The following is a 144,179-nucleotide window of genomic DNA, read 5'->3' on the forward strand; positions in this document are numbered from 1 at the left end:
TGCTCTTATATTCTTGACCACTTGAAATGAATACTAACATTGCATTTGTCTTCGTAACCACCAACTCATCCTGCAAGCTGAACTTCAGGGTGTCCTGCAGAAGGTCTCCAAAGTTCCATAGCATCTTAGATTTTTTTTTTAGATTTCTCTCCATTTAGAACATAGGCTGCACATTTATTTCTTCTACTAAAGTGCATGACCATGGTTTTTGCTACGTTTTATTTCATTTGCCACTTACTTGCCCCTTCTCCTAATTAGCCTTGGTCTTTTTTTTTCCCCTGTTTCCTCTTAAGTTTTTGAGGATATTGGGGATGCAGGGGTTAAACACCTTCAAGGACTTTGTACACTATTAGCATAAGTTGCATCCTTTGTTTCTACTTCGCCCAGCTGTGAGGTTCTGAAATAGCTAAACTACATTGTTTCAATCAAGGGCAGAACTGTGTAAAGTAACAGATGTGTGCATGTCTCATAACACTGCAAGGCTAATTACTCCCTTTCCTTTAAATTTTCTGTACTAGACTGCACGTACTTTGTAACTAAAAGAAAACAACTCCTTATATGGAATGGACTGTGGCTCTTTATGTGTATTAAAGTGAACTATTGTAACCTTACTGCAGAGGTCCGATGTAAGCCCCCAGGGAGAGAAGGAAAACTGTCCCTCTAGGTTAGTGGTCTCCTACCTTTTTAAGCCCAAGATTCCCTACCTCGGCCTTAGTGAAAGGCAAGATCGCACCTTTAATTTTATCGTTAGATAACTTTCACAAATTCAATAACCATTTATAAATTATAGCTATTAGTCCTTTTTGAAATGGTTTAACCTTAAAAGAGTATCTATCATATTAGGTGGATAAGCAAGGAGAAAATTTGGAAGTAAACTACGTAGAAAAAAAAATCTTTCTTTGTAAATATCTAAAAAAGTGTGCATTAGATAAGTCATATTTGTCCACTAACTGAGTGAAAGACATTAAGCAATCCCCCATAAGCAAATCTAAAAAAATGTTATTATTCCTTTGGTTTTCCAAATTAAAAAGGTCTGTCAGAAATTGATGGTTTAAAAAATAATTATGATGGATTTTACTAGAAAGAACAAAGTTATTAAGCGCAAAATATCTATGAAACTGAAACCAAATTCTTAATGCTTGTTTAATAATGGGATTGAAGTCTCGACTACCAATCTTAGAAAGCAAAAAAGGAAGAGGAGCTCCCGGTAAAGAGGCCAAAGAATACCCCTTCACTAAGTTTTTCTCCAAATCCACCCATAAAGGACAGTCATGTATATCTGAATAATGAATCCAAAACAAAATATATTGAATATTAATTGCTTAAGCAATACATTCTAAAATTTGGCAAAGCCATACCACCATGCTTTTTTTAAATTTCTACAGTCAAGGTTTACTCAATCTAGGATTTTTAGTATTCCAAGTATAAGATAAAATTTTAGAGTCTATTCTATCAAAAAGCAGTTTAGGAACAAATGAAGGGATTGCTTGAAATACATATAAGAACTTTGGTAGCACTATCATTTTAATAACATTAATCTGACAAATTAATGATCATATCATAGGAGACCATTTCAAAAGTATTTGTTGCGTATATTCAATTAATGGAAGAAAGTTATATTTATACAGGTCCTTAAAATTTTTGGTAATTTTAATACCAAAATAAGTAAAGTTATTTTTTGCAATGCTAAAATGAATGTGATCATATTGATCCAAGTAGTTATTGATAGGAAATAACTCACTTTTGTACAAAGTTAATTTATATCAAGAAAAACTACTAAATTCAGAAGATATAGATAAGAAAGAAGGAATAAATTTCTTCGGATCTGAAATATAAACTAACAAGTCATCTGCATAAAACAAAACCTTCTGCACTTTATCTCCTCTGTTAATACCTTGAACGTTGTTGGAGTCTCGAAGAGTAATAGCAAGAGCTTCTAAAGCCAGGTTAATTAACAGCAGACTAACAGAACAACCCTGCCAGGTATCTGTATATCCTAAAATAATAAGATTTTTGATTGTTAATTATAAGTACCGCCATAGGAGCTTGATAGATTAGTTTAATCCAGGAAATAAAACCTGTACCAAAATTAAATCTTTCTAAAGCCTCGAATAAATAAGACCACTGTACCCTCTCAAAGGCTTTCTCTGCATCAAGGGAAACAACACATTCGGATTCTTTAGATGGAGAGGAATGTATAACGTTCAATAGTCTCTGAAGATTGAAATATGAATATGTATTCTTAATAAATCCACTTTGATCCTTAGAAATAACCTTAGGTAAAATATCCTTGAGCCTGTTGGCCAAAATCTTAGAAAGAATTTAGAATCCACATTTAATAAGGGCATTTGTCTGTAAGAAGCACAATCAGATAAATCTTTTTTTTTCTTTTTTGGGAATTAATGATATTGATGCCTCATAAAAAGTTTTCGGAAGAGTCCCAGAGGATATAGAATCAGCAAAAATTTGGCATATATGAAGTGTAAGTATTGTAAGTAAAAGTCTTAAATCCATCCGGTCCCGAAACTTTATCTGATTGAAAAGAGGATATAGACCTTGCTATTTCCTCTCTTTTAACAGGCACATCTAATGTATTCATATCTTGAATAGAAATTTTCGGTATTTTAATTCTTTGCAAGAAACTATTCATGAAGGTAGTATTGTCTGGAAAATCAGATTTATAAAGGATAGAGTAGAAATCCAGAAATACCTCATTAATTTCCTGACAATCTGATGTTTCAGTTCTATCCGTTCTTCGTATTTTCAAAATCTGCCTTCTAGTCAGAGTTGCTCTAAGTTGACTGGCCAACAATTTACCTGACTTATCCCCGTGTATATAAAATTGACTTTCAGGTTTCAAAAGTTGCTGCTCAATGGGAAAAGTCAAAAGCAGATCATGCTGTGTTTGAAGTTCCAGCCTTTCCTTATATAGATCTTCACTTGTGGTTGCTGAATACCATTTTAACTATTTCTTTAATCCTGTTAGTAATCACTCAAAGTTCCACTTTAGTTTTCCTCCTTAAAGCTACTTAATGTGAAATATCTGTCCCCTAAGAAAAGATTTCATCACATCCCAAGTAACCAAATTTGACATACCGTCAGTTGTATTTGATTCAAAAAAATAGAGAAATTTGCTCTTTAATAAAACTTATAAATGCTGAATCATGCAGCAGTGTAGCATTAAATCCCCACTCGGATGCATTCCTTATATTATCAGGGAACTGCAGTATTAGTTTCATGGGCGCATGATCCGACAGCGCAATAGGGTCATACGCACAGTCGGCAAGAAAAGGTACCAATCCCGTATCCAGCAAAAAAAAAATCAATTCTTGAATATTTATAATTCACATGTGAAAAAAAAAAGAAAAATCCTTATCTCTAGAATATAGAAATCTCCAAATATCAACCAAACCGTTTACCAGTATAAAAGAACTAATACAGGTCGTAGCCTTATTAGGAAGCCACGGATTGGTTGATGACCTATCGATCGAAAGATTGAGACAACAGTTAAAGTCACCACCCATAATCAACTGACACTCATTTAAATTTGGTAATGCAGAAAATAACTTTTTTTAAAAATTCAATGCTATCTATATTAAGTGCATACACACACAACAAAGCCACCTTTTGACCACATAACAAACCAGTAACAATTAAAAATCTTACAACTGAATCAGTGACAGTATTAAAATGTATAAAAGGGATATTAAGATCAATAAAAATAGATACCCCTTAATTTTAGTTACTAATGAAGAGTGAAGCTGAGAGCCCCTCCAAAATTATAAAAAAAAGAACAGTTTTCATCCTCCTCCCTACAAATATGCGTCTCTTGCACAAAAATAATATCAGCTTGGAGTTTTCTTAATTTCTGGAAGATCTTTCTACGCTTAATAGATTGGTTCAAGCCATTCAGGTTCCAAGAGATTATATTAATTTTATTAACATTCATAATAACACTTTAATTTAAGATTTTATAAAATAAGTTAATGTGCCAGCACAGACCAAACCCGCAGGACAGAACAAATTAGATTCGATCAGAGAGAAAAAAAAACATGATTGACAGGATAACCTCTCAGGACTGCCCAGTCAAAAAGCCTAAACTAATAGCCCCACCCCCTGTCTCCAAAGCCCAAGAACCATCCAATAGATGGACAGCATGCTAAACTAAGATCCCTTAACCCGTCTCCACTAGGCAGACTCTTCTTAGAAAGTTATATGTTAACTGACTAAAGACACAACAACACATTCATGAAGAAATAAACAGATTCCAAATATTTTAATATTATGTCTAACAAAGGTTAAAACATAGTTAATAGTGGTCATCTTAAATTCATTTGATAAAAAATAATTATTTTTTCAAAAAAGATAGATCCAACCAAGTAATATGTTATGACTAGTGTTATTCTCTTACAAATCAAGGGAAAAATAAGTACATATACATATAATAAATCCAAGACTATTGAGAATTAAAGCAAACAATATTTCTAAATATTTTTATTAAGAAAAAGGAAAAAGAAAAATGAAAAACAATAAGCTAAAGAAAAACAAGAAACAAATTAAGATATAAAAAAAGAAAAGTGAAACCTGAAGGAAAAACTAAAACAGCCAAAATGATATCTGGGCAGACATAAAACATAGATTAAACTTTCTACAATCCAGCTACAAACGACTCCCAGCTAAGGATTAAGTGTTTAAGTTGCTTGCAAAACAGGCTTAAACTCCTTTATCAATTTCCAAGCCTCTTCTGTGGAGTCAATCCCTTTTGTGCGAGCATTAGGCAGAGAAATTCTCAAATGAGCTGGATTACACAGGGAGGGACGACAGTTCCTATAAAGTTCAGCCATCACTTCCCGATATTTAATTCTTTCTGCATAAACCTCTGGGGCAAAATCTTCAACTATACGAATTTCTACTCCGTTATAAATTAGCTTCCCCCTCTTCCGAGAATCTCGAAGGATTGCTTCTTTAGCAGTAAGGTAATGCAAACATAAAATCACAGGGTGAAGTTTCATCTCAACAGAGGGGTTTGGGCAGAGGATTCGGTGAGCTGTATCTATCATCGGAGGAGCTTTGAGTATCTCACTAAAAAGTGAGTATAACATGTTCATAAAAAACTTCAGTGGCTCACCCACTTCCATGTTTTCAGACAAACCCAGTATGCTTAAATTCATCTGACGACTTCTGTTTTCCAGATCAATCATTTCCTTCTCAATTCTAAATAGTTCCGAAGAAACCTCAACAGTTTTTTTTTCCATAGAAAGTATCTTTAATTCTTGTTCTTTAATAACTTGATTCACTGTCTCCTGTTCTCTTCCAATTCATTAGTGCCCTTTTTAAGCGTCTCATATTGAAATTCCAGATTCCCCAAAGATTGCTGGACAGCAGAGACGTTTTTTTTCAAGCTTTTCATTAGCATTCGTCAGTTTATCAATCTTGGTGTCCACTATTCTGATCTTGCATCAAAGAAAACATTCTTTCTGAAGTAGAGATTTCCTCTGACTCCTATGTTTGTTCAGCTTCGGAAACAATTTTGCCACCTCTTAATTCAATTCCAGTTCGGGTTACAGCCATCGTAATTAAATCGTAAATCCTTCACTAAAAGTAATAAATCTGCAAAGTTTAAACAAAACCAGGAATGGAAAACAGTGGAAAGTAAGTTGTAAAAGGAAGGAGTAGTGCTAACACGCATCTTGCTCCATGGGCTGCTGAAAGGAGACTCACAAGGTACTCTTTTAATATTGACCGAACCCAAGGATTTGTACCGCATCTCTGGACAATTTCAGGACATGAAGTTGGCCGCACCAACTGCTCCCTATCTGGATTACCGTGAAAGAAGGACAGACTCTCCCATCCCTTCCGCAATACCCTCTCAAGCCTGAAGCAACGTTTTATGACGATGGAAGTTCTTTTGTGGATCCAGCGAGGGGAACTATGTTCTGGTTATGTGATAATGAGGAACAGTGAAGTAATGGAGCAGGCTTCTTTTGAAACAGCAGTCTCCGCCTAGAAGGCTGAGCTGCTTGCTCTGACTTGTGCCTGTATCCTAGCAACAGACTAAAGTGTGAACTTTTACACAGATTCCCGTTATGCATTTGGATTTACGGGATTCCTGACTTCCTCTGGCCACCCCATTAGTAACGCTATCTTTGTAAACAACTTGCTCACCGCTCTACAGCTACCACAAGTTTTGGCTATTATTAAATGTGCAGCATCTACTGGGGAATCTGATGAGATATCTAAATGGTAATGCTGGGGTCGGTGCAGCACCAAACAGACAGCCTTGAATCCCACTCTTTTAGTTTCCTTGGGAGCCCAGCCAGCTCCTATCAGACAAAGTCTAAGGACGGGTATGCCAGACATAGGGGAAATAGTTAGGTTTCAGGGGGACGCCCCTGACAGCGAACGCAAATGATGGACACAAATAGGCTATAAGGATAGTCCAGTGGCGGGAGCTGGTTCACACTCGCGTTCCCTCTGTGTTCTTACCTATTTTGATAGATTATGTACATAATTGTACACAACTGTGCAACAAAGGAATGGCTAATACATTATTACAATCTTGGTGGCACCCTGACTTGATTTGTGAAAAAAAAACGAATGCTGGAAAAAGAATGCCTTGTGGTTCCAGAGCTATCCTCTTGCCTGGTGGACCTTTTTCTTGTTTGCAACTTGATTTTATAGAATTACCTAGAGTACGGTGTTATAAGTATCACTTAGTGACAGTAGATATATTTTTTGCAGATGGATTGAAGCTGTGCCTACAACTAATAATACTGCTATTGCAAACTTAAAATTGCCAGGTGAATAACCACATCACACAGTTCTTTACGTTATCCTTTTACCAGTTTATTTGTTTGAGCTCAGCCGGCAAGAGGGTCCAGAGCTTAAACACCAAGAGGGATAGATTTCTCTTCTCTCCCTGGGGGCTCGTACCAGATCTCTGCAGTAAGGTTACAATAGTTTACTTTTATACACATAAATATCCACAGTCCATTCCACAAAAGGAGTTGTTTTCTTTTAGTTACAAAGTATTTGCAGACCAGTATAGACAGTTTTAAGGGAATGGAGTAATTAGCCTTGCAGTGTTATCAGACATGCACACATCTGTTAATTTACACGGACAGTTCTGCCCTTGATTGAAACAAAAACGTAGTTTAGCTATTTCACAACCACACAGCTGTGCGAAGGAGAAACAAAGGATAAAACTTAGGCTAACAGAGTACAAAGCCCTTGAAGGTCATTAATCCCTGCATCCCCAATATCCTCAAAAACATCATCATTCCCTCCTTTTTATCATTACATGACAAACTTTCACAACAGGTGGTCACTTCTACAACAAGATACAAAACATGGCCAAAGGCATCTTAAAATGCAGACAATGATGAAAATTGATACAATCAGACTTCCGGAATGCAAAAACAACCCCTATCAACCAACACACATAAAAGTTGCTGGTGAACGCAGCAGGCCAGGCAACATCTCTAGGAAGAGGTGCAGTCGATGTTTCAGGCCGAGACCCTTCGTCAGGACTAACTGAAGGAAGAGTGAGTAAGGAATTTGAAAGTTGGAGGGGGAGGGGGAGATCCAAAATGATAGGAAAAGACAGGAGGGGCACGGATGGAGCCAAGAGCTGGACAGGTGTTAGGCAAAAGGGATACGAGAGGATCGTGGGACAGGAGATCCGGGAAGAAAGAGAAAGGAGGGGTGGGAACCCAGAGGATGGGCAAGGGGTATATTTAGAGGGACAGGGGGAGAGAAAGGAGAGTGAGAGAAGGAATGTGTGTATAAAAATAAGTAATGGATGGGGTACGAAGGGGAAATGGGGCACTAGTGGAAGTTAGAGAAGTCGATGTTCATGCCATCAGGTTGGAGGCTACCCAGACGGAATATAAGGTGTTGTTCCTCCAACCTGAGTGTGGCTTCATCATTACAGTAGAGGAGGCCGTGGATAGACATGTCAGAATGGGAATGGGATGTGGAATTAAAATGTGTGGCCACTGGGAGATCCTGCTTTCTCTGGCGGACAGAGCGTAGATGTTCAGCAAAGCGGTCTCCCAGTCTGCGTCGGGTCTCGCCAATAGATGAAAGGCCACATCAGGAGCACCGGACGCAGTATATCACCCCAGCTGACTCACAGGTGAAATGTTGCCTCACCTGGAAGGACTGTTTGGGGCCCTGAATGGTGGTAAGGCAGAAAGTGTAAGGGCATGTGTAGCACTTGTTCCGCTTACACGGATAAGTGCCAGGAGGGAGATCAGTGGGGAGGAATGGGGGGGGAACGAATGGACAAGGGAGTTGCATAGGGAGCGATCCCTGCAGAATGCGGGGAGGGGGAGGGAAAGATGTGCTTAGTGGTGGGATCCCGTTGGAGGTGGCGCGGAAGTTATGGAGAATAATATGTTGGATCTTGAGGCTGGTGGGGTGGTAGGTGAGGACCAGGGGAACCCTATTCCTAGTGGGGTGGCGGGAGGATGGAGTAAGAGCAGATGTACGTGAAATGGGGGAGATCCATTTAAGAGCAGAGTTGATAGTGGAGGAAGGGAAGCCCCTTTCCTTAAAAAAGGAAGACATCTCCCTCGTCCTAGAATGAAAAGCCTCATCCTGACAGCAGATGCGGCAGAGACGGAGGAATTGCGAGAAGGGGATGACGTTTTTGCAAGAGACAGGGTGAGAAGAGGAATAGTGCAGATAGCTGTGAGAGTCAGTTGGCTTATAGTAGACATCAGTGGATAAGCTGTCTCCAGAGACAGAGACAGAAAGATCTAGAAAGGGGAGGGAAATGTCGGAAATGGACTAGGTAAACTTGAGGGCAGGGTGAAAGTTGGAGGCAAAGTTAATAAAGTCAACGAGCTCTGCATGCGTGCAGGAAGCAGCACCAATGTAGTTGTCGGTCTAGTGAAGGAAAAGTGGGGGACAGATACCAGAATAGGCACGGAACATAGATTGTTCCACAAAACCAACAAAAAGGCAAGGCGTAGCTAGGACCCATACGGGTGCCCATAGCTACACCTTTAGTTTGGAGGAAGTGGGAGGAGCCAAAGGAGAAATTATTAAGAGTAAGGATAAATTCCGCTAGACGGAGCAGAGTGGTGGTAGAGGGGAATTGATTAGGTCTGGATTCCAAAAAGAAGCGTAGAGCTTTGAAACCTTCCTGATGGGTATATAAAAATAAGTAACAGATGGGGTACGAGGGGGAGGTGGGGACCCACCTCCCCCTCGTACCCCATCTGTTACTTAATTTTATAAACACATTCTTTCTCTCACTCTCCTTTTTCTCCCTCTGTCCCTCTGAACCCCACCTCCCCCTAGTACCCTATCTGTTACTTATTTTTATACGCACATTCTTTCTCTCACTCTCCTTTTTCTCCCTCTGTCCCTCTGAACCGCGCCCCCCCACCCCCCCCACCGTCTTTCTTCCCGGACCTCCTGTCCCATGATCCTCTCGTATCCCTTTTGCCTATCACCTGTCCAGCTCTTGGCCCCATCCCTCCCCCTCCTGTCTTCTCCTATCATTTTGGATCTCCCCCTCCCCCTCCCCCTCCAACTTTCAAATCCCTTACTCACTCTTCCTTCAGTTAGTCCTGACGAAGGGTCTCGGCCTGAAACGTCGACTGCACCTCTTCCTAGAGATGCTGCCTGGCCTGCTGCGTTCACCAGCAACTTTTATGTGGGTTGCTTGAATTTCCAGCATCTGCCGAATTCCTGTTGTTTTCCCTATGAACCAATATATTTTCCTTTAGTCCATGAGAGTCCTCCTACTCTGTTCCTTCAAGAACACATTTGCAGTCTGTTCGATTGCCCCTCCACAAATGCACTGTGTGGCTTAGGGTACACAGGGGTCAGTGTTCCAATATGGCAGATTAATTCTTCAAGGAGTATTGGCTCAATTAAATGAGTTTCTTTGAAGTCAGAAGTTCTTTTTTTGGCAAAACAACTTCTTTTGCTGCCACTGGATCTGTACAATGTGGATGCCAGTATATATATATATATATATATATATATATATATATATATATATACACACACACACCCCCCACACACACACACACACACACACACACACACACACACACACACACATACATAGCCACGGTCTTTCAAGTCAGTGTTGTTGGAATCATGTGTCGCCAAGCTTAGAAATTGCTGCACCAGCTCTTGTGTCTCAGTTGTGTTTTTTTTAAAAGAAAAGTTTCATAATAGCAGTCAAAACTTGTAGTTGAAACCGTGTGCTCTCATCATGGAATCCTTCCAGGAAGCTCTCTAATAGCTAATCAGCATTGTCAATACTCTGCATACTCTCCAACTATCCATATCATTACTGCTCTTGTTTCTGGTTCATCCAGTGAGTCCAGATTTACAGAATGTGTTGCAATAACCTTTTCATACTTGTTTGGGTATTTACGGAAAATGTCCTTTATTACTACATAGCTTCTTGGACGAAGTAGTTTACTTTTATCTGAAAAAGATCAAGTAGTGTACTCACGCAGCGTTCCACTGATTGCTGAACTTTAGTTGCACATCGCCGAATTGCACGCACAGCTTTTTGTAAAAACTCAGTATCTACTTCAGCGGCATGTTCCTACAATTCTGCCGAAACCTGTGCAACGTTGGCTTGAGAAGCCAGTCGCATCATAATATCCTGTTTTTTGAATTTCATTTATATTGGATCATTGTTACACGTTAAAGATGGCGCCGGTAACTGACGACTTTGCGCGTGCTCTCCAGAGCAAACTGCCCTCTCCACTATCCTATACCCAAGAAACTCTTGTAAACCTTCAATTTAGCATGATAAAGATCAGCAACACCCTGGCAAAGCTGCTGACCGAACTGGGGACCATCGCGGCAGAACTGCTTCTTAAACTCCGGACCGCACCTGGGCCCGACCAATGAGGTGCACCATGTTCCCGGACACCCGTGGTCTGCTACCGTGCCGGAGCGCTTGGAGTCACGGCCCATTCCGACCAGCAGCTCTCCGGAGCAGACAACCACACAGAAGTGACGGCGGAGACCTCAAGATGCCCCAGACACTTCCCGGAGTGACCACCGTAAAGCCCCGTTGGTGGACATCTACAGTTGCCGGAAGTGAGGCCTCCGCTGCCGACCTCGGAACTCGAGCCCGAGGCTCGGCTGGAACGGAGGCCTCCGTAACCGTGAATTGGTTTAAGGACTTGTTTCAGAAAGGAGCCTGGCCATCCGGGATAAAGTGTCGGCTTCGGGGCCCGATCCAATCGAAAGCCCAGGCCCTCGGCAACTGGTAATGGCAGCGGAGCCTCTCCTGTTACTCGGCCCGACAGGAGCGCACGACGACATGACCCACCAACATCGAAGAGCTGACAACAACACACTGCATCGATGGAGACCGGGAAAGATGCACTACCTACTGAACAAGCGTGGGAAAAGAGCTGGGCTGCTGGTCAGATTGAAGCTGAGAGGTTCAGGGTCCCTATGCCCACCATCCTACTAGCTAATGTGCAAGCCATAGAGAACAAGATGGATCATTTTAAAAGGAGACTCACGTACTGCAGGGAGATGCAGAACTGCTGTGTATTCTGATTCACCGAGACCTAGCTCTCCCCTGCCACCCCCGATTGTGCCATCCGACCGGAGGGATTTTCGATCCATCCGATGGACCGCACGGCGTCTTCGGGCAAGATGAGGGGAGGTGGTGTCTGCCTACTGATCAACACTGGGTGGTGCTGGGACACAGTGGCACTGACAAGCTCCTGCAGCCCGGACCTAATACACCTGTCGGTGAAGTATCGTCCCTACTATCTGCCACGGGAATTCACCTCAGTCATACTGACAGTGGTCTACATTCCCCCCCCCCCCCCCTACCAGGCGGACGTGGAATGTGCTCTGAACATACTGTATGCCAACATCACTGAACTTGAGACCAGGCATCCGGAGCCTTTGCTCATTACAGCCGGGGACTTTAACCAGGCCAACCTCAGAAAGGCTCTGCCAAAGTTATACCAACATGTTCGTGCCCCACTAGAGGCCCAAATTTACTTGACCACTGCTGCACAGCAGTCAATGATGCCTACTGTTCCTTCCAACGACCTCACTTCGGAAAATTGGACCATCAGGCCGTACTCCTCCTCCCGGCTTACAAACAGAATCTGAAGCAGGAGGTCACATGTCAAAAGTAGTGTCGCGTTGGGTGGACCTCCATGACTGCCTTGAATCGGTGGACTGGTTAGTATTCAAGGACTCGGCAGCTAACCGTGATGAGTATGCCTCAGCTGTCACGGACTTTATTTGGAAATGCATGGAGGACTGTGTGTCTTGCAAGATGATCGGGGTATTCCCTAACCGGAACCCTTGGATGAATTATGAGGTCAAGTCCCTTTTGAAGGCTAGAACTGCGGCTTTTAGGTCTGGGGATACAGGTCGCTACACAGAATCCAGGTGTGAACTCTGGAAATCCATTAAGGGCACCAAGGCGAAATATCGGGCCAAGTTGGAAGCCCAGGCTAACCAAAGCGATGCTAGTAGACTATGGCAGGGTCTAAATGAGATCACTGGGCGCAAAGAAAAGGCTGGGAATATGAATAACTGGCGCTTCTCTTCCTGACGAACTTAAAGTATTCTACGCAAGATTCAAACAGAAGAGGAGCGTCCCGCTCCCTCCGGATGAACCGGAGCTGGTGGTTCGAGATTCATCGTCACTGAGGAGGATGTTAGAAGGGCCTTCCTGAAGATAAATCGAAGGAAGGCGAAGGGCCCAGATGGCGCCCCAGGATGGGTTCTGCAGGCCTGAGCAAGCTATCTGGCTGGAGTGTTTGCTGACATCTTCAACTGCTCCTTGCTGCAGTCTAAGATCCCCTCGTGTTTTAAGAAGGCAACGATAATCCTAGTGCTGAAATAGAGCAAGGTGGCTCGCCTGAATGACTATCGAACTGTGGCTCTGACATCAATTGCTATGAAGTGCTTTGAGAGACTGGTTTTGGCATACATCAACCACAGCTACAACCTCGACGCTTTGCAATTCGCCTACTGGAGCAACAGGTCAACGGCAGATGCCATCTCTCTGGCCCTACATACCTGCTTAAAACACCTGGAGAGTAAAGATGCTTACGTAAAACTCTTTTTCACTGACTACAGCTCTGCCTTTAATACCATTGTACAAATAAACTGAATCCTGATCCGGAAGCTGGGCCTTAGCACTCAGATCTGCAGCTGGATCTTCAACTTCTTCACAGACAGGGCCCAGGCTGTTAAAATAGGGGACAAGCTCTAATCTACAATCACTCTGAGCACCGGTGCCCCACAAGGCTGTGTACTCGGCCCCCTGCTGTACTCACTGTACACCCATGATTGTGTAGCCAAGTTTCCATCAAACTCAATGTATGAGTTTGCTGATGACACAACAATTGTAGGCCGTATCTCGGGTAATGATCAGTTTGAGTACAGAGAGGAAATTAAGAAGCTGGTGGCATGGTGCAAAGACAAAAACCTATCCCTCAACGTCAGCAAGACGAAGGGATTGGTTGTTGACTTCAGAAGGAGTAGTGGACCACAGGACCCAATTGACATCGGTGGTGCGCAAGTGGAACAGGTCAAAAGCTTTAAGTTCGTCGGGGTCGATATCACAAATGACCTTACTTGGTCCAACCATGCAGAGTTCAGGGCCAAGAAGGCCCACCAGCGCCTTTACTTCCTGAGAAAACTAGAGAAATTTGACCTGTCCCCTGAAACCTTCACTATTTTTTATAGTTGCACCGTAGAGAGCATTCTTCTAGGGTGCATCACAAACTGGTATGGAAGTTGTCCTGTCCAAGACCGAAAGAAGCTGCAGACGATCGTGAACACGGCGCAGCACGTCACACAATCCAATCTTCTGTCCTTTGAAATCATGTCCATGAATATCATTGGAACCTTTACAGCCGACGGGACAACAACTGAGTTGGCGTGAGATAAATGTGTTGTCATATGCTCACAGATGCTTTGAGCTTCTTGGTCATCCTTTGGGCTATAAATGGCCAAACAGTCAAGGATAAATATCTGGCCCCATTCAGTACATTCATTTAAGGCTGTTAAAAACTTGTTTGATTGTCTGAAAATTGAGGTCCAACAAGTTGCTGTTTGGATGATATTCTGCAATCTCTGACAGAGCAGCCACAGCATTTGCAATGACCATTCGATTAGAGTCAGTTATCAGATCCTTTAGAGTGTCCAGAAATCCCTGATCTTCTACCATCTGTGCATTGATGTCATGTAGCTTGGCTGCACAGATAGCAGCAAGTTTTTGAACAGAAGGGTCTTCATCCTTTAGACATTTTCGCAGAGGCCCACACAAATACTTAGTAATTTTATGCACACGGGTGCAGCCTATTGTTCTTACGGCCAGCGCTCGGATAAGTGGATTGAGATCTTCACAGTCCTTAACAAAGGTGTTAACAGCCATAATTACCGTATCTGGTTGGCTCTTTACATAGTTCATTAGACAGAGGTACACCAGTTTCTCCAAATTGTCTGTCTGCATACACTTTACGACGTCAGGAAAGAGGGCACTGACATCTTTGCCAATGGTCGTTGACACAATTGCTTTCTTCACTGCTTCTTTCTTTTTCTCCTTGTCATTGTTGAGTTCTGCTTTGAGTTCAAAGATTTCTCCTTTTTGTTTGTTGTGAAATATTTAGAATCAGTCATGGTGAGTGTGGTCCACTCCACCGAGGTCCGAGTTTCCCTCGATCCCAGTTTTTGATCAGGACAAAATATCCAGGCTCAATCGTGGGGCAGTCAACGTTAGGCTGGGTTTCATCCTCTTGATAGGCCTGGCGTACCTGTGAATGCAAGCTTTGGAGAGTTTTAATTAATTTGTATAAGTATACTCCCATCTCATCCCTCAAGGTATGCATATCTAATTTTGCAGGTAAACTCTCAGGGAGGAGCAGCAAACAAGGTCGGGGTCCCCATGAGGTTCTCAAAGACTTCCCGTTGATAATTTCTGCAAGTGATAATCCGGTCTTACTTAATAGCGTGATTCTCATATGGAATAGGGCTAAGGGTAAAACTTTCATCCAGGTCAATCCAGTTTCCTGTGTAAGTTTGGCCAACTTATTTTACCAGGTGCCATTGGCTCATTCCACTAGGCTGGCTGCTTTCGGATGATGGATGGAGTGAAACTGCTGTTTTACAGCAAGTTCTTTGCAGACTTCCTCATTTATTTTGGCAACAAAATGTGACCCATTGTCTGAGCTTATCATTTCTATAAGTCCACAGTGAAGAATTATTTCTTTTAGGAATATTTTCACAACAGCCATAGCAGTATAATCAGTTATAGAACAGCTTCAATTCATCTGCTAAAGACGTCTACTATCACTAAGCAATCCTTATAACAATGTACTCTAGGTAATTCTATGAAATCAAGTTGGAAACAAGAAAAAGGTCCACCAGGCAAGGGGGTAGTTCTGGAATCACAAAGCATCCCCTTTCCAGCATTCGTTTTTTTTTACAAATTAAAATCAGCGTGCGATGTCACGTTTATCTCACACCAGCTCAGCTGTTGTCCTGTTGGCTGTAAAGGTTCTGATGAAATTCACGGAGCTGATTTCAAAGGACTTGGAATACTATGGCACTTTGTTGAAGTAACTGGCTCCCACACTGCTAATGCTGTTGCCTGCAGAAGCACAATCCCAATATGTTGCCCTCTGGAATATCAGCCACATTATACAGAAAAGGTCTGAGAATCTTAAGCATGAAACAAAGGTTTTTTTTTGTAAAATACAATGATCCAATATGAGCGAAACTGGAAAAACTGGATATTATGATTGGCTTCTCAAGTCAACATTGGACAGGTTTTGGCAGAATTGAAGAAATATATCACCAAAGTAGAGGTTGACTTTGTACAAAAAGCTGTGCGTGTAATTAAAGTTGAGCAATCAGCAGAACGCTGCATGAGTACGCTACTGGACCTCATTCAGAAAAAAAGTAAACTATGTCATCTAAGAAGCTATTGTAGTAACAAAGAATATTTTCCGTAAATACCCAAACAAGTATGAAAGGGTTATTGCAACACTTTGTGAAAATCTGCACTTATTGGATGTACCAGAAGTAAGAGAAACAATAATATGGATAGGTGGAGAGTATGCAGAAAGAATTGACAAAGCTGATGAGGTATTAGAGAGCTTCCTGGAAGGATTCCATAATGAGAGCACACGTTTTCAACTACAACTTTTCACTGCTATTGTGAAACCTTTCTTAACATAAAACCCGACTGAGACACAAGAGCTGGTGCAGCAAGTTCTAAGCTTGATGCCACAGGCTTCTGACAACCCTGACTTGAAAGACCGTGGCTATATATCCTAGGGTCTACTTCCTACAGAGCCCTGGCAGCAAAGGAAGTTGTATTGGCAAAAAAAAAAAAAACTCTGATTTCAGAAGAAACTGATCTTTTTGAGCCAATGCTCCTTGATGTATTAATCTGCCATATTACAGTACTGGCCCCTGTGTACCATAAGCTACCTGCTGCATTTGTGGAGGGGCAATCGAACATGCTGAAAACGTGTTATTGAAGGAACTAATTTGGAGGACTCTCTTGGTCTAAAGGAAAATGTATTGGTTGATAGGGGTTGTTTTTGCATTTCGGAAGTCTGATTGTATTAATTTTGATTGGTATCTGCATTTTATGATGCCTTTGGCCATGTTTTGTATCTTTTAGAAGTAACCACCAATTGTGAAAGTTTATCATATAATGATAAAAAGGAGGGAATGATGAAGTTTTTGAGGATATTGGGGATTCAGGGGTTAATGACCTTCAAGGACATTGTACTCTGTAGAGCGTAAGTTGCATCCCTTGTTTCTACTTTGCGCAGCTGTGAGGTTATGAAATAGGTAAACTACTTCTTTGTTTTAATCAAGGGCAGAACTGTCTCTGTAAAGTAACAGATGTGTGCATGTCTGATAACACTGCAAGGCTAATTACTTCCTTCCCTTAAAACTGTGTACTATTGTACGCGTACTTTGTAACTAAAAGAAAACAGCTCTTTATATGGCTCTTTATGAAGTAAACTATTGTAACCTTACAGCAGAGGTCCAATATGAGCCCCCAGGGAGAGAGGGAAAACTGTCCCAACCTTTTTAAGCCCAAGATCCCCTGCCTCGGCCTTAATGAAAGGCAAGATCGATCTACTAAATCTTCTAGTCACACGCATGCACACCGGGCATAAAAGACCAGAAGTAAAACTCCACAACCCGGAAACAACCTCTCTTTACAAACAGCTTTCCATAGTGGATGTATTGCTTTGTTACTATTATCATAATTAGTATTAGTTATTTTTATAATGCTCACATTACAACACCTTTAATTCTATGCTTAATTATTTAATTTTATTTCAATACGAAAAATAAATGAATAAAAATTGACTGTTGCACTCAGTGTGATGACTGGGGCTAAATACTTTCTGCTAGTTCCTTGAAATTTGGCTCATAACTACAGACACCCAGTTTAAAACAGTCTGTGAGGTGTCTGTCAGTAAGACAGCTCCTGTACTTAGATTTCCTAATTTTCATCTGTGGCAGCACAGCACCCTTGCAAACCTGCTGCAAGCTGAATATTTGAATGGACGGCTTCCTTTGTTAGACTGAATGTTGAATCTGCCACGTTTTTTCATGTGTTTTGTATTCCTAGACTGTTACTGAGACACTAGTATAAGTTTCAGAGGTACGCAAGATAATGACAGCACTGTTTTTTGTTTCCCGGTTATTTACACTTGGAGAATATTGGAATTTAAAGGAGGAGAAGTGTTGTAATGTGAGCATTATAAAGACAAATTAATACGAATTAGGATAATGGTAAAATAGCAATACCCCCACTGCAGAAAGCAGTTTGTAAAGAAAGGTTGCTTCTGGGTTGCAGGCTTTTACTTCTGGTCTTTTCTACTGCGGTGCATAGTGGGGGAGTTACAGACATGCACATTGGGCAGAAAGAAAGGAACTAAAATTCTCTTAACAAACAGCTTTCAGTAGTGGCAGTATTTCTATATTACCATTATCCTAATTAGTATTACTTATTTTCATAATGCTCACGTTACAACAGTATTTGTGCATTTCTTTTTCTTTCTTTTTTTGGGATCTACTGGGATAATTCCTAAAGATGAGCCAGTCGATCACGATTGACCAGTTGGCGACCACTACTCTAGGTGTTTTGGCTCCGGAGCCTCTCGCCGGCTGAGCTCGAACAAATAAACTGGTGAAAGGATGATGTAAAGAACTGTGTGATGTGGTTATTGATCCGGCGAATTTAAGTTTACAGCTCAACACTACTGCTCCTCCTCCAATCTTAGTATCATCTACAAATGTGGCAATAAAGTTTATCTTCCAGCATCTAAGTCACTGAAATACAGCATAAAAAGAAGTGGCCCCAAAATGAACCCCTGTAGAACTTCACTAGTCACTGACAGCCAACCAGGAAAGGATCTTCTTATTCCGACTTGTTGCCTCCTATCAAGCAGCCAATCCTCTAACCAAGCTAGTTACCTTCTTGGAATATCATGGGCTCTTACCTTGATAAGCATCCTCATATATGGTCAAAAGCCTTCTGAAAATCCAAATATACAACATCCACTGCATCTCCTTTATTCATCCTACTTCTAGGCTCCTGAAGGAATTTCAATATATTCGTCAGGCACGATGTTCCTTCAGGAAACCATGCTGTCTTTATCCTACTTAACATCTTAACTTACATCTTACCAACCACTGAGATCAGGCGAACTGATCTTTAAAAATACCCTTTCTGCTGCCTCTTTCCTTTCTTTAAGAGTGGAGTAACATTTGCAGTTTTCCAGTCCTCCGGAACCATGCCAGAATCCAAATATTCTTGAAAGATTATTACCAATGCCTCTTTAATCTCAACCGCTAACTTTTTTAGAACCCTCGTGTGCACGTCATGTGGTTCGGGTGCCTTAGATACCTTTAGGGCTTTCAGCTTTTCAAGCACTGTTTCCCTTGTAATAGTAACTGCACTCATTTCCCTTCCCTCACACACTTCAACACCTGGCACTGCTAGTGTCTTGAACAGTGAAGACTGATGCAAAATACTCATTTAGTTAATCTGCCATCTCCATGTCTTCCGTTATTATCTCTCCAGCCTCATTTCTAGCAGAATTTTATCTACTCGCATCTCTTGTATTTTTAATACTTTGGGGAAAAAAACACCTTTTTCTCTCCACCTTGATGTTGTTTGGTAGCTTGCTTTCATATTTCGTCTTTTCCCTCCAAGTAGTTCTTTCAGGTGCTTTCTGTAGGTTTCCAAAATCTTCCAGATCTTCTTCCTTCCCACTAATTTTTGCTTTGTTGTATGCCCTCTGTTTTGCTTTTACATTGGCTTTGACTTCCTTTGTCAGCCATGGTTGTACTATTTTGCCATTGTGTATTTCTTTGTTTGTGGATAACATCTTACCTGCACCTTCCTCATTTTTCCCAGAATCTCAAGCCATTGCTGCTCTGTTATCATCCCTGCCAGAACCTCCTTCCAATTTACTTTGGCCAAATCTTCTCTCATAACACTCTAATTTCCTTTATTCCACTGAAAGCTGTTATGTTAGACTTCGCTTTCTGCCTATCGACTTTCAAGCTAACCTCAATGATATTGTGATCACTGCCTCCTGAGAGTTCCTTTAACTTAAGTTCCCTAATCACCTCCAGATCATTACATCACACCAATTCCAGTGAGCTGATTCCCTAGTTGGCTAAATGAAAAAAGGTTCTACATGATGTCCTCCTGTAAGGAATGGGGTTTCCCTTCCTCTACTATCGATGCTGCTCTCACCAGCATCTCTTTCATATTCTGCACGTTGCTGTCCCCCATTTCTCTGCTACAATAGTAGTTATAGAGTTGGAAGATCGCTCCATCGTTGTTGTCGATGGATGTTGACACCATTAGTCACTTTGAGACTAGATGCGGTGTGTCCGAAGACGACTGATCAGGCCAATTCGGGCATGAAATGTCCTGGCACATGTTGGGCAGACATGCATAGGCACTGGTGGCTCTGGACTTGCGCAGCTTGCACTTATGGTGTGCTTCAGCAATGTGCTTTATTTCGTAAGTTTGACAGCCCTTGTGGATGAGGCCGAGCCAGGTGGGGTGGTTTTGTGCCAGCGTTTCCCAGGTGGTCGTGTCTATGTCAAGCGACTTCAGGGAGGCCTTTAGTGTGTCTTTGTAACGTTTCTTCTGCCCTCCATGCGAGAGCCTTCCAGCAGAGAGTTCCCCAAAAAGGAGCTGCTTGGGTATGCTCTCGTCCAGCATGAATAATCAAAGCGAAAAGTCTCAACTAGCAGGGCACTGTCTATGCCACCCCAGCAACCTGCCAGCCTAGTCATCATATGGGAGCCCAGGCATGGGAGGATGAACCCTGGGCATCCTCCCAAGACTATGGTCAACAGGCTCCCAGAATACAGTGGCATGGCTAATGCAGGTGAACTGAACACACTGATGAGGGTGAGGAAGAAGTGGAGCGTACGTCATCGTGCCCAACGCCGGCCCCCTTGGCCTGAGTCGACCTGGTAGTAGTAGTAGTAGTAGTAGTAGTAGTAGTAGTAGTAGTAGTAGTGGCATGCAGATGAAGTATAGAATTACCTTTGTCCTTTCCTCCCACCCCACTGTACTCTACATCTTGCACAAAAATCTTGTAATTTCCACCATCTGCAATAGGATTCTACCACCGAACACATGCTTCCCTCCCTTCCACCCCCGCCCCTCACTTTACGCAGGGATAGGTCTCTACGTGACTCCCTTTTCCACTCTTCCCTCCCCACTGCTCTGCCTCACATCCCTCTCATGCCCTTTCTCCTTGCCTTTCACTCATGGTCATGTTACTGCTCTGATCAAATACCTTCTTCTGAAACCCTTTAGCTCTTCCACCTATCTCCTCACACCTCTCACTCAGCCTGCTCCCCACCCACTCATCTTCACCACCTCCTTGTTTCATGCAAGTATCCTGGTGTGGCAAACAGACAGGTTACCCCTCCCAGATACTCGTGGGTGTGTTGTTTGTTAACACAAGCAACATATTTCACTGTATGCGCTGACGTACACGTGGTAAATAAACTTGAGTCTTGAATCTTCACCTATTATTTACCAGCTTGTACTCCTCCCCACGCCCCCTGCCACCACTACCTTCTTATTCTGGCTTCTTCTCTTCCCCTTTGCAGCCCTCATGAAGGGTTTTGGATTGAATTGCTAACTGTTTTCTCGTATCCTCATCTGAAAATCTTATTTTTTATTCTGTTTCTGTGGTGATGTAGAGAGGAGTAAGCCAAGTGAGTGAATAGTTGTAGCCTGTGTATGCCTGGTGAACATATATCTGAAGAGTGGAGGACTCAGTGAATATAAAAAGTACATGATGTGCTGCATATCTCTATCCTGGACGACCAAGGAATGTTCAGGCGAAGAATATCGCTGGAAGAGGTGAGTGTATGAATAGAACTGGCTCTGTTGCTGTGCATCAATGTATAGACAGTGGTATTTGCATCAGTGCAGATATGCAGGGGAACATGGTATGTTGTGCTTCTTTAGTGATTGCACTTCCTCCAAAAGCTGCACAGAAGAGGAATGAAATTAAAGTTCTTGATTCCCTCAGATAAATTCATGGAGGAGATGTTGTTACCAATCAGAACTGACTGGGGTCGACAAGAGAGGAAATCCAGGACACAAATGCTCAAGGTGGTATTGAGGCAGGTCTTGGAGCTTATTGATTAGTTTTGAGGGGATGATGGTATTAAATGCTGAGCTGTAATCGATAAAGAGCATCCTGATATATGCATCTTTGCGGCTGTCAAGATGTTCCACTCTGAGTGAGGAGACAATGAGATGACATCTTTTGTGGACCTGTTGCTCCGGTAGGCAAAGTGGAGAAGAACCAAGTCACCTCTCAGGCAGAAGTTGATATGTTTTTTCACCAGCCTCACAAAACACTTCATCACTTTGGATGTAATTGCTACTGGGCGATGGTCATTGAGGCAGGTCACCATGCCCTTGTTGAGCATGATTATTATTGAAGCCACTTGAAGCAGGTGGGTCACACACTGCTGAAGCAAGAGGATAACGATCTCTGTGAACACAGCAACCACTGAGTACATGGCCAGTTGCCACATCCGGTATGGATGGTTTCCACGGATTCACCATCCTGAAAGCAGCCCACACGTCAGCTTCAGGTACTGAGATCGAGGGATCACTGGGAGATGTGGAGTTATGTGATGGTTCGTCCATGTTCTTATGGTCAGAGCATTGAGCTTATCTGGAAGCGAAGCCCTTCTCTCTCTCACACGTTGTTTGATTTAATTTTGTGGGAGGTGATATCATTCAAGCCCTGCCACAGCTGCCGAACATCCCTCATTGACTCAAGTTTGTTTAGAATCTCCACTTCGCCCGTGAGATGGCATTCTGGAGATCATACCTGCAACTTTTGTCACTTCCTTGGTCTGTAGATTTGAATGGCTTTGATCTGCCCCTTAGCAAATTCTGGATCTCATGTTTTATTCAGGGATTCTGATTGGGGAGCACACTGAGTGAGTTTGTGGTGACTTCCTTTGTAGAGGAGTCTAGGACAAGAGGGCACGACTGCAGGATTGAAGGACGTCCTATTTAGAACAGAGATGCGGAGAAATTTCTTTAGTCAGAAGGTGGTAAATCTCTGGAATTTGTTGCAATGAGCGGCTGTGGAGGTCAAGTCATTGGATGCATTTCAGGCGGAGATAGATAGGCCAGGGCATCAAAGGGTATGGGGAGAAAGATGGTGAGTGGGGATGACTGTAAGAATTAAATCAGTCATGATTGAATGGTGGAGCAGATTCGATATAAAAGTTGAAATAAATCATTCTCTCTACTATTATTCTGTGACATTTTACATTCCCAAGATAAAGTAGTGATCCTAACTGACCTAAGACAGGGAATGTTTTCAAGGATTAAATGTCAGAAATTGTGAAAAAAATAAGTTTAAATGTCTTGGGCTAAGTTGTATGTAAACTTCCGACTTCATCTGTATCTATCTTTGCCTTAAATACACCCAATAACCTGGCATTCATAGCCGATCGTTGCAACAAATTCTGCAATTTCAGCACCCTCTAACTAAAGTAATTTGTCCGCTTCTAAGTTCTAAACAGACGTCCTCCATTCTGAAGTCGTGCCCTCTTGTCCGAGAATCCCCTACCATGGGAATTAACTTTGCCATATCTGATCTGCTCAGGCCTTTTAAAATTCGGAATATTTCTATGAGATTCCCCCTCATTTCCTGACCTCCAGGGAATACAGCCCAGAAGCTGCCAGGCGTTCCTCGTACGATATCCGTTTCATTCCTGGAATCATTCTGGTGAATCTTCGCTGAACCTTCTCTAATGTCACTAAAGCCTTTCTAAAATAAGGACCCCAAAACTGCACACAATACGTAAAGTTTCATCTCGCGAGTGCCTTATAGAATCTCGACATCATATCCTTGCTCTTATAGTCTATACCTCTAGAAACGTATGCCAACATTGCATTCGCCTTCTTCATAACCGACTCAACCAGCAGGTTAACCTATAGTGTATCTTGCACAAGGACTCTCAAGTCTCTTTCCCTCTCAATATTTTAAATTCTCTCTCCATCTAAATAATCAGTTGCCCTTTTATTTCTTCCACCAAAGTGCATGACCATACACTTCCGAACATTGTTTTTCATTTGCCCTTTCTAGTTGTCTATTTCATTCTACCTCTATTGCGATAATCCGCAATGCTCTTTGTGCTCATGGTGTACTCCAAACCCACACGAGAGGAACAGACCTCACATAGCACTTGATCCCACTTTATTTTCGCCTCTTCTAGCTAGTTCGTGCCAGATATATACACAAAACCCTCTTTCAAATAAACCATCTACCATTACCCAGACACCCTTCTCATTGCATACCCATCTCCCTGTTCAAATTGCACACTGTTGTTTTTTAATCAACTGAAGAGCTTCAATATGAATTCCTTTCCCATGATAAATAAGGGATAAATCAAGTATTATATTTTATCAAGAACCATGAAAGTTGATCTACGTATAAGAAATACTCGTTCTTTATTTCTTACTTTCTTTCTTTTCGGTTGTCCATCGAAATCCGATGACGACGTCCACTCCTTTAACGGTGCGACCTTTGATGACTATAAAGTCCTATCCTGGACCCACAAGCTCTGTTGCAGGTGGGATATGTATATGTAGTAGTGCTAGTGCTAGTGATGGCAACCATGGCTGCATTTCTCCTGGCTTTCTTCTGCTGTCTTATGGTTGTTCTTTCCATATCCAGAATACGAACCCCGTCCGCACATAGCTGTCGCCAAGTGGTACGGTCAGCAGCAACCATCTCCAGGTCCTCGGGTCTGATCATACACTTCCTTAAAGCGTTCTTCATTTGATCCTTAAAGCGCTTCTTCGGCCTTCCAGCTCAGAGTCGACCATGATGTATCTGGCCGTATAACTCTCTGTAGGGTAGCCAACATGAGGTTATCCTTATCATGTGGCCCAGCCACTGCAGCTGACGCTGGGTGATCATAGCTTCAATACTTCTGCAGTTGGTCTTTACAAGTATTTCAGTGTGAGGCACCCGTTAACGCCAGGTAGTTCCCAGGATGCGCTGGAGGCAGCTTATGTGGATTCGCTCCAAGGACCTGATATGACGGCTGTAGGTTACCCAACGTCATCTTAATAAAATGAAATAATCCGTAAGCCAATAGCACTGTTATATATTCTATTAGTCAGTGTTCTTATGCATAACAGTGTTCTACTCTACCAGTAAACTGCTGAAGAGATATTTGCATTTGCTGATGATCAGAACATGAATATTAAATCACACTTAGAGCCTACGGCACATATTCTCCATTCCTCGCCGACACTTTATTATGTTAAATTGATCCTAGTGAATTTCAACCTCACCAGTTTTCAGACACATCATGTTGAGTCCAGAAACATATGATCCTCTGTGTGATAAAATCATGGCCTTGTGCATATTAAACATATATATATATATATATATATATATATACAGATTCTAAATTTAGAGTTATGTCCTCCAGTGTTTGTCATTTGTCCTTGACCATCTACCCCATCGTGGATGTGCAAATGGAGCAAGTGCAGGGATTTAGATATGTGCATCGTTGTGACCTCTTGTGGTGCATATGTGCACTGTACAAAAGGGGCAGATTGCCCTTGAATCCGGGGGGCACCAACGTCCTTGCCGGTCGATTTGTTAGAGCTGTTGTCACTGTTTCACACTAATATGGCAAGGCGATGAGAAACAGTAGATATAGTTGAGGATGAGCCAGCATGTTTAAAAATAGATGACGTAATACCTAATATGAATGTAAGGCGGAACAAGCCTTCTGTGTTGAAATTTCCCTGAATAAGATTGATAGATTGATCGGAGTTAACAGTGTGGCTCTATCATAAATCTATTATATATGCAATATAAGGGGTTAAGAATTTATTCCGTGGAATGTAAGAGAATGAGGGCAGATTTAATAGAGGTATACAAAATAATGAAGGGTATCGATAGGGTAAATGCAAACAGGCTTTTTTTCCGTCATATATTGTACACACAATTCATACCAATTGCACTACGCTGTTACATGGCAGCACGTATAAAGCACCTACCACCATCTACGTAATAAAATCATCACCATCTGAAACTACTAAAAACTTATCGATGTCTGTCAGAAATTTGATCAGATCACTCCACAGCATTAAAACTTCATTGAACTTTTCACTGGGAGTATAACTGTCCAATTCAGGAAAAACCTAGTGAACCGCTTCGTTCAGGTCTTTCTGTCTCCATATTCTTCCTCTAATATGGGAACCATAAGTGCAGACATGTCAACAAATGTGGATACTTAATGTTTTATTAAGGTGCACCGTGACATCCCAACAATTATACTCTGTGCCCACTGTTATCCAGGCGAACATGCTCTATTTGTTGTTTAACATCTTCCTCACAATTGTGGCGGGGCCACTTTATTTCCAGGTAACAAAGCACTTAAAACAAAAAAAAAAACAATGAAAGAAATTACTGGTATTTAAATGCAGTGTTGAATTGATCATACTTTAATTATTAAAGCTAGTTGTGGGAATGCTGGAGAGGTTTTGGGGATCTCAAGAATAAATTAGACAAAAGTTTTAGAAAAAGGGAAATAACATCCGATTACATCTGAATAGGCTAATGAAAACATGATTTATGCTGCCATATATGAATGAACGCAGTAAATGGAAAATCGTGAACAATCTTGACCCACAGCGGAAACAATTAGCTATCACCAAGTCGTGAATGAAAGAAAATCATAGCTAGGATTTTAGCACCATATCAAAATGCCAGGCAGTTACGTAAGGGATGGGATAAGGGACGGCAATTTCTGCCCAGTTGCACTCACCCCCATCATTGCAAAGTGCTTTGAGAGACTGGTTCTATCACATCTGAAATCCTGTCTGCCCACTCCCCTGGACCCCCAACAATTTGCGTATCGCATCAACAGGTCAACAGAGAACGCCATCTCCACGGCACTTGTCCCTGCCTTGACTCACCTGGGGAGCCCCAACTCTTACGTCAGAATAACACTCACAACACACTGTAGGAACTCAGCAGGCTGGGCAGCATCTGTGGAAAAGAACAGACAACGTTTTGGGCCGGAGCCCTTCGTCAATACTGAAGAGGGAAGGGTCAGGGGCCCTATCAGAAGCTGGTGGGTGGGGAGGAAGATGAGAAGGAGAAGGCTGGTAGGTGCATGGTGAAAAAACAGTAAGGGGAAAGATAAACGGGTGGGGGAGGGGAAGCAGGTACAGGATAGGCAGGAAAGGTGAAGAAGGAATAGGGGGAAGTACAATGGGTAGTGGATGGAGGCAGAACCATGAGGGAGGTAATAGGCAGTTGGGGGAGGGGGCAGAGTGAAACTGGGATGGGGGAAGTGAGTGGGAGGGAATTACCGGAAGTTGGAGAATTCAATGTACATACCAAGGGGCTGGAGACTACCCAGACAGTATACGAGTTGTTGCTCCTGCAACCTGAGTTTGGCCTCATCATGGCAGCAGAGGAGGCCATGTATGGATATATCCGAATAGGAATGTGAAGCAGAGTTGAAGTGGGTGTCTGTTGTGGCGGACGGAGCGGAGGTGCTCGACGAAGCGGTCCCCCAATCTTGTCAGGTTTCACCGATGTAGAGGAGGATGCACCGGGAATACCGGATGCAATACATGACCCCAGTGGACTCACAAGTAAAGTGTTGCCTCACCTGGAAGGGCTGTTTGGGGCTCTGAATGGCGGTGAGAGAGGATGTGTAGGGACAGTTGTAGCACTTACGCTTACAGGGACCAGTACCATGTGGGAGATCTGTGGGGAGGGACGTGTTGACCAGAGAGTTGCGGAGGGGACGATCCCTGTGGAAAGCAGAGAGGGGTGGAGAGGGAAAGATGTGCTTAGGCAGAATCCTGTTCATTGACTTTAGTTTGGCATTCAATACTGTGATCCCCTCCACTATGGTCGCCAAACCGCCAGCTTGGTATCAGCTCATCCCACCTGAATTGGGCCTTGGACTTTCTGACTAACAGACCCCAATCAGTTTAGACAACCTCTCCTCCTCCACTCTCACCCTGAAAACCGGTGTGCCTCAAGGCTGTGTGCTGAGTTCTCCTCTGTACTCATTTTTCTCCTATGTTCCTTTAGTGGATGGGAGACATTGTCTAATATGGCATGCAACTTGGACAGTATCCTCTTTTCACACACCACAGTCAGAGAGTCCAGTTCCATCCCCACAACATCAATGGCCTTACAAATGAGTTTGTTGATTCTGTTGGTGTCTGCTACCCTCAGCCTGATACCCCAGCACACAACATCAAACATGATAGCACTGGTCACTGCAGACTCGTGGAAAATCCTCAGCATCGTCCGACAGATGTTAAAGGACCTCAGTCTCCTCAGGAAATAGAGACGGCTCTGACCCTTCTTGTAGACAGCCTCAGTGTTCTTTGGCCAGTCCAGTATATATGGAATGTATCAAAACGTAATAATAACAAAATGTTTCTCATAGTGCATTTCAAAGATGGAAGAAAACATGCAATTCGAATGGGCTAAATACAGTGTAAGCAGGCAGTCTTAGTTCCAGCCATGTGCTTGGAGGCTGCAGTTTGTGGGACCACTTCTGAGATGAAGTTGCTTTATTTTCTGTGTTTTTAAGTAAATCAATGTTGCTTCATATAATTTTCTAGATGAGAGATAATATCGAAACTGAAGTTATTTGTGAGATGTTGCTGATAGAATACAACATGCAGGTTTGTAAATGATGGAGTCTGAACCTGCCTGGAGTGATTCGAACTGATTACTGCACAACAAACAGTAATTTCGAAGGGCCAATCAGAGGCAGGGACAGGACACGGCTTTGAAGTTTCTCGCAGGTTGGCGAAGCCTGTTAAAAAGTACAGAACGACTGTACAAAGTGTCTGATGTATGTTGCTCATGCCGGATGTTGTAGGCCTGGGAGTCACAGAAGTCTTGAGGAATTACATCTGCAAAGAAAGCATCCGGATGCAGCTCCCTGACTACCGTGTTTGGGATCTTGAGCAGTACAGTAAAGTTCTCGACTTGTCCGGGAGAGTGAGGTGATCATCGATCAGAGCTACAGAGAAGTATTCACCCCAAAGTTGCAGGAGGCAAGATGACTGACTGTCAGGAGAAATGTCAATGTGAATAGGAAGTAAGCGCAGAAAACCCCTGTGGCCATTCACTTCAATAATAAGTATACCGTTTTGGATACTGTTGAGGGGTAGTCCTCCCAAGGGGATGACACGCCGAATGGGACACTGGCTTGGAACATAGTTCCGTGGTGCTGAAGAGGAAGAGGGAGAAGAAACGAGTGGTAGTGATAGGCGTCTCAATAGTCACGGAAACAGACAGGAGATCTGTGGACTTTAATGGGACATCTAAATAGTATGTTCCACCCCTCAGCCCAATCCCCCATTGCCAGGGTGAGGGATATTTCCGATCTGGATCACAAGCATTTTGTAGAGGGAGCTATAACCCCCAGATGTTGGGACATATTGGTAACAATGAGATAAGAAAGAACAAAAAAGAGAAAGGTTCTAAAGGTAGAATTTAGAGAGCTGGGTAGAAAGCTGAAAAGCCGGACTGCCAAGATAATAATATTTCGATTGCTGATTTTGCCGTGAGCCACAGTGGGTAGAAACATGATGATCTGGCAGCTTAATGCGTGGCTGAGAAGTTGGTTCATTGAGCAGGGTTTTATGATCATGGATCATTCGGATCTCTTCTCAGGGACATATGATCTGTTCAAAATGATTGCACCGGACCCGAGAGGTAACAATATTCTCATGGGTAGGCCTCTTAGAGATTTTTCGGACAGTTTAAACTAATTTGGTAGGGGACTGGGAACCGGAGTGAATAGACTAAGGACAGTGCGGATAGTTAGAAAAAAAAAAACAAGCAAGCCAAAATAGCGTGCATCCAGATTGTCAAAATGGGCAGGCAAATGACTGGACATGATTGCAGCCAGTAAGTTGAGCGTCAGTACATTTGGGAAGTAGAACCAAAAATGCTAGCAATTGAGTACTTATGTCGTATTCCGGAGTGATAGGAAGTAGGCCGAGCGAGGGTGAGATCTGCTGGTAAACAATGGCGTCAGATTTGTAGAAAGTTGTGACATAGAACCAGAATTTGTTTAATCCTTATGGATTGAGTGAAGAAATTTCAAGTGTAAAAGGGTCCTGCTTGCAGCTATATTCTGGGAAAGAAAGGATTATCATTAGAAGAACGTTTGATAGCTTTGAGTCTGCAGTCTTTGTAATGCAGAAGGATGAGGGCAATTACATTAAAATCTTTCTAATGTTGATAGGCTGACACAGACTAGATGAAGATAGTATATTTCTTATGGTGGAGGAGTCTAGAACAGCAGGGCACAACCTCAGTATAGAGGGGTATCCATATTAAACAGAGATGTGGAGAGATTATTATCAGATCCACTATTCCGATCTTAGTATTAATAGCTTGCATCAAAGAAAGCATTCTTTCTGAAATAGAGACTTCCTCTAACTTTTTGTTTGTTCAGTTTCGGAAACAATCTTGCCACCTCTTAAATCGATTCTAGTTAGGGTTCCTGCCATCGTGATTAAATCGTAAATCCTTCAATAAAAGTAATAAATCTGCAAAGATTCAACAAAACGAGGATGGAAAACAGTGGAAATAAGTTGTAAAAGGAAGGAGTAGCGCCAACATGCGTCTTACTCCATGGGCTGCTGAAAGGAGACTCACAAGACACTCTTAATATTGACCGAACCCAAGGATTTGTACCCCATCTCTGGGCAATTTCAGGCCATGAAGTCGGCCGCACCAACTGCCCCCTGTCCGGATTACCATGAAAGAGAGACAGACTCTCCCATCCCTTCTGGAATACCCCTTCAAGCCTGAGGCATAGTTTTATGAGGATGGAAGATTTTTTGTGGATCCAGCTAGAGAAACTATGTTCTCGTTATGTGATAATGAGGAACAGTGAAGTAATGGAGCAGGCTTCTTTTGAAACAGTGGTCTCCACCAAGGAGGCTGAGCTGCTTGCTCTGACTTGTGCCTGTATCCTAGCAATAGACTAAAGTGCAAACTTTTACACAGACTTCCATTAGGCATTTGGATTTATGGGATTCCTACCTTCCTCTGGCCACCCCATTAGTAACGCTATCTTTGTAAACAACTTACTCATCACTCGACAGCTACCTCAAGTTTTGGCTATTATTAAATGTGCAGCCTCTACTGGGGAATCTGATGAGATATCTAATGATAATGCTGGGGCTGATGCAGCAGCCCAACTGACAGCCTTGAACCCCACTCTTTTAGTCTCCTTGGGAACCCAGCAAGCTCCTATCAGACAAAGTCTAAGGACGGATACGCCAGACGTAGGGGAAATAGTTAGGTTTCAGGGGGACGCCCCTGACAGGGAATGCAAATTATGGACACAAATGGGCTGAAAGGTTGGTCCAGTGACGGGCGCTGGTTCACCCCCGCATTCCCTCTGTGTTTTTACCTATTTTAATAGATTATGTACATAATTGTACACACCTGTGCAAGGAGGGAAGGAGGGAATATTAAATACATTATTACAATCTTGGTGGCACCCTGACTTAATTTGTAAAAAAAGCGATTGCTGGAAAAGGGATGGCTTGTGGTTCGAGAACTACCCTCTTTACTGGTGGACCTTTTTTTTTGTTCGTAACTTGATTTTATAGAATTACCTAGAGTACAGTGTTATAAGTATCGCTTAGTGACAGTAGATATATTTAGCAGATGGATTGAAGCTGTCCCTACAACTAATAATACTGCTATTGTAAACGTAAAATCGCTGGATGAATAAGCACATCACACAGTTCTTTACATCATCCTTTCACCAGTTTATTTGTTCGAGCTCAGCCGGCGAGAGGGTCCGGAGCCAAAACACCGAGAGGGATAGATTCCATTCTCTCCCTGGGGGCTCGTGTCAGACCTCTGCAGTAGGGTTACGATACTTTACTTTTATACACGTAAATATCCATAGTCCATTCCATATAAGGAGTTGTTTTCTTTTAGTTACAAAGTTCGTGCATACTGGTACAGACAGTTTTAAGGGAAGGGTATTAACCTTGCACTGTTATCAGACATACACACATCTGTTAATTTACACAGACAGTTCTGCCCTTGATTGAAACAAAGACATAGTTTAGCTATTTCACAATCACACAGCTGTGCGAAGTAAAAACAAAGGATGCAATTTAGGCTAACAGAGTACAAAGCCCTTGAAGGTCATTAATCCCTGCATCCCCAATATCCTCAAAAGCATCATCAACCCCTCCTTTTTATCATTACATGATAAACTTTCACAACAGGTGGTCACTTCTACAAGATGCAAAACATGGCCAAAGGCATCTTAAAATGCAGAAAATGATCAAAATTAATACAATCAGACTTCCGAAATACAAAAACAACCCCTATCAACCAGTACATTTTCCTTTAGTCCAAGAGAGTCCTCCTACTCAGTTCCTTCAATAACACATTTGCAGTCTGTTCGATTGCACCTCCACAAATGCACTGTGTGGCTTAAGGTACACAGGGCCCAGTGTTCCAATATGGCAGATTAATTCTTCAGGGAGTATTGGCTCAATTAAATCAGTTTCTTCTGAAGTCAGAAGTTTTTTTTTTGCCAAAACAACTTATTTTGCTGCCACTGGATCTGTAGAATGTGGATGCCAGTGTATATATATATAGCCACGGTCTTTCAAGTCAGGGTTGCAGCATCCTGGGTCGCCAAGCTTAGAACTTGCTGCACCAGCTCCTGTGTCTCAGTCGTTTTTTAAAAGAAAAGTTTCACAATAGCAGTCGAAACTTGTAGTTGAAACTGTGTGCTGTCATCATGGAATCCTTCTGAGGAGCTCTGTAATAGCTCATCAGCATTGTCAATACTCTGCATACTCTCCAACTATCCATATCATCACTGCTCTTGTTTCTGGTTCATCCAGTGAGTCCAGATTTTAACAAAGTGTTGCAATAACCTTATCATACTTGTTTGGGTATTTACAGAAAATGTCCTTTCTCACTACAATAGCTTCTTGGACGACGTAGTTTACTTTTATTTGAATAAGGTCAAGTAGCGTACTCACGCAGCGTTCTGCTGATTGCTCAACTTTAATTGCACATCGTCCAATTGCACGCACAGCTTTTTGTAAAAAAAAATCAATATATACTTTAGTGGCATACTCCTTCAATTCTGCCGAAACCTGTGCAACGTTGGCTTGAGAAGCCAGTCGCATCATAATATCCTGTTTTCCCAGTTTCACTTATATTGGATCATTGTTATACATTAAAGATGGTGCCGGTTACTGGCGACTTTGCACGTGCTGTCCAGAGCAAACTGCCCTCTCCAGTATCCTATACCCGAGAAACCCTTGTAAACCTTCAGTTTAGCAAGATAAAGATCAACAACACCCTGGAGAAGCTACTGACCGAGCTGGAGACTATCGTGCCAGAACTGCTTCTTAAACTCTGGACCATACCTGGGCCCGACCAACGAGGCGCACCACGTTCCCGGACACCTGCGGTCTGCTACCGTGCCAGAGCGCTTGGAGTCACGGCCCATTCCGACCAGCAGCTCTCCGGAGCAGATGACCACACAGAAGTGACGGCGGAGACCTCAAGATGCCCTAGACACTTCCCTGGAGCGACCACCGTAAAGCCCCGTTGGTGGACATCCACAGTTGCCGGAAGTGAGGCCTCCGCCGCCGACCTCGGAAATCGAGCTCGAGGCTCGGCTGGAACGGAGGCCTCCGTAACCGTGAATTGGTTTAAGGACTTGTTTCAGAAAGGAGCCTGGCCATCTGGGATTAAGTGTCGGCTTCGGGGCCCGATCCAATCGATGGCCCAGGCCCTCGGCAGCTGGAAGTGGCAGCAGAGCCTCTCTTGTTACTCGGCCCGACCAGGAGCGCACGACGACATGACCCACCAACATCGAAGAGCTGACAACAACACACTGCATCGATGGAGACCGGGAAAGATGGACTACTTACCGAAGAAGCGTGGGAAAAGAGCTGGGCTGCTGGTCAGATTGAAGCTGAGGGGTTCAGGGTCCTTATGCCCACTATCCTACTAGCTAATGTGCAAGCCATAGAGAACAAGGTGGATCATCTTGAAAGGAGACTCATGTACTGCAGGGAGATGCAGAACTGCTGTGTATTCTGTTTCACCGTGACCTGGCTCTCCCCTCCCAACCCCAACTGTGTCATCTAACCAGAGGGATTTTCGATCCATTGGATGGACCGCACGGCGTCTTCAGGCAAGATGAGGGTAGGTGGTGTCTGCTTACTGATCAACACTGGGTGGTGCTCGCACTCAGTGGCACTGACAAGTCCTGAAACACCTGTCGGTGAAGTATCGTCCCTACTATCTGCCTCGGGAATTCACCTCAGTCATATTGACAGCGGTCTACGTTGCCCCCCACCCAGGCGGACGTGGAATGTGCTCTGCACATACTGTATGCCAACAGCAGTGAACTTGAGACAAGGCATCTGGAGCCTTTGATCATTACAGCCGGGGACTTTAACCAGACCAACCTCAGAAAGGCGCTGCCAAAGTTATACCAACATGGCTCGTGCCCCACCAGAGACCCGAATATACTTGACCACTGCTACACAGCAGTCAAGGATGCGTACCGTTCCGTCCAACGACCTCACTTCGGAAAATCGGACCATCAGGCCGTACTCCTCCTCGCGGCTTACAAACAGAAACTGAAGCAGGAGGTCACATGTCAATGGTAGTGTCGCATTGGGTGGGTCTCCATGACTGCCGTGAATCAGTGGACTAGTTAGTATTCAAGGACTCGGCAGCTAACCTTGATGAGTATGTCTCAGCTTTTGTGTACTTTATTTGGAAATGCATGGAGGACTGTGTGCCTTGCAAGATGATCCGGGTATTCCCTAACTGGAAACCTTGGATGAATTACGAGATCAAGTCCCTTTTAAAGGCTAGAGCTGTGGCTTTTAGGTCCGGGGATTCAAGTCGCTACACGGAATCCAGGCGTGAACTCTGGAAAGCCATTAAGGGCACCAAGAGGAAATATCGAGCCAAGTTGGAAGCCCAGGCTAACCAAAGCGATGCCAGTAGACTATGGCAGGGTCTAAATGAGATCACTGGGTGTAAAGAAAAGGCTGGGACTATGAATAACTGGCACTTCTCTTCCTGAAGAACTTAACGTATTCTATGCAAGATTCGAACAGAAGAGGAGCATCCTGCTCCCTCTGGATGAACCGGACCTGGTGACATCGAGATTCATCGCCACCAAGGAGGATGTTAGAAGGGCCTTCCTGAAGATAAATCGAAGGAAGGCGACGGGCCCAGATGGCGTCCCAGGACAGGTTCTCCGGGCCTGAGCAAGCGAGCTGGCTGGAGTGTTTGCTGACACCTTTAACTGCTCCTTGCTGCAGTCTAAGATCCCCTCGTGTTTTAAGAAGGCAACGATAACCCCAGTGCCGAAGAAGAGCAAGGTGGCTCGCCTGAATGACTCTCGAACTGTGGCTCTGACATCAGTTGCTATGAAGTGCTTTGAGAGATTGGTTTTGGCACACATAAACCATAGCTTCAACCTCGATGCTTTGCAATTCGCCTACCAGAGCAACAGGTCAACAGCAGATGCCATCTCTTTGGCCCTACATTCCTGCTTAGAACACCTGGAGAATAAAGACGCATACATAAGGCTCCTTTTCATTGACTACAGCTCTGCCTTTAATACCATTGTTCCAAATAAACTGATTCCTGAGCTCCGGAACCCGGGCCTTAGCACTCAGATCTGCAGCTGGATCTTCAACTTCCTCACAGACTGGTACCAGGCTGTAAGAATAGGGGACAAGCTCTCCTCTATGATCACTCTGAGCACTGGTGCCCCACAAGGCTGTGTACTCGGCCCCCTGCTATACTCACTGTACACCCATGATTGTGTAGCCAAGTTTCATCAAACTCAATATATAAGTTTGCTGATGACACAACAATTGTAGGCTGCATCTCGGGTAATTATGAGTTTGAGTACAGAGAGGAAATTAAGAAGCTGGTGGCATGGTGCAAAGATAATAACCAATCCCTCAACGTCTGCAAGACGAAGGAATTGGTTTTTGGCTTCAGAAGGGGTAGCGGACCGCATGACCCAATTTACATCGGTGGTGTGCAAGTGGAACAGGTCAAAAGTTTTAAGTTCCTCGGGGTCAATATCACAAATTACCTGACTTGGTCCAACCAAGCAGAGTTCACTGCCAAGAAGGCCCACCAGCGCCTTTACTTCCTGAGAAAACTAAAGAAATTTGGCCTGTCCCCTGAAACCCTCAGTAATTTTTATAGACGCACCGTAGAAAGCATTCTTCTGGGGTGCATCGCAACTTGGTATGGAAGTTGTCCTGTCCAAGACTGAAAGAAGCTGCAGAAGGCAAACAACAGGAATTCTGCAGATGCTGGAAATTCAAGCAATACACATCAAAGTTGCTGGTGAACGCAGCAGTCCAGGCAGCATCTCTAGGAAGAGGTACAGTCGACGTTTCAGGCCGAGACCCTTCGTCAGGACTAAGCTGCAGAAGATCGTGAACATGGCGCAGCACATCAAACAAGCCAATCTTCCATCCTTTGAAAGCATTTGCATGAATTTCATCAGAACCTTTATAGCCGACAGGACAACAACTGAGTTGGCGTGAGATAAATGTGTTGTCACACGCTCACAGATGCTTTGAGCTTCTTGGTCATCTTTTGGGCTATAACTGGCCGAACAATCAAGGATAAATATCTGGCCCTATACAGTGCATTCATTTAGGTCATCCTTTGGGCTATAATTGACCAAACAATCAAGGATAAATATCTGGCCCTATTCAGTGCATTCATTTAAGGGTGTTAAAAGCTTATTGATTGTCTGAAAATTGAGGTCCCACAAGTTGCTGTTTGGATGAGATTCTGCAATCTTTGACAGAGCAGCCACAGCATTTGCAATGACCATTGGATTAGAGTCAGATATCTGATCCTTTATAGTTTCCAGAAATCCCTGATCTTCTACCAGCTGTGCATTGATATCATGTAGCTTGGCTGCACAGACAGCAGCAGATTTTCGTACAGAAGGGTCTTCATGCTTTCGACATTTTCACAGCTGCGCACACAAATACTTAGTAATTTTATCCACACATGTGCAGCCTATTGTTCTTACGGCCAGCGCTTGGATAAGTGGATTGAGATCTTCACAGTCCTTAACAAAGGTATTGACAGCCATAATTACCGTATCTGGTTGGCTCTTTACAGAGTTCATTAGACAGAAGTACATCAGATTCTCCAAATTGTCTGTCTGCATACACTTTACGACATCAGGAAAGAGGGCACTGACATTTTTTGCCAACAGTCGTTGACACAATTGCTTTTTTCACTGCTTCTTTCTTTTTTCTCCTTGTCACTGTTGAGTTCTGCTTAATTTCAAAGATTTCTCCTTGTTTGTTTGTTGTGAAATATTTAGAATCAGTCATGGTGATTGTGGTCATCGCCACCGAGGTCTGAGTTCCCTCTATCCCAGTTCTTGATCAGGACAAAATATCCAGGCTCAATCGTGGGGCAGTCAACTTTAGGCTGGGTTTCATCCTCTTGATAAGCCTGGCGTACCTGTGAATTCAAGCTTTGGAGAGTTTTAATTAATTTGTATAAGTATTTTCCCATCTCCTCCCCCAAGGTATGCATATCTAATTTTGCAGTTAAGCTCTCAGGGAGGAGCGGCAAACAAGGCCGGGGTCCCCTTGGGGTTCTCAAAGAGTACCCATTGATAATTTCTGCAAGTGATAATCCCGTCTTACTTAATGGCGTGATTCTCATATGGAATAGGGCTAAGGGTAAAACCTTCATCCAGGTCAATCCAGTTTCCTGTGTAAGCTTGGCCAACTTATTTCACAAGGTACCATTGGCTCGTTCCACTAGGCTGGCTGCTTTCGGATGATGGGTGCAGTGAAACTGCTGTTTTACAGCAAGTTCTTTTCAGACTTCCTCATTTATTTTGGCAACAAAATGTGGCCCATTGACTGAGCTTATCATTTCTATAAATCCACAGCGAGGAATTATTTCTTTTAGCAATATTTTCACAACAATCATAGCAGTATAATTAGTTATAGAACAGCTTCAATTCATCTGCTAAATACATCTGCTATCACTAAGCAATCCTTATAACAATGTACTCTAGGTAATTCTATGAAATCAAATTGGAAACAAGAAATAGGTCCACCAGGCAAGAGGGTAGTTCTGGGATCACAAGGGATTCCCTTTCCAGTATTCGTTTTTTCTTTTTTTTTTTGCAAATTAAAATCAGGGTGCCACCAAGATCGTATTAATGTATTAACCGTTCTTGACTGTTGTGAAAATATTTATATAGGAAAAAAACTGCTGCTGTCCGTGTAGCCAAGCTATATAACATCAATGCACAGCTGGTAGGAGATCAGGGATTTCTGGACAGTAAAGGATCTGATATCTGACTAATCCAATGGTCATTGCAAATGCTGTGGCTACTCTGTCAGAGAATGCAGAATCTCATCCAAACAGCAACTTGCTGAACCTGAATTTTCTGACAATCAAACAAGCTTTTAACAGCCTTAATTGAATGTACTGAATAGGACCTGATATTTATCCTTGATTGTTTGGCCAGTTATTGCCAAAAGGATGACCGAGAAGCTCAAAGCATCTGTGAGCCTGTGACATCACGTTTATATCATGCCAACTCAGCTGTTGTCCTATCGGCTGTGAAGGTTCTGATGAAATTCATGGAACTGGTTTCAAAGGACTTGGAATACTATGGCACTTTGTTGAAGTAACTGGCTCCCCCACTGCGAACGCTGTTGCCTGCAGAAGCACAATTCCAATATGTTGCCCTCCGGAATATCAACCTCATTATACAGAAAAGGTCTGAGAATCTTAAGCATGAGACAAAGTTTTTTTTTGTAAAATACAATGATCCAATATGAGTGAAACTGGAAAAACTGGATATTATGATTGGCTTCTCAAATCAACATTGGACAGGTTTTGGCAGAACTGAATAAGTATGCCACCAAAGTAGATGTTGACTTTGTACAAAAAGCTGTGCGTGTAATTAAAGTTGAGCAATCAGTAGAACGCTGCATGAGTACGCTATTGGACCTCATTCAGAAAAAAAATAAACTATGTCATCTAAGAAGCTATTGTAGTAACAAAGAACATTTTCCGTAAATACCCAAACAAGTATGAAAGGGTTATTGCAACACTTTGTGAAAATCCGCCCTTACTGGATGAACCAGAAGTAAGAGAAACAATAATATGGATAGGTGGAGAGTATGCAGAAAGAATTGATAAAGCTGATGAGGTATTAGAGAGCTTCCTGGAAGGATTCCATGATGAGAGCACACGTTTTCAACTACAACTTTTCACTGCTATTGTGAAACCTTTCTTAACATAAAACCCGACTGAGACACAAGAGCTGGTGCAGCAAGTTCTAAGCTTGGCGCCACAGGCTTCTACAACCCTGACTTGAAAGACCGTGGCTATATATCCTAGTGTCTACTTTCTACAGATCCCTGGCAGCAAAGGAAGTTGTATTGGCAAAAAAAAAAACTCTGATTTCAGAAGAAACTGATCTTATTGAGCCAATGCTCCTTGATGTATTAATCTGCCATATTAGAGCACTGGCCCCTGTGTACCATAAGCTATCCGCCTCTTTTGTGGAGGGGCAATCAAACATGCTGAAAACGTGTTATTGAAGGAACTGAGTAGGAGGACTCTCTTGGTCTAAAGGAAAATGTATTGGTTGATAGGGGTTCTTTTTGCATTTCGGAAGTCTGATTGTATTAATTTTGATTGGTGTCTGCATTTTATGATGCCTTTGGCCATGTTTTGTATCTTTCAGAAGTGACCACCAATTGTGAAAGTTTATCATATAATGATAAAAAAAAGAGGGAATGATGAAGTTTTTGAGGATATTGAGGATTCAGGGGTTAATGACCTTCAAGGACTTTGTACTCTGTAGAGCATAAGTTGCATCCTTTGTTTCTACTTTGCGCAGCTGTGAGGTTATGAAATAGTTAAACCACTACTTTGTTTTAATCAAGGGCAGAACTGTCTCTGTAAAGTAACAGATGTGTGCATGTCCGATAACACTGCAAGGCTAATTACTTCCCTTAAAACTGTGCACTATTGTGCGCGTACTTTCTAACTAAAAGAAAACAACTCCTTATATGGAATGGACTGTGGCTCTTTATGAAGTAAACTATTGTAACCTTACAGCAGAGGTCCGATACGAGCCTCCAGGGAGAGAGGGAAAGCTGTCCCAACCTTTTTAAGCCCAAGATCCTCTACCTCGGCCTTAGTGAAAGGCAAGATCGATCTACTAAATCTGTTAGTCACACGCATGCACACCGGGCATAAAAGACCAGAAGTAAAACTCCACAACCCAGAAACAACCTCTTTTTACAAATGGCTTTCCATAGTGGATGTATTGCTTTGTTACCATTATCATAATTAGTATTAGTTATTTTTATTATGCCCACATCACAACACCTTTAATTCTATGCTTCATTATTTAATTTTATTTCAACACGGAAAATAAATGAATAAAATTGACTGTTGCATTCAGTGTGATGACTGGGGCTAAATACTTTCTGCTAGTTCCTTGAAATTTGGCTCATAACTACAGACACCCAGTTTAAGACAGTCTGTGAGGTGTCTGTCAGTAAGACAGCTCCTGTACTTAGATTTCGTAATTTTCATCTGTGGCAGCACAGCACCCTCACAAACTTCCTGACAAACTGAGTATTTGAATGGACAGTTTCCTTTGTTAGACTGAATGTTGAATCTGCCACGTTTTTCATGTGTTTTGTATTCCTAAACTGTCACTGAGACACTAGTATACGTTTCAGAGGTACGCAAGATAATGACAGCACTGTTTTTTGTTTCCCGGTTATTTACATTTGGAGAATGTTGGAATTTAAAGGGGGAGAAGTGTTGTAATGTGAGCATCATAAAAACACGTTAATACAAATTAGGATAATGGTAAAATAGCAATACCCTGCTACGGAAATCTGTTTGTAAATAAAGGTTGCTTCCGGATTGCAGGGTTTTACTTCCGGTCTTTTCTACCGCGGTGCATAGTGGGGGAGCTACAGACATGCATATTGGGCAGAAAGAAAGGAACTAAAATTCTCTTAACAAACAGCTTTCAGTAGTGGCAGTATTTCGATATTACCATTATCCTAATTAGTATTACTTCTTTTTATAATGCTCACATTACAGCAGTATTTGTGCATTTATTTTTCTTTTTTTTTTGGGATCTACTGGGAAAATTCCCAAAGATGAGCCGGTTGATCACTATTAACCAGTTGGCAACCAATACTCTAGGTGTTTTGGCTCTGGAGCCTCTTGCCTGCTGAACTCGAACAAATAAACTGGTGAAAGGATAAAGTAAAGAACTGTGTGATGTGGTTATTGCTCTGGCGAATTTAAGTTTACACCTCAACATTACTGCTCCTCCTCCAATCTTAGTATCATCTACAAACGTAGCAATAAAGTATATCTTCCACCATCTAAGTCACTGAAATACAGCATAAAATGAAGTGGCCCCAAAATGAACCCCTGTGGAACTTCACTAGTCACTGACAGCCAACCAGAAAAGGATCTTCTTATTCCTACTTGTTGTCTCCTACCAACCAGCCAATCCTCATCCATGCTAGTAACCTTCCTGGAATATCATGGGCTCTTAGCTTGATAAGCATCCTCATATGTGGTCAAAAGCCTTCTGAAAATCCAACTATACAACATCCACTGCATCTCCTTTATTCATCCTACTTGTAGGTTCATCAAAGAATTATAATATATTCTTCAGGCATGATGTTCCTTCAGAAAACCATGCTGTCTTTGTCCTACTTACCAACTTAACTTATATCTTCCCAACCACTGAGGTCAGGCCAAGGAAATAGGCAGCAGAAAGGGTCATCTTTAAAAAAATACCCTTTCTGCTGCCTCTTTCGTTTCTTTACGAGTGGAGTAACATTTGCAATGTTCCAGTCCTCCGGAAGCATGCCAGAATCCAAATATTCTTGCAAGATTATTACTAATACCTCTTCAATCTCAACCATTATCTTTTTTACAACCCTAGTGTGCATGTCATGTGGTTCGGGTGCCTTAGATACCTTTCGGGCTTTCAGCTTTTCGAGCACTTTTTCCCCTTGTAATAGTAACTGCAGTCATTTCTCTTCCCTCACACACTTCAACACCTGGCATTGCTAGTGTCTTGAACAGTGAAAACTGATGCAAAATACTTATTCAGTTAATCTGCCATCTCCATGTCCCCCGTTATTCTTTCTCCAGCCTCATTTCCAGCAGACTTTTATCTACTGTCATCTCTTGTATTTTTAATACTTGGGGGAAAAAAACACATTTTTCTCTCCACCTTGATGTTGTTTGCTAGCTTGCTTTCATATTTTCTCTTTTCCCTCGAAACAGTTCTTTCAGGTGCTTTCTGCAGGTTTCCAAAATCTTCCAGATCTTCTTTCTTCCCACGATTTTTTGCTTTGTAGTATGCCCTCTGTTTTGCTTTTACATTAGCTTAGATTTCCTTTGTCAGCCATGGTTGTACTATTTTGCCATTGTGTATTTCTTTGTTTGTGGATAACATTTAACCTGCACCTTCCTCATTTTTCCCAGAATCTCAAGCTAATGCCGCTCTGCTATCATCCCTGCCGGTATCTCCTTTCAATTTACTTTGGCCAAATCCTCTCTCATAACACTCTAATTTCCTTTATTCCACTGAAATACTGTTATGTTAGACTTTGCTTTATTCCTATCGACTTTCAAGCTGACCTCAATGATATTGTGATCACTGCTTCCTGAGAATTCCTTTAACTTTAGTTCCCTAATCACCTCCAGATCATTACATCACACCAATTCCAGTGAGCTGATTCCCTAGTTGGCTAAATGAAAACTGGTTCTAAAGGGCTTCCACCTGTAAGGAATGGGGTTTCCCTTCCTCTACTATCGATGCTGCTCTCACCAGCATCTCTTTCATATTCTGCACGTTGCTGTCCCCCATTTCTCTGCTACAATAGTAGTTATAGAATTGGAAGTGCACTCCATCGTTGTTGTCGATGGATGTTGACACCATTCGTCACTTTGAGACTGGATGTGGTGTGTCCGAAGACGACTGATCAGGCCAATTTGGGCATGAAATGTCCTGGCACATGTTGGGCAGACATGCATAGGCACTGCAGTTGTTGCGCTGGTGGCTCTAGACTTGCGCAGCTTGCACTTATGGTGTGCTTCAGCAATGTGCCTTGCTTCGTATGTTTGACAGCCCTTATGGCTGAGACCGAGCCAGGTAGGGTAGTTTTGTGCCAGCGTTTCCGAGGTAGCCGTGTCTATATCAAGCGACTTCAGGGAGCCCTTTAGTGTGTCTTTGTAACGTTTCTTCTGCCCTCCATGCGAGAGTCTTCCAGCAGAGAGTTCCCCAAAAAGGAGCTGCTTGGGTATGCTCTCGTCTGGCATGCAAAATCGAAGCGAAAAGACTGCAACTAGCGGGACACTGTCTACGCCACCCCAGCTACCTGCCAGCCTTGTCATCATATGGGAGCCCAGGCATGGGAGGATGAACCCTGGGGGTCCTCCCAAGACTATGGTCAACATGCGCCTAGAAGTCAGTGGTGTGGCTAATGCAGATGAACTGAACACACTGATGAGGGTGAGGGAGAAGTAGATAGTCCGTCATTGTGCCCAAAGCCGGCCCCCTAGGCCTGAGTCGACGTACTAGTAGTAGTAGTAGTGGCATGCAGCTGAGTTTTAGAATTACCTTTGTCATTTCCTACCACCCCACTGTAGTCTACATCTTGCACAAAACTCTTGTAATTTCCACCATCTGCAACAAGATTCTACAACCGAACACATCTTTCCCTCCCTTCCACCCCCCCCGCTCCTCACTTTACGCAGGGATAGGCCTCTACGTGACTCCCTTTTCCACTCTTCCCTCCCCTCTGCTCTGCCTCACATCCCTCCGGTGCCCTTCCTCCTTGCCCTTCACTCATAGTCATGTCTCTGCTCTGATCAGATACCTTATTCTGAAACCCTTTAGCTCTTCCACCTATCTCCTCACATCTCTCACTTCAGCCTGCTCCCCACCCACTCATCTTCACCACCTCCTCGTTTCATGCAAGTATCCTGGTGTGGCAAACATACAGGTTGCTCCCAGATACTCGTGGGTGTGTTGTTTGTTAACACAAGCAACATATTTCACTGTATGCGCTGATGTACACGTGATAAATAAACTTCAGTCTTGAATCGTCACCTATTACTTACCAGCTTGTAATCCTCCCCACGCCTCCCGCCACCACTACCTTCTTATGCTGGCTTCTTCTCTTCCCCTTTGCAGCCCTCATGAAGGGCTTTGGATTGAATTGCTAACTGTTTACTCGTATCCTCATCTGAAAATCTTACTTTTTATTGTGTTTCTGTGGTGAGGTAGAGAGGATTAAGCCAAGTGAGTGAATAGTTGTAGCCTGAGTATGCCTGGTGAACTATATCTGAAGAGTGGAGGACTCAGTGAATATAAAAAGTACATGATGTGCTGCATATCTCTATCCTGGACGACCAAGGGATGTTCAGGCGAAGAATATCACTGAAAGAGGTGAGTGTACGAATAGAACTGGCTCTGTTGCTGTGCATCAATGTATAGACAGTGGTATTTGCATCAGTGCAGATATGCAGGGGAACATGGTATGTTGTGCCTCTTTAGTGATTGCGCTTCCTCCAAAAGCTGCACAGAAGAGGAATGAAATTAAAGTTCTTGATTCCCTCAGATAAATTCATGGAGGAGCTGTTGTTACCAATCAGAACTGACTGGGGTCGATAAGAGAGGAAATCCAGGACACAAATGCTCAAGGTGGTATTGAGGCAGGACTTGGAGCTTATTGATCATTTCTAAGGGGATAATGGTATTAAATGCTGAGCTGTAATTCATACAGAGCTTCCTGATGTATGTATATTTGCAGCTGTCAAGATGTTCCAGCTCTGAGTGAAGAGCCAAGGAGATGACATCTTTTGTGGACCTGTTGCTCCGGTAGGCAAAGTGGAGTAGAACCAAGTCACCTGTCAGGCAGAAGTTGATATGTTTTTTCACCAGCCTCACAAAGCACTTCATCACTTTGGAAGTTATCGCTACTGGGCGATGGTCATTGAGGCAGGTCACCATGCCCTTGTTGAGCATGATGATTATTGAAGCCACTTGAAGTAGGTGGGTCACACACTCCTGAAGCAAGAGGATAACGATCTCGGTGAACTCATGAACACAGCAACCAGTGGGTCAGCACGGGTACTGAGTACATGGCCAGCTGCCATGTCCGGTATGGATGGTTTCCATGGATTCACCATCCTGAAAGCAGCCCACATGTCAGCTACAGATACTGAGATTGAGGGACCATTGGGAGATGTGGAGTTATGTGATGGTTCTTCCGTGTTCTTATGGTCAAAGCATTGAGCTATCTGGAAGCAAAGCCCTCCTCTTTCCCATATTGTTTGATTTAGTTTTGTAGGAGGTGATATCATTCAACCCTGCCACACCTGCAGAACATCCCTCATTGACTCAAGTTTGTTTAGAATCTCCACTTCGCCCGTGAGATGGCTACCTGCAACTCATGTCAATTCCTTGCTCTATAGTATTAAATGACATTGATCTGCCCCTTAGCAAATTCTAGATCTCATGTTTTATTCAGGGCATCTGATTGGGGAGCACACTGAGTGAGTTTTTGGTGATTTCCTTTGTAGAGGAGTCTAGGACAAGAGGGCACGACTGCAGGATTGAAAGACGTCGTATTTAGAACAGAGATGCGGAGAATTTTCTTTAGTCAGAGAATGGTAAATCTGTGGAATTTGTTGCAATGAGCGGCTGTAGAGGCCAAGTCATTGGATGCATTTCATGCGGGGATAGATAGGCCAGGGCATCAAAGGGTATGGGGAGAAGGCAGGGGAGTGGGGATGACTGGAAGAATTAAATCATTCATGATTGAATGGTGGAGCAGATTCGATATAAAAGTTGAAATAAATCATTCTCCCTACTATTATTCTGACATTTTACATTCCTAAAATAAAGTAGTGATCCTAACTGACCTAAGACAGGGAATGTTTTCAAGGATTAAATGTCAGAAATTGTAAAAAACTGAGTTTAAATGTATTGGGCTAAGTTGTATGTAAACTTCCGACCTCATTATGCATCTATCTCTGCCTGAAATACACCCAATAACTTTGCATTCATAGCCGATTGTGGCAATTAATTCCGCAATTTCACCACCCTCTAACTAAGTTCTAAAAAGACGTCCTCAATCCTGAAGTCGCGCCCTCTTGTCCTAGAATCCCCTACCATGGGAAATAACGTTGCCATATCTGACCTGCTCAGGCCTTTTAAAATTCGGAATAATTCTATGAGATTCCCCCTCATTTCCTGAACTCCAGGGAATACAGCCCAAGAGCTGCCAGGTGTTTCTCATACGATAACCTTTTCATTCCTGGAATCATTCTGGTGAATCTTCGCTGAACCTTCTCTAATGTCACTAAAGCCTTTCTAAAATAAGGACCCCAAAACTGCACACAATACTTAAAGTATGGTCTCAGGAGTGCCTTATAGAATCTCGACATCATATCCCTGCACTTATGGTCTGTACCTCTAGAAACGTATGCCAACATTGCATTTGCCTTCTTCATAAACGACTCAACCAACAGGTTAACCTTTAGTGTATCTTGCACAAGGACTCTCAAGTCTCCTTGCCTCTCAATATTTTAAATTCTCTCTCCACCTAAATAATTACTTGCCCTTTTATTTCTTTCACCAAAGTGCATGACCACACACCTTCGAACATTGTATTTCATTTGCCCTTTCCAGTTGTCTATTTCATTCTACCTCTCTTGCGATAATCAGCAATGCTCTTTGTGCTCATGGACTGCATCACTGCAGTCTAATAATAAGTTGTCAACAAAGCAAGGGCGAAAGTCCATCAATGGATGAAACACACTGGAATAGATAAAACACGCTGCTGTTTAACATTTATTCCTGTTGGAATAATGGCCATAGTCTCAGTTGAAGGTTGCATATAGAAAGAATGAATTTCAGAAGATCTGAGGTGGAATTTCATAAAAGGCACAAGTCTTATGTCTGTTGATATGCGGGTGAATAACGGTAATATTGGGAAATATGGGAGTACTAAGACGTGTGGGCATCATTTCTTATAGTGAATGTAGTGGTACTGTTCATGGGAACACAAATAAGAAATAACATCATATATATATATAAAATCAATAAAACCGCTGAGGGCTTTCTTAGATATGTATTTACTGATCTTCAAACTATATTTAATTTCACAGCAGAATGGGGACAGAGTTGTTTATCATAAATAAGCTATTATTAAACAATGGGATGAGTTATCCGAGATCATCAAATACTGTACCTTAGGGATTTAGCTAATATTGCTTTCCAGCATCCGCTTTTGTGAGTGAAGTTTGGGTTTGGAACTGTGATTTAAACGTTAATATGCAGTATGTGTATTGGTTCATATTGTTATTACTTTTCTCTTGTTTCTAATGGATATCAGAAGTATTTTCTCCCCCTGAGTGTTTGCATGTCACATGCCTTTCGAATTTTCTTTTTCAGTGTGATTTTCTTTGATCTCCCTCTCTGATGTTGTGTTTATATATTATTGATTGCCATTAAATCCATTGATATACGGTATGAAATTGAGCACATTTCTTCATACTTCTGTTCTGATAATACAATTATATCTTGATCTTTATTATTTGTCGTAGTAGTGATTGCTGGTTTTCTTTTTGAGCTGTATTCATCTTGGCTCACGGTCAATATAGTTACGTTGTTGATTGTGCAGAGTCAATGACGTGAGAGCTTCGATTAATTAGGAGTTTCGTAGTGAGTTTCCAAACCACGTTCCGGTGCCGGACAGTCAACAGATAGATGCACTATTTCCAAATATTGAGGTGCACTGTGCAGAAATGCAGAAAACATGCAGCAGCACTGGCTTAGAGATATATGTTATCATCTACCACGAGTGAAAGTGGGGCCGAAGGGAGGGGGGAAGCCATAGGTGTGCTTCCATTTTCAAAGGATAACAAAGAAACAAAATATGAGAGTTATCAGAAAAACGACCATTAATCATGCATGAGTTCAAAGGACAATTACAAGATTGTTGCCGGGATTTAGGGAATCTGGAATAGAGAGAAACTTGAGAAGATTAGAACATTATATTAAAACAGAAGAATTTCAGGGACAATCAAAAAGACGTCTATAATGGTACGAGAAACATATGTAAGGCAATTATTTCATATCATTTTTCCCACAAATAAGGAATCAAGAAGAAGAAGGCAAAGGGTTAAGGAATGGAACTACAAATAGATGAACGTTTAAGGTGAAAATGGGTGGAGGTTACTTGACAAAGTTTCGCGAGAGTGTGGAACGAGCTGCTGGTACAAGATGTGCATGCAAGCTCGATTTCAATGTTTAAGAAACTTGGATGGTTAGATTGGTGATAGTGTTATATTGCACTATGGTCCAGAAGCAACTAGATGGGAGAAGCCTGTTTTAATGATTTGGCATGACTAGATGGTCCTTTGTAGAAACTAGCCTTGTTTCTGTGCTTGCGGTTTTCTATGACTCTATAACTGTATGATATATACTTGGATTAGAAGGGATTTGAGGGATATGACGTAAACGTGAGTTTGTGGGACTGTCTTAACGATAATATTGCCCAAAAGATTTGTTATGAAGGAAAGGTCCGATATAGATGAAACTGTTATTCATGGGTGGGGAGGGAGGGGGTGCACGTGGCGAAGTGGTTAAGGCATTGGACTAGCGACCTCAAGGTCGTGAGTTCGAGCCCCAGCCGAGGCAACATGTTGAGTCCTTGAACAAGGCATTTAATCACACATTGCTCTGCGACGACACTGAAGAGGGGAGACTTGCAGCATGGGCAAATGCTGGTCTTCTATACAACCTTGCCCAGGCCTGCACCCTGGAGGGTGAAGACTTTCCAGGCGCAGATCCATGGTCTCGCAAGACTAACGAATGCCTTACTTATTCGTGGGGGCATTGAGGGCGGACCCAAGTGCAAGACACAGACACTGACATACCAGGAACAGGACAAGATTTATCAAAAAAGCAAGGGGAGTCAGGAAGAAACGACGCTGGACATGGACACAGCCCTGGACGAGACAAGGACACAGGGCCTGGGCTATGACTTGGACTAGGAAAACGGAACCCGGACGTAGAACTAGGAACATGGGACCTGGACGTAGAACTTATGTCCCGTAGAACAAGGAACTCCAGAACCAGAGCCTGGAAAAGGACCCGGAACCTGGGTCTTGTTTGCGACTCAGAACCTGGGTCTTGACTCGGAACCGGAACCCAGGTGTAGGCTGGGACTCGGGTCAAGGATCTTGGCAAGGACATACGTGGCTACAGGACAGGACGAGGAAATCCAACACAGGATGAGGTTCCCCAGCACAGGACGAAGAACCCCAACTCGGTGCTTGGCGAGGAACCCCTGGGCTGGGCGATGCACCAGAACCGAATGAGGACACGAAGCTCAGACTTGGACGGGGCTGGAACACGGCACCTGGCCTTGGTCTTGGAGCACAGGAACACAGAGCCCTGGACTTGAGCACAGGAAATCAGAGCCCCGGACTTGAGCATAGGAACACAGAGCCCTGGACTTGAGCACAGGAACACAGAGCAATGGACAAGAGCACAGGAACACAAAGACACAGAGCCGGGAGCCCTCCTTGGGAACGGGAGGTAGAGTCGGGACTCGTGCACAGAACACAGAGTCAATATCCCTCTGTGGAACAGGACTTAGGTCGGGGGCTCTACAAATATGGTCTCCTCTACTGCCATGATGAGGCTAAACTCAGGTTGGAGGAACAACACCTCATATACCGTCTACGTAGTCTCCAGCCCCTTGGTATGAACATAGAATGCTCCAACTTCCAGTGATCCCCTCCCCCTCCCTTCCTCTATCCCTATTTCGCATCACCTCCCTCATAGTTCCGCCTCCTTCTACTATTGTTCTCCCGCCAATCACCTCCCTGCCTCCCCTCCCCCACCCCTTTGTCTTAAAAATTACTGTATTTTTTTCAACTACCAGCATTCTTGAAACCCTCCCCAGAGTTCTTCCTTCAGTCCTGACGAAGGGTTTCGGCCCGAAACGTCGACTAATCTTTTCAACTGATGCTGACTGTCCTGCCGAGTTCCTCCAGCGCATTGTGAGTGTTCCTTTGACAACAGCATCTGCAGATTATTTTGTGTTTACGCTCTACAAAGAGTCAGGACCCCTCTTTGGGAACAGGACATAGGGCTGGGACTCTTCTTTGGCATGGCACTAAACACGGGGACACAAAGAGACATTTCCATTCTCAACGATAGATAATTCCTTATCATGGCGTGCTAAGGCTCCGGTCTCACTCCGGCGGTTGAACTGGACGGCGATACAGGCGAGGATGCAGGCAAGTTTGCAGGCAAGGTAGCAGGCAAAGGTAACAGACTAAGATTACAGACGAGTTTAGTGCCAAAGTAAGTGTTGCGATAAATTGCTGAAGTAACTGCCGGGGATTCAGAAGGGATGAGAGAGCGAGAACAGTCCAGCACCCAGGCCTGGTTTGCTGAGGTATTTCTGTCCAGCCCTGAACGAGAATCAGGTGTCTCAACTGAACCGGGGAAAATAACAAAACTTGGAATAAGGATCGATGGATCGGGCCGTGGACCGGAATCTGGGTTTCATGAACCGGACCATGACAGAAACCAAAACTGGGTCTGTCGTGAACCGTTGTTTAGTCTCTACAAAATCAGACTCCGCTAGGTATTCCATACAATAGACCCCGTAGATCTTTTATCAGATCAGCCACTGAGATGAAGTTCCTGATGAGTTATACTTCAATGTCGACAATCCCTAGGAATCCTTGGATTTGTTTCCTATTGGGCGACTGCGGCTAATCTCTGACTCTTTGTGTCTTAGTAGGGTTTATTTTCACATCGCCAGTGGAAAGGATAAAATAACACAAAAAAAAAAAAAAAAACTCAAGCGGTAGGAATTTGGCTTGCGGATATCCCCAGCTTCATAAAATGTCTACGATCTACAAGCCTCTTTAGCGCCAGACCAATCGATTTGCAGAGAGGCAGATATAGAGCTTTGCATAGGTCGGGAAGCAGAGTTGAAAGGAAGAGATCGTTTCGCGAGGCTTGGAGCATTAGCGGAAGACTGATTGACTCACAAAGAGAGAAAGAGCTTCGCACAGGTCGGGGCAGAACAGTTTAAAAAAAAAAAAAAAAAGAACGTTTCGCTGGGTTCTGCACTTAGCGACCGACCAATCGATTTGCGCTTCATTAACAGCAGAAAATAAAAGAAAATCCGGATGAAACCGGAGTGGCCATTGTGTGACTTCGCCAGCGTAGGAGTGGGATGTGAGACTTTGATTCAAGAGGTTCTGACAAGCTGACACATAGGAGTAGCAGGTAAGGCTTTTGTAATGGTTGAGGAGAAAGTCAATAAAGTACAGCTAATTAAATAAAGTAGGTCTGATCCGTCATCAGGGGATGTGCTGTAGGTGCATGACGTGGGAGCTGCTAGACCCCATTGCAGTTCCTGGTGACCACATCTTCAGCAAGTTTTGGCTGATCGAGGAACCCAAGCTCAAATTTCATGAGATGAAATCTGAATGAAGAACACTGATGCACATCAAAGGGTTGGAGAGAGTTACGTGGACGCTCTCTTTCAGGAGGCAGTCACACCCATTGTATTAACTGCCTCAAATGTTGTGTGTGGTCTGCAAGAAGAGGGTAAGATGCGAGTGAGGCGGGTAGTTGGATCAAAGAGACAGAGCTGGAGGAACTTCAGCTCTTGTGATTCTCCAACAGGTCTGAGATTTTTTTTTTTTCCCTGCGTTGATGAAAGTGGGACTGTGGGAACAATGAACAAATTAACTGGGGCATCGTAGTTCAGGGAGCCATTCAAGAGGAGGGAGCGAAGAGAAATGTCGTGGTAACTGGAGAACAGACAGAGATCGCTGTCGAGAGGATAGAGCGTCCCGAAAGCCGTGTTGAAGGGGAAAGGTCCAGATGCTTAGTCTGTGTGACATAAGTAGAATGAAGAAAGAGGTTCTGCAGAGGGAATTTCAGCAGCTGGGGACTAAGTTAAAAGGCAGACCTAAAAATGTGGTAATCTCTGTATTTCTAGTGTCTGGTACGTCCAAGATCCCAAAGGGAGATGTTGTGGATGGGATGGGTGGTGACGTCATCGATATAATAACTATCACGTAAGATGTCGTGTTGCGAAAACTTGTGGTCTGAAGGTAGGTATTTCCCTTTGTTCTGATGGAATGCATCCCACAGTACTGAAATAATTTCCAGAATTTACTGCTGAGACTTTAATGAGAGTGTACCAACATACTGCAGACTCTAGGAAGATTCTGCCGGATAAGAAGCAGGTGAATGTAACGCCACTGATCAAGGTAGGATGTCAACAGAAGGCAGGTACTATAGGCCAGTTGGTTTAACATTTGTAGTTGGAAAACTATTATGAAAGAATAAATAGCATGACATCCGAAAAAAAATGGATGCAGCAGGCAGCAGCAGCATGGATTCAGCAAAGGCAGGTCCTGTTTCACAAACGTATTGGAGTCCTTTGAGGAAATAACAAGCGTAGTGGACAGAGGGGGACAGCTGGATGTTACTTACTTGGCTTTCCTAAAGGTGGTTCAATAAAGTGCCACATGAAAGACTCCTGCATTATATAAGGATGCATAGAGTTGAGGAATGCATGAGGTGTTAGCGTCGATAAAGGACTGTTTAATCAACAGAATACAGGGGGTCTGGATACATGGATGTTACTCTGGTTGGCAAACAGTGGTAAGCGGTGCCCTGGGCCACAACTCTTCACCATACGAGGGGTGATTGATAAGTTCGTGGCCCAAGGTAGAAGGCAATGAGTAGTCCAGCTCTCGTTACAAGCACATGCAGTTCCACTGTATGATTGATTATGTAGAAACGTTGAAGTTAATAACTCCTCAGTTAATAACCGATCACGGGTGATTGATAAGTTAGTGGCCTAAGGTAGAAAGAGATGAGGTATCTTGAATGTAGTCTTCCACTAGTGGCCCACTTTTACTGGACCAGATTTTACGAACTCCAGAAATTCAGCTTCGAGAATGCTACTGTCCTGGGACAACCTCTAGCAAGTTAAATCTACTCCGACATATTGTCCGATTGAAGTCTCGTCAGGAAGACACTTTGGGATACGTCATCTCAGTTTTATTTGTTATACACGTGCTATGGAAATGGTTAGCTCAGCTCCATACATAAAGTTCTTATTTGGGGCAAAGCGAACTTCAATGGCATTAGGCAAGAACTTGAAAAGTTGAGAAAAGTAGGATGATTTTCGCAAAGTAAGGTCTACAAGTCTTTCAGAGGTGCGTATCAATAGTTTCTTGTCAGCATGTTACTGTTGGAATGAAGAGCAAGGCCACCAGGAGAAAAGAAGCTGGATGGCAAAGGATAGTGACACTCTGGTCAGAGACAAATGAAATAAGTCTTCAGCAGCTGGATCAAGTGAATCCAGTGAAGAGGATAGAAATTGCCAGAGGATATTCGATAAAGAAGAACAAAGACGAGCATTTGGCACAAAAGTATCGAGGCAAGTAAGTAAAATTGAGGTAGACTCGGTTAGCAACATACGAGAAGCAGCACTTCTTAATTTCCAGAATGTTTGTATTTGTTTGTTTGTTGTTTTTTTTATTGTGGAGACTTGGATAATACGGAAATTTCACAATAAGTGAAGCTTCTGTGTTTCACTATGTTAAAATTAATAAAAAAGAAAAGTTGAATAAATCTCAGGACTCAATAATGATTATCCTCTAAAACTGTGAACACTTAGGGTCAATTTGAAAGTGCCGCGTTGAGATGTATGCGTTGTCGCTGATGAACAATAAAATGCCGGAAACTGGAGGTTGGCAAGGGAAGAACTCGCAACTACAGACATTTAGATGGCTGTCTATGGTGGGTAAGTTACTGGAGAGAATACTGAGGGATAAGATGTCAATGTTTCAAAATTGCAAAGTTCATTTATTATAAAATAATGTATAAATTATAAAACCTTGAGACTTATTTCCTAACAGGCGAGTACAAAGTAAGAAACACGAATAAAAACAATTTAATAAAGAGCAACCCAGATGCGCAGGGAAAGGGGAAAAAACAGGCAAAGTATAGTCGCGAGCAAAGGCATTCCAATCTTAAATGAGCCCTTAGATAAAAAAAAAATCCCGGGCAAGTTCACTATAAGCGCAAACTCTCATTCTGTAAAGTGAGTCGTTCAATAACGTAACAGACAAATCGTTGTGGTTGTGAGTTCATGTCTTACTAGATGATGAATAAATAGACTCGAATATATCGCTTTAATAACTTTATAACTGTCAGCCGCTCTGGAAGGTTAACTCGCAAGGAAGCCAGGGAGTGTTGATTAATTGGATATATATATATTTTTTTTTCTTGATGGCAGTAATTCGGTATTCCAGATTATGGAATGTTGTTTCTTGGTCTGGATGGTCTGCTGATTTTCTGCTGATGAACCTTAGGGGTCTAAATTGAAACATGTTTCCCCATTAAAATCTACATTTTTTTATAACAAGTTGAAGTGCCATTCAGTAAGTTTTCAGATAACTCATTTTTTTTAATAGAGTGCGAAGGAGATTATGAATATTAGAGGAGGGCCCTAATGACTCGACAAAAAATTGCGGAAGTTTATAAACTCTGCGAACTCCTTCATGGGCTCATGTGCTACTCCACCCACGAGGACATCTACAAAGCGCAGTGTTCTTGAAGGCAGCATCTGTGATTAAAGACATGCATTTCACTCATTACTATCACCAGGGAGAAAGTACAGGAAGTTGAAGACACACAGTCAACGTTATCGTAGCAGCTATTGTCTCCCCGATATCTGATTTCCAATCAGATTAGTTTAACCTTAAACACGACCTCACGTTGTTGCTCTATTTTTTCATTACTTGTTTATTTTAGTATATATTTATAACAGTTTTCAAGACATGTGTAAACCTGTATCCAATACTGAGAATTTTATGTTTCACGATGTAAGCAAAGAAAGAATTGTGTCGACGGTTTATTCTGTCCCTTTAATCCTCTTAGTGTAGCGTGATTTCCCCGCTTACGATGTTTGTCTGCATCTTGCAATACAAATAACGTTTTGTTTCAAGTACTCATACGAAGTAACGAGCAATCGTAACATCTTGTCCGCAAATGGAAACGTATTAATTGACATGATAATGAAAATCTGTAATCTTCTTGACAGTCAAAGTTCGAATCGGAGCATGGCCACGAATTTCCACTTTATATATCTTGTTTAAACTCTGAAATTGTCAACAAACGCTTCGGCAGTGTTTCTTTTTTTTGTTGTTGTTCAGCCACAAATGGAAATAAAGCACCTTGATACAGAATCCCATCGAAAATATTTATTGTTTTATTGATATGTATTCAATGATGCAAGAATGAAACAGTTCACGCCCCTACCAAAGCAAAGCAAATCGTAGTGATATCACTGTTTAACCACTTAAAAAGAATTCCACACTGCGCCCCTGCCCAGGGGTAGTTTGAGCATCAGCGAAAGTATTAAAACAAAACGAACATGCGCTCAGATAAAATATTAATCAATTAAAACTTCTTCATGACATCACTTCCATATGTACTCTATGTATTCTATACTCACTGACTACTAAGCAGCATAACAATTATATTCCTCAAGTTATAGAAATAAAATTAATATGCAGTTTCTATACACATCAATATGTCTTTCAGAAACAATACAGCGCATAAAACAAAACAAACATGCAAAACTTTCTTTCCAGACAGATTAAATGAAAATGCGACAATGTGTGATACAATATATTTCTCATAATTCAATACATTCATTTGAAGAAGTGATTGTGCACTTCTCGTTAATTGTACTTGAGTGACAAGTTTTTTTTGCTGGATAATAGGGACTAGAATTCAATATCAAAATTGCTGAGAATATTATTGAATTAATAAATTTATGTTTCATAGTTTATTGTGTGTAATATGATACTATATTACACCCTTAATGTTAAGTATAATATCACAGAATGCATTGTGTTAGTCTCTCTGAAAAAAATTACAATCACCACGAAGGAATGCAAATCAAGAAAAAAAAACCTAAATTTAACTTCAACACAAATATATGGAAATTTATCTCTCGATAATGTTAGTTCCATTCATTGTCGCTGATATCTGAACACAGTACACTTGTCCGGAATTTAAAATAATTCTCCAAACCTCACATCACAGCTGATGGGATAGAGACAGTGGAGGCAAATGAAGGAACAGCTTTCTTACTGTCTTCATGGCCACGGTGTATATTATGGGAATAAACCGTATACAGATTCAAGTGCAGAAAGACTTGGAACTCTGCATGTGTTGTAGTTCCGTTTGTCATTGGCATCAGTTGAATAGAGATCTGAGAAAGTAGGGTGCATGTGAATCTGCTGCCTCGATTCTGAGAGTGTAAAAACGAATGATTCAATTTGAAAGAAAAAATTACAGATTCGCGCTGACAAAGAAAAACTATTTAGTGATGAACATCCTCCTTTGAATAATAATCAATACGGCTCTAATGCAGTTCGTTTCGATGAAAACGTCCGTTGTTGTCGACAGGTGATCTGAAGTGTATTCGACATTCTCGCAGTTGGCAACTACTCATTGGACGCCCACCCGGACACGATGTCATTTTGGAAACGCTGTTCTAAGCATACAAGAAAAAATGCGTAGTAAAACAGAATACGATATTTTTGTTTTATCTGAATATATTTCTGGTAATTGCGGGTATTGATGCAACTGAATGTTCAGATCAATGTCGGCAACTTTGGGTATTAGAATATCACCGGATTTACGTTATTCACGTTCGCAGAGCGCAAGGAATTCGTAGTTTTTTTTTTCACAATGCCATTGGAGTCGCCAGGAACCTTATATAGGAACAAGTATAAATACAAACGATATTCCCGACAATAGCGATGTGCAGCAAACGTCATGAAACTCTGAAATACCCAGTTACTCTTGAAGCCTTCGAATTCATATGACATTAAGGCCTGCTATTCAAAGTGAACAGAAGCTTTATACAATGAAAGATTTATCTGCAGAAGATAGACCTATTTCAATTTGATCACAGGCTTCTGGTAACGCAAATCATGAAAAAGAAAACAAGAAATTACATTGTCACATCATGACGAGAATGGCAAGCATATTTTTTGTCAGGTCATGATGACAGATAGAAAGAAGTTTGCATATTGGTTTTCTTCTGGAGCCGTATGTCGTTGATTCTCACTTTGATAAACCCAGTGATTCTCACAGCTACCTGCACAATTCGTCTCAGTCCCTGTCACTTGTGAAAATGCTACTCCTCCCATTTCCTCCGCTCTTGCCGCATCTGTCCTCGGGATGAGAGTTTTCAATACAGAAGTACTCAGATATCCTCCTTCTTGAAAAAAAGGGGCTTGGCTTCCTCTACCACTAACACTGCCCTCAACTGTATATAGCTCAGGTCTGCCCTCACTCCGTCATCTCACCGCCACGCCAGGTACAGATCATCTTGCCCCAACTCTGAGTTGCACCTACCACCTACCACTAGACACATATTCCTCCAATACCCCCACCTTCCTAATCGAACATCATATTTCTTTCCAGTCCCAATGAAGGTTCGGCCCCAAAGGTTTAGTGTTTATTCATTACCAACAAGCTAGGCGATCTTCAGAGATCCATCAGCATTTTGGGTGTCGTTTTTGGTTTCCAGCATGTGCACATTTTCTTCTGTTTCGTGTTTCTATATCAATTTCTGTATTAACTATGCATGACCGCAAGTAAATAGATCGCAGGTTGTATATGTTGACATATATGTATGCTGAGTTAAGAATACTCTGAGCTTTGAACTAAAGATAGAAAAAAAATGAATGGGTACCAACCACAAATACTGGAAGAATTTTCTTCAGGACCTTCTGCTGCTTGACACGACCCCTTAAGATTATCGCTAGTGTAATATTCAATTTGATGGATGGAATCGATGGATCCAGTGTCTGAAGGTTAATTGAAAAAAATAGCTGTTGGAGCTATTTGTTTGTTTGTTTTTATTTTTGTAAAGGAATTTATCAAACCATCATCATCCTACTGATAGTTATATATGTACAGCATAAGTCATCATGGCTAAACACATTTCAATGAAACGATAGACTCACTCAAGAGGAATATATGGCACAGTGAACTGCACGTCAACAATGTATACGTGTACGACAAATTAGTTATATTCTTATTCTTATTTCTGGTGTTTTGGACAGATGAGAATTACACGGGGTAGGGAAGTAGTGGTCCGCTTTCATGTCACCACATTGTTTTTTTCACGAGGACACCGTTACTGATAATTCTTGGAATTAAGTCGATGCATTAAGCAATAAATAAATTAATTAAATTGCTTGAAAATATCATATGGCCAGATAGAAAATATGGAGAAGATGAACGATTTATTGAGAATATTAAGACATTTTCATAGGGAAGAAGGACACTATCGTGGCTGACAAATGAAGTCAGAGCCAAAGTAAAAGCAAAAGAGATAACATGCAAGAAAGACAAAGCTCATGGGGAGATAGAGGATTGGAGAACTTTTTAAAAAACTTGCAGATGGAAACTAAGAATGTCATTCGGAAGGAGAAGATAAATTATGAGAGGAAGCTGGCGACTAATATCAAATAAGACACTAAAAACTTTGTTTTTAAGTAAATAAAGGTAAAAGAGAGTCGAGGGTAGATGTAGGACCAACACAACATGACACTGGAGATATTGTAATGACAGATTCAGAGATGGCAGAGGAACTGAGTGCGTATTTTGCACGAGTCTTCACAGTGGAAGACGTCTGCAGTATGGTGTCAGGGAAATGAAGTTTGTGAAGTGAAAATTACGACTGAGAGTTGTTCAGGAAGCTCAACGGTCTGGAGTGAATAAAGCTCCTATAACTGATGGAATTCACCCTCGGGTTCTGAAGGAAGTAGCTGGAGAAATTGCCGAGGCAGGAGAAAGGACACTATAGACCAGTCAGTTTGAGGAAACTAGAAGCAGGATAGAGAAATGAGATGCAGTAGACGTGGTGTACTTAGATTTTCAGTAGGCCTTTGACAAGGTGACGCACATGCGGCTGCTTAGCAAGATAAGGGCTCATGGAGTTACAGGGAAGTTACTAGCGTTGGTGGATTATGGGCTCGTCGTCAGAAAACAGTCCGAGTGAAGAAGGCATCCTATTCTGCCTGGCTCCCAGTTACCAGTAGATTTCCACAGGGCTGGGACTGCTTTTTTTTTACGATGTATGTCGGTGATTTGGACTACGGTATTAATGGATTTGTGGCTAAATTTGCCGATGATACAAAGATAGGTGGAGGAGCCGGTAGTGCTGAGGAAACGGAGAGCTTGTAGAAAGACTTAGACAATTTAGTAGAATGGGCAAAGAAGTGGCAAATGAAATACAATGTTGGAAAGTGTATGGTCATGCACTTTGGTGGAAGAAATAAACGGGAAGATTATTATTTAGATGGGGAAAATTCAAAATGCAGAGAGGCAAAGGGACTGGGCAGTCCTTGTGCAAGATACCCCAAAGGGTCACGTCCTGATTCAGTCGGTTGTGAAGAAGGCGAATGCAATGTTCGCAGTCATTTCTAGAGGTATACAATATAAGGGCATGGATGTGATGCTGAGGCTGTATAAGGCACTTTTGAAATCATGCTTGGAGTATTACGCACTGATTTAGGGTCCTTATTTTATAAAGGCTATAGGGACATTGGAGAGGTTTGAGAGAAGATTTATGAGAATGATTCCAGAAATGAAAGGGTTACCGTATGTGGAACGTCCGGCAGGGCATAGGCTGTATATTCGGTGGAGTTCAAGGGAATGAGGAGGGATCTCACAGAAACATTCCGAACGTTAAAAAGGCCTGATCAGATTAGATATGGCAAAGTTATTTCCCATGCTAGAGGATTCTACGAGAAGAGGGCACCACTTCAGTTTTGAAGGACGTCCTTTTAGAACAGAGATGCGAATACATTAATTTAGTCAGTGGGTGGTAAATCTGTGGAATGTGTTGCCACGAGTGATTATGGAGGCCAAGTCATTGGGTGTCTTTAAGGCAGAGATAGATAGGTACTTGATTAGTGTGGGGTGAAAGCATGGTATAGGGTGATAAAGGGCTGTGGGGATTACTGGAACAATTGGATTAGCCCATGATTGAATGGCGAAGGAGACTCGATGAGCCGGATGGCCTACTGCTGCTCCTATATCTTATGGTCTTTTGACTTAAATTTGCACGTCTAGTTTCCATATGTAACCATATAACCATTACAGCACAGAAATAATCCATCTCGGCCCTTCTAGTCTGTGCCGAAGTCTTACTCACACCTAGTCCCACCGACCTGCACTCAGCCCATAACCGTCCATTCCTTTCCTGTCCATATAGCTGTCCAATTTAACTTTAAATGACAACATCAAACCTACCTCAATCACTTCTGCTGGAAGCTCATTCCACGCAGCTACCACTCTCTGAGTAAAGAAGTCCCCCCTCATGTTACACCTCAACTTTTGCCCTTTAACTCTCAACTAATGTCCTCTTTTTTGAATCCCCCACTCTTAATGGATACAGCCTATCCACGTCAACTCCACCTATCCCCCTCATAATTTTAAATACCTCTCTCAAGTCCGCCCCCAACCTTCTACATTCCAGAGAGTAAAGGCCCAACTTGTTCAACATTTCTCTTTAACTCAGGTGAGGAAACCCAGGTAACATTCTAGTAAATCTTCTGTGTACTCTCTCTAATTTGTTGACATTTTTCCTATAATTTGGTGACCAAAACTGTACACAATACTCCAAATTTGGCAGCACCAATGCCTTGTACAATTTCATCATTACATCCCAACTCCCATATTCAGTGCTCTGATTCATAAAGGCCAGCATACCAAAAGCTTTCTTAACCACCCTATCCACATGAGATTCCACCTTCAGGAAACTATGCACCATTATTCCTAGATCCCTCTATTCTACTGCATTCGTCAATGCCCTACCATTTACCATTCATGCCTTATTTTGATTATTCCTACGAAAATGAGCCACTTCACATTTATTAACATTAGACTTCATCTGCCATATTTCAGCCCACTCTTCTAACTGGCCTAAATCTCTCTGCAAGCTTTGAAAACCTACTTCATTATCCACAACTCCACCTATCTTAGTATCATCTGCATACTTACTCATCCAGTTAATCACCCCATCATCCACATCATTAATGTATATGACCAAAAAAAAACATTGGACCCAGTACAGACCCTTGAGGCACACCACCAGTCTCACCGGCCTCCAATCTGCAAACAGTTATCCACCACTACTCTCTGGCGTCTCCCATCCAGCCACTGCTGAATCCATTTCACTACTTCAATATTAATACCTAACGATTGACCTTCCTAACCAACCTTCCGCTTGAGACCTTGTCAAAGGCCTGACTGAAGTCCATATAGACAACATCGACCGCTTTACCCTTGTGAACTTTCCTAGTAATCTCTTCAAAAACTTCAATAAGATTTGTCAAACATGACCTTGCACGCACAGATCCATGTTGACACTTCCTAACAAGACACTGTCTATCCAAATAATTATATGTACCATCTCTAAGAATACTTTCCACTAATTTACCCACCACTGACTTCAAACTTACAGGCCGATAATTGCTAGGTTTTCTCTTAGAACCATTTTTAAACAATGGAAAAATATGAGCAATATGCCAATCCTCTGGCACCATACCTATTTCTAATGACATTTGAAATATTTCTGTCAGCGCCCCTGCTATTTCCGCACTAACTTCCCTCAGAGTCCTAAGGCATATCCTGTCAGGACCCGGAGACTTACCCACTTTTATATTCCTTAAAAGCTCCAGTACTTCCTCTTCTTTAATCATTATAATTTCCATAACTCCGCTACCTGTTTCACTTATCTGGCACAATTCAATATCCTTCTCCTTAGTGAATACAGAAGAAAATAAATATTTCAGAACCTCCCCCATCTATTTTTTTTTTTGCTACTCACATAGTCGTCCACACTGATTCTCTAAGGGACCAATTTTATCCCTCAGTATCATTTTGATATTAATACAACGGTAGAAACCCTTGGGATTTATTTTCACGTTACTTGCCAAAGCAACCTCTTATCTTCTTTTAGCTTTTCTAATTTATTTCTTAAGATTCATTTTACATTCTTTATATTCCTCCAGCACCTCATTTACTCTTTGCTGCTTATATTTATTGTAGATATCTCTCTTTTTTTCTGAACCGTGTCCAATATCCCTTGAAAACCATGGCACTCTCGAATTTTTAACCTTGCCTTTCATCCTACCAGGAACGTAAAGATTCTGTACTCTCAAAATTTCACCTTTAAATGACATCCATTACTCTATTACATTCTTCCCATAAAACAAATTATCCCAATCCACTCCTCCTAAATCCTTTCGCATCTCCTCAAAGTTAGCCTTTCTCCAATCAAAAATCACAACCCTGGGTCCAGTCCTATCCTTCTGCATAATTATACTGAAACTAATAGCACTGTGATCACTGGACAAAGTATGCTCCGCAACAAAAACCTCCGTGATCTGTCCTATCTCATTTCCTAATAGGAGATCCAACACTGCCCCTTCTCTGGTTGGTACCTCTATGTATTTCTGCAAAAACCTCTCCTGCACACATTTTACAAGTTCCAAACTATCCAGCCCTTTTACAAGTATGGACTTCCCAGTCTATGTGTGGGAAATTATCATCTCCCACAATCACAACTTTGTGCTTACCACAAGTATCTGATATCTGCTTACATATTTGCTCCTCCATTTCTCCCTCCCCATTCGTTGGTCTATAATACACCCCAATAAGAGTTACTACATGCTTCCCATTCCTCATTTCCACCCAAATAGCCTCCCTAGACGAGCCCTATAATCTATCCTTCTGTAATATTTTCTCCGACAAGCAATGCAACACCACCCCCCTCCCCCCGTCCCTCCGTTTCTATCACAACTGAAGCAATTAAATCAAGGAATATTTATTTGCCAATTAAATCAGGGAATTTAGTTGCCAACCTGTAACCACGTATCACTAATAGGTACCACATCATACTGCCAGGTATTAATCCATGCTTTAAGCTCATCCACCTTTCTTATAATGCTCCTAGCATTAAAATAAATGCATTTATGGAAATTGCCACCTCTTACACTCTGTTTATAGCTAACGGCGCAAACAACTTCAATTACTATATTTTTCTTCCTTCTTCCCTACATCTGTTCCTATACTCTGGTTACCATTCCCCCGTATCTAGTTTAAATCTATCAGCGCCTCTCTAGCAAACCTACCTGTAAGAATATTTGTCACCCGCCAGTTCAGGTGTAGACCGTCCCGCGGGATCAGTTCCCACCTTCCCTGGAAAAAAAGCCCAATTATCTATAAAGCTGAATCCATCCCTCATGCACCATGTCTTCAGCCACGTGTTGATCTATGCTCTCTTACTATTTCATAGCCCTCTCGCACCTGACACAGGTAGCAATCCTCAGATCCTACATGGACCACGATATCCGGCTGCTCACCCTCCTTCGTGAGAATTCCGAGAACTTGATCCGAGATATCGCGGACCTTGGCACGAGGGAGGTGACAGACTATCCGGAGTCTAACTATCGAAACCCCTATCACTGCTGCTCTCCTCTTTTCCCTCCTTCCCCTGTGAGTTCAGGGTCCTATCTTGGTACCAGAGACGCAATCACTGGAACTTGTCCCTGGTAGGTCGTCCCCATCATCAGTGTCCAAAACGATGTACTTATTATTGTGGTGAACGGCCACGGGGGTGCTCCGCTCATTCTGTCTATTCCCCATCCCATTCCTGACAGTCAACCAGCTAACTGTCTCCTGTTTCATAGGTGTGGCTATCTCCCTGTAACTCCTCTCTATTTCTGCCTCTGCCTCCCGAATGATCAGAAGTTGATCCAGCTCCAGCTCCAGTTCCCTAACTCGGTTCGTCAGGAGATGTAGCTGGATACACCTTTCGCAGCTGTGGTTATTAGAGACGATCGTGCTCGCCTGACTGCCCACATCCTGCAAACGGAACACTCAACTGCCCTAACTGCTGCCCCCATTACCTACTCTTAAGGCAATTAGATTTATTAAAGGAACTTACCCAGACTTACCTCTCTTGGAGTGAAGCTCTTCCTCAGCCTCTTGTCGCCGAAGCCACAGGAGCCAAACCTTCCTACTCTGTCTCCTTCTGTTCAGGAGCCAAAGCCTTCCTACTCTGTCTCCCTCTACTCAGGAGCCAAAACCTTCCCATTCTGTCTCCCTGTACTCCGTCACCCGCTCCGTTAATCTGCTGTTTTTTAAGTACTCCCGCTGCATCACGGTCCGATTTACACGCGCTTGCGCAGTCGTGCCTCGTTCAACTGCCGAAGAAATTGTTCAACAATTATAGAAGACCGTGTCGTGCGCATTTGTGGGCTAAATAAAGGAATGGATTTTGAAAAAGTGTATTTACCTTGCAGACCGCACTATAACTATTGCGTTTATTTCTGGTCTCCTCAAGAAAGGAAGGATGTGGAAATTTTGATGGGGTGCAGAGGAGATTTGCGAGGCTACTGTCTGGACTATAGGATGTGACATGGAGATATGCAGATTATTTTCCCGTAGTTAAATGGGGAATAATTTTAATGCCATGAGAGGAACATGTCACAAAGTAGGAGGCGGGGATGTCAGAAATAATTTATTTCCCAGGAGAAAGAGGTGAGTGTGTGAAACACCCTCTCATGGGTAACACAGACAATTAAGTTAAGGCCATTTAACAATCTTTTCGATAGGAACATTGATGATAGACAAACTCCCGGCTGTTTTGGAGTAGAATTTTACATTGACATTGGAGTAGATTAAAAGATTCGCATAACATAATGGATATAAGAGACTGCATTTTTCAATAATATTCAGCGCATTCTATGTTCTAATTTCTTTCGTTTGCCGCAGAATAGTTGAGAGAGAATGGTGCTTGAAACATTGAAAATGGTTCCTGAGAAACTTTGCGATTGAATGAGAGAAGAGAATGTCTGAAATGTATTAGGCAAATGGAGATTGTAACTACTGTGGTATTTCCACCCCTTTTAGGAGAGATAACGTCTGATATCTCCATCCTTCTCAATGCACAGCAATTTTGAACATATCGGAGTCTTATACCTTCAAGCATTGATTGATGAATATCACAAGAAAACTTTGTTTTACTGTCGAATTACAATAATACATCCTTTTCAGCTTTCTACCTCATTCACATATCACCACCCGGCTTCTTACTTCATTCTCTTTTGCCACTAAGCTTCCTTCCTCATCACCTCGTTTCCGTGTGTCTTACTTTCCCATGTCCCCACCTCCTGCCTGCTTCTTTGGAATCCTGTGGAAGAGTTTGAGTGCAAAAGATCGAGTGATTATTCATGTCCATGAGTGCTGCCTAACCTGTTGTTTTCCTTCAGCATTTTGCTTGTATTGCTCAAGATTTTCAGCATCCGCAGAAGATCCTCAGCTTATTACTTACATTCCTATTTCTTTTGTTTTCATTTCAATTTGGAAATATCTATTATCTATAATGTCTTTATTTTATCGCCATATTGGATTGACGAGGACAATATCAATCAGTAACACAAGTCGATTCAAATCCAAAAAAACACACCTGAGTCCTTTGCTTTAGAGAAACTCTTACCCTGTGAAATATTCTCAATCTCTTCATAAATTGCTTGATGAAAGCCAAAAGGTGCATCCCTGCCACTCACCAGCGGAACTGCTGAAGAGAGAGTTGATATTAACATCTTAACCCTGTGAATTTTAATGAAACATTTAATCCATTGATATTAAATTTGAATATGAAATGGGATGATAATCAAAGCAATGAGTTGGTGAACGTGGTTGCTGAGTGGTCCCCTGCAAATACGAGCGAATTTCTCTCGCCTCATAACGATTAAATATAGGCTACATCAGGTTGAATATATTCCCAGTTTTCATTCCGTCATGGATACACAACTCAATTCAATTGATGGGAAGCTGACTATCATTACTAGATAGGCGCTGATGCCCTAAGTTATGACGGTAGATGAAGACAGGATGAAAATTCCAGTTCCTTTCACCTACGAACATGCAATAGAAAGGTTTAATTTCGTTGAACAATTATAAAGCAACTGAAAATAATTATTCCTTGATGGAGAAATGTGAAAAAAAATTCCTCGACTGAATATTATAGGCGATATCAAATCAAAATGTTTGAGTGATGTAGCAGAACCTAGAAAATAATACGCAACAGATATTCAAAGAATTGCGATATAATGTCAAGAAAAACAGTAAAGCAGCACTTCCAAAACTGTAGTGCAAATATAAAGTATTCACCCCCGACACAGCGGATGATTTCATTGTTATTATTCTACAACATTGAATTGCATTAGATTTAATTTGACTTTTGTCAATGATTAACAGAAAATTTATCTTTCTCACAAAGTGAAAAATGATCTCCACAAAGCATTCCACCGTAATAACATATAAAATAATTCACATGTATTCACCCGCCCCCCCCCCGTCTTTAATATGACTCCCCCAATCATCACTGGAATAACCAATTGTTCTGAAAAGTCACATAAGTACTCAAATGGAGATCTGTTTTTGGAAAATTCTGTGCAGTCAGGTGTTTCAATTGATTGCAGTAAATATACACAATCATTTGTAAGGTCCAACTGCTGGTGTGTCAGTATCCAGGCAAAAGCTACTGCATGAATACAAAATAACCCTCCAAGCAACTCCCCGACAATGTTATTGAATAGCTCAATTCAGGAGATGGCTACAAGGATATTTCCAAGTCACTCAATATCCCTTAAGATACAGTAATGTGAATCATCAAGAAATCGAAAAAAAAAAACATGGCACAGCTGTAAATCTGCCCAGAGCAGGCCTACCCCAAAAACTGAGTGACAGCGCAAAAAACGGACTAGTGAGGAAGGCTACCAAGGGACCAATGACAACACTAGAAGAGCTCAAAGCCTCAGCGGCTGAGATGGAGAGACAGCGCATACAACAATTGTTGCCCGTGTGCTTCACCAGTTGGACTTTTATTGGAGAGTGGTAAAGAGAAAGCCACTGGTGAAAAACAACAACAACAACAACTTACACAAAATCTCTGCTAGAGTTTGCCGTTATGCTTGTGGGGGATTATAAATGCAGATGATTCAGTTCGATGGTTTGCTGAGATCAAATTTAGGATGTTTCTAAACACAGAACTTCATCAAAAATTCACCACCCCTTATGTGAAGCAGGTTTGTAGCTGAATCATGGTCTGGGGTGCTTCACTGAAGCCAGCCATGAAGATAGAGAGTAAAATGAACGTAGCGAAATAGAGAGGGCATCTTTCAGGGAAACCTGATGCATTCTGCAATAGCACTACGACCTGGGAGAACATGTGTTTTCCAACAAGACCATAACCCTAGGCATAAAACTAAAGCTCCACAGGAATGCCGAAAAAACAACAATGCCCTGCGGTGTCAAGTCAGTGTCCAGACCTCAATGAAATTTGGGGTTTGTAGCTCCTTTTGAGAAGGGCTATTCACAAACGAACTCGATGTACTGTGACAGAGTTTGAGCAGTTTTGTAAAGAGGAATGGGGTAAATTGTAGAGCCAGAAGTTTAAAGCTGATAGAGACATACCCAGAAAGCTTAACGCTGTAGTTGCTGCCAAAAATACTGAGTTGAAAGAGGTGAGCGCTTATGCAATCAATTATTTTGTGTTTTATATCTATATTTATATTTATTATAAATTTAAATCTCTTTTCAGATATCTGTTTTCACTTTGACACAGAATTTGTTATCTCACCCATCAACAGAACCAAATTAAATCCACTGTGAGGCCACGTTCAAATACAATGGGACATTAAAAAGTCTGGGGTGAATTATTTTTATTTGCACTGTAGCTGCATATTTTGCCTCTGCTGCATTCGAAAAAAATATCATGGAACCTTGTGCTTTAATGGGCAATGTAATTCGCTATTTAAAGTAGCCTACTGAATTCAGCTCAACATCCCAACGTCAGGGGTGAAACATTATATAATTTTACATATATTTACACAAAACCGAACTTCGGGAAGTGCAGCAAAGGAAATCATTTGGAGTAATAATTCAGTGTAAATTTTGATCCTAACCGGTTCTTGCTGACTGTCTCCGTACAATTGCCATCAGAACGAATAACTCAGCGACGAAGATGATCCCAAGGGTTATGCAGACAATAGCCATAGTGGAGGGAGTCCCATTTCTAAGTCCTTTAAATAATTATTATTGGAGAGAGAAAAAAACAAAAACAACAACAACAAGCATTTTAGAGGCAAAGTTAACGTATTTGCAGCTAGCTTTAATGATTTTTAATTAGAGATTGTGTTTCATGAATTTTCCTGAGTTTTCTCTAATATCTCTTTTTTGTACTTGAAAAGAGGAACGTCTCAGTTAACCGTTCTGAAAATCATCGGCGTTGACTTCAGGTCACATAATATCACAGCAGGATAAACCCACTCGAATCAACTTTCTAATTTACGTAAAATTCTGGAATTGGATCCGGGTGGCTTGTGGGGGTAGGTGTGGGGGCGTGGCCTTCTTGGGGGTGGATGTTGGATGCCAGTGTGGTATGGAATTAGTTTGACGAAAATAACTCCCGGAGTAAAATATGGTAAGATATCTGTCATTTCATGTTTCACTCCGAATTTGATCATCGAAGAGATGTTTTATCTAGGAATGGCTCAAGTTTACAGCACCCTATTCAATGAACCCATAAATTGTCACGAAGATGCCGGTTAATATCCATAACTTCCTGCATATAACCAGCAGCTGCAAAATTGTATTCATGCAGAGGATGCATCTGCAGCCCAGGCCCACATAAAGCTTTTAGTTAATATGAAACCAGATGAAGACTCAGGAAGCAAAACACTATATTCTAATTATATCTTTCTGATCTGAACACATTTGCAATCTTACTTCTCCAAATCCCAAATGCTACATTGATTTCACAGGTTATATGACTTCATCAATATTATGGATGATCCCCAAAGAGCAGGAAATCCACAGCCTTTATCAAGGGCCCTCGCCATCCAGGCCTCGATTGCTCTAGCTACTGCAGTCAGAACTGAGGCACACTACCCTTAAGTCCAACACCAGAAATTTCGGGAACAGTTGTGACTCGTCAATCATCAGGCTACAAGACAATGAAGAATAGCTTCACTCACCACAACACAGAACTAATCCATCAATACATGAACTCACTCTTAAGGACTCTGACACTGATGTACACAATATTAATGCATGCATTTATTATTCATTCATTCATTCATTATTTTTTCATTTATGTTTTCATTTATGTACGCATTTATTTATTTATTTACTTGTTTATGCCTGTTTATTTATTTTTTCCTTTTTTTTGCATTTGCACATTCTTGTCTTTCGCTTTGGCTGCTCGTCTGTATTTGTGGATAAAGTCTTCATTAGTTCCATTGTGCTATCTCTATTTTCTATGAATACCAGCAAGAAAATCAGTCTCAGGTTTATGGTAAGTAAAACATATTTCCTTTAAAAACAAAGTTAATTTGGACTTTCATTAATCTTAGGATGCCAGCACTTTCTCAATAGTATTGGGACAGTAACGCCACAGAAAACTCTGTCTGGAGTTGCAGGTCATGCTTTTACTGGAAGTCCTGCTTAAAACGCTTGCCAAGGGAATTACTATGACAGATAATTTGTAAACTGTTTATCATATCCTTATCATTTAGGATATTACGATAATCATATATCAGTATCTACATCAGAGATTCGAACGCTAATCGTTAAAAAGTCATTAATTGTACATACCTGGGATATTGTTGTCAGTGGGATTCAATCCCGAATCTGTGGACATATTACAAAGAATTTACAGCAAACCTACAAAAACCTCTTCAGTTTGTTGTATAGTTGTGAGACAAACAAATCAATTTGAAAAGAAGGAGGAATATATAAAACAATGCATACCAGAACAAACAACGATGACATCTTCCTTGTGATCACAATCGTGATGGCCGGGTGGTAAGGAAGGACAGCTGAACAAAGAAGATTCACTTCCCGTACATTTTACTTCATCCAACCAAATATCTCCGTATCCCTGGGCAATTACAGGGATATTTGGAGACCAGCGAGCAAGGCCACAGCCCAGCTGCCTGCACACTACATGGGCATCGGCCAGATCCCAGGAGTCATCGCATACCGTGCCCCAGGTGTTATTGAACAACACCTCCAATCGGCCGGCACAGCTGTGACTTCCAGCGAAGAGACGCAATTGAACACCTAGATACAGTGCAATAAAATAGATATTTTAACACTAGAAGACCATAAGACATACGAGCAGAATTAGGTCATTTGCATCATTGAATCTTCTCCTCATTCAATTATGGCTTATCTTTTTTTCCTCCAACGCATACCCACTACCCGGCTGCTCCCCTTAACCTTTGACGCCCTGTCCAATCATAAACATATCGATCACTACAGTAAATACACCCAACGATCTGGACGCCACAGCTGTCTGTGGTAACAAGCTCATCAAATTTACCAATCCCTGGCTAAAGATGTTTTTATGAGTCTCTGTTTTAAAAGAGGACCCTTTATCCCAAGGCTCTGCCGACTTGTCCTTCAATTCTACACCATGGGATACATCCTTTCCACATCTATTCCGTAAAGGCCTTTCAAAATGCAGAAGGTTTTCGTGAGATCCCTGTTCATTTTTTCTTAATCCTAATGTGTACATACCCAGAGCCATCAAACCTTCCTCGTATTATAACTTTTTTTTTCTTATTCCCCGAATCATCCTTCTGAACGTCTTTCTAATGTTAACAGATCTTTTCTCAGATGTGGAACGCAAAACAGTTCACAATGCTCAAGCTGAATACTCGCCAGTAATTATGAAGCCTCCACATGCAGTTTCCAACATTTGAATTCCATTTGCCACTTTAATCCCTATGCTCCTAATCTGTCTAAGGCCTTCTGCACTCTAACTGTATCTTCAACACCACCTGCTCCTCCACCAATCTTCATTGTGTAACGTTGGCAACAGATCCATCTGTTCTATTATCTAAATAATTATATTACAGCGTAATGAGAAGTGGACCTAATACCGCCCACTGCGGTCATCTTCTCCCAAATTACTTTGGACAACTCCTCTCTGATACTACCGTACTATCCTTTACACCACTGAAACAATGCAACGTCAGATTTTATTTTCTCCCCATCAAATTCAATTTGAACTGAATCATATTGTGACCACGGCCTCCTAATTGTTCTTTTAACTTCAGACCCTAATCGACACCGACCCATTAAAGAAGCGCCCAATCAAATATGGCTGATCCCCGTGTATGCTCAACTACAAACTCCAAGAAAACAAAACCGCTCGTCGGCATACAACAAACTCACTCTCTTGAGACCCATTACCAACCTAATTTTCTCAATGGGCCTGCTTGCTAAAATCTCTCATGACAATCATAAAATTGCCCTTTCTTCTCATCTTTTCTATTTCCCATTGTAATTAGTGATCAACATCCCACCTCGTCTTTTCGAGCCTGTATATAACTTACATCAGAGTCCTTTTACTCTTGCAGTTTCTTAACTCAACCCACAAGGATTCGACATGTTCCTATCCTATTTCATAACTTTCTACGGATTTGCTGCCATTATTTACGTTCAGAGACACGCCACTCATTTGCGAACCTTTCTATCAACCCAATGAATCTTGGCCATTTTGATGCCCAACTACAAACATGCTTCAGTCTTGATTCATTGGTGACCATACCTGACAATCTGTAATTCTGCAACAATATCAACCACATTATTTCTTATTGTACTGAGATATAACAGAATGAGTTATGTATATGCTACTCTTTTTTGATCATAAATCCCTAATGCACTGATACTCGCCCTACTGTCTGCAATGTTGTCCTACATCTCATAATTCCTTATAATTCCTTATCATTTCTTATAAGCACGTTCTCTTACTAATTTTAAACATACCTCCTATCCTGAATCATATTACTAATGTTTCCACCCCCTGCCTTATCAGTTTAAACACACATCAGCAGATTAAACGAGCCTTCGCACCAGAATATTGTTCTCCGGCGGTTCAGGTTGCAACCCGTCCCTTTTGTACAGGTCATACCTTCCCCCAAAACACATACTAATTATTCAAGAACCTGAAGCGCTGCCCACTGCCTAGCTTCTGAGCCACACATTTATCTGCTAATTACCCTGGTTTTGCACTTACTGGATCGTGACACAGTTAGTAATCCATGGATTACTACACCAGAGATCCTACATTTCAGCGTTCTGCCAAGCTCCATAAGTCCTGTCTCCAGGACCTCTTTGATTTGTCTCACTATGGCATTGGTATCAATAAGCATCAGGATATCTGGCTGCCCTCCCTTTCCCGAAATAATGCTGCGGCCGTGTCCGCAATGTTCCTGACACTGGCACTTGGGTGGCAACATACCATCCAGGTGTCCCGTTCAGGTCCACCGAAACTTCGATCTGTTCCTCTAGATATTGTGTTCCCCATTACTACTGGCTCCCCTTTCTGTCTCTTTCCTCTCAGCACTATGACCCATGTTCATTGACAGTAACCTTCTCTCCATGGAATTCCCTTGGAGTGCCATACGCCACAACACTATCCGAAGCGTTTTACTTATTGTTGAAGGCAATGACCACTATTGTTTTCTGCGCTAACTGCTTACTGACAGTTGCATTCCTAGCCTCAATTATCTACTCACTCTACCGCACAAGCCGAAGGACATCCAGCTACTGCTCCAGATCCCTAACACCCTCTTCAAGGAGCTACACTTCACGTAGATTTTTACCGCCGGGAGACTCTGAATCCCTCAGGTCTCCTACATCCAGGATAAAGAAAACACAATGGACATTTATTAGTCTAGGTACAGTAATTGATAAAAAAAAACATAAAGTTATCCTGTACCAGCATCTCCTCCAAACCGAAACCACTTGTGAGCCAAAGACTGACATTCTGCCTCTCACAACTGGCCTACTCCCAACAGTGGCTGCCCCGCTTGCTCCTTCTGCATTTTAGTTAATTCTGCGTTCTCTGCACCCGCCGCTGACTGGGCCTTCGAAATACAACAGAAGGCTTGCGCCCTCTCAATATATAACAATCATTCCTTGAAAGATAATGCAATTTTGTCCAAGAAAACATAAGTATAGACAGGAAGTACGGGCACTTTGTTTAATGATGTCTGTCTCAAACATACTGCCAAGTATACTACCTCTCCTCTGTAATATATGATCCCTATCTCTCAATTGTTACTCTTTTTCTTCCCTGTAGGAAAGCCATTTAAGTGCTATGATATTATATAGCGTTCTTCCACCATTACACCTGGCGGTGTGTTCCAAAAAACTACGTTATTCTGTTTATTTAAGAAATTAACTTGACCCTGAAGACAACTTTATGTGGCTTGTCTGACCTGGTATATTCCTCGAGTATTTTATATTTCATTTTGACTATTGAATCCGACTCTGTATCGTACTTATGCTTCTCATACATTCATAAGGACTCATTGCAAGTTCACAGCATACATCCCAGAATCTTCCAACCCTTCCAGCAAGCATGAATCTTCTCATCCAGCGAGATTCCGTATAAGTTTCCTCTTTAGTCTCCAAATTATTCTTGAAACACGACAACAAAACTTGTAAAATTTGTCATGCCGTTGTTTTGCATGTCCGTAACATATAACAACATATCTAAACACACCAGCAAGACCAACACTGATTTCGCAATCAATCATCCATGCCCTAATCGCAGCTAAAGCCAGTATATAATTATTTTCGAACTAATGCATATTGCCAACTCCAAGTTTAAATTCCAGTCCTTCTCCTTAAGGGATCCTATGCTCTCTATGTATATCTATTTGTTTTTGCCTTTATTGTGTACATGAAATAGCTTGGTAGTTTCCTCTTATTTCCAAAATAATATATTTCCTAGATTCTTTTTGTCTCCCTAAAGCTTTTGCTCAGAGCTTTTCTTGATTTCTTTACATTTACCAGCAGCTCCGTGGGACTTAGGTCTTATACGACAAATGTATGGTTTCTTCATTTTTTTTTACACTCAACCAACAAAGACCACCTTCATTCAAGATTTACATACGTCCCATTTTGTATTTTCTGTATTTTCAACTGACTCCAACGTGTCGGTTTGAACCTCTGTTCAGCTACTCTTCAGACAACTGTCACAGTTGTGTTCTGAACTTGTGCGGTAACAGCTGATCTCAATTCATTCCAATTAACTACCCGCACCTTATGCCAAACAATGGAATGTTCTTGACAATCTGCATCTCCTTAGCATTCTCCTTAAGTGAGGTAAACTCGACTCTAATTCTTGCTGCTACAATGCAGTAGTGGGTTAAACCACAAAATTTAAACTTTCATGTCACTTCAAAACCGCAAAATTAATCTGTCTCCTCACTATTTACAGACATTGCAATATGTTGCACTAGTCACCTGTTAATGATCCAAAGAGTGAATCATTCACTTGCTCGCAGATCTCATGATTGCTTCTTGAAGCAATATTGGCCTCTGTGGACAAAAATAAATATGTTGACGATTTTACAAATGGCATATTATAATGTGAATAAAAATAAAAATACGGTCGTATTTTCATTGGTACCTGGCATTATTTCGGTTTCTGTTAACAAAAGAAATATATCGACAATTATGTATAACAATATATATATTATGTACCTTGACATGCAACAGCTGCATCATAAAAACGGTCACAGTTGTGTTTCCCCCACGGTTGTGACTGACACTGCCAAAGGGTCGACTCGTGCGAAGTACATTTAATATCATCTAACCATATGGGACCAAGTTCTTTTCCGTATTCATAGGGGAGAGGATAAATGTTTTTCATGGGTCCACATTTCATTTGTTTACAGATCACTTCCGCTGAGGTAGCATCAAGATTCGTGGAGCACACTGTTCCCCAAGTTCTATTGTACCAGACCTCCACTCTCCCCTCACATGGATTCTTGCCGTTCGCTAAGCGCATTTGCTTATACTCTGAGAAAGAAACATGCGAATCAAAAGTCATTGGAACATTTCCTTGCAACAACAAGCGACTCTTTTTTAAAACACAAAATGTCCGGCGATAGAGAACGTAAAAAAGAAATACATATAATGGTACAGCACCTCGTTGGGGGGCTGTAGTGAACAGGCAAACGCAAAGTGAGATATTCTACTGAAATTCTGAAAACAGGGGGAAAGGTTGTAGCAGTAGATTGTGCTGTCGTAAAAGATAGACATAATAGTGCACTCTTCTTTCGGAGAAGGAAAATGCAGTGCTAAATTACTGAATGCGAGGTTTGGTGGGGTGGAAGTTGCTAGCAAGGAAACACTGTTATTTCTCTAATCTTGAGGAGTAGTGTAAACATTGCTGCAGATTAAAAATAGACTGATGTAAATGGTGATCTCTTCTGCATTCGATCAGTAAGAAGCAATTGTCTTTCAACGTTTTGATAGGGATCACTTGTCCATGGTCACTGGTCTATTATAGAGACCCAGCCGAATACATTTGAGCTGATGGCATTTTATGACGGAAGGAAATGAGAGACACGCTATTATTTTCAACTGCTGTATCCCCATAATCGTAACACATTATTTCCAGTTGGCTTACGTAATTGTTCGCTTTCTTCTAACAAATATATCCCAAGAATCATTGTCGGACATTCAATGCTGAGACCCATTAACTGGTTAACCGCATACAGAATATCTGTATATTGAACTTGCCAAAGTGGATATCAAACGAAGTTCCTGCTTCACTAAATTTAATTCAACATACTATGCCTAGTCTGCCTTTCGTTATATGACGTTAGGTTTCTGTGCACATCAAATCGGAGACCCAATATTGAATATTCGACGGTTAGCGGTTTTTATTACTATGTCTGCCTGTATCAGAGCTTAACATTTATGTCTCTTAATATGTTCAGAATTTGGCTGCCTTTTTAGTTTGTTTTTATTCGTTTAATGCAGCTGTTTTCCCATGACCCTCGGATCCGCAATGAACAGCATATTTTGTAAGCATAACAGTTAAACCTGATCATCGATAATACTCGTTAAATGGCTGGCACGAGAGGGCACAGTTTTAAGGTGCTTGGAAGTAGGTGCAGAGATATCAGGGGTAACTTTTTTTTTTGTACGCAGGCAGTGGTAAGGGCGTGGAATGTCTGCCGGCGGCAGTGGCGGAGGCCGAAACATTAGGGTCTTTTAAGAGACTGCTGGATGGGTACATGGAGCTTAGAAAATAAAGGACTATGGGTAAGCCGAGGTAGTTGGAAGGAAAGGACATGTTCGGCACAGCTTTGTCTGCCGAAGGGCCTTACTGTGCTGTAGTTTTTTCTATGTTCCTATGTTTCTAACAATCTGTGTATGCCCTTTCAAAATTATTCACCTTGTTCAGCATATCCCACAGCCGTTTGAGTTGTCAATGAAATCCTTGTAATTTTCAGTTTTTCGAGTCTTTTCGAATGGTTAGACGATTTTGCTTTGGAAAAGTAATTGTCCTGATTTTTTTTACAAAGCACCTTGCTCAATCAGCTGGAGAGTTGCGGAGACATTTCGCCAAAATAAAAAAAATAATAATAATAATAATAAAATAAAATAAAATAATGATGGAAAGGAAAACAGAATTCAAAATAGTTTAAAAAAGAAACAAGTTTGGAATAAAACTGATTTTATTTTTTGACGGACCATCGATCTTTCAGGTTTGTTATGTAACATTGTGTAGAGCTGGGACAAAAATCAAGGCACTCAACGTGAGAAAATTAGTAACAGGAAACATTGAGGAACTGTTTCAAATGTTAATGATGGAAGTCAGATATAGAAAATTTCAGTAAGTGCTTCTTTTAACACGAAATATAAAGATGACCAGTAGCTATCTTGAAATCTCCAATGCAGGTTTATACAAAAACGGTGGCCATTACAGGTACTCGCATGGCTCAGGGACAGCAATGGATTCTTCAAGTGCCAGGTTTAGATATTTCAGAAAGGACAGGAAGGGAGACAAAAGAGGTGAGGGCAAGGCACTTTTGATCAGACATAGTGTCACGGCTGCAGAAAAGGTGGAAGTCATGGTGGGATTGTCTACAGAGCCTCTGTGGATGGAGGTTAGGAACAGGAATGGGTCAGTAACTTCACTTGGTGTTTTATTATAGGCCGCCCAATAGTAAAAGGGATATCGAGGAGCAGATAGTGTGACGACAAACTAAGATATCAGAAGATTGACGCTGATGAAAGAGATAAGGGAGCCAAATGGAGAAACGTTCAAAATGTTAATGAGATTGGAGAGAGATAACGGAAAGAGTTACGGGGTACGTAACAATAGGGAAACAGATCCTGGAAAGGTTTAATAATAACAGAGCTGTCGCGATAGGAGAATTTAGTTTTCCAAATATCGATTAGCATCTCCTTAGAGAAAGGGGTTTAGATGGGGTGCAGTTTGTTATGTTTGTTCAGGAATGTTTCTTGACACAATATGAAGGTACGTCTACGAGATGAGCGACTATAATTGATTTGGTACTGTGAAATGAACTCGGTCAGGTGTCAGATCTCTCAGTGGGAGATCATTTAGGAAGATAGTGATCATAATTCTATCTCCTTTGCAATAGCATTGTAGAAAGATAAGAACAGACAAGTTGGAAAAGCTTTTAATTGGAGTAAGGGGAAATATAAAGCTATCAGGCAGGAAATTGGAAGCTTAAATTGGGAACAGATGTTTACAAGGAAAAGTACGGAAGAAATGTAGCAAATATTCAGGGGATATGTGTGTGGAATCCTGTGCGGGTAAGCTCCAATGAGACAGGGAAGTTATGGTAGGGTACAGTAACGGTGGTGTACAAAGGCTGAAATAAATCTAGTCCAGAAGAAAATAAAAGCTTACGAAAGGTTCAGAGAGCTAGGTAATGCTAATGATCGAGAAGATTATAAGGCTAACACGAAGGATCTTAAGAAGGAAATTAGGAGAGCCAGAAGGGTTCATGAGAATTCCTTGGCGGGCATGATTAAGGAAAACCCCAAGGCATTCTACAAGTATGTCAAGAACAAGAGCATAAGACCTGAAAAAATATGACGTATGAAGTGTGACATTAGGAAAGTGTGTATGGAACCGGAGGAAATAGCAGAGGTACTTAACCCTTACATGCTGTTCATATGATATACCTTCACAGTATGGTACAAATCTGACTGTAAAAGCTTTTATAGGTATGTAAAAAGGAAAAGACTGGTAAAGACAAATGTAGGTCCCCTACAGAGAGAAACAGGTGAATTGATTATGGGGAGCAAGGACATGGCAGACCAATTGAATAATTACTTTGGTTTTGTCTTCACTAAGGAGGACATAAATAAAATTCCAGAAGTAGTAGGGGACAGAGGGTCCAGTGAGATGGAGGAACTGAGCGAAATACTTGTTAGTAGGGAAGTGGTGTTAGGTAAATTGAAGGGATTGAAGGCAGATAAATCCCCAGGGCCAAATGGTCTGCATCCTAGAGTGCTTAAGGAAGTAGCCCAAGAAATAGTGGATGCGTTAGTGATAATTTTTCAAAACTCATTAGATTCTGGACTAGTTCCTGAGGATTGGAGGGTGGCTAATGTAACCCCACTTTTTAAAAAAGGAGGGAGAGAGAAACCGGGGAATTATAGACCGGTTAGCCTAACGTCAGTGGTGGGGAAACTGCTGGAGTCAGTTATCAAAGATGTGATAACAGCACATTTGGAAAGCGGTGAAATCATCGGACAAAGTCAGCATGGATTTGTGAAGGGAAAATCATGTCTGACGAATCTCATTAAATTTTTTGAGGATGTAACTAGTAGAGTGGATAGGGGAGAACCAGTGGATGTGGTATATTTGGATTTTCAAAAGGCTTTTGACAAGGTCCCACACAGGAGATTAGTGTGGACACTTAAGGCACATGGTATTGGGGGTAAGGTATTGATGTGGATGGAGAATTGGTTAGCAGACAGGAAGCAAAGAGTGGGAATAAATAGGACCTTTTCAGAATGGCAGGCGGTGACTAGTGGGGTACCGCAAGGCTCAGTGCTGGGACCCCAGTTGTTTACAATATATATTAATGACTTGGATGAGGGAATTAAATGCAGCATCTCAAAGTTTGCGGATGACACGAAGCTGGGTGGCAGTGTTAGCTGTGAGGAGGATGCTAAGAGGATGCAGGGTGACTTGGATAGGTTGGGTGAGTGGGCAAATTCATGGCAGATGCAATTTAATGTGGATAAATGTGAAGTTATCCACTTTGGTAGCAAAAATAGGAAGACAAATTATTATCTGAATGGTGGCCGATTAGGAAAAGGGGATGTGCAACGCGACCTGGGTGTCATTATACACCAGTCATTGAAAGTGGGCATGCAGGTACAGCAGGCGGTGAAAAAGGCGAATGGTATGCTGGCATTTATAGCGAGAGGATTTGAGTACAGGAGCAGGGAGGTACTACTGCAGTTGTACAAGGCCTTGGTGAGACCACAACTGGAGTATTGTGTGCAGTTTTGGTCCCCTAATCTGAGGAAAGACATCCTTACCATAGAGGGAGTACAAAGAAGGTTCACCAGATTGATTCCTGGGATGGCAGGACTTTCATATGAAGAAAGACTGGATGAACTGGGCTTGTACTCGTTAGAATTTAGAAGATTGAGGGGGGATCTGATTGAAACGTATAAAGTCCTAAAGGGATTGGACAGGCTAGATGCAGGAAGATTGTTCCCGATGTTGGGGAAGTCCAGAACAAGGGGTCACAGTTTGAGGATAAAGGGGAAGCCTTTTAGGACCGAGATTAGAAAAAACTTCTTCACTCAGAGAGTGGTGAATCTGTGGAATTCTCTGCCACAGGAAGCAGTTGAGGCCAGTGCATTGGCTATATTTAAGAGGGAGTTAGATATGGCCCTTGTGGCTACGGGGATCAGGGGGTATGGAGGGAAGGTTGGGGCAGGGTTCTGAGTTGGATGATCAGCCATGATCATAATAAATGGCGGTGCAGGCTCGAAGGGCCGAATGGCCTACTCCTGCACCTATTTTCTATGTTTCTATGTTTCTAAATCATTTTTGACCCGGCTCCTGAATCCCCTCATTAATACCAAATTTTGAACCACAGATCTATTTAGAATGTATAAATAGCCTATCTGACATTAATAAATGGGAGATTAATCCTTAATTAATGTTGCAGAGATCTAAAATGCATTTCAATAGATACGGGTCGGTCAAATTTGACCTGGAACACATACAATGTACAACAATTGGTACACCCGCCCGAGAGTCCCCTCGTGACAAGTGAGTATACCAAATTTTGAACCATGTAAAATGTATAAGTAGCCTATCTGACATTAACAAATGGGTGATTCATCCTTAATTAATGTTTCAGAGATTTAAAATCAATTTCGTTAGATTATGGTCAAATTTGACCCGGAGCAGTCTCAATGTACAAAAAGCAGGTATGGGTTAGTGAATACTTTACTTCAGTATTCACTATAGAAAAAAAAAGATCTTGGTGATTGTAGTGATGACTTGCAGTGGACTGAAAAGCTTGAGCATGTAGATATGAAGAAAGAGGAAGTGCTGGCGTTTTTGGAAAGCATCAATCTGCATAAGTCTCCGAAACCGGCTGAGATGTATCCCAGGCTACTGTGGGAGGCGAGGGAGGAGATTGCTGAGCCTCTGGCGATAATCGTTGTATCATCAATAGGGACGGGAGTGGTTCCGGAGGATTGGAGGGTTGCGGATGCTGTACCTTTATTCAAGAAAGGGAGTAGAGATAGCTCAGGAATTTATAGACCAATGAATCTTATTTCGGTGGTTGGTCAGCTGGTGGAGATGTTCCAGAGAGGAAGGACTTATAAATAATTGAAGAGGTATAAAATGATTAGGAATAGTCAGCATGGCTTTGTCAGGGGCAGGTCGTGCCGTATGATCCTGGTTGATTTTTTTTTGGAATGTGACCAAACACATTGATGAAGGAAGAGCAGTAGATGTAGGGCATATGGATTTCGGCAGGCAATTGATAAGGTACCCCATGTAAGGCTTATTGAGAAGGTAAGGAGTCAAGTGATCCAAGGTTTCATTGCTTTGTGAATCTAGAACTGGCTTGCCCACAGATGGCAAACAGTCATTGTAGACAATTGTAGTGATCGTAGATATTATCCATGGATGTCGGTGACTACTGTTGTGTCTCAGGAATATGTTCTGGGATCGGTACTCTTCATGAATTTTATAAATGACCGAGATGAGGAAGTGGAGAGATGGGTTAGTAAGTTTGCTGATGATACAACGTTTGCAGGTGTTGTGGATAGTGTGGAGGGCTGTCAGAAGTTACCGCGGGACATTGATAGGATGCCAAACTAGGCTGAGAAGTAGCAGATGGATTTCAACCCAGATAAGTGTGAAGTGGTTCATTTTGGTAGTCAAATACGATGGCAAATTATAGTATGAATGGTAAGACTCTTGGCAGTATGTTGGATCAGAGGGATCTTGGGATACGAGTCCATAAGGTGTGCAAAACAGCTGCGCAGGTTGACTCTGTGGTTAAGAAGGCATACGATGCATTGGCTTTCATCAAACTTGGATCTGAATTTAGGAGCCAAGAGGTAATCTTGCAGCTATATAGGACCTTGGTCAGACCCCACTTGGAATACTGTGCTCAGTTCTGGTCGCCTCACTACAGGAGGGATGTGGAAACCACATAAATGGTGTGGAGGGAGATTTACAAGGATGGTGCCTGGATTGAGGAGCATGCCCTATGAAAACATCTCGAGTGAACTTTTTTTTTCCCCCCCTTGGAACGACGGAAGATGAGAGGTGACCTGTTAGAGGTGTAAAACGTGATGAGAGCATTGATCGTGTGGATAGTCAGAGGCTTTTTTCGCAGGTCTGAAATGGTTGCCACAAGAGGATACAGGTTTAATGTGCTGGGGAGTAGGTACAGAGGAGATATCAGTAGTAAGTTTCCTTACGCAGAGTGTGTGAAGAATGTGCTGCCGCCAACTGTGTTCGGTCTTTTAAGAGACTTTTGGATAGGTATATGGAGCTTAGAAAATTAGAGGGCTATAGGTAAGCCTAGTAATTTCTAAAGTATGGGTATGTTTGCATAACTCTATGGGCCGAAGTTGTTTAATTTTGCTACAGATTTTCTATGTTTCTAAATCCGGAACAATAAATAAACCGCCGTTGTCGTTCCCTGAAAGAAAACGTTTGAACTTGAGACAACACAATCGTTAAAACATACGAGGATGTTTGGATGATATTGAGTGGAATGTGTTTCTTCTTTTCTCGACGTGTCAACTAAAAGTTACCAATGTAAGCTAATTACTGTGCAGCAAAGCCACGGGTTTTCCAAGATATGCTTTTAGAAATTTGAACAACATTCACAAATTTATAAATCGATTGGGGCGCCAGCAGTAGATATTCACATGGAATGAGTCTATTGTTGCTGGGTTGATGAACACTTAAGCAAATTACACAAATCATTTGTGCCCAATTATCTCTTTCGGTGCTGCAAATGTTTTTATTACATCTCTGCGACCACTGATGGCTACATATAATCAAAAATTGAAATACCTCTTACCGGAACACGTAACTGTAACATCTTCTTTATGACTGCAATCAGTTTTGCCCCATGGAGCTGAGGGACAGTCCCAGAGGTATGACTCGTTACCCAAACATCTCAGTTCATCCAACCAAACTGGGGCATTACTTTCTCCGCAATAAGGACGAGTTTTATCCTCCAAAGCATATCCGCAACCAAGTTGCCTGCAGACCACGTTAGCGTCATCCAGATCCCAGGAGTCATCACAAACCGTGCCCCAAGTACCATTGTAATAAAACTCAAGACGACCCGCACATGCATCTTCACTTCCAGACAGTCGAATTTGCAAATGCCCTGAGGATCAATAATATCGGAAGTTAATCGCTCCGTTCAGACTGAATGAAACACATAATTATTGTTTCTGCTGTTGCCCTTGGAATTATACTTTTAATGGATGATTTGTAGATGATGTTGTCGAAATTCTGAATTTGCTATTGTTTCATGAAACCGAAACTACTGAATGAACACCGCGAGTGTTGAAGCGTGTTTCTAACTGATGAGTCACAATAGTCTCTGGTGGAAGTTTGAACTCTGGTCTGTCATTTCATCTTCATGCCTGTCATGGACAAAAATCACGTTGGGTATCTTCCAAGGTGCGATGCGCTGGCAGCATAATTCTTTGGCTATGGGATGTCCGCCAGGTTCATAAATGGTTCATATTGTAAAATACAGTTTCTCATCTGAGAAGTAGTTTCCTAGGTTTATCTGAGATATTGTCGCCTCATTAGGTAGCACTTCGCCGCGATTAAATACTGGATCGATACATTGCCATGGCAGTAACACAAAAGGCTGTACCAAATGGTACGGAACGTGTAGCTCGCGGCCTATCTTCTACCAATAGGCCAGGTATAGGTTTTGATAGAGATTTGAAATTATTGTGACCCAGATTAACTGATCCCAGCACAGCTGGATTTGCCCATTGGATGCAGGCTCTGCAGTTCTCTTCAGAGTTTAGCACAATTCAAATCGAATAATCTGTGTTAGAAACATAGTTAATAAATGTGTTCTGCGAAATTCGCATATTTACTGAATGCTGCTGTCCGACCGGCCTGATAGCTTTAGTGACATTTTGGGATGTAAGAAAGTACTCAGACCGAATGCCGAATGTTGTTGTTGTTTTTTTTCTTTTTTTTTACTGACTATATTCCCTTCCTCTAATCAGCTCCTCTGAAAATACTCTTCACCGATTACCTTCCTTTATCACTTAAATACTTGTTTTCCTTCTTCCATTCAAATGTGTGTGTGTTTTTTTCCCATTTCCTCATCATATAATGAAAATCATTTGAAAAGTTTGTGATGAAAAATAAGATGTTTAAATTTGATATGCCGCAACGCTGAACGTTTGCAATAAATGAAAATCACTTTGCAATAGTTCCTATGTGAAAGAGAGATGCAAAAACATAGTATTCCTCTGTATTGATCTTTTCAATCACATCCCCTACTTGTCAAAAGTGATAGATGAATTGCGGACTGTAAATTAAATTGGTATCCGAATAAGTTGTAGAGTCTGCAGGACAGAGCTGCGGAAGCCTGGGATGCGTGTAGCTTAGTATGAAAAACCTGCCCAAGGGGCTTTGATTGTGAGATGCCAATTTGCATGTGTCAGTGACTCTAAATTACTCGATACACCGCAAAATAACAATGGTCACGCCAGTGTACAAATGACAATTTCCACCTGTTTAACGTTATTCACCTGAGCACAGGACACCAACGCCGGTGATGTCAGAAAAAGACTGTTTCATCATCGACATTCTGCAATTACGGAGGTGCAACTCGCTTCCTTCACATTGAATGTCAGTCACCTTCACGGGCCATATGCTTGCTCTCAGCTTGGAGGAGTTGTAGGCCAATGTAGCGTTGCCACAACGCAGTTGTCTGCAGACAACATTTGCGTCATTGATGTTCCATACTTTATCTTGCAGTATGTTCCAGGTACCACCATCATAAACCTCCACTCGGCCGTCGCAGCGGCTTAACCCATCGGTTAATCTCAGAGACAATACTTCATCTATAAAATAGAATAAGTTTGGCAAGCGGTTATTAGGAGGTCAACATATAAAATACATTTTCAGCAATTAGCTACAATGGTTGTTTTGTACAGTGATTTCCCACATGCTACTTAGGAGACGAGCAATATAGTATATTTTAGCGTAAATATTACAGTTAAAGGAGCAGTTTCTGTACCTCCTCTCAGTAAAGTAGACGGTAAATATGAGGCGTATAGTTAAAGTTTTATTTTCAGCTATTCAAAGGATTGATCAGTACTGTTTGTATTATACATAGAACATAGAACATAGAACATTGAATAGTACAGCACAGTACAGGCCCTTCGGCCCACAATGTTGCGCCGACCATCAAACCCTGTCTCCCATATAAGCCTCCACCTTAAATTCCTCCATATAACTGTCTAAAATGCACCCTATGCACCCTAACACCTGGCTAGCGCCAATCTGGAAGTCAGAAACAGGAAAGGGGCAGTAAATCTACTGAGTGTTTTTATAGATTCCCCGAGAAGCTGGAATATCGAGGAGAAGCTGTGGAGGCCGATTCTGTAAGGGTGCAATAATAATAGGGTTGTTATGATGGGAGATTTTATCTTCCAAATATTGATAGGCATCTTGATGGCGCAAGGTACTCAGATGGGGAGGAGCTTGTCAGGTATGTTCAGGAAGGTATTTCGGTAGAATATGTAGATAGCAATATTTAAAAGCTGTACTTGATATTGTATTGGGAATTAAACGTGGTCAGGTGTCAGATATCTCGGTGGGAGAGCAATAGTGACCACAATCTATCTCATTCACGGTAGGGCTGGAGAGGGATAGGTGCAGACAATTTGGGGAAGTACTCAATACAGGTAGAGCGAAATGTGAAGCTGTTAGGAAATAACATGGGATGATAAATTAGGAGCAGATGTTCTTAGGGAAATGCACGGCAAAATGTGGCAAATGTTCAGGGAACATTTGCATGGAGTTCTGCATACGTCTACTGCATTCAGTGAGGGAAGGTATGGTAGGATAAAGAATTATGGTATACAAAGGAGGTAGAAATATAGTTAAAACAAAATAAAACAACTTATGAAAGCTTCAGGAAACCAGGTACCCATTGGAGATCAAGACAATTGCAAGGTGGCAAGTAAGGAAATTATGAATAGAATTTGGAGACCCAGAAGGGGACATGAAAGGCCTTTGTGAACGGGATTAAGGAAAACCTCAATGCATACAAGCGTGCGAAGAGCAAGAGTGTGAGGCGTGTGAGAATAGGACCATTAAGATGCGATCATGGAAACGTGTGCATTGAGTCAGAGGAGATAGGGAAGGTACTTAATAAAATCTTTGTTTCAGTATTCATTGGGGTGGGGGGAGAACTGTAGGGATAATTTACAGCAGACTGGAACGCTGGATCATAAAGATATTAAGAAAGACTATGTGCTGGACTTTTGGAAAAAAAAAACATTAAGTTAGATAAGTCAATGGGAGCGGATGGGATATACCCAAGCTACTGTGGGAACAGAGGGAGGAAATTGCTGAACCTCTTTCTGATTATCTTTGCGTCACCAATAGGGATGGGAGAGGTACCGGTTCATTGCAGCTTTTAAAACATTGTTCCCTTGTTCAACAAAGGGAGAAGAGCGAACCCAGGAACTATTGACAAGTGAGTCTTACTTCAATGGTGGAAAAGTTTTGGAGGAGATCATGAGAAGCAGGATTTATGAGCAGGTGGGGGGACATAATCTGATAAAAGATGGTCAGCATGACTTTGTCAAGGGTAGTTCTTACCTTATGAATCTACTGAATTCTTTGAGGATGTAACAGAACATATTTTAAAGGTAGAACAGTGGATGTAATGTCTATGGATTTCAGTAAGGCATTTCAGAAGTTTCCCCATGCAAGGCCCCTTCAGAAATTAAAGAGGCATGTGACCGAAAGAGGCCTTGCTTTGTGAACTCAGAATTGGCCTATCCACAGAGGGCAAAGGGTTGTTGTAGATAGTTCACATTCTAAATGGATTAACGTGACAAGTGGTGGTCGCAGGGATATAATCTGCGATACGCCCTCTTTGTGATTTTTCTGAGTGACCTGGATGAAAAGCAGAAGGGTAGGTTAGTAAGTTTGCTGATGACACAAACGTTGGGGATGTTGTGCATTATCTGGACGGTTGTCAGAGAATACAGGGGACACCGATAGGATGCAGAACAGGGCTGAGAAACAGCACATGGAGTTCAACCGAGATAAGTGTGAAGTGGTTCATTTTGGTCGGTCTAATTTGAAGATAGATTATAATATTAATGGTAATGTGGACCGTTTAAAAGATTTTGAGGTCCGTTTCCATAGGATAGTGAAAGCTGCTGCGGAGTATGACAGTGTGTTAAGAAGGCATATGGTGTGTTGCCATTCATCAACCCTGGGATTAACAGCTGTTACGTAATATTACAACTCTTTCAGAACTTGGTCAGATTTCATCTGACGTAGTATGAACAGTGCAAGTCACCTCTCAACAGGAAGGACTGTAGATACCATAGAGATAGTGCAGATAGATTCACAACGGTGTTGTCTGGATTGCACGACGTACCATATGAGAATAGTTTGAGTGAGCTTGGCCTGTTCACCTTGGAGCGACGGGGGCGAGAGGGGACCTGGCGGAGGTGTATAAGGTGATGAGGGGCATTGATCATATGGATAGACAGAGGCTTTTTCCTGTGTCTCAGATTGCTTATACAAGAGGGCATAGTTTTACGGTACTTGGAAATAGGTACCGAAGGGATATCAGCGGTATTTTCTTTTTCACACCGAGAGTGGTGTGTGTATAGAATTCACTGTCGCCGGCGCAGGTGGTAGCGGAATCAATAGAGTCTTTTAACAGCTTTTTACATTGGTACACAGAGCTTAGGAAAAAAAAATAGAGGGCAATGCGCTAGAGAAATTCTAGGCTGTTTCGAAAGTGGGTTGCATGCCGGCACAATATTGTGGGCTGAGGGTCCTGTAATGTGCTGTAGCTTTCTATTTTCTAAGTTGGCACAAGCGGGGCCATTCGGAAATCTCTCTTTCCTTTCTTCCATGTATCGAAATACGAGGGCTTTTCCATCATGAGGAAAGGATTCGTTACGTCGCTTTCGTCAGTAACAGCAGAAAGGAACACAAAACAATGTATTGATTATCCAATTTAATATGAGACCCTTAATTTTATACCTTTCATTATCTTTTACAATCCATAACACGAGTCATTACTGCCAAATATAATATCACTAACTCGGCCGATTAATGCGTCCTTCCATAACAGCTCTATGATTAAAGATTAGTTTATTTCAATACCACATTGTTTGCGACTCACCAGTGCAGCGGAGACCAGCGTCATTTCCATGTAAACAGCTATTCTGATCCCAAGCTGAGACCGGACACTCAGCTAATCGGGACTCTTTCCCCAGACAGCGGTAGTTGTCCTTCCACATCGGCCCGTTTCCTTTGCCAAAGTGAGCACCTATAGGAGTATCATTTACTCCACCGCAATGTAGTTGTTCACAGACAACGGCTGCGTCTTCCAGGTTGAAGTATTGATCACAAAGTGTACCCCACTGGTCGCCGTGTTGGACTTCCACACGTCCAGAACATCTGTTCTCCCCACCAACCAACCTTGGACCATTTTTCCCTGGTTTAATAATAATTGAAGGCAGTTAATTACTTTCATTAACACCAGAGTAAACTGATATACAGGATAAGTTGTTTGAATATTGAACTTCAAACCGCCTTTCAATTGTATCTGTGCAGTCGCGTTCTGCGAAAGGTAATACGTTGAAAAGTGCATTGCGGCCATGCTATTAGCCTGTAAAGCCACGAACATTTATCTTCAATACATACATTTTAAGCGTTGTTAAAATTTGCTGAGATCCAGATTAGAATCTGGTGATTTAACTAACACAAAATAAAGAAAATAATAATAATAATAATTGTTTTTTTTTCGGCGGCAAATGCGACAGGAGCATGTGTCGTATCCGAGCTCTACGGAAGTCGGGAAAATGGATAACATTCGCAGATTCGTGCAAACAATCTTTTTGCATTTCACTGGGCTGAATATGTTAATTGCAGAGGCCTATCCTCAGCGACAAATAAATGAAAGGTCAGCTCGCACGGTGCGGCCAGTGTGTCAGTCTCTACAGTTTGGAGGCATTGGCTTAAAAGCGTGAATTAGCGGAAGCAGAGATAAGAAGAGGAAAGATTTTTTTCCCTTTTCCTCGTATTTAGAGGTGAGGGTGGATTACTCCTCTTGTCACGTGGGGATTCAGGATGCATGACTTTTTACCTGTTGATTACATTTGGGGAAAGTGCACCCAACTTCAACGCCTGACTGGCCAAGTTAAGCAGTTGGAATTACAGTTCTCTGCACTCAGGCTGAATACATTATGGACAATACTTTTGGAGAGATGCTTTCGCAGAGACTACAGGCGCTACCCAATAGAAGGATGACGAAAAGAAGAGTGAGGGGAATACGAATCAGGGATGGGTCCCTTGTGGTTGTTCCCATCAGGCACGTGTTACCCCTTTTCTATAAAGGTAGCGGATTCTGCCACGGTGGCCGGCTCTGAGATCAATAGCAAAAGGCAGAGTCATGGAGATGTGGTAGTTATATGGTATTCGATAATTAGTGTGACAAAAAATAGATTTTATGGCGGCAAAAGAGACACCAGAATAGTGCATTGTCTCCAAATCACGAGGGCTCCTGATGTATCGGAGCAGCTGAAGTACATTCCCAAGAAGGGGAAGGGGGCTGTCAGAGCTCATGGTGCATATTGTCAGCAATGACATAGACAGAAAAGAGGAAGAGGACCTATGCAGTGAGATTAAAATTTAGGAGGCATACAGAAGTGACTGATCACTAAAGTTCTAATCACTGGATTACTTCCTGTGCCATGGTTAGTGGAGGTACGAATGGGAAAATAAGACGGCTGAAAGATTGACTGCGGAGAAGGTGCAGGGGACAAGGTTTCAATTTCGTGTATATTGAACCTTTCATGGGGAAGATGAGGTCTATACAAGTGAGAAGTTTTGCAGCTGATCTCAATGGCAGGTTTGCCGATGTTACGAGGGAGGATTTAACTAGTTTTGCTGGGAGCAAGGAACCAGAACCCCGTTTCCGTTATTGAAAGTTCTGTAATGAAGGTTAATGTCAGGAGAAGTACTGAAAGGCAAACTCAAAATAACGGGTTTGCTGAGTCAGATAGTTTGAAGTGAGTATATTTCAATGTTGTCATAATCATGGGTAAGGGTGATGAACTTTGATGTGTATATCGAACTGCGATGGTCCATTACACAAAAATATTTATTTAATTCCTAATGAATTAGAAAGTCTCACGTTCAACGCCATATTCCAAGAGAAATTTTGTTGCCTATTCAATAGCGCTAGTGGTGTTCTGGAATTTAATTTGAAGCCCCAGATCGGTTTGGTGAAATAATAAAAATTGGAAAAATTGTCTTTAGTTCATTTTCTGAAGCAATGTTTGCGGAGGGTGCATAATTGGCTTTCGGGCACGACTATTGTGATTGCTTTGTTACACCGGGGCGGCTGGAAGTGAACTGGAAGGCAGGGCACAAGCACGGAGACTTGACACGGTGACGGACTTGGACATGACTTGGATCCGAGACAGGACATAGTCTGGGACTTGATTTGGACTCGGAGCCAGGACTTGGATTGGGACTAGCTTTGAACACGATGCCTTGATTGAACATGAAGCCTTCACTGAATTTGACATTGAACCTTGACTTGGACTGGACACTCGGAGCCTTGTCTTGGATTGGACACACGGACCCTTGTCTTGGACCGGACCCTCGGAGCCTTGTCTTGGACCGGACCCTCGGAGCCTTGTCTTGGACTGGACCCTTGGAGCCTTGTCTTGGACTGGACCCTTGGAGCCTTTTCTTGGACCGGACACTCGGAGCTTTGACTTGGACCGGACACTCGGAGCCTTGACTTGGACTGGACACTCGGCGCCTTGACGTGGACTGGGACTAGGAGCCTTGGACTGGGACTCGGAGCCAACAAAACAAAACAACGACAGACTACTCGAATTCCGGCTCGGAGCAGCGGCAAAACGGCCGGACCCGCTCGGCAGGAAACGAGGCGACGAAAAACAAACAATGGCAGACCACTCGCATCCTGGCTCGGAGCAGCGGCAAAACGGCCGAACCCACTCAGCTGGACACGAGACGACACAAACAAACAGCAACAGACAAAACGTTGCTTTGATACGGATAAGTTCATGAGAACGGTCCCTTATCCTTGCCAGCTCGGAAGACCGCCCCTTATTCTTGGCGGCTCGGGAGGCGGTCCCTTATTTTTGGCGGTTCCGAAGACTGTTCCTTATTCTTTGCGGCTCGGAAGATTCATCGCCGCCCTGGCTACGGTGACATACCAGCCTCTTGACTCGAAGCCGGAACAGCGGATGACTGGCTCTCGACTCGACTCATTCTCGGCAGCCCGGAAAGAGCATAGTCGCCCCGATGAGGTGGCCAACCATCAGCGATTAGATGTAAGTCGGCGCTTTTATGCTGACCCATTCGAATAAGCATCAGGTGCCCTAATCAGGGAACCCAGTGGAACAAGGGGAAAAGGAAATTAATGTAACAAGGAGTCAACGGACTGGACCGTGACAGCTTTATTAGAACACCTGCCAATATAGGCATGAACTAGACGTATATTCATGTATGTGTACACTTTTAATTAATTGCTTTATCCGTGTCCGTCTGTTATTTTCAGATTCATCAATTCTAAAATGTCAGCAATATCGTCCATGCGTCTTTATCAAAACCTTTACAATAGCTTAAGAATACAAATTTCATCTCTCACCATCCTGTCGTTCTACTGACATACACACATCCGCAAATGTGTTATATTGATTTATCAAGTATGCCATTAATCTGAACAATTTAAAGTGACTCAGCTCATTATTCCCCAAGTGTTTCACGTTATAAACTACTATAGATAACATTGTCCGTCCATATTTGCTCTGTTTCGTCTTGCTCCTAGTCCCAAAGAGGTAAACATATTCACGACACCGTATTTTCCAAACTAACAAAGCCATTGCTTTATTTGAATGTGATATTGGCGTATCCACTGCCTTCCACACCAGCTACTGGATCTGCATCGATATCTCCATTGAAAATACGTGTACTTAGGTCCCTGTCTTCTAGAGTGTTACTTTGGAATATATATATATATATATATATATATATATATTTATTTGCACGTTATCAATGTGTGTTGTTATCCGATGTTCTGGAAATTATGTTTTTTTTGTCGCATAACCTAAATTTAAGATAAGACCATCGACCACGAGCTCCCATACTTTCATATGACCCTGATCACCGGGGGTGGTGAGAGTGGTGGCGGATCATCAGGTTCTACGTCATGTCCAACAGTGAAAGGCAAGTTAGCTGAGAGAAAAACCTCCTACACGTCATTTGCTAAAGACATATCTCCACGCCGCCGCCCTGAATTCAGTGCACTTCTATTTTTTCCACTTCGTTTCACATGAATTTGCTATTGAATTGACAAAAATGCGACAATCTGCAGATGCTAGAAATCTAAACAAAGAACCCAAATTTTTGCAACTCAGCAGATCACACAGCATCTATGGGAAAGATTACAGTCGACGTTTCCAGCCGAAACCCTTCAGCAATTTACTGTTGATATTTGTTTTCAAGGCATATTTATATTTTTGCCTCGTTTCTTTAATTTATTGCCACGTTTGATCCCTTTGCTATGCTGCCTTTGCTCTCAGGTCCTTTGTTCTGTCTTAATGCATCGCAAACTAACCATCAACATGTTTAGTCCTTATCCGAATGTGTGGGGAATACACAAGCTCCAATTATTTTGTTTAATATCGATGTCATTGACTCATTATTCTTCGCTTCTGTTGATGCTCAATGTTGGCAGTCATGCTCAGTTATGCAGTGGTAAATTCCGTCCTAATTATAGTCCTCTATGTATTGAAGCTTGGAAATTGTGTGGCATAAACAATGCGTTCAATTTACCAATATACTTCTGGATACATTCTCTTGTATAATTTCATTTTGAAGGAATCCGAAATATATCCAACATTATTCAAACATACATAAATTAATTGACAACTAAAATGAACTATATCTCAAACTATCGTCTCAGTGTTGATGAAACGCAACAGGGTTACTAGCTAAATCAATTTATCCTAAAATAAATATAACGCCTGCTGAACACTTCAGCATTTGGCAACGCTCTCAAAATACTGGCGGAAATCAGCAGGCCAGACAGCAGCTATGGAAAGTAAAAGTAGAGTCGACGTTTTCAGCCGTGATCCTTGGACCAAAGGTCCCGGTCACTCGAGGAGTCTAGGCCGGAAATTCGACTGTATGTTTTTCCATAGATGCTACCTAGCCTACGGAGTTTCTGTAGTATTTAGTGTGTGTTGTCAGGATTTCTGCAATCTGCAGATTCTCTCTCGTTTGTGACGTCAGTATTTAGTCTGTTTTATATCTGAAGTAGGCGATGGAGTATACATTGGGATAATCAGATGTCTTGAAACGTTCACATTGGTTTGCTTTCGTTTCTATTACGATATGGTATCTGACCGCAGTTGACTGATTTTCTCTGAAATCATCAGCTTGTGCTTCCCTGGTATTTTACCGCAACTTCTGAAGCAAATTAACGACTGAATGTCTTCTTAATCCTCTTATTTTCCATTGCTTCAACTTAAAAACAATAATTTCAATAGTGCAACATGACCGACATTCTTTCCCACAAAAATGCAAAGCACACCATGTTTTAGAGTATTTGCCTCCATGTGTTTTACTTTACATTCCGTTAGAAATATTCATCCTGTTGTAGCATATGGTTCTACAATATCGTCTGGCAAAAAATCTATTGGACCATTTGCCTTTGTCTCGCTCATTTGTTCAGTCGCCCAGAATGCATTTCTTGTGCTGCTACATCCCTGGCCATTGATGAAATCGGCGTTTGATGCTAACATGCATTGTTAATATAGGAGTGTTATTTTTTTTTTCTTGACAATCATAATTAAGCAGTATATTAGTCAATTTTAATAGGTAATCCTTTTATCACGGCACAGAAGTTTCCAAATATAGCTATCCTTAATATCGTTCTTCAGAACCCCACGCTGAACTCACTCATTAATACTGAGCAACGGTAAATTCGTCATGTAATTCCACCGCCCCCCCGACCCACCCTTAAACTGCCGGTAAATTTCACAACAGAATAATATCAAAGACACTCTACTGAAGCAACTTGTAGTTCCCTAATAGGAAGAATTATTTCGAATTGACCCCTGCCTTTAAAGTGAAACCAAACTTTAATATTAATTTGTTCCTAAACTCGTAACTCACCAGAACAGTTCAGACTGACGTCATTCTTGTGGGTGCAATCATAAGTCATTGAACCAACTGAGCAGTCGCTTAGGCTCGACTCATTACCTTGACATTTTAGTACATTATTCCATATTGGCCCTGTTCCTTCTCCAAAATACGCTCCGCCCAGCACAGAAACAACGACTCCACATTTAAGCTGATTGCACACTACGTTGCTATTATTCCAATCCCAGTGCAAGTCACACACTGTGGTCCAGGTTTCACCAAACTGCACTTCCAATCTTCCCGAGCATCCGTCAGTTCCGGCCTCCAATTTTACACCTCTGTGATCTAAGAAAAAAATATAAACGCAAAGCATGACAATTTCATCTATAACAATATGCAATCGTAACGTATTGTTTACAGTATGTATGAGGCTCTGAAGTCATTGCCTTTCTAACTCGGATTCTAGCATGGTTTTTGCCCCATCAGCGTGCACCGTATTTATTCAGTTCTGGACGATTAATTTTAACTAAAAAATTTGCATTCCCATGTTGCAAGCCAATTTTCCCTATGAGCCAGCGTACCGGTCCAGTCAGATCGGGAATATTCTAAAGTGAATAACTAACAACTTTTTTTTATCACAAGTGCATACTGAGGTTTCTACTTTTCGCCGGCATTTTCCAATTTCACATTAGGATATCAAAAGTCCACAGAGAGCTCTCTTTCACCATTTACTCATAAATTGAGGTCTGCGAATTATCTTTCACTAAGCTAGATCCATTATCTTTATTAATATGCTTTTCTGGCCCACTGTACCATCAATGGGACTTGATATGCATGATCCCCAATTAACCTTTACTGACTCCCTGTCCCACGTTCACACCCGTTCTGTCGAAATATCACACAACTCATCAGCTCTTGTTGCAGTATTTTTTTCTCAGATTCACCACCTCTCCGATTGATTTTTTTTTCTTGCCCTACATTTCACTCTCTCTGCCACAAAGGCAAATCTTTGATAAGAATACCCCTATGTAAGTCATGTACAATAATACTCTCCCCTCCTCATTAATTTTCTGCTTACAGCCACGAGAACCATAACAATATTTTCCAACTTTGACTCTCACACAATATGTTTTTTTTCCGATTTGACTGAGAGAAAAAAAAGATACCTAATCAATTATTTGACTCTCTGGGACACACGAACACACACGCTCCCCTTTCGGTCAATCTTCTCCTCTTTAAAATATTATTCTCAATATTTGCCACAACAGGGATTTGGAATATTCCAAAAGACAAACAATCTCTCGAGCACAAGCACATTCAATCGGCTCATCCTTTCCGAGACGCCACAATTTTTCACAACAGATTACTAGAGCTATGCAGAATGCCTGTCTTCGCTCTTTTCTCGTCATGTAAGGCCAGATCATAGATAGCTAAATGGAAAAATAATACGTTATTTCTGTTTTCTGTAGTGTTGTTTGTTCTATCACCTTGAATGTCCTTGGCAGATTTTTACAGATGTGGAATATCATTGCCTTCTTCTGGGTATTGTATTGACAGGATGTGTAATAAAATCGTGCTGTTTCTATTGTTTACATTTATGCTGAACTTTCGATTGTATGTCCAACTGCCGCGATCTTTTGACGCCATTGCCAGGTGAAATTCGGCAAAAAGGAAATAGTGGAAGCAAAATTTCAGTAAATACTTTGTGAGATAGCAAATGTAATAAATATTAAATCTAGAGGAAATATACTTCCAAATTGCATTTATAGAGAATGCATTTTATATAGAACACAATGGAAGGAGCTCGGTCGATAATATCCATGCACTGATAATGGAAATAAAAACACTTTTCTTTTTTTTTTTATTTTACAAAGAGAGAATAGATGTTGTAGGAAGGAAATAAAAAAATCGAAAAAAAACACACTGGTTCATCCATCCGACTATGCTGCCATCCAGAGAATAAGCACCGCCCTGCCTATTCCACTAATTATTTTATAAACCACAAGAAGGTAATACGACAGTAATTTTAGTGAGTACAGTCACATATCGTCCAATGTTTCTTTGAATTCAACCTGTATCGTCCAGTCATAGCATTCACACATTTTAAAAAACAAAGATTTAAAATTGGAATATATCAGTGTGGTGGAAAAAAAAAACTTCTTTCCTCGCAACCACGGATAATTAAAGCTAACAATATACACATATTTTTGGATTCTATCTTCAAATTACGAAGTCATCTGGAAGAAACATTAACCTTGGGAGATTTGATCTTAGTTGTCATGCATTCTGCTTCAGGACAACTTGTATTTTCCTGTATCCTGTTTAACTTTAATATTTCTCGCTATGTTCTTGATAGAATTAGAAAATGTCAAGGCTTTTCCTCTTATAATTTATATACAGAAGATGCAAAAGTTTGGGCACCCCTTGTCAAAATTTCTGTACTGTGAAATGCTAAGCGAATAAAAGGTGTACTGATTTCCAAACAGTGTGAAGTTAAATATGACACATTTCTTTAATATTTAAAGCAAGAAATCTTTGTTATTTCTATCTTTTACAGTTTCAAAATAACAAAAAAGGAAAAAGGGCCTGAAGCAAAAGTTTGGGCACCCAGCAAGGCAGTACTTAGTAACACCCCCTTTGGCAAGTATCAAAGCTTGTAAACGCTTTTTGTAGCCAGTTAAGAATCATTCAATTCTTGTTTGGGGGATTTTCACACATTCTTCCTTTCAAAAGGATTCTATTTCTGTGAGATTCTTGGGCATACACTGCTATTTTGAGGTCGATCCACCGATTCTCGATGATGTTTTGGTCAGAGGACTGTGAGGGCCATGGCAAAACCTTCAGCTTGCGCCACTTGAGGTAGTCCATTGTGGATTTGGGGTGTGTTTAGAATAATTATCTTGTTATAGAGCCAGCGTCTATTCATCTTCGGCTTTTTTTTTTACAAACGGTGTGATGCTTGCGTCCAGAATTCACTAGTATTTCATTGAATTCATTCTTCCCTCCACCGGTAAATGTTCCCCGTGCCAGTAGCTGCAACACAAGCCCAAAGCACAATCGATCCATCCGTGCTTCACAGTTGGAGAGGTTTTTTTTCATGAAATTCTGCACCCTTTTTGCTCCAAACATACTTTTGCTCATTGTGGCCAAAAATATCTATTCAAAACGTTCGAACGAGCAAATAAACAAGCATGATGCATTTTGGAAACAAGTACCCTGCACTGATGAAGTTAAAATATAACTTTTATGCCGCAATGAGCAAAAGCATATTTGGAGAAAAAAAGGGTCCAGAATATCATGAAAAGGACCCCTCTCCAACTGTGAAGCACGGGTGGATCGATTGTGCTTTGGGCTTGTGTTGCAGCCAGTGGCTCGAGGAACATTTACTGGTAGAGGGAAGAACTAATTCAATTAAATACCAGCAAATTCTGGAAGCAAACTTCACAGGGTCTGTAACAAAGCCGAAGATGAAAAGAGGATGGCTTCTACAACAGGAAAATGAACCTAAACATACATCAAAATCCAGAAATGGTTACCTCAAGAGGTGCAAGCTGAAGGTTTTGCCATGACCCATACAATCCCCTGACTGAAACATCATCGGGAATCTGTGGATGTGGATCTACCTCAAAAGAGCAGTGTATGCAAGACAGCCCAAGAATCTAACAGAACTAGAAGCCTTTTGCAAGGAAGAATAGGCGAACATCCCCCAAACAAGAACTGAAAGACTCCTAGCTGGCTACAAAAAGCGCTTACAATCTGTGATACTTGCCAAAGGGGGTGTTACTAAGTACTACCATGCAGGATGCCCAAACTTTTGCTTCTGACACTTTTCCTTTTTTCCTTTTTTTTGTTGTTTTGAAACTGTAAAAGACAGAAATAATAAAGAAAACGTTTTGTTGCCTAAAATATTAAAGAAATGTGTCATTATTAACGTTATGCCTTTTGAAAATCGTTTCATCTTTTATTCACTTAGATATTCAAAGTAACGGAAATTTTGACCAGGGGTGTCCAAACTTTTGCATGCCACTGTATAACTATCATGTCATCTTTTATCCTTATTTACATGCAAAAACGATAGACCGTCTGTATATTAAAAAAAAAAAAACACCTGTTCTGTCAAAACTTTTATTCATTTGTTCGGCTCACCTCGAGCAAATTCTCGTGCTTCTTACAAAACACTTAACAGACTTGCAGACAGTATTTCATGTCTAGTCTACCAGTGTTTATACGTACTGTTATCATGGCGACTCAAGTCTTTTTTTCTACATTGTCACCTCTGTAGGAAAACATTGTGTATGCCTTCTTTGTCTCCCTGTACAACTTGATTGCAACTTTCCAGAAACCCTGGACATACGTGCAACATATTTCTATATCCCTAATACTTCAAGTGTATCTGTGTAATTTGGGCTCTTAGAAGTATTCGGGAAACAAACTCATTGTTGTTCAGTGGTATTTCAAAAAGCTTTATTATTTATATTACTTTGAAATATCTCTTTCATACAACAATATCGACGGAACAATGACACCGGGGAGAGTTAAATACAAAGAAGAGTTAAAGTGTTGTAACGGGGTATAAAACATCGTGACATTTCGCTGTAATGCACAATTTTACAACACATTTTTTTTTTATTTCCATACATAAATCCAGACAATTAATACTTTGCACACAACGTGAGTTGTAGTGTTTTCTATTTTGTCTGGTCATTTCCAGGCATGCATACTCAAGGCGAATTCAGCATGGTAGGACTGGTTTCAGAAAGGCTCATAAAAACATAACGTACACGGCGTTTTTTTTTTTTTTTCCTTTGCGTATGTATGTATATCGGTTGCCAATTACGTTATGTATTATTATTATACTGGATAAATTATACTTTCAGGTGTATTTGTGATAGCAAAATACCTCCCCAATGCTGCAACAACGACAAAGCATTCTATTATGTACGTGGCGAGTAAGCGCTTCAATTTCAAAGACAGAACATGACTCCTCATATTAAAAATGCCTTTGAGTTCTACCGTGAGTGAAACATTGGCGAACAGAGCAAATCTCGTCTCCTCGAATTAGTTGCGGAATATTCCCTGCCGAAAGTAGACCTTGGCTCAGAGGTATTCGGGTAAATGGTTTTCGCTTTCCCGTTGATGATATAAAGAGAGCAGAAGGTTCATATAACAGACGGCTACTGCTGTTTGACCAGTGTGTAAGTTTTCTTTCCCTGCTAAAAACGGGAAATCAATTGAACACCCATTTTTTTCCCTTCCGCCTTGAGAACTCTGGTGCATAACGACAGTCTTCCAGTAATGAAGTCAACAGATACATGAATTCTGTGGAGGCAGGCGAAGATGTCATCGTGGACAAGCCAAGGATTTGAAGAAGACACGGATACTTATACAACCTTAAAACACTTATGCCTAGTGAGCCTTATCTGCTCCCCAGAGTCAGGACTAGCTATCATAAATGCTTTGGCTACAATTTCTGATTCCCCTTTCGGGAGCACCACGGTCGCGCAGCAGTTAGCGCGAAGCTATTATAGTTTGGGACGGCAGAAAACTATTCAAACCCCTGTGTAAGTAGTATTTTGGTCCTCACTAGAACGGATAGGTTTCCTCCTACATTCCAATAGCATAGTGAATAATATGTTAACTGGACATTGAAAGTTTTCCTTTGATTAGGCTCGGGTCAAAATCGTGGGTTGCATGCGATGGGGCGCTCTGGGCCTGAAAGACCCGTGTCCTTAGACTAAAATAACCAAGTATATAAATAAATAAATCAATAAATATGTTGCATTTGATTCCATGGCGCCATGCTTTCACTGGAGTGTCAAAACGCGTGAATATTTGACAATACTTAAATCGATGCCTCTGATAATATTGAAATAAAACTTTTGATATTTGGATCAAGTTAACTCATCTGTCTGATCCATATCCGACATTTAAACCATTCCTTTCACCATGTTATGAAGCGATTCTCACTATCACCGTTACAGGTGTCAGCAGTAGACAGTCTCGAACAACTGTATAGAAACTTCCTTAGAAAAAAAAAATGAGGGCACCTCCGATTGGTTCACAGGTAAGGAAATACCATGAGGGAAGAACATCAGCTCCGCCCCGAACTCAGGTGCCACCCTGACGTACAAGTATCTGTTTTGTTCACATTATCGTCACTCTTCAGAAATCCTGAAATATATTCGTGAAGGTGACGTTCTAGTTTAGCACTTTGCGAAGGGAAATTGAAGAATACGTCGCATCATGAAAAAATTGCTGAAGGCTTTCACGTGGCGTCTACAAACCAATGACACGCTTCTTGGTCCTGTCCATATATTACCCCAACCCGCAGAAAGTGAATTATTTTATTGAAAATCAATTTGTTGGAAATATTCCACATGTAAGCCGACACTATAGGAGGGGATGCAGAGTGACTGATTGTATATTTTTCAAAATTTTACAGAGTCATTGAGACTTAAACGAGCGAAACAGGCCGTCCGGCTCATCTAATCAACGCTGTACAATTTAAATAGCCTACCCTTATCGACTTCCACCTGGACCGTAGCCTTTCGAAACTGTACCATCCATATTTCTATCCACATTTCCCCCAAACGTTGAATTCGAGCTTGCATGCAACATTTGTTCTCTACGAACATTCCACACTTTCCTGTCCCTTTGAGAGAAGACATTTCTGCTTATGTTACACTAAACTTCACCTCTCACTCTTAACGAATGGCCTCCGGTTGCAGTCCCATATAACCTCAGTGAAAATAAAACCTGCGTGCATTCACATAGTTTAGTATGCTTCTATCAAATCTCAGCTCAGCCTTCTACGTTGCAGAGAATAAACCTATGCAATCTTTCCAGATTACTCAGGGTGTTCAATCCCGGCAAAAAATTTCTGTGCACTCTTTCAAACTTATATACATATATCCTGTAGGACCGTGCCAAGATTTCATGCAACAATCCACATTAGGCATCCGCAACGTCCTAAGCAACTTCTATATTGCTTTTCACCTTCTGCACCCAATATACTGACTTACGATAGCGAATGTGCCAACAGCTTCCTTTAAGAATATATCTATCTGTACTGTACTCTCTATGAATTATGCAATTCCATTTGCTCTACTGCACTCTGCACTGACCTACAGTTTACTGTATAAGACCTTCACTGGTAGGTGCCACCGAAAAGCAACACCTTAACCTTGTGTGCATTAAGTTCCATCTGCCATAGTTCAGACCATCTTGCAGTCTGTCCAGATCCCGCTGCAAACTCTGAGAGATTTGTTTTGCTTTGATTTCCACTTCATCTCCGACCTCCGCCTTATTCGCAAATTTGATGATGCAGTTAGCTACACTATCATCCCGATCATCGATACAGCTGACAGATAATTAAAAGCGAGTACCGATCCCTGCGGTACTGTACTAGTTATAAGGCTTCAGTCAAAGAGGCATCCAACTGCTAGCACTCTCTGGGTTCACTCACAATGCCAGTGTCTAATCCCATTCGCGTCTTTATTTTGAATGCACATCAATCTAACCTTGTTGACCAAACTCCCATGACGGAAGTTGTTTAATGCCTTGCTGAAGTCAATAAAGGCAATCTTTACTGCCTCGGTATAGAAAACTTTCTGGGGCAGTTCCTACTGAAATCTCCATATGATTTAGCAACTTTAACATTACGTCTCAACTTCTGTACCAAATACATTACTTTATGAAGGCCAATGTACCAAAACACGCTTTCTAAACAAACTGTGTACGTGCACTTTACCTTCAGTTAATCATGGAAGTCTACTTTTAGAGCCATTTGTTCTACCGCACTCCTCTGTGTCCACGTACAATGCCATGCTGGCTATCTATAAATGAATTTAAGGCAGCAAACGCCCCCTGCTCTCTAATCTCTACAGAGGCCATGGTCTGTTTGTTGATTTGCCTCACGTCTTTAAACTCAGTACCCATCCCCTGAATAAATACAAAACAAACTAAAATCTATTTCTGAGTACTCATTCTATTTTGGCTCCACGCATAGAACACCATTCTGATCTTCCATAGACCAGTGTTGCCATTTACAATACTCATGCTCTTAACATCTTCGTAAATTCCCTTTAGATACTCTTTCACTTTGTCTGCCAGAGTAACCTAATGACTTGTTTTCACTCGACTGATTTTTGTAGGTGTTCAATTGCTTTTCTTACACTCCATAAGTGCATCAGTTGTTCCTATTAGCATATGCCTGATCAACGTCCCTTTTGTTTTCTTAAATGGGGCCTCAATATCGGCGGAAAACCAAAGATCCTAAACATTATATTTTCCCCTTTTATTTGGACAGTCGTATGCCCACGGACTTCTCTTAGAATTTCACTTTTGAACATCTCCTACTTACAAAGTACACCTTTGCCAGAAGTCAACCTGTCCTATTGCATGTTTTCCAGAACAGTTCTGACAGCATCATCATTGCTCTTTCCTCAGTTACGAATCCCAACTTGGGGATCCGACCTCTTTTATATCTTCCCTTTGAAAGGAATGGGATTATTTCAGCTGTATCCAAAGTTGCCCCTCCAATAATTTCTGTCATCTGTCCTAGCTAATTCCCTTATAACGGATGAAATATCGCGTACTGTCTCATCGGGACCCTTGTGATTAAGGGAAGTTCCAGAAAACATTTGATAATCTCTATTTTATCTAGTCCGCTTACAGTATAGGAGACTCAGTCAATAGGTGGAAAATCTAAATTGCCCATTGTAATGTTGTTATGTTTCCTGTAAAAGTCTCCGATCTCTCTAAACCTCCGCTGCTCCAAATGTCCCGGAATGTTCCATGATCTATATTATCGCCCATTAGCGTGGTCATATCTTGTTTTTTTTTTATTCTTCCATTACGCTATAGAGCCTCAATAAATATGTTCTACTCCGTTCTCACGTAGCACTGCCGTGACATTTTCTTTCACATGTAACAGCACCACTCTCCGTGTAATTCTCTGCGCTCTGTTACCTCAGAACTGCAGAACTGTAGACTTGCCCCTACTGCAGCTACTTTTCTCTAATGGCTACACGATCACAATTCTATGTATTGCACAATGTCTGTGCATCATTTTTCTTTCCCACAACACTTCCTGCATTGAATGTTACACGGCTCAGGATGTTACTTGCACCATGCTCAAATATTCTGGTCTTTTTCTGAGGTCTTAAAAATATTTGCGTCCGCAAATTTTCCACAATCTGTCCTATCCACGGTTCACCTACCTCTGCTACTCTAGTTTGTTATATTAATAGATTGTAATATTATTTCACATTTACAGCCAGCTCTCTTTTTCCCATCGTCATGCCAAAGTCACAACTGCTGCATAACTGGTAGCTGTACTATGATTATAGAAGCACAAGAGACGTTTGTCCTTAGAGAGGTATAAACATTATGACGGCTGTATATCGGTGAGTACACTCATTCCGATTTTTTTTTCAAAGGGTAACATGGAAAACTAAATGTATTGGTTAACGGAAATATGAAATATTTGAAAAGGATTTGCAGGGCAACTTCTTCACACAGAAAATGGTATATAGATGGACGATGCCAGGGGAAGCCGTTGACGCAGGTAAGATAACAATATTTGAAAACCATTTCGCCAGGAAAATGAAAGGAAATATGTTGGAGCTTATAGAAAGCCATTTGGTCAAATTAACGTATATTAAAATGTTCGTCATCGTGCATGAGTTGAGGGTGGAGGGGGTGGGGGAGTAGTATCTGTGTGTTATATTGATTAACAGTTGGAAACGCTGGAATTTGGATCAATGAATACGGAGCTATGGAGGTATGTGGGGGGGGGGTATGCCATTCATCTGCGGTGGAAGAGGAAATCTCGATTTTTTTTTTGTCCATATCAGTGCAGTTTTAACACTCACGTTTCTGCTACCACTGTTTGGTCAGATTAGCTCCTCCAAGAGTTCTTCTGACCGTTGGATGTTCATACACTGATTAACATCACAATAGTGGTATAACAGCACAACCCATAATTCCAACGTGACGGGAAAAAATCCGAAAAAAAAATGGATATAGATTGACAACAGAGGCGAAGGGCGTTCGGGGTCAAATATTTTACATGCGAAACTCGCCCGAAGATATCAAAACAGTGGGATCAGTGACTAAAGCCTGATTCTTACCTTTGCAGATAACACTGGCATCCGAATAGTGGTCGTAGGTAAAGTCTCCCCGTTGATGTGATTTACAATTCTTAAAAGCGGTCTCCTTTCCGTGGCACTGAACATCGGTCATCCAAACGGGTCCGGATCCTCTCCCAAATTTAGAATCTTTCAGGGCTTTCAGCGCAGCGCCGCAGCCCAACTCCCTGCATACCACTGTCGCATCGGGCATGTCCCAATTATAATGATGCACAGTCCCCCATGATCCCTTGTAACGAATCTCCACTCTCCCGGCACAACGACTTCCCCCATTCACCAACCTTAAATACACGCTTTCTGGAAAATAACATTAAAAAAAAAAATGTCGAAGGTCAGCACCATTTCAGCCAAGGAATAGTCGGAGCTTGGAACATCGTACACTCTGCCTAATGCTGACTCAAATAATTCAACTCGACAATCACATTGCGATGATTCACGGGGAAGCTGTGCAAAACCCGAGTAAGCTGCCTAATGAGAAAGAAGAAGCAGGAAAAGAAAAAAAAAACGGGCAATGAGTTGGCGAACGACTGGGCAGCTGGGAGTCAGCCGGTCATTCATGGGAAAGAAAGAAGTGGCTCTCCGGAAGATGAGTTGATGCTGTCCAACGTTTTTTTTTTTCTTTCACATTGTTTCCCGGACCAAGCATCGCTCTGATGAGGAAATTTTACATGGCCTGGAAATTGCATTTTAAAAGGCTAAATGCGCATGTGTTTTTCAGTTACTGATTGGCCGCCCTGTAGCGCAGCTCAAGGGGAATTGGGATTGTCATTCTTCGGAGCGCTCCGGATGGTTTGCTCTGTTATTGTGCCTCTGTACTCAGTTCTCGTCAGTCAGGTCATCGAACCCAACATTTTTGCAGGTGTACAGACATTCCTGGAACTGAGTACCAGATGATAAAGAGCCAGTCTGAGCCTTCACGGTACATCCGACTCAGCAGTGAAATGTTGGAATGGAAAAAAAAAATGGAGTTTATTTGAGTTTAGGGATAATGTCAATGGAAGATCTTTCTCTGCTAACTGTCCAGGCGGAAGCTTACTGGTGGTTGATCCATGAGCAGAGTAGTCACTTCTCAGCTACATCTTCGATAAAAACTTATAATTTCAATCACCCAGCTTTCCGCTCAGTGAATTTTTTCTAAAGTTACCTGACGGCTCGGGCTGACCATCCACCGGGCGACCTGAAATGAAAAATGCAGAAATAAGTATCGTAGTGAAGTTTCGGGTGGACTGTAGAAGCGTGCAAGTTCGTGGTAGGAGGGATATCAAATTATTACATCTACCGAGAAAACGTTTCAACAATAAAATTAAGGTGCAATAGAGTAAACCGTTACAGAGTGTGAATTCAATCTTTCATCTACTTTTATGACTTTTTTTAAATATGTCACACCAGCTGCCAATTCGCTTCGCTCATTCCTGAAACGAAAAACAGAAATATTTTCAGATTGGCTGTTTTGTGGAGACGTACTTTCCTTTTCAGCTCTCTGGTCACAACCGGTGTCTCATCAATTAATGTTATCTGCAAGAAATGTGGGTGGTTGGTGATGGTTCTTCTGTTTTTTAGACGTATGTAATGTTATACCAAAGTTCACTATTCTGATCGAGAAATCTTGTTCTCCTCAGTTTAAGACAACTTGACTTCTTTTTCCACGTAGCCCAGGTTTGTTTGTTTGTTTGTTTTATTTTGCATGGATCTAATTTGTTGAATACATCTGATGATGTATTCCAGTGAACAGGACTATTTTCTTCTCTCGTTGGTGAAGACTTGCGCCACACATCTCCTCTCTGCAACCTCACCTTCAAAGCTCCGACCTCTGTCGCGATTTATTCATTGTGATTGTGGTCTAAAAGTCGCCGACCTCGTTTCTCTTAATACACTTAAATTTGGAAGGTGACACAAAACGACGTCATCACGTTTTCAGACTCGACCAACTTAACTGACTGGTCATGTCTTCCCGGATATTACGAAAGAAGATTTGTTATTCCCTCCACGAGATCTGCATAACAGTCTTCTTGCTCAACCTTACCTTCTGCGTACAATACAAGTTGAATGCAGATTAATTAAGTTACCTTGCCCTAAATGAATTTGCTTTCCAGTCCCTTCACTCAGGCGCGGCAGCGTTATTTTGTGTCTTCATATTGTTGTGGATATTGACAAAATGATATTCTAACGTTTATAGATGGGTTTGCTAGTACACTGGTTTATGCAGCAACAACGGATTATAACGTGCTCTGATCAACTTTGCTACACTGTCAAACTCCACATTCCATCGTTTGCTTCTAACCGCATTCCCCAGATTAATTCAACTGCTGCTAAGAAGACTTATGGTGTGTTGGCTTTCATCAGCCAACACACCAACACACGTGGGATTAAGTTCAGGAGCACTGACGTAATGTCACAGCTATGTAAGGCCTTGGTCGTACCCCACTTGGAGAACTGTGTTCATTTCTGGTCACCTCACCACAGGAAGGATATGGATACTACAGAGCAAGTGCAGAGGACGTTACCTGAATTACAGGGCGTAAATTATGAGAATAGGTTGAGTGCACTTGGCCTTTTCCCCTTGGAGCGACGGAGGATGGAGTGTGGTCAGATAGAGGTGAATAAAATGACGAGGGACATTGATCGTGTGGATAGCCAGAGGATTTTTCTTTCCCAGGGCTGAAATGGCTAACACGAGGGGTTATAGTTTTAAGATGCTTGGAAAAAGATACCGAGGGGATATCAGGGGTAGGTTTTTCACACAGAGAGTGGTGGGTGCGTGGAATGCACTGTCGGCGGCAGTAGTAGAAATGATAAAACAGTGTATTTTAAGATTTTTGATGGCTGCAACGAGGTTAGAGTAATAGAGGGCTATGCACTAGGGAAATTTTAGGCTGTCTCTCGAGTCGTTTACATGGGGGGGCACAACATTGTTGGCCAAGGGACTGTAAGTTTCTATGTTCTATGATTTGTCATATGCATGGGTCAATTAGGTAAAGCTAATCTTTAAAGTTGAACTAATAGCCAGCTAGTTCATATTGTTGTTTAAACCTCTTGAGGAAAAGTAAGTTCCAAGTGTATGCCTTAATAAAACAGTAAAATCAATACAATAATGAGTAAATATATGCACAAAGTATTGAAGAGAGACAGCTATATGAGGAGTCCAGAAAAACATAACACTGCTTCTATCTGTATGGCATATGAAAATGTGAGCACGATACTCGAGGAAATTTAGAATTGCTAAAAGGCAGATTGAGAAGAATATTGCTGATAAAGTCATCATCGTCTCCCAGAGACTTTGCAAAACGTCAGCAGAGAAAGAAAAGAAAAGAGAAGATAGTTAGGCACATTAGGGAAAAAGAGACGGGTGTCTAATTATGCAAAGGAAACATAGCAGATACGCTTAACTCTTTTTTTCTAAAGTATTCACTTGCAAAGACGTAAGCAGGGAGAAAATAATGTCGTTTTAAGTGACTGCGAAATCTTAGAAAGCGTCGACCTATTTCAGCTGAGAAAATCTCAAATTTAATATATCCCCAGGGCCATACAACATATATCCAAGGGTACTACCCCATAAGATGTATTTTTCAAAAGTGTTTGAAGACTGGTGAGATTCATAAGAATTGGAAAAGGCATAATATTGATCGGGTATATTGGAATGGTAACTACGCTGACCCTGGTAACTATGGACTAGTAATTTACACGTACCGTAGATACGTTGATGTAAGCAATTACACAGAGTAAGATGGAAAGGCACATGATAAGCACAGGCATGCTAATAGTAAGAGAATATGGGTTCAGAAGGGGAAATCATGTGAAACTAATATGATGGAACTCTGTGAAGAGTGAACCAAAATTTATGATAACAATGTGCACGTTGATATAATTTGATTGGCCTTTAGGAAGACCTATGAAAAGGTACCCTACGAGTGATTCATAATCGAATAAGACGAGGTAAAGACTCAGAGTAAGGTGTACGAATAGATGCAGAATTGTCTGAAAAGCAGAAAACAACGAGTTATGGTGAGTGGATCATTTTCAGCTCAAAAAGATGTTGAAAATGGGGACCGCAAGGATCATTTTGTGGACACAATTGTTTTTAATTTACCTTCATGATTTGTATTAGCACATACAAATCAACTTGAGAATGACAAAACCTTAGAGGGACGGGCTGATAAAATTCGGCCAACAGAATCAATAGAGTCATATCTAAACAAAATCCAGATGAGAGCAGATCAATGGCAGAGGTAATTTAATGGGAGTAAATGTAAAATATTAAGTGCTGGAAGTAGAAATATTGGATATAATTATAGAATGGGTGGCTTGAGTTAGAAAGTGTACTGTATGAGAAGTATTTGGTAGACTCAGCACTTTCAACATCAGCACAGAAGCGACTAACAATGCTGATGGAATGTTGGGCTATATGTTGCGGTCATTGAAGTTCAAGTCTGAAAACGTTCTCCAGAAGCAGGATAATGCGTTTGTGAGGCCACACGCTGAGTACTTTGTTCAGTTTTAGTTTCCATATAGAAAGAGTACAGGGAAGTGTGACTAGGGTCATTCGAGGTCTGAAGAAATGTTGAAGGAATTAAATATTTTAGTCGAAGTAGCCGCAGAATGACGAGACACTTGATAGAAATGTTCAGAAACAACTTGAAGTGTAGGTAACGTGGATGGATGTGAGCTGATACTGCAATATTAATCCATCATTAAGGAGACGGGACAGAGGTGGTGACTGGTTAAAGGAAATTTTCAGACGAACATGAACAAGTATTTCCTTGCACAACGGAATATGTACACATGGAACAAGGTACCAAATTATGCAGTTCAGAGTAGTACCGTGGAGACTTTCAAATCTAAACTTGACAGTTCTTTAAATGCTTGATGCGAATAGGAATTTTGGAAGATTTATTGGGCGGAATGGGCTGTGCTTGTAAATAATTTTCACATGTTTTAAGATTCTAACGTCTTAGCTACCGACAAGAAAGGCATTCTTCAATACCTGGAAGAAACGTCTGTTTCTGAATAACGAGATCGATTGTTTAATTCTTCACGTCCTTACTTGCCATCATCTGCACTTGTTATAGCTCACAAATGCCGACCAAATGTAATTTGTAACAATTGTCTTGTTCCACCTAGCAATTGATTGTCGCCTGAAATTAACCCACCAACCAGCATTCTATGGTTTGCTGGAAGAAACCAGAGTACTCGGGAGAAATAGGCGAGATCACCGGGACTACGTACACTACTAACTCACAGATGAACCAAGGTTTAAACTCAATATGGGATGTCTGGCATTTAACAGTTGTAGAACTACGCATTATTGTGCTAAAAAGCTACTTCCAGTACGTTTCAATAACAGTGCTACTCTGCACAGACTCGGTGGCGGAAGGGGATCAACGCATGTTGTTTGTATGCGTAACCGACCAGCAGTATTTCGGAGACTGAAATCAAGACATTGTCAATTATATCAAGAATCAAAATGGAATTAAACGTTTAAATTTAAAACCTTATAGAAGAAAGTATACTTTAATTCTAACATATTATGAACGTAAGGACATTTTATCAATATCCCTTTCACATGGATGTTAACTTAATTAGAAATCCTCAGCAATAATGCAGTTTTAATTGGAATCCAGATCCACCAAGGATTCATGAATAAATGTTTTCAGTAGTCAATTATCTGGTTAGAATGACATAATAATAAATAAATAAATCTACGATAAAATCGTTATTAGGATCATAAGGAAGTAGGACCCCAGGGAAAATTACATGCTAAATGCCTTTACAATCCTCAATGCTTATCACCGTTTCCGTGCGATTGAAACATCTGCGAAAAAAATGCTGATGTATTCTGATACTCATTTTGTTTTAAGAAATAGCAAACAAGCATTCAGCAAAGGAGATACAAGTAACTACACGACAGATTAGGCTGCATCTGTGTAAAGGGAAACATAGACTTCTTTTTCACAAATACTGCACATTCTGCCATAATATTAACTCTTCGTTCACGTGATGCTGCAGTTATCTTGGCGTTTCCCGCTGTACGACAATCAAATATTGAACAAAAAACACAACACAAATTCCATGGAATAATATAAATAAAACATTTGCCACTATAATCTGCATTCCAGAAGTTTCACCAAGACAAGTAAAAGGAATGAAGAGTTAAAAAAAAAGAAACGTATATTTGCTTTATTCTGGGCACATCTGCATTACAGCAGGATATCATTGATGTAAAATGCGAAAGCACTTTCTAAAGCCAGAGTCTGAGTAAATTCGTCAATTTGCTTCTCTTAAATGTGCGTGTCGCATGGTAGTGAAAAGACCTGCAACTGCTCATTACCTGTGATATAATGTGTACAAACATACAACCAAAAACATCTGCAGCTTAGGCTGCTGCTTGCATTCACTGGCGTATGCAGCTTGGATTCCGATGCGCTGATTCCCGCATTGATTACTTTCCAGTTCTAAGAAACTCCGATTAGAAATCAGTATGGGATATTAGTGCAGAGCAGAACAGCGGCTAATTTTGTGATGAGAGATTTCCGTCATGAAACAACTCAACTCCCTTTAGGATCAATTTTAAGGTGAAATGTGTGACAGAAAATCATTGGGAAGAGTATGCAATTAAGATAAACACTTATGTTTCCATTAACAGCAAACGGAGCTTACAGACACAAGAGAAACGAGCACATTTAATGAAACTGCAATGTAAATCCGATATATCAACGCCACATTTCCATCATCAACTATTGGAAAGGCGTGCATGCTCCCTGATCGATTCAAACCACTATGCTCTAAATGTAGAAGGACATTACCCACTGATTTCAACATGTAATTCCCAAGAGAAAGATAGCTTACTCCTTTTACTACTTCAACATTGAGTTATCAAAAATTAAAAAAAAAATATACGAGAGAGGCACATTATTTTCCATTCGACTCAACTTTCAATAATAATGCTATCCAGTTATACGAATGTAAACATTAATCATAATAAGCATATCAACTCGTTGTTGGATACTTTCAATATTTTCATAAAACTCACAGTTCCAGTTCTGTAGCACCATCAATGCAAAGTAAAAACGCAGCATTCTCTCGGTAGTGATTGAGAGCGATTGTTCTAGCACGTTATACGAGCAGACACGACAGACAAACAGTAGCATCTCCAAAATATTCTTATGCCTCAATCGATCTGAAGAGAAATTATTTGAAAACGTTGTTACTGAGCACTTAGAGTTTCTCTTTCAGCGTCCAATAGATTATCATTCAATTGACGCTTTAACTGCAATTTGCTGAAACGCACCAATAGGAGATAACTTAACCAGTAATGGACTTGATCGGGCCATGATATTTCATTGGCCTTCTCTTGAGAAGACAATCAGCTACGAGATTCTACAAAGGCAATGAGTCACCACCCGATAATTACAACTTATAATATATTCAGCCATAGAAGCAGACCGTGCTTGGAGAGATTATTTAGATCATTTTAGAGACTGTTTCTGATCTGGTAGGCTTTTCTAAAGCCACATTTCTCACCTTCCTCATTTCCACCATCATGCATTTGATCACTTGGTAGTTTGCTGAGGGTTTCTGTCCCGTCTCCCAACATAAGAAAAACAAAATAACCCAAATAATATTGTTCCGTCCATACCAATCCTTCTGTACTTCACAGTGTCACACCTAATGTTTCAAGCTACTTCCGTCGAAGAATTAAGAGAGAAGAGAAAAAGAGCCGTTATTAAAGTTGGATAAGTTGCCGGGACCGTCAAGTTAGATAAGTTGCCGGGACCGTCAAGTTGGATAAGTCACTGGGACCAGATGAGATGTACCCAGGCTACTGTGGGAGTCGAGGGAGGAGGTTGCTGAGCATCCGGCGATGATCTTTGCATCATCAATGGGGACTGGAGAGGTACCGGAGGATTGGAGGCATGCAGATGTTGTTCCTTTATTCAAGAAAGGAAGTAGAGATAGCCCAGGAAATTATTTACCAGTGAGTCTTACTTCAGTGGTTGTTAAGTTGATGGAGAAAGTCAAGAGAGACAGAATTTATAAACATTTGGAGAGGTATAATATGATTAGGAATAGTCAGCATGGCATGTCGAGGTCAGGTCGTGCCTTACAAGCCTCATTTATTTTGTGAGGATATGACGAAACACATTGATGAAGGAAGAGTAGTAGATGTAGTAGATATAGATTTTAGCAAGGCATTTGATAAGGTACCCCATCAAAGGCTTATTGAGAAAATAAGGAGACATAGGATCTTAGGGAACATTGCTTTGTGGATCTAGAACTAGCTAATCCACAGAAGGCAAAGACTGGTTGCAGACGGGTCATATTCTGCATGTAGATCGGTGAACAGTCATGTGCCTCACGGATCTATTCTGGAACCCTTACTCTTCGTGATTTTTATACACCGTATTGATGAGGAAGTGGAGGGTTGGTGAGTAAGTTTGCTGATGCTACAAAAGTTGGAGGTGTTGTGGTTAGCGTAGAGGGCTGTCAAATGTTACAGCGGGGCAACTTGGCTGAGAAGTGGCAAATAGAGTTCAACCCAGATAAGTGTGAGGTGGCTCATTTTGGTAGGTCAAATATGATGACAGAATATAGTACTAATGGTAAGATTCTTGGCAGTGTGGAGGTTCAGAGGGATCTTGGTTTCCGAGTCCAAAGGACGCTGAAAGCATCTACGCAGGGTGAATCTGTGGTTAAGAAGGTACACAGTGTATTGGTCTTCACCAATCGTGGAATAGAATTTAGGAGCCATAGTCATAGTCATAGTTATACCTTATTGATCCCGGGGGAAATTGGTTGCCGAGAGGTAAGATAGGATCCTGGTCAGCCCCACTTGGGGTACTTTGCTCAGTTCTGGTCGCCTTACTATAGGACTGATGTGGAAGCTAAAGAAAGTGTGAAAAGGATGTTTACAAGGATGTTGCCTGGATTGGGAAGCATGCCTGAAGATAAAGGTTGGAGTGAACTCGGCCTTTACTCCTTGGAGCGCCGGATGATGAGACGTGACCTAATAGAGATGTGTAAGGTAATGAGGGGCAAATGATCGTGTGGATAGTCAGGCGCTTGTTCCCAGCGCTGAAATGGTTGCAAAAGAAGACATAGGTTTCAGGTGCTGAGGAGTAAGAACGGTGGAGATTACAGGGGTAAGTTTTTTTTTTCTCAGAGAGTGGTGAGTGCGTGCAATGGGCTGCCGGCAACGGTGGTAGTGGCGGATAGGATAGGGCCTTTTAAGGGACTTTTGGATACGTACATGGAGCTTAGAAAAACACAGGGCTATGGGTAAGCCTGGTAATTTTTAAGGTAGGGGCATGTTCGGCACAACTTTGTCGGCTGAAGGGCCTGTGTTGTGCTGTAGGTTTTCTATATTTCTATGTTTCTAAATCTTTGTATGTTTTTCAGCACCTGTTTTAATTTATTATTGGCCTTAAAATGCATGTTAGTTCCATTATTATAGCCTCCCAGCATAACACTCTTTTTCTTTCTCTGGATTAGCTATTTCCAGATGCATTTATTTCAATTTTATTCCCTGTCGCTCACTTTGGAACTCAACCTAGTTAAAGTTTCTCATTCACCACTGTTCATTGATTTGGTCCTTGTTGCGAATTTTGTTTGAGATCCGGCAACCAAATGCATGTAAGAAAAGAAAAAAAAAATATCCTACAATTCCGGCAGTGCAGTATAATCCATATAACAGGAGACAAAGACTGACAGAGATAATACATAGAACATGGAACAGTACAGCACAGAAGAGCCCCTCCGTCGTAAAATGTTGTGCCGACACCCTTAAAACACGTCTCCTGTATAAACCCCCACCCAGCTTAAATTCCTCCATATGCCTGTCCATCAGTCTATCAAATTTCACTAGTGTATCTGCCTCCAGCACTGACTCAGGCAGTGCATTCCACGCACCAACCACTCTCTGAGTAAAAAGCCTTCCTCTAATATCCCCTTTGAAATTTCCATCCCTTACCTTAAAGCTATGTCCTCTTGTACTGAGCAGTGGTGCCCATGCAAAGAGGCGCTGGCTGTCCACTCTATCTATTCCTCTTAATATCTGGATACTACTATCATGTCTCTTCTCATCCTCCTTCTCTACAAAGAGTAAAGCCCTAGCTCGCTTAATCTCTAATCATAATGCATACTCCCTAACCAGGCAGCATGCTGGTAAATCTTCTCTGCACCCTTTCCAAGGCTTCCACATCCTTACTATAGTAAGGCGACCAGAACTGGACCCAGTACTCCAAGTGTGGCCTAACCAGAGTTTTATAGAGCTACATCATTAGCTCGCGACTCTTAATACCTATCCCTCGACTTATGAAATCAAGCGCCCCATAAGTTTCCTTAACTACTCTATCTGCCTGTGAGGCAATTTTCAGGGATCTGTGGACATGTACCCCCAGAACCCTCTGCCTCTCCACACTACCAAGTATCTGCCATCGACTTTGTACTCTGCCTTGGAGTTTGTCCTTCCAAAGTGTACTACCTCACAATTCTCCGGGCTAAATTCCTTCTCCCCCTTCTCAGCCCACTTCTGCATCTTATCAATGTCTCTCTGTAATCTTCGACAATCCTCCACACTATCCACAGCTCCACCAACCTTTGTGTCGTCTGCAAACTTGCCAACCCACCCTTCTACCCCCACATCCAGGTCGTTAATAAAAATCACGTAAAGTAGAGGTCCCAGAACAGATCCTTGTGGGACACCAGTACTCACAATCCTCCAATCTGAATGTACTCCCTCCACCACCACCCTCTGCCTTCTGAAGGCAAGCCAATTCTGAACCCACCTGGCCAAACTTCCCTGGATCCATGTCTTCTGACTTTCTGAACAAACCTACCGCGCAAACCTTGTTAAATGTCTTATTAAAACCTATTTTTTATCACATTCACTATTCTACGCTCATCTATATGCCTGGTCACCTCCTCAGAGAATTATATGAGGCTCGTTAGACACTATCTGCCCTTCATAAAGCCATGCGGACTATCCCTGATCATGCCATGATTATTTAAATGCCTATAGATCTTAGCTCTAAGAATCCTTTCCAACAGCTTTTCCACCACAGACATAAGGCTCACTGGTCTATAATTACTCGGCCTATCCCTGCTAGCTTTTTAGAACGATAGGGCAACATTCGCCTCCCTCCATTCCTCCAGTACCATTCCCGTGGACAACGAGGACATAAAGATCCTAGCCAGAGGCTCAACAATCTATTCCCTCACCTCGTGCAGCAGCCTGGGGAACATTACTTTAGGCCCCAGGGACATATCCATCCTAATATATTTTAACAACTCTAACACCTCCTCTTCCTTAATGTCAACATTTTTCAGAGCATTAACCTCGCTCATATTGTCCTCAGCGTCATCAAGTTCCCTCTCATTGTTGAATACCGAAGAGAGGCATTCACTGAGGACCTCACTCACTTCTACAGCCTCCAGGCGCATCTTCCCACCTTTATCTCTAATCGGCCCTACCTTTACTCCTGTCATTCTTTTGTTATGCAAACAATTGAAGAATGCCTTGGGGTTTTCTTCGACCCTACTCGCCAAGAACTTCTCATGCCACCTTCTTGCTCTCCTCAGCCCCTTCTTCAGCTCCTTTCTTGCTAAACTATATTCCTCAATAGACCCCATCTGATCCTTCTTTCCTAAACCTCATGCATGTTGTCTTCTTCCACCTGACTAGATTTTCCACCTCACTTGTCACCCATGGTTCGTTCGCCCTACCATTCTTTATCTTCCTCACCGGGGCCAATTTATCCCTAACATCCTGCAAGAGATCGCTAAACATCGACCACATGCACATAGTACATTTCCCTGATAACCATCATCCCAATTCACACCCGCAAGTTATAGACTTATAGCCTCATAATTTGTCCTTCCCCCACAAAAAAAAATCCTGTCCATTGTGAGTCTATCTTTTTTCCATGATAACGTTAAAGACCATGGAGCTGTTGTCACTGTCCACCAGATTCTCACCGACTGAAGATCTGTGATGTGACCCAGTCCGTTATCTAATACTAGATCTACTATGGCATTCCCCCTAGTAGGCCCGTCAATATACTGTGACATTAATCCGTCCTGGACACACTTAACAAACTCTGCCCCGTCTAAACCACTGGAACTAATTAATTGCCAATCAATATTAGGGATGTTAAAGTCACCCATGATGACAACGCTGTTAGTTTTGCACCTTTCCAAAATCTACCTCCCAATCTGCTCTTCGGTATCTCCGCTGCTGCCAGGAGGCCTATAGAATAGTCCCTATAGAGTAACTGCTCCCTTGCTCTTCCTGACTTCTACCCATACTGATTTAAAAGAGAATCCTGCTACATTTCCCACCCCTTCTGTAGCTGGAATACTATCCGTGACCATTAATGCCACCCCTCCTCCGCTTTCCCCCTCTCAATCCCTTTCAAAGCACTGATATCCAGGAAGATTGAGAATCCATTCCTGTCCTGGTGCCAGCCAAGTCTCTGTATTGACCACTCTACCAGAATTCCATGTATGTATCCACGCTATTGGTTCATCACCTTTGTTCCTGCTGCTTCTTGCATTGGAGTACACGCTCTTCAGTCCTTCTACCTTACTACCTTTACACGCTTTATTCTGTTTCCCTCTCCTCAAAGCCTCTTTATACGTGAGATCTGGCTTTACTCCATGCACACCACTTGCAGTTCTCACATGACCTTTATCCTACTCCATCTCACTATCTGTTCTAACACTTTGGTTCCCCTTCCCCTGCAAATCTAGTCTGAACCCCCCGGAGCAGCATTAGCAAACCTTCCCGCAAGGATGTTAGTCCCCATCCATTTCAGGTGGGACCCGTCCTCTCTGAACAGGTCCCACCTTCCCTGGAACAAGGCCCAATTGTCCAGGAACATAGAAACATAGAAACATAGAAAATAGGTGCGGGAGTAGGCCATTCGGCCCTTCGAGCCTGCACCGCCATTCATTATGATCATGGCTGATCATCCAACTCAGAACCCTGCCCCAGCCTTCCCTTCATACGCCCTGACCCCCGTAGCCACAAGGGCCATATCTAACTCCCTCTTAAATATAGCCAATGAACTGGCCTCAACTGTTTCCTGTGGCAGAGAATTCCACAGATTCACCACTCTCTGTGTGAAGAAGTTTTTCCTAATCTCGGTCCTAAAAGGCTTCCCCTCTATCCTCAAACTGTGGCCCCTCGTTCTGGACTTTCCCAACATCGGGAATAATCTTCCTGCATCTAGCCTGTCCAATCCCTTTAGGATCCCTTTAGGATCTTATACGTTTCAATCAGATCCCCCCTCAATCTTCTAAATTCCAACGAGTACAAGCCCAGTTCATCCAGTCTTTCTTCATATGAAAGTCCTGCCATCCCAGGAATCAATCTGGTGAACCTTCTTTGTACTCCCTCTATGGCAAGGATGTTTTTTCCTCAGATTAGGGGAACATGAAGCCCTCCCTCTTGCACCAACTCCTTAGCCATGTATTTAGCTGAATACAGCAAATGTGAGGAGTCAGAATCGCTTAGTTGTTTGCTCCTCAGCAAGGACTGCCTGTAGCGAAGACAATGGAAGGTCAGCAGTATTCCTGCAGTCATTTTTATCCTGATGAAATTGTGGTGGATTTACAGCTGGTAGGTTAAACTGCTGGCTTTGAACGAACAGGATTTCAGAAAAGAGGACTAGGAAAGTCAAAGTAACGGCATGTTAAGTTTTATTTTGTCCTTCTCCTTAATTTTCCTACATTTTATCTGAGCGATCGACAATCATGCCAGTCAATGGAGCGCTCTTCTTCTCCTGATAGATGGGGAAAAAGAAAGAACAATCAACGATATGCAGCGAATATTTCAGCAGAGGCATCCGAACCAACTGTGCGGCATGGAGGAGGTAGAGGGGAATGGGAGGAGGTAGTCAGTTATATAGATAGGTAAATGACAAGGGAGGCTTGTATGCATTGTAGTATTCTCTTGATCTAGCTAGTTCTGAAATATATACCCCATTGACGTGTTATTAATTTGGCGTGTTCCCTCCGGAAGATAACAGAAACACACGGCCAGAGGATCCACAAGGTTCATTGTAGAATCATGGGATGCAAAGGCAATAAGAAATTCAAAATATCGAGGAGTACAAAGGTGTTTTCCGTCTTATTAATTAATCAATTAATTAATTAATTGTGTGTTTGTTTGTTTGTTTGTGTATTTATTTATTTCTATGAACACCATACAAAATCAAGAGTGATATTTTGCTTCATTTAACGGAGGCTCAGTGACGCAGGAAACAGGAAATGCTGATGGGGAAGTTGTGCCGCAATAGGTCGCGGTTCATTTTGGCACCAAACTCATAGCCAGCTGTACATCTTCCAAAAAAAAAAAATAGGGAGTTCAGCAGGAGTGAAAAAGTGAAAAGTAAACTATCTCCAAGTTAGTAATTGGAGGCTTACAAACCATGCCACTGACTGGTGAGGTAAATAATTGCAAGAGAAGGCATGAATCAGGAGTTGCCATTGAACGGCGGCTTCAGAAATGTGGGTTTTGGGCGTTCTGCTTTAGCAGCAGGAACCCAGTATAGGACTGATGCCCTGCTGATATGCTGAGAACCAATTTACTTGTAGGGTGGTGTACAAGTTGCATTCAGAGAGGTTAAACCACAATACCAGACGGTTGGAAGCATAGCTGCAGTCCATGTTGGAGGGATTTCTGGAGGTTAAAAAGTGCAAGAATATAAATAAAACTAAGAAAGCCAGGAACAATTTAAGGGATATGCTAGGTATAATGTGGTGTTAATCAGATTTCAAGGCGTATTAGACATAAAGTAGGTTAATTTAGAGCCGTATTCCCCGCATCAAAAAATGGTGTTCTTTCAATGAGAGACTCGAGGCCGCGATTAGGACAGAACTGACGGTTTAACTTTACAGGATTTCAATATGTTTGAAACGATAGAAAATGAAGTGAAAGTGATCGGGGCATTTTGTGACTAATCAAGTGCGGTCTAATCACTGATGGTGGAAGAGTGATATTGAGGCTCGACGTTTGTGTCCATTGGTAGCTTGCTAGGATGTCAGTTGATTTCGGGATAGTAGTACTTTATCAGGGAACTGCCAGGATTATCGCGAATACTTTATACTTTATTATACTTTATACTTTGTACTTTATTGGCGCCATACAATTGATACTAGATCGTCTAATTATCATCGCGATACTTGATTCTGCGCTTCCCGCTCCCCGGATTACAAATCGATAGTAAATATTAAAAAAAATAAATTATAAATCATAAATAGAAAAAAAAGAGAAACATGGAAAGTAAGGTAGTACAAAAAAAAAAAAAAACGAGAGGCTGGTCCGGATATTTGGAGGGTACGGCCCAGATCGGGGTCAGGATCCGCTCAGCAGTCTTATCACAGTTGGAAAGAAGCTGTTCCCGTACGAGTCATCAAGCTCCTGAGCCTTCTCTCGCAGGGAAGAGGGTCGCAAGGTGTGTTGGCTCGGTGGGTCGTGTCCTTGATTATCCTGGCAGCACTGTTCCGACAGCTTGCGGTGTAAAGTGAGTCCAACGACGAAAGATTGTTTTTTGTGATGTGCTGCGCCCTGTTCACGATCTTCTGCAGCTTGTTCCGGTCTTGGACAGGACAACTTCCATACCAGGTTATGATGCACCCGAGAAGAATGCTTTTACGGTGCATCTATAAAAATTAGTGCGGATTTTAGGGGACAGGCCATTTTTTTTTAGTTTTCTAAGGAAGTAAAGGCGCTATCAGGACATGGAGTGGCCTGATAAAATTTATAAACATGTGGGACATAGATCTATCCAATAGCCAGAGACACGTAGACATGTTAGAGAGTTGAAATACGACGCTACATAGTTTTGAGCTGAGGGTAGGGATTGTTTAAACATACTGTGCAGGGTAAGTTGTTTACACAACGAGGATAGCAACCTTCAGCACTTTGCCTTGTCTAACAGTGCAAGTAAATATTCTACATGTCCATGACAGTCTTTCAGATGGGCACATGAACATGAAAGGGTTGGAGTGAATAACGATTGAAGGTCGACGGGATTAACATAATTTATTGTCGTGCTAGGAACTGACATAATGATTGCAAGGATCTGTTCCTCTTATGTATCGTTTGTTGCATTTTCCAATGACTATACATCTGCTAGTCTCATCAAAGTTCAAAGTTCAAAGTTCGAAGAAAATAATTTGCAAGGTGCATGCATTTCACCGGATAGAACTGTGTGATTAGTTTCCTTGTGAACATACACAGTAATCCAAGAAAAAACAAACAAACAAACAAAAGAATCAGTTAAAGACTTCGCCAGCAGGACTTGAAAGACAACAAATTATGAGAATGCAAAAATACTTAATAATAAATAAATAAGCAATAAGTATCAACGCCATGAGGTGATTTTGTGAATTCATAGGTTGTGTTAATAGTTTAGCGATGGGGCAAGTGAAGTTGACGGAGGTTATTCCCTCTAATTAACGAACCGGGACACTGAGGGTTAGCAGCATCATGAAGAGACCACGGCAGGAATGGCGGAGTTCCTTGATAATGGCTTATGTTGGCTTTCAAAGTCGTGGAAAACTTTACGAGTGATGACTGGACAGTATTCATTACTTTTTGAAGGACTTCCCGTTCAACCTCGTCGGTGCTTCCATGCCAGGCCAGAATGTAAATAGTCAATTTATGTTTCACCAAACATCTGTAGAAGATGGTTAAAATGTTAGATGCCACGCCGAATCTCACAAACTTCTCAGGAAGCAGAGACTCCTCCACACTTTAATGGTACTTACATGTTGGGAGAAGGAATGAAATTATAGCACAGCGGAAGTTAAAGTTGCGGGCTCTAATCACCTCTGATTTCCCGAAAGGTCGAGTTCGGTTTCTCTTTCTGAAGTTTATAACAACTTTGTTGATAATGCTGACATTGAGTAATAGGTTGCTTTTATGTTACCTGTGTGTCATGTTGGTGGACTATATGGGAATTATGGGAATCATATACAGGCATCCGAGTAGCAGCCACGATGTGGGATTGAGATTGTAAACAGAGCTTGAGAAGACATCTAATAAGGATGATGTCACAATGGTAATAGGGGAATTAAGTACACAGACGGTTGGAAAAAACAGGTTGTTGTCAAATATACAAGAAAGGGAAGTTGATGAATGTCTACCAGATGGGTGTTTAGAGTAGGCTGTGCTTGAGACTAATAGGGAAAAGCTCTCTTAGATTGGGTGTTGTCTAGTAGCACAAAATTGTGTGTAACAGCAGATCTGTTTAAGGACCAGAACGTTTAAGGAAGCCTGTGATGTTGTAATCATACTATGAATTAAATCACACTACAATATGAGAGGGAGAAGCAAAAGTCACTCGTATCATTATCACAATGGATTAAACGGGATTAGAGAAGCAGGTAGATGGGAAGAGGATACTGGCGGGGATGACGACAGAATGGATGTTGCTGAAGTTTCTATGAACAGATCATGAGGCACGGGGCAGATATGTCCCACAGAAGAAGTGATTCTGAAATGGAAGGGGTAGTCAACTTCCTGGTAATGGATGCTTAAGTATTGATATAAAAAAAAAACAAACAAACATGGAAAGAGCATATAAGGGAGCAAATGTGAGTGGGAATTTGGATAGCTGAGACGCATTTAAAATCCAACAAATAACAACTAAAACACTAAAAGAAGGGACAATATGAAATCTGAGGACAAACTGGTCGATAAAATTAAGCAGGGTACCAAAAGTTACTTTTTTCAGCTATATAAACAGTAAGAATGAAGTGAGTGCTGCTTTTTGATCACTGAAACTGATACTTGTGAGGGAGTTACGAGGGACAAAAAATGATAGATGGACTTAATGAGTTTTACATCTGTATTCACTGTGGAACACACAAAAAGTGAGGCAGAGGACCATAATTTTGAGGGAGACTCATATTGGTTGTCAATGATCTGGATAATGGAATTGATGATTTTGAGGGGGAAAAACTGCAGATGATAAGAAGGTAGAAGGAAATTTGGGTAGTGTGAGGAAGCAATGCGTTTGTAGCAGTACTTCAACAATTTGGAAGAATGGGCAAAAGAAGTAGCCGATGGAATACAATTTTGGAAATATATGATAATGCATTTTAGCAAAAGGAGTAATAGACCAGACTATTATCTAAATGGGGAGAAAATTCAAACATCAGCGATGCGAAGGAACTAGGGAATCCTCCTGAAAGGTTCCGAAAGGAATAAGTTGCAGGTTGAGTCTGTATTATAGAAGACAAATGGAGTATTAGTATTTATCTCAAGGGGAATAGAATATAAAATCAATGACATAATGCTCAAGATTTATAAGACTCCTATTAGGCCGCACTTGGTGCACTGTCAAGAGCCTGGTTCAAATATAACAGAAATGATGTGTTGTCACTGGAACAAGTCCACAGGAGGTTGACGAGGATGAATCTGGAAAAGAAGTGGTTAATATATTCGAAGTGTTTGGCAGATCTTGGGCCCATACTCACTGGAATTTAGAAGAATGCTGGAGGTGGGGGGTGCGGGTGGGGGTGTATCTCACTAGAATCTACTTAATTTTGAAAAGACTGGATTAGGTGGATGTGGAAAGATGGTTTCCTATATTGTTATTATAAAACTAAAATTGAGAGGCGACTATTTAGTTAAGGAGAATTATTATTTGTTTTTAACCAAAGAGCAGTAAATCTGCAGAATGCTCTATGACAAACTGCGGTAGACGCCTAGTTCGTGGGTATATTTAAAGTGGAAGTTTATTGTTTCCTGATTGTTCAGGGCATCAACATATAGGCAGAATGCACGTGTATGGAGTTGAGTGACATCTGGTACCAGCCATGATGGAATGGCAGAACAGACTCGATTGACTTAATGGCCTATTTCTGCTCATCTCTTATGGTATTTTAGTCTTATGGGACATAATAATATACATGTCTCCGAAGAAGGTTTCCTCTGTCGTTTAGTGTGACTTTATCTCACTATACTTTAAAGGATTCTCCAGAATATAGTGGGAATTCCTTCTGTAGCAGTTATGTAACCTTCATCTTCTCTCTGGAAATTAGGACTGGGTAACATGGTCATATTTCTACCAGCAGGCTCATCAGAATGAGTGCAAGATAGAAGTAGAACAATTTCACTGTGAAATATTGTAATCACTGAACAGTTCATGTACAGACTCAGGCGCTGGTCTGCTTCTAAAATGTACCATGTATATAGAAGCCTCTAAGGAATAATTTAAAAAGGAAATGGAAATTGAAGAGCTCTGAGGTGTTTGGAAATATGGAAGACAGTTCTGTAACTACAGTATAATGCCATCATCTTTTATCTGAAAATTTGAGCAGGGCTTACAGCCTAAACCTTCTGAACTCAACTTGAGCGAAAGAAAAAAAAAAACAAACAAAACATGTAATATCAAATGAAATATAGAAAAAGCACAGATTCACACTGAAAGTCGGTGTAGAATGCAGATATTATGGAGAATAGAAATAACGTGTTTTAAATCCAGAAAAATGCTATTCGAAAATAAAATTAGACCAATATAGAAATCAAGAATTTTTGTGATCAGAATGGAAGATTAATTTATAGCCATACCTGGGCACTGCCTCAGCCTGTGTCTCTTCTTTATGCGATTGAACCAGTGATACTACTTCTGCCAAATATACATCATATTGTTCTACTTCCTTCAAAACAAAAACATTAATACAAAATGCAGCTTCCTAACATACCAGATCCCTTCAAAGGTCAGAATAATTAAAATCAACTGAGAACTAAGTCCACACAATATTTGAGAATGCCCCAGGATACTTCCACCCTCTTACAAACTTCGATCTCACCGCTACATGTGCCACCTTGCAACAAACCTCATTAAACTCACAATGATGCTTTGTCGCAGTTTTAGAGCATTCATCTTCACATCACAAACGGTGTTAGGATTTTTCATTCTGTTCATTTAATATTAGCATATGGGCTGTTCTGCAGAATGTACACATTAGGGATAAACTGTTATTTTGTCTGAATTTATACTTGAGTATACTCTGCTTTGCCCAACAGCAGAGATTGTTGTTAAACCATAAATCCCTTTCCACCGCTTTTTTTCCCAAAGGGATGACTTGTGGAGCTGCTTCGGAACACAGACAAATATAATCAGTTTCAGGTTCAATGGCAACTTGCTACGGATTTCAAAAATGTACTCAACCAGATTCCCGTTTTGTAGTAATTAACCGTTTTTTGGCTTGGTGGGCTGCTGCTTCTTTTCTTTACAAACTATTTGCAAGGAACTATTACGCAGTAATAATTGATAATTGTGCCTAAAATGCATGCATTTAATCCACTGCCTATAGAAGCTGCTTGCAAAATTCTGCAGCAGCACATCAAAGTCCCTTCAAAATTGTTTTTCACTAAGTTGGCAGGAAACACCTGGTGTGGTGAAATTTGCTGCACATATCTTTTATCTTCTGCTCTGAAATATTGAAAAGCCTAATCTATGTTTGCAAACATACTGTGTTCTGAATCGAAAAGTTCATGGGTGGAAGATCTAATTCAGAAACTTAACCCAAGAAGACATTATCAAACCTTAAATTTAAGTGTAAACAGTATTATAAAGATCACCCCTTGTAATAATCATAAGTAAGGCACAGAGAAAATCTATATTTACAGGCAAGTAAAATTTATTCTCTCAAGTAAAATCACCTGGGTTCAGAAAATAACTACCTGCGTGCTTACCTGCTAAATTTTCCAGATTGTCCATGAACAGTTAATGACGAGAATAGGTGTCATCCTGGAAAGTAATCCACGCTGCCAGACCTTCCTCGTGATCCTGATCTCCAATTCTCAGTGCTGCTCTCGTCATCCGCGATAGTTGGTCCCTTCCTGCTGGAGAGTCATGTATTTGCAGCTCCTGATTCTTACGGTGTACTTCATCAGTTGAACTGATGGATCTCCATCCCTTTGGCTCAATGTCACATCACCTACTTGGGCCACATTTTGACTGCCTCCAGTGCAGAGCTACAACCAACATAGTTCGATGGCTCTGCCCCCCGAAGCCTTGTGAACTTGTTCCTCCAACACTGCCTGGTTCAATCCAGTTATACTAGGCAGCCCAGAGGCTGCATAGCGAGATTACAGATTGTTTCTTTGGTGGATATCGCTGTTTACATAATAAAAAGGTAAATACATCTGTTAGTCTTGCGAGACCATGGATCTGCGCCTGGAAAGTCTTCAACCTGGATAAGATTGCATGGAAGACCAGCATTTGCCCATGCTGCAAGTCTCCCCTCTCCACGACACCAATGTTGTCCAAGGGAAGGGCATTAGGACCCATACAGCTTGGCACCACTGTCCTCGCAGAGCAATGTGTGATTAAGTGCCTTGCTCAAGGACACAACACGTTCCCTAGGCTTGGGCTCGAACTCAAGACCTTCAGGTCGCTAGTCCAATGCCTTAACTACTTGGCCACTTGTCCACACTAGTAAATAGGTAATCGTCTGAGAATAGACTCAGAATTAGCAGCTCATAACCGGAAACTCTTTGTGTCAAACTTCAATCGCTCTGATAAGATTATCACAGAGCAATAATTAGGTTTTAAGATCATAAATCGGCGAAATTAAAGACCATTGGTTTATCCGCATGACTTGTCAATGATTCATCCTAATTTTGTAATTAGTAGACTGCATTTATTTTTGCCTAATAACGGTGTTACTTATTCATTCAAATCCACTAATATGTGGACCACAGTTCCATCTGGCCAACATCTCCCTCGTCTTAAACGAAGCGTATGCACAGTAGGGTCATTATCGCCCTATCATTCAGTGGGCTGACCATAAGTCTGCTATGCCACGCCAGCAGATGTGCAACACGTACATTCTATAAATAATACTCACATTTACATACTAACCAGACAGACTTTATACCGAAAATCGTCTCCGTTGTTTTATCAGCGCATTATCCTCTATATGTTGCATCATTTCAGCCTTCCACCTTTTCAGTTTTTTGTATATTAAGCGTTACAATTATATATAGCATAGGCATGCGACAACATTCTCATCCACGGATGTATATGATTGCAGTTCCCTTTGCCCAGCAATAGGATGGTATTTTGTAAATACTGACAAACTTCAGATAGACAGTTGAATAATAACCCTCACAATCCCGAATTTGCACTCCTTAATATTAATATATAAATCAGCTGGTATGACTTAACAGAAGAAGGCAATTGCTATTCAAGTGACATGATTTTCATTGAACTTTATCATTATTATAAGAACACATACTGAACACTTCCTGTCTTTACCGTGTAGAAATTGATGAGCAGGCATTGCTACTTCGGAATATAGACAGCCTAGAGCACGCAATGTCACTACACTTTAGAAGCGCTCATTGCAGGCTATGTTGTCTCGGCACTTATATCTCTTGAATGGTGCTTACAGAACTGGAATATGTTATTGTATTCCTATTGGCGTAGCTTGACAACTTCAGGTCAGGTTATGCTATGAAGTTCTGTTAGTAAAATCCATATGAGTCAGTTGTGTCCAAAATCCATCATTAATTGTTCCGTTTTATTGTCTGGAATTGACCAAGGATTCTGTCTTCGAGTTCAAGTATAGTGCTCAATGTATTAACCCAAAAGTTTCGAGCAAATGACTTGATAAAGGGGGTGTTCATTTTCTTTCAATTCAAAATCAAGCACCTATGCAAATTCTGTTTTTTTTCATTAGATACTGTGATAAACACTTTGAGGCTACATGTTAATGTATGAAAATTGCAAGATACAGTGGCATGCAAAAGTCTGGGATCCTAGTCAAAATTTCTGTTACTATGAATAGCTAAGCGAGTAAAAGATGACCTGATTTACAGAAGGCATAAATTTAAAAAAGACACATTTTTTAATATTTTAAACAATATTATTATTATTATTTTTTTTTTAATTTCCTTCTTCTACAGTTTCCAAATAACAAAATAAGTAAAAGGGCCGGTAACAAAATTTTGGGCACCCTGTATGTTCAGTACTTAGTAGCACCCACTTCAGCAAGTATCACAGCTGCTGAACGCCTTCTGTATCTATTGAAGAGTCTTTCAATTCTTGTTTGGGGGATTTTCGCCCAGTTGCCTTGCAAAAGGCGTCTAGTTCTGTGAGATTCTTGGCCCGTCTTGCATGCACTGCTCTTTTGAGGTCTATCCACAGATTTTCGATGATGTTTAGGTTGGGGGACTGTGAGGGTCATGGCAAAACATTCAGATGATGCCGCTTGATGTTGTCCATTGTGGATTTTAAGGTGTGTTTAGGATCATTATTTTGTTGTAGAAGCCATCCTCTTTTCATCTTCAGCCTTTCTTTACAGACAGTGTGATGTTTGCTTCCAGAAGTTATTGGTATTTAATTGAATTCACTCTCCCCTCTAACAGAGAAATGTTCCTCGTGCCACTGACTGCAACAGAAGCCCAAAGAATAATCGATCCAACCCGTGCATAACAGTTGGAGAGGTGTTCTTTTCATGAAATCCTGCACTTTTTTTTCTCCAAACATACCTTTGTTCATTGTGGCCAAGAAGTTGTATTTTGAATTCATCAGTCCACAAGACTTGTTTCCAACATGCATCAGACTTGCTTAGGTGTTCCTTTGCAAACGACTGACGCTGCATTTTGTGGTGAGGACACAGGAAATGGTTTCTTCTGATGACTCTTCCATGAAGGTCATATTTGTGCAGGTATCGTTGCACAGCAGAACAGTGCACCACCACTTCAGAGTCTGCTAAATCTTCCTGAAGGCCTTTTGCAGTCAGACGGGGGTTTTGATTTGCCTTTCTAGTAATCCTACGAGCAGTTCTCTCGGAAATGTTTTTTGGTCTTCCAGATTTCAACTTGACCTCTACCGTTCCTGTTAACAGCCACTTTTTAATTACATTGCGAACTGAGGAAACGTCTACCTGAAAACGCTTTGCTATCTTCTTCGAACCTTCTCCTGCTTTTTGAACATCATTTAGTTTAATTTTCATCTGCTTGCAGGAGCCCATGGCTACTGATTTTTGGAACAAGGTTTAAGGAGTCAGGGTCTTTATAAAGTTTTAAAATTTAAATCAGTTGGGTTTTCATAACCATGACTGTGCACAAGCTATAGCTCTAAAAAGCTAATTAAGGTCTGAGACCTTGGCAAAAGCTAACTAAGAGCTCAATTCTCTTGTGGTGCTCAAACTTTTGCATTGTATTCCTTTCCTTAGCTTTCATTCTAAAATTGGACAAAACAAAATTCAGACACTAATCTGGATTTAAATGTTGAAAATGATTTTTCGTCATTTATTTCATCTTCTACACAATTAATTACTCACAGTAACAGAAAATTTGACCAGGGTGCCCAATCTTTTGTATGCCACTGTAAGTATATATATTTTTTCTCTCTTTCCCTAAGCAGGTAAAACCTAAGGCATGGACATAACCAAACACTCTCATTGGTCAATTGCTAGGATCCTTCGGACTATTCGAGTGGAGTTTAGTGTTGCGTGTTTCTAAAGATCCAAATGGAGTTTACTGTGTAGCCCTAACTTTCAAATTTTTCATTTAATTCAGAATATTGCTGCTGGTTGCATGAGTGGATTTCTATAAGTTCTGTGTTGTTCAAATATATATTAAATAAGCTGTTCTTGATTGTTTATACTATATTCTCGCATCCAGACGGTTATTATGGATTGAACTATCTGTAATAGTTGATCGCTAATAACTTAATTTGTTGTATTCGGTCTCTAAACCTGGATGAGACTTGTATTTATTGAAAACTATGTTATTTTCAATGAGTTTCTATATTAAAATAAGTTTTTAACGGATGATGTTATCCACCTGATTGTCCCGTGCACGTAAACTGCTAGAGGATCTTGAATTCTGTTGGATTGTAGAGTGTTTTTTTTCTTGTTTTTCCAGCCTATATATTATTTTGAATCTGCCGGTCTTTGCTATGTATTTTTGATTTTCATTTTCTGTAAACTTTCTGGTCCTGTATTGTCACAAGGAACTATTCTGTTTCTGGGAAGAGCTCTTCAACTCTGAACCAGTCTTTCGACGACGTATCCATGTCTACATCCGCTCTGCTCAGAACACGGGGAGATCTTACATGGGGGGAGGGGAATTCATGCTTTCATATTGGTTAAATTATTCCAGCATAGTGCCAACAACTTCATTTGTTCTGGGTTATGCTGTTATTTAAGATTAGTGGAATACAGTTCTTATAAGAATTCCATTTGCTCACGTGAAGTGCTGAATATACTGTTTTAGATAAAGGAAGAATATCTGTAGACATTTTATCTGGGAAAAAGTCTCTGACTATCGACAGGATCAACGTCTCTCATCACAGTATACATATCTATCAGGCCACCTCTCATCCTCCGTCGCTCCAAGATGAAAAGGCGAAGTTCACCTAACCTATTCTCATAATTCATGCTCCCCAATCCAGGCAAAATCCTTGTAAATATCGCCTGAATCTTTTCTATAGTTTCCACATCCTTCCTGTAGTGAGGTGACCGGAGCTGAGCATAGTACTCTAAGTGAGGTCTGACCCGTGTCCTGTATAGCTGTAACATTACCTCTCGGGTCATGAACTCAATTCCACGGTTAATAAAGGCCAATAAACTGTATGTCTTCTTAACCACACTGTCAACCTGTGCAGTAGTTTTGAGTGTCCAATGGAAACTGACCCCAATATTGCTATGATCTTCCACACTGCCAAGAGTCTTAACATCAATACTATATTCTGCCATCATACCCCACACTTTTCTGGTTTGAACTCAATCTTCCACTTCTCAGCCCAGTTTTACACCCTATTGATGTCCCGATAGAACCTCTGACAGCCCTCCTCACGTCTTCAACACCCACACCAATTGCGTCATCAGCAAATTTACTAACCCTTCTCTTCATTTCCTCATCCAGGTATTTATAAGAATTACGAAGAGAAATGGGCCCAGAACAGATCCCTGAGGCACACCACTGCTGTGCCAATTTTTAAAGTCTGTTTTTTCCTCTTTCACCCCTTTTTGTTCATTAATCTAACAAAATTTTCTGAAATTTGTCATTTCAGTTTCTTTTTTTTTTATTTGTAAGTTCAGCTGTTCGGATTCCGAAAACGATATTCTGACCAAAGAATAATTAAATATTGGTCTGCAAGCCTTATTATTGCGTCGGTGATATTTTTATGGTTGAGCTCTGTTTGGCAAATATTCTTAATCCTTGAAGAATATTCTTCGATATTTATTTTACTTGTATCGTACAATCATGTATGTTTTCCTTGCTGATATCCCCAATATCGGTATCTCTCCTATTCATCTATGATTTGTACTGTATCTGTTGCAATGTTTTGTACCCTATTAGCTTTATTGGACTTCTCTACATGTTTAATGCCATGCATTTATCCAGTCCAAAGTTCATTTTAATACATTTCGATTTTTTTTTTCCTGCTGTTAGAATCATTATTTTTTAAACTTAACTGATGAAGGAGCACATATTTCCAAAGGGGCGCTGTTAAAGCACACGTGCGGGCATAGCCAATCATGCTCATTTGACAGTTTCTTGTAAAGTTCGGACTACTCTATTGATGTTTAGTATTGTGACTTTTTGTAGATATTAACTTGAAAACCTATTTTTAATGTAATTCTGTAGTAACGTTGGGATGATGCCAGTTCTCTGCACTGGGGCAATATGTAGACTGTTCATGTTCCATGTTCTCTCAACTTACTCTCTACTTCTAGTATATTTATGATATTTTCACTTTTTGTTTCCGAAGGTTGTCGTAGCCGGTGTGCTAGTGCGGAGAAGTCCCCACTACCTATAAAGTATTCCAATGCTCTGACAACCAATCCAATTTTTCGCCGTCACGTCTGGCTTAGCTACTAGGCTTGGCGAAAATGTTTCTACTGAGAAGAAAAGGGGTAAAGGTGGACCACTGATACCTTAAAACCAGTTGCTTCAGGAAGATAGGGCTCGTCAACTTTGGACGGCAGCCGGCCAAGGGAAAGGAAAATTCGGATTTTAAACCTCCGTTGCCATACCGCCATAGCTACCCACTCGATCTTAACCCCGATGAAGAAGTCCGGAGCGGGAGTCCCGAAGGTGGCTTGATATTTACAAATGTTCTCTGGTAACCTTTGCTACGGGACTGGTGTGAAACTATATCGGCTATTGCCCTCCTTTTGAAGTACATCAGTGACCGGGGGGCGGGGGAGGGGGCTACCCACTGTATGGGCAACATTGTTCAAATCGTCCCGCCCTGTTTTGAGCCCTGGAGCGAGCACAGTCCCCTAGAGGCGCAAACCTACGATCCCCTGGGTTGGACAACTGCCTACTGCTAACCTTTCACTTACTGATTGTTGAATATTGTGCTGCATTGAATGGATATATCTATAAGTAACTTGTTGTTGCATGTGTATCCTGTATAGTCGGGCGGTTCTATGGATTGCCGTATTTTTAATAAAGAATTGCTGGTATTATAATTTGTGGGATTTTGACTTCAAGGTCGTTTCGAACATACATTTATAAAGAGGTAAGATTCCTTTTCTGAGTGTTATTCACATAGAACCATAGAACCATTTAAACTACAGCACAGAAACAGGCCTTTTGGCCCTTCTTGGCTGTGCCGAACCATTTTCTGCATAGTCCCACTGACCTGCACACGGACCATATACCACCATACACCTCCGATCCATGTATCTGTCCAATTTATTCTTAAATATTAAAAAAAAGAACCCGCATTTACCACCTCGTCTGGCAGCTCATTCCATACTCCCACCACTCTCTGTGTGAAGAAGCCCCCCGAATGTTCACTTTAAACTTTTCCCCCCTCACCCTTAACCCATGCCCTCTGTTTTTTTTTCTCCCCTTGCCTCAGTGGAAAAAGCCTGCTTGCATTCACTCTATCTATACCCATCGTAATTTTATATACCTCCATCAAATTTCCCCTCATTCTTCTACGCTCCGGGGAATAAAGTCCTAACCTATTCAACCTTTCTCTGTAACTGAGTTTCTCAAGTCCTGACAACATCCTTGTAAACCTTCTCTGCGATCTTTCAACCTTATTTTTATCCTTCCTGTAATTTGGTGACCAAAACTGAACACAATACTCCAGATTCGGCCTCACCAGTGCCTTATACAACCTCATCATAACATTCCAGCTCTTATACTCAATACTTTGATTTATAATGGCCAATGCACCAAAAGCTCTCTTTACGACCCTATAACCTGTGACGCCACTTTTAGGGAATTTTGTATCTGTATTCCCAGATCCCTCTGCTCCACTGCACTCCTCAGTGCCTTACCATTCACCCTGTATGTTCTACCTTGGTTTGTCCTTCCAACGTGCAATACCTCACACTTGTCTGTATTAAACTCCATCTGCCATTCTCGGCCCATTTTTCCAGCTGGTCCAAGTCCCTCTGCAGGCTCTGAAAACCTTCCTCACTGTCTACTACACCTCCAATCTTTGTATCATCAGCAAATATGCTGATCCAATTTACCACGTTATCATCCAGATCATTGAGTAATTGATCCTGAAATCAATTAGACCAATGTCTAATCCAATTACCCACCTCTCCACGTATACCGAGCGACTGAATTTTCCTAACTGACCTCCCATGCGGGACCTTGTCAAGGGCCTTACTGAAGTCCATGTAGACAATATCCACTGCCTTCCCTTCATCCACTTTCCTGGTAACCTCCTCGAAAAACTCCAATAGTTTGGTCAAACATGACCTACTGCGCACAAAGCCATGCTGACTCTCCCTATTAAGTCTCTGTCTATCCAAATGCTTGTACTCCCTCCAATAACTCACCTACTACCGACGTTAAATTTACCGGCCTATAATTTCCCGGATTACTGTTCGATCCTTTTTTAAACAACGGAACAACATGAACCACTCTCCAATCCTCCTGCACCTCACCTGTAGACAGCGGCATTTTAAGTATTTCTGCCAGGGCACCTGCAATTTCGACACTAGTCTCCTTCAAGGTCCGAGGGAACACCCTGTCAGGTCCTGGGGATTTATCCACTTTAATTTTCCTCAAAACAGCAAGCACCTTCTCCTTTTCGATGTGTACAGTTTCCATGATCTCACTACTTGTTTCCCTTAATTCCATATACTTCATGCCAGTTTCGTTAGTAAATACAGACGCAAAAATCCTATTTAAGATCTCCCCCATTTCCTTTGGTTCCGCACATAGCCGTGTATTATTATTTTTGTTGTTGTTGTTATTGCTGTAGGTAGTTGTAATAGTAGTAGTAGTAATATAATTTTATCTGCTCAATCTGGTAGAAATTGAGGGCAGGGCATAGTCAAGCACGCTCATTTGTCAACCTGCAGGAACTTCTGTACTACTGTAATGGTGTTGAGCATCGTGGTTTGATGAATTCTGTGTAGATATTACTGTGCAGATCTAATTGTTTAACACTATGCACTGTCTTTCGGATCATGCTAATTAGAGATATTACTATCACCAAAATGTATACTTTGTTCAGGTTGCAAAGTATTTCACTGTCCTCTTACAAATCAGTGTATATCTGTTGTTTTTCATTTATGATTCAGGTGCGTTTTGTCTCTATGGAAAAGCAAGATCGATTAAATAAGTTGTTCTTGTGCATTTATTATATCAAAACGAATATTATGGTTTGTCCTACCTGTAACAACTGATCGATCATAATATAACTGGTATTGTTTGATTCTAAAAATTGATTGGTAATCTCAGGATTGCTACCTGTGCTAGGTGCCAGTGAGGGTAGGAATAAGATGCTCTGGAGGAAAAACACGTGGCTGAGGAACTTGTGTAGGGGGCAGGGTTTCAGATTTCAGGATCATTGGGACCTCTTCTGGGGCAGGAGGGACCTATACAAGAGAGACGGGTTACACTTGAACCACAGGGGGACCAATATCCTTTCAGGGAGGTTTGTTAGTGCTATTGGGGAGGCTTTAAACTAGATTTTCAGGGGGATGGGAACCAGAGTGCCAGAGCTGACAGTGTGGTTCGGAAATGATATTGAAAGTTTAAGCAAATCCGCTGATAGAAAGGTTGTGAGTGGTGGTAAAAATATTCTGAGGTGTATATATTTCAATGCTAGGAGTATTGCGGGGAAGGCGGATGAGTTGAGGGCGTGGATTGACACGTGGAATTATGACATTATAGAAATTAGTGAAACTTGACTACAGGAGGGGCAGGACTAGCAGTCTAATATTCCAGGGTTCCAATGTTTCAGGTGTGATCGAGGCAGAGGAATGAAAGGTGGGGGAGTAGCATTGCTTGTTAGGGAAAATATTACAGCAGTGCTCAGGCAGGACAGATTAGAGGGCTTGTCTACTGAGTCCTTATGGGTGGAGCTGAGAAACAGGAAAGGTATGGCCACATTAGTGGGATTGTATTACAGACCACCCAATAGTCAACGAGACTTGGAAGAGCAAATCTGCAAAGAGATAGCAGGCAACGGCAGGAAACATAAAGTTGTGGTGGTAGGGGATTATAATTTTCCATACATTGATTGGGACTCCCATACTGTTAGGGGTCTAGATGGCTTAGAGTTTGTAAAATGTGTTCAGGGAAGTTTTCTAAATCAGTATATAGTGGGACTAACTAGAGGGGACGCAATATTAGATCTCCTGTTAGGAAACGAATTAGGGCAAGTGACAGAAGTCTGTGTAGGGGAGCACTTTGGTTCCAGTGATCATAACACCATTAGTTTCAATTTGATCATGGACAAGGATAGATCTGGTCCTCGGGTTGAGGTTCTGAACTGGAAGAAGGCCAAATTTGAAGAAATGAGAAAGGATCTAAAAAGCGTGGGTTGGGACAGGTTGTTCTCTGGCAAAGATGTGATTGGTAGGTGGGAAGCCTTCAAAGGGAAAATTTTGAGAGTGCAGAGTTTGTATGTTCCTGTCAGGATTAAAGGCAAATTGAATAGGAATAAGGAACCTTGGTTCTTAAGGGATATTGCAAATCTGATAAAGAAGAAGAGGGAGTTGTATGAAATGTATAGGAAACAGGGGGTAAATCAGGTGCTTGGGCAGTATAAGAAGTGCAAGAAAATCCTTAAGAAAGAAATCAGGAGGGCAAAAAGAAGACATGAGGTTGCCTTGGCAATCAAAGTGAAGGATAATCCAAAGAGCTTTTACAAGTATATTAAGAGCAAAAGGATTGTAAGGGATAAAATTGGTCCTCTTGAAGATCAGAGTGATAGGCTTTGTTTGGAACCAAAGGAAATGGGGTTGATCTTAAATAGGTTTTTTGCGTCTGCATTTACTAAGGAAGCTGGCATGAAATCTATGGAATTGAGGGAATCAAGTAGTGAGACCATGGAAACTGTACAGATTGAAAAGGAGGAGGTGCTTGCTGTCTTCAGGAAAATTAAAGTGGATAAATCCCCGGGACCCGACAGAGTGTTCCTTCGGACCTTGAAGGAGACTAGTGTTGAAATTGCGGGGGCCCTGGCAGAAATATTTAAAATGTCACTGTCTATGGGTGAAGTGCCGGAGGATTGCAGAGTGGCTCATGTTGTTCCGTTGTTTAAAAAAGGATTGAAAGGTAATCCGGGAAATTTTAGGCCGGTGAGTTTAAAGTCAGTAGTAGGTAAGTTATTGGAGGGAGTACTAAGAGACAGAACCTACAAGCATTTGGATAGGCAGGGGCTTACTAGGGAGAGTCAACATGGCTTTGTGCGTGGTAGGTCATGTTTGACCAATCTGTTGGAGTTTTTCGAGGAGGTTACCAGGAAAGAGGATGAAGGGAAGGCAGTGGGTATTGTCTACATAGACTTCAGTAAGGCCTTTGACAGGGTCCCACATGGGAGGTTAGTTAGGAAAATTCAGTCGCTAGGTATACGTGGAGAGGTGGTAAATTTGATTAGACATTGGCTGGATGGAAGAAGCCACAGAATGGTGGTAGAGAATTGCTTCTCTGAGTGGAGTCCTGTGACTAGTGGTGTGCCACAGGGATCAGTGCGGGGTCCATTGTTATTTGTCATCTATATCAATGATCTGGATGATAATGTGGTAAATTGGATCAGTAAGTTTGCTGATGATACAAAGTTTGCAGGTGTAGTAGACAGTGAGGAAGGTTTTCAGAGCCTGCAGAGGGACTTGGACCAGCTGGGAAAATGGGCTGAAAAATGGCAGATGGAGTTTAATACTGACAAGTGTGAGGTATTGCACGTTGGAAGGACAAACCAACGTAGAACATACAGGGTTAATGGCAAGGCACTGAGGAGTGCAGTAGAACAGAGGGATCTGGGAATACAGATACAAAATTCCCTAAAAGTGCCGTCACAGGTAGATAGAGTCGTAAAGTGAACTTTTGGTACATTGGCCTTTAGTAATCGAAGTTTTGAGTATAAGAGCTAGAATATTATGATGAGGTTGTATAAGGCATTGGTGAGGCCGAAACTGGAGTATTGTGTTCAGTTTTGGTCACCAAATTACACGAAGGATATAAATAAGGTTGAAAGAGTGCAGAGAAGGTTTATAAGGATGTTGCCGGGACTTGAGAAACTCAGTTACAGAGAAAGGATGAATACGTTAGGACTTTATTCCCTGGAGCGTAGAAGAATGTGGGGATATTTGATAGAGGTATATAAAATTATAATGGGTATAGATAGAGTGAATGCAAGCAGGCTTTTTCCACTGAGGCAAGGGGAGAAAAAAAACAGACGACATGGGTTAAGGGTGAGAGGGGAAAAGTTTAAAGGGAACATGGGAGGGGGGCTTCTTCACACAGAGAGTGGTGGGAGTATGGAATGAGCTGCCAGACGAGGTGGTAAATGCGGGTTCTTTATTAGCATTTAAGAATAAATTGGACAGATACATGGATGGGAGGTGTATGTAGGGATATGGTCCCTGTGCACGTCAGTGGGACTATGCAGAAAATGGTTTGGCACAGCCAAGAAGGGCCAAAGGACCTGTTTCTGTGCTGTAGTTTCTATGGTTCTATGGTTTCTATGATCAGGTTCGTATTCATAGTATGGCGTGATTCAGTTCATGATCTTGTATTTTAAAGCAAGTATTTGATGAATAATTATTTCCAGTTGATCAAGAATTTGTAAATCAATAGTTGCTTTTAAACTGCTGCAAGATCTTGTAATATCTCGATTGCTACTTATTGTTTTTTGGCACCGTCTCCATTTATCATCCTATGACGACTATCCGAGAGGAGTGTAATTTGTCCAAACACCTTCAAATCTTTCCCCCGTGAGGTAGGCTGGATCTCAGAGGGTCAATCATTTTACTTCTCCACCTATTGTTCATAATGACCTTTGTGCACATCGTCTATTCCTAACACACACTCGAGCAACAGGCCTCACATAGCCTTTCGTTGTCTACAACCCAACGGAGACTGTAATACCATCATTTCATATCATACTATAATATTGTAATATATTCTATTACCATTATGTATAATATTTTGATGGAATTTAATGCAGATAAATCCAAATGGCTGCAAATCGCAAGGAGCAACCGTGGCGTGCCTTACAGAGTGAAGAGTACTATTCTGTGGAGTTTTATAGACCGAAGGGATCTGTGAATACAGGGCCATACTTCATTGAAAGTGGCTACACGGATAGATTGATTCATAAAGAAATAATTTCCTTCATTGGTCTTCATATATCTCAGTATTGAGTACCGGAGGTATGATGTTTTGTTGATGTCACGATCCCGACCGTTAATTCCCCATATTCTCCTAATTCCCTTTGATAGTGGCACACCTGATAGTCATCTAAACCTGCAGCGTAAATATCCCGGCTTTGCATCAACTCATCGCCAGATCGTTGTTTCAGTCAGTGTGGTAATCCAAGTTCCTGGCTGCTTAGGATTGTGTATATAAGTTTTACTTCAGTACGGAGGTTTACCTGTGTATCACTGTCTCTCCGTGTCAAGGTAAGTATCGCCTGCCGCTTGTCTTTCCATTTGCCATTCAGTTCCAGCAACGCTCCGTGTCAAGATAAGTATTGCTTGCCGCCTGCCTTTCCATATCTCTTTCAGATAAGTTTGGTCTGCCTCCTGCTTTTCCGTTCACCCTACTGTTTAACATTCAGCTCCCGTACGCTCAAGCCCTCGTCTGCATCGTAACTCTATCTCCGTTCCAGTATCCTGCGTTTGGGATCACCCGTACGTTGAAACAGTTGAAGCTGTAAAATAATTTGGAATAGATTATTTTGGAGAATTGTATGAAGTTTTGGTCATCTTCCTATAGGAAAGATGTAAATAAGTTCAAAATAGTACAGAGAAAATTTTCAAAAATGTTTTTTTTTCGGGACTGGAGGACATAAGTTATAAGAACAGATTGAATAGGTTAGGAATTTGCTCCATGGAAAGTGGGAAACAATATGATGTGTATAAACAGGGCACCTGTAAGCAGTCTTTTTTTTTCTACTGCTTTTGGGTATTACAACACCCAGAACTCAAGCTTTAAGGGTAAAATGTGACAACTCTAAGGGGGACATGATGGGAAAATTTTTCACTAAGAGTATCGAGGGAGTGTGGCACTAGCTACTAGCACATTTGGGCAGGGGATCGCGATTTCAATGCTTAAATGACGTTCGGACAGGTGTCACTTCCGTTTTTATGATATCCTTACGAACTTGATACAAACGCAATACGCCGAATTCTGTGAATGACCACAGTTCCCTATTCAAGCGAGTACAAGCTTTTGGAGGAACTTTAACATACTTCACTCTGTTTGCGGAGCCCTGTCAAGCGATACCCGCCGAATAAGTCAGTCGCGTATGTAAGATACAATTTTTAGCTACCCACACTGTCACATGCCTAGCAAAAGTGAAAGAATGAGACAAAGATAACTTAATCACCCAAAAGCAGAGGGAAAGGTAAGCCACCTGACAACAATGTGTGCGATTAGATAGTTCCTTATTTTTCAACCGTATTTTCTTATCTTTTGCCTTCGTGCAGCATTTTCAGAGAACAGAGTATAATTAGACTGTGACATCCTGCATGTGGCGTAGATTAGCATATAATTTCTTACATGTCATCAGGACATATTAATCCAAATAACATATCATTCCCTCCTTTTATCATTCCAAGATAACCAACTAAATGTGGGCTGTGAAGGGCGCTGCCAGCTTATTCATAGGAATCTTACAGCCAGAATTTAAGCAAGTTATTAATACACAAATGCAATGATTATAACAATAACAATAACTAGCCTATGCAGTAGAGAGGATCCCCAGGATCCTCTCAGTAGCTACCCTAGCCAGCCATTTCCTTTCATAGGACCCTGCCTAAAATTATATAATTGTTTCCTAATAGATTGGATGGTGTGGGCTATGTTGTATGATTCGTCCTTAACATGAGTGATATATTTATCTCCTACCATAGTGCACACACCCTCCACCACCACCCCCCCTCCCACCACTCCCACTTTCTGGGCCAAATGATAGTTGACTGCACAACTAGCCTGTTGTACGTAGAACCTTAATTCTGCCAATTCTTTGTTAACAGCCTTCAGTCCTTCTACCGTACTGTTTCCCAGGATTGTTATAGCACAGATAATGTAGTTCCCATTATTTGAGGCCCAGGAACCCGTAGCCAAGAGAGAATTCCAGAGTGACTGAGTGCTTCCAGTCTGCACAGAATTCTTTACTAACTGTTCGGCGGGCATGTGCCCTCTGTGGACATGGGACAGTAAGTGGTCCTATTGTCAAGACAGCAAACAGGACGGGGAGAGTCGGGGTGGCTGTAGTAAAGATCCCATTAAGGAGAAACACAAATCTTTTCTTCGCTATGACTGCCTTGTGGTTGGAACTCGCAAACTGCTTTGAATTCCAATTCCTGATGAGGATGGATTTATCACCTGATTCAGACCCCTTGGATTTCAAAGAGTTAAAAGGGTAGGTCCAGGAATCGGAACTAACATGAGTTCCTTTGCAATATCCGCACATGACTGTACTCCAGCAGTAACATTTAAACATCTTTCTACGTCTTATTTGCAATATCTACGAGCACATTGTTTCTGGACGCAAGAGAAAATTGCGGGGACCAATGTACATGCGCAACCCTATTCATTTTCTGTAAAACAGAAAGGGTAGCTCCTTGGATCAGGGGTACTTAGAACATGGAACACAGAACATAGAACATAGAATAGTACAGCACCATACAGGCCCTTCGGCCCATAATGTTGTGCCGACCCTCAAACCCTGCCTTCCATATAAGCCCCCACCTTAGATTCCTCCATATTCCTGTCTAGTAGTCTCTTAAACTTCACTAGTGTATCTGCCTCCACCACTGACTCAAGCAGTGCATTCCACGCACCAACCACTCTCTGAGTAAAAAACCTTCCTCTAATATCCTCCTTGAACTTCCCACCCCTTACCTTAAAGCCATGCCCTCTTGTATTGAGCAGTGGTGCCCTGCGGAAGAGGCGCTGGCTATCCACTCTATCTATTCCTCTTATTATCTTGTACACCTCTATCATGTCTCCTCTCATCCTTCTTCTCTCCAAAGAGTAAAGCCCTAGCTCCATTAATCTCTGATCATAATGCATACTTTCTAAACCAGGCAGCATCCTGGTAAATCTCCTCTGTACCCTTTCCAATGCTTCCACATCCTTCCTCTAGTGAGGTGCCCAGAACTGGACACAGTACTTCAAGTGTGGCCTAACCAGAGTTTTATAGAGCTGCATCATTACATCGCGACTCTTAAACTCTGTCCCTAGACTTATGAAAGGTAACACCCCATAAGCTTTCTTAACTACACTATCCACCTGTGAGGCAACTTGCAGGGATTTGTGGACATGTACCGTAAGATCCCTCTGCTCTTCCACAGTACCAAGTATCCTGCCATTTACTTTGTAATCTGCCTTGGAGTTTCTCCTTCCAAAGTGTACCACCTCACACTTAGCACCATAGAAACTACAGCACAGAAACAGGCCTTTTGGCCCTTCTTGGCTGTCCCGAGCCATTTTCTGCCTAGTCCCACTGACCTGCACACGGACCATATCCCTCCATACACCTCCCATCCATGTATCTGTCCAATTTATTCTTAAATGTTAAAAAATAACCCGCATTTACCACCTCGTCTGGCAGCTCATTCCATACTCCCACAACTCTCTGTGTGAAGAAGCCCCCCTCCCAGGTTCCCTTTAAACTTTTTCCCCTTCACTCTTAACCCATGTCCTCTGTTTTTTTTTTTCTCCCATTGCCTCTGTGGAAAAAGCCTGCTTGCATTCACTCTATCTATACCCATCATAATTTTATATACCTCTATCAAATCTCCCCTCATTCTTCTAAGCTCCAGGGAATAAAGTCCTAACCTATTCAACATTTCTCTGTAACTGAGTTTCTCAAGTCCCGGCAACATCCTTCTAAACCTTCTCTGCACTCTTTCAACCTTATTTATATCCTTCCTGTAATTTAGTGACCAAAACTGAACACAATACTCCAGATTCGGCCTCACCAATGCCTTATACAACCTCATCATAACATTCCAGCTCTTATACTCAATACTTCGATTAATAAAGGCCAATGTACCAAAATCTCTCTTTACAACCCTATTTACCTGTGACGACACTTTTAGGGAATTTTGTATCTGTATTCCCAGATCCCTCTGTTCCACTGCACTCCTCAGTGCCTTACCATTAACTCTGTATGTTCTACGTTGTTTTGTCCTTCCAACGTGCGATACCTCACACTTGCGAGTATTAAACTCCATCTTCCATTTTTCAGCCCATTTTTCCAGATGGTCCAAGTTCCTCTGCAGGCTCTGAAAACCTTCCTCACTGTCTGCTACACCTGCAATCTTTGTATCATCAGCAAACTTGCTGATCCAATTTACCATGAATGTTGGCATTCATTTCTAGAGGAATAGAGTATAGGAGCAGGGATGTGATGTTGAGGCTCTATACGGCGCTGGTGAGACCTCACTTGGAGTACTGTGGGCAGTTTTGGTCTCCTTATTTAAGAAAGTATGTGCTGATGTTGGAGAGGATACAGAGAAGATTCACTAGAATGATTCCGGGAATGAGAGGGTTAACACATGAGGAACGTTTGTCCGCTCTTGGACTGTATTTCTTGGAGTTTAGAAGAATGAGGGGAAACCTCATAGAAACATTTCGAATGTTAAAAGGCATGGACAGAGTGGATGTGGCAAAGTTGTTTCCCATGATGGGGGAGTCTAGTACGAGAGGGCATGACTTCAGGATTGAAGGGCGCCCTTTCAGAACAAAATGCGAATTTTTTTTTTTTTTTTTTTTTTTTGTCAGAGGGTGGCGAATCTATGGAATTTGTTGCCAAGGGCAGCAGTGGAGGCCAAGTCATTGGGTGTCTTTAAGGTCGAGATTGATACGTATCTGAGTAGCCAGGGCATCAAAGGTTATGGTGAGAAGGCGGGGCAGTGGGACTAAATTGGATAAAATGGATCAGCTCATGACAAAATGGCGGAGAAGACTCGATGGGCCGAATGGCCTACTTCTGCTCCTTTGTCTTATGGTCTTATGGTCTTTTCAATCTGTACAGTTTTCATGGTCCCACTACTTGATTCACTCAATTCCATAGATTTCATGCCAGCTTCCTTAGTAAATACAGACGCAAAACAAACTATTTAAGATCTCCCCATTTCTTTTGGTTCCGCACAAAGCCGACCACTTTGATCTTCAAGAGGACCAATTTTATCCCTTACAATCCTTTTGCTCTAAATATACTTGTAAAAGCTCTTTGGATTATCCTTCACTTTGACTGCCAAGGCAACCTCATGTCTTCTTTTAGCCCTCCTGATTTCTTTCTTAAGTATTTTCTTGCACTACTTATACTCCTCAAGCACCTGATTTACCCCCTGTTTCCTATACATTTCATACAAACTCCCTCTTCTTCTTTATCAGAGTTGCAATATCCCTTGAGAACGAGGGTTCCTTATTCCTATTCAATTTGCCTTTAATCCTGACAGGAACATACAAACTCTGCACTCTCAAAAATTCCCCTTTGAAAGCTTCCCACCTACCAATCATATCTTTGCCAGAGAACAACCTGTCCCAACCCACGCTTTTTAGATCCTTTCTCATTTCTTCAAATTTGGCCTTCTTCCAGTTCAGAACCTCAACCCGAGGACCAGATCTATCCTTGTCCATGATCAAATTGAAACCAATGGTGTTATGATCACTGGAACCAAAGTGCTCCCCTACACAGACTTCTGTCACTTGCCCTAATTCGTTACCTAACAGGAGATCCAATATTGCATCCCCTCTAGTTGGTCCCTCTATATATTGATTTAGAAAACTTTCCTGAACACATTTTACAAACTCTAAACCATCTAGACCCCTAACAGTATGGGAGTCCCAATCAATGTATGAAAAATTAAAATCCCCTACCACCACAACTTTATGTTTCCTGCCGTTGCCTGCTATCTCTCTGCAGATTTGTTCTTCCAAGTCTCGTTGACTATTGGGTGGTCTGTAATACAATCCCACTAATGTGGCCATACCTTTCCTGTTCTCAGCTCCACCCATAAGGACTCAATAGACAAGCCCTCTAATCTGTCCTGCCTGAGCACTGCTGTGACATTTTCCCTAACAAGCAATGCTACTCCCCCACCTTTCATTTCTCTGCCTCGATCACATCTGAAACATCGGAACCCTGGAATATTAAGCTGCCAGTCCTGCCCCTCCTGTTGCCAAGTTTCACTAATTGCTGCAACATCATAATTCCACGTGTCAATCCACGCCCTCAACTCATCCTCCTTCCCCACAATACCCCTAGCATTCAAATATATACACCTCAGAAGATTTTTACCACCACTCAGAACCTTTCAATCAGCGGATTTGCTTAAACTTTCAAATTCATTTATTTTCACCCCAGTCACCCTGACAGCTTTGGCACTCTGGTTCCCATCTCCCTGCAAATCTAGTTTAAAGCCTCCCGAATAGCACTAACAAACCTCCCTGAAAGGATATTGGTTCCCCTGTGGTTCAAGTGTAACCCGTCTCTCTTGTACAGGTCCCACCTGCCCCAGAAGAGGTCCCAATGATCCTGAAATCTGAAACACTGCCCCCTACACCAGTTCCTCAGCCACTTCTTCCTCCTCCAGAGCATCCTATTCCTACCCTCACTGGCACCTCGCGCAGATAGCAATCCTGAGATTACCACACTCGAGGTCCTGCTTTTCAACTTCCTACCATGCTCTCTATACTCACTGTCCAGGACCTCCTCACTTTTCCTTGCTATTTCATTGGTACCGATGTGCACCACGACATCTGGCTGATCACCCTCCCACTTCAGAATGCCATGCAATCGATCAGAGACATCCATGACCCTGGCATCTGGGATGCAACAAACCATCCTGGATTCTCTGTCACGAACACAGAACCTTCTATCTGCACCTCTAACTATCGAATCCCCTATCACTACTGCTCTCCTCTTTCT

General features: G+C 41.6%; 1 protein-coding gene and 4 pseudogenes across 3 annotated transcripts; 1 reads left to right on the forward strand and 4 right to left on the reverse strand.

The window, feature by feature from the left end:
- Positions 1–9,768: 9,768 nt before the first annotated feature.
- LOC140202088 (AP-1 complex subunit beta-1-like) lies at positions 9,769–10,900 on the reverse strand (annotated as a pseudogene).
- Positions 10,901–13,048: 2,148 nt separating this feature from the next.
- On the reverse strand, positions 13,049–14,652 carry LOC140202089 (AP-1 complex subunit beta-1 pseudogene; annotated as a pseudogene).
- A 20,675-nt stretch (positions 14,653–35,327) lies between these two features.
- LOC140202090 (AP-1 complex subunit beta-1-like) lies at positions 35,328–37,003 on the reverse strand (annotated as a pseudogene).
- A 690-nt stretch (positions 37,004–37,693) lies between these two features.
- On the forward strand, positions 37,694–39,247 carry LOC140202091 (AP-1 complex subunit beta-1-like; annotated as a pseudogene).
- A 15,576-nt stretch (positions 39,248–54,823) lies between these two features.
- On the reverse strand, positions 54,824–104,383 carry LOC140201796 (scavenger receptor cysteine-rich type 1 protein M130-like). Of its 3 annotated transcripts, none has more exons than XM_072266484.1 (13): positions 103,807–104,383; positions 93,707–94,018; positions 87,669–87,983; positions 84,034–84,348; positions 82,320–82,634; positions 74,446–74,763; positions 74,206–74,280; positions 69,691–70,002; positions 69,535–69,570; positions 67,845–67,961; positions 65,372–65,449; positions 57,552–57,662; positions 54,824–56,338 (listed from the first exon to the last, which is right to left on the reverse strand). In XM_072266484.1, the coding sequence occupies exons 1-13, from the start codon at positions 104,015–104,017 to the stop codon at positions 56,289–56,291; spliced, it is 2,565 nt and encodes an 854-aa protein (XP_072122585.1). In that variant the 5' UTR covers positions 104,018–104,383; the 3' UTR covers positions 54,824–56,288. The 3 variants fall into 3 exon arrangements, with proteins under 3 accessions (XP_072122585.1, XP_072122586.1, XP_072122584.1); XM_072266485.1 differs by having other exon boundaries at positions 54,824–56,333; positions 65,372–65,452; XM_072266483.1 differs by having other exon boundaries at positions 65,372–65,452.
- Between the last annotated feature and the right edge of the window lie 39,796 nt (positions 104,384–144,179).

Source organism: Mobula birostris, chromosome 8 (genome assembly GCF_030028105.1).
Source record: "Mobula birostris isolate sMobBir1 chromosome 8, sMobBir1.hap1, whole genome shotgun sequence".
Taxonomy (NCBI): domain Eukaryota; kingdom Metazoa; phylum Chordata; class Chondrichthyes; order Myliobatiformes; family Myliobatidae; genus Mobula; species Mobula birostris.

What these genes read in the sequence shown, in the direction of transcription:
- LOC140201796 (XM_072266483.1), bottom strand. Translation starts at nt 104,017, where the DNA reads ATGCCCGATGCGACAGTGGTATGCAGGGAGTTGGGCTGCGGCGCTGCG. An exon ending in CGCTGGTCTCCGCTGCACTG is followed by an intron (nt 84,349 to 87,668) that starts GTGAGTCGCAAA and finishes TCTATTTTATAG; the next exon opens with ATGAAGTATTGTCTCTGAGA. An exon ending in GAGACAGTCAGCAAGAACCG is followed by an intron (nt 65,453 to 67,844) that starts GTTAGGATCAAA and finishes CTCTCTCTTCAG; the next exon opens with CAGTTCCGCTGGTGAGTGGC.